At 46.1% G+C, this 142,639-nt stretch overlaps 4 protein-coding genes, 1 non-coding gene and 1 pseudogene across 12 annotated transcripts in view; 5 read left to right on the forward strand and 1 right to left on the reverse strand.

Annotated features, from left to right (window-relative positions):
• The first annotated feature begins 26,730 nt into the window (after positions 1–26,730).
• Positions 26,731–27,239, forward strand: LOC119050806 (small ubiquitin-related modifier 2-like; annotated as a pseudogene).
• Positions 27,240–49,005: 21,766 nt separating this feature from the next.
• Positions 49,006–61,057, forward strand: CXCR5 (C-X-C motif chemokine receptor 5). The gene is made up of 2 exons (XM_037147200.2): positions 49,006–49,191; positions 58,311–61,057. The coding sequence occupies exons 1-2, from the start codon at positions 49,135–49,137 to the stop codon at positions 59,376–59,378; spliced, it is 1,125 nt and encodes a 374-aa protein (XP_037003095.2). The 5' UTR covers positions 49,006–49,134; the 3' UTR covers positions 59,379–61,057.
• A 1,956-nt stretch (positions 61,058–63,013) lies between these two features.
• On the reverse strand, positions 63,014–89,992 carry BCL9L (BCL9 like). Of its 8 annotated transcripts, XM_037147195.2 has the most exons (11): positions 89,218–89,992; positions 78,610–78,794; positions 73,845–73,946; positions 72,201–72,586; positions 72,039–72,080; positions 71,499–71,618; positions 68,131–68,335; positions 67,637–67,721; positions 65,244–67,536; positions 64,594–64,875; positions 63,014–64,205 (listed from the first exon to the last, which is right to left on the reverse strand). In XM_037147195.2, exons 3-11 carry the CDS (start codon positions 73,868–73,870, stop codon positions 63,112–63,114), a joined length of 4,533 nt encoding a protein of 1,510 aa, XP_037003090.2. In that variant the 5' UTR covers positions 73,871–73,946; positions 78,610–78,794; positions 89,218–89,992; the 3' UTR covers positions 63,014–63,111. The 8 variants fall into 8 exon arrangements, with proteins under 8 accessions (XP_037003090.2, XP_053528448.1, XP_037003089.2 ...); XM_053672473.1 differs by lacking the exon at positions 78,610–78,794 and having other exon boundaries at positions 64,594–64,773; XM_037147194.2 differs by lacking the exon at positions 78,610–78,794.
• A 16,403-nt stretch (positions 89,993–106,395) lies between these two features.
• Positions 106,396–106,532, forward strand: LOC119050813 (small nucleolar RNA SNORA21). The gene has a single exon (XR_005082813.1). It is a non-coding gene; the product is annotated as a small nucleolar RNA SNORA21 (small nucleolar RNA).
• A 13,691-nt stretch (positions 106,533–120,223) lies between these two features.
• UPK2 (uroplakin 2) lies at positions 120,224–122,611 on the forward strand. Its single transcript, XM_037147334.2, has 5 exons — positions 120,224–120,310; positions 120,761–120,895; positions 121,071–121,209; positions 121,474–121,544; positions 122,219–122,611. The coding sequence occupies exons 1-5, from the start codon at positions 120,235–120,237 to the stop codon at positions 122,353–122,355; spliced, it is 558 nt and encodes a 185-aa protein (XP_037003229.2). The 5' UTR covers positions 120,224–120,234; the 3' UTR covers positions 122,356–122,611.
• Positions 122,612–128,044: 5,433 nt separating this feature from the next.
• The window catches only part of FOXR1 (forkhead box R1), a 14,620-nt gene continuing 25 nt past the window's right edge, over positions 128,045–142,639 (forward strand). Inside the window, exons 1-7 of the mRNA XM_037147155.2 lie at positions 128,045–128,077; positions 128,304–128,439; positions 140,216–140,290; positions 140,393–140,643; positions 140,883–141,106; positions 141,934–142,172; positions 142,636–142,639. The exon at positions 142,636–142,639 is cut by the window's right edge and continues 25 nt beyond it. Coding sequence (XP_037003050.1) covers positions 128,045–128,077; positions 128,304–128,439; positions 140,216–140,290; positions 140,393–140,643; positions 140,883–141,106; positions 141,934–142,172; positions 142,636–142,639 — 962 coding nt within the window. The remainder of the gene's footprint in view (positions 128,078–128,303; positions 128,440–140,215; positions 140,291–140,392; positions 140,644–140,882; positions 141,107–141,933; positions 142,173–142,635) is intronic.

Raw genomic sequence — 142,639 nt, forward strand, 5'->3', positions numbered from 1 at the left:
AAAAAGCAGAAAGCCTGAACATACCAATAACAGTTGATGAAATCGAAGCAGTAATCAAAAAAACTCCTGGCACACAAAAGCCCTGGACCAGATGATTTCACAGGAGAATTTTACAAAGCATTTAAGGAAAAGCTAACCCCTATTTTTCACAGACTATTACAAAAAAGCCAAGAATGGAAGACTACCCAACTCTTTTTATGAAGCCAGGATCATCCTAATTCCAAAACCAGATAAAGACACAACAAAGAAAGAAAACTCCAGGCAAATATTGCTGGTGAACATAAATGTTAATATCCTCAACAAAATATTGGCAAACTGCATCCAGAAATACATTAAAAAGATCATACACCATGATCAAGTGGGATTTATCCCAAGGATGCAAGGATGGTACAATATTCACAAATTAATAAATGTAATACATCACATAAACAAAAGGAAACACAAAAGCACACAATTATATCAATAAATGTGGAAAAAGCATTTGATAAGGTACACCCCCCAGTTATGATAAAAACACTAAGAAAAGTGGGAATAGAGGGAGCATTCCTCAGCATAATAAAGGCCATATATGAGGGACATACAGCCAATATCATACTCAATGGGGAAAAACTAAAAGCTTCCCCACTAAGATAAAAAACAAGACAAGAATGTCCACTTTCACCATTTCTATTCAACATAGTATCGGAAGTCCTAGCCACAGCAATCAGACAAGGAAAAGAAATAAAAGGCATCTAAATTGGAAAGGAGGAAGCAAAAATGTTATTGTTTGCAGTTGACATGATAGTGTACATAGAAAATTCTATAGACTCCACCAAAAAACTGCTCGACCTAATAAGTGAACTTGGCAAAACAGTAGGATACATAGTCAATATTCAGAAATCAAAGGCATTTTTTACACCAACAATGAAATATCAGAATCAGAAATTGGGGGGAAATCCCATTTGATATAGCAACAAGAAACATAAAGTACCTAGGAATAAACCTCACCGAGGAGGTAAAAGACCTATACTCAAAAAACTAAACAACACTAAAGAAAGAAATTAAGGAAGACACAAACAAATGGAAACATGTACCATGTCCATGGACTGGAAGAATTAATATCATCAAAATGTCCATACTACCCAAAGCAATTTATAGTTTCAATGCAATACTTATTAAAGTACCAATGGCATATTTCACAGATAAAGAACAAGCATTTCAAAAATTTATATAGAACCATAAATGACCTTGAATAGCTGCAGAAATTTTGAAAAAGAAGAACAAAGCAGGAGGGATCACAATAACTGATATCAAACTGTATCACCAGGCCACTGTAATCAACAGCCTGGTATTAGCATAAAAACAGGCACATAGACCAATGGAACAGAACAGAGAGCCCTGAAATAAGCTCAAGTCTCTATGGTCAGTTAATATTTGACAAAGAGGGCAGAAGCATAAAATGGAGTAAAAATAGTCTCTTAAACAAATGATGTTGGGATATCTGGACAGCTAACTACAAAAAAATGTAACTCGATCACCAACATACACCATACACAAAAATAAATTCAAAATGGATAAAAGACTTAAATATAAGTCATGACACCATAAAAGTCCTAGAGGAAAACATCGGCAGGAAATTCTCAGATATTCCACAAAGCGGTATTTTCACTAAGATGTCCCCTAAAGCAAGGGACATAGAGCAAAGAATAAACAAATGGGACCTCATCAAAATAAAAATCTTTTGTATGGCTAAAGAAAACTGCATTAAAATGGAAAGAGAACCAACCATATGGAAAAACATATTTGCTAATGATACCTCAGACAAGGGTTTGATCTCAAAAATATATAAAGAACTCACACAACTCCACTCCAGGAAGACAAATAACCCAATTAAAAAATGGACAAAGGACTTGAACAGACACTTCTCCAAAGAAGACATACAGAGGGCCCAGAGACATATGAAAAGATGATCAGTAAAAAGATCACTAGCCATCAGGGAGATACAGATTAAAGCCACAATGAGATATCGCTTCACATCAGTCAGAATGGCCATCATAAAAAAATCAATGAACAACAAGTGTTGGAGAGGATATGGACAAAAGGGAACCCTGGTGCACTGCTGGTGGAAATGCAGACTAGTGCAGCCACTGTGGAAAACAGTATAGAATTTACTCAGAAAACTAAAAATGAAACTGCCTTTTAACCCAGCAATTGCACTGCTGGGATTATACCCTAAGAATCCTGAAACACTAATCCAAAAGAACCTATGCATCCCAATGTTCATAGCAGCACAATTTACAATAGCCAAGTGCTTGAAGCAACCTAACTGTCCATCAGTAAATGAATGGATCAAAAAACAGTGGTACATTTACACAATGGAATACTACACAGCAGAAAGAAAGGAACTCCTACCCTTTGCAACAGCATAGATGAAACTGGAGAGAGCATTATGCTGAGTGAAATAAGCCAGGCAGTGAAAGACAAATACCATATGATCTCACCTTTAACAGGTTCTCACCTAATCAACCAAATAAACAAGCGAGTAAAATATAACTAGAAACATTGAAATTAAGAACAAACTGACAACAACCAGAGGGGAGGTGGGAGGGGATAATGTATGGAAGAGGGAAAGGAGTTTTCAGGAACAAGTATAAAGGACACGTGGACAAAATCAAGGGGGTGTGGGATCCGGGGTGGGGGTGGGGATAGTTTGGATTGTAAGGAGTAGTGGAGGGAAAATGGCAACAACTGTACCTGAACAACAATAAAAAATAAGTAAGTAAGTAAGTAAATACATAAATAAATAAATAAATAAATAAATAAATAAATAAATAAATAGGGATACAGGATCTGAAGAGTTCCTTTCTGCCTACCACACAGGCTCCTTCCATGACTTGACCAGAGAAGTAGTGCTCCTGTGCCCTAGAACGATAAGCATGTTTGTTTTAGAGAAGGAGCTGTACTCTGTATTTGCATAACTTAAAGTCTCCTTAAGCAGTTTTCCTAGAATGAAAATAAATTAAGGCCAGCTCCTCTCTACTCCTATTAAAGTTTCAAAGATTTTTTAGGGTCAAATGTTAGTGGGAACTTAAGCTCTAAGGTCTGTGTGTCTCCACAACCTATCCATAGGAAGGAGACGTCAGCCCCAGGAAGTTCATGTCCATCTGCTCAGCCAGGCCCAGGGCAAGAGTGGAGATGGAGGCCCATAAACCATATATCCAATATTTTAAAATTATAAGTCAAGCTAAGAGACCATTATATAAAATGGGATTTTTCTTCCTACCATGACAAATATACCTTCAGGACAAGGAAGACCTAGCTCTAATTTAGAATTCTTGGGCTGCTCAGAATTTCTTGACAGAATGTGTCTAGTTTATGTCTTCTAATCCCACACCTCCACCTCATAGGCAAAAATGTGTACACTTCAACCAACACATCCAAGTTTCATTATACACAAAACTTTAGTCACCTTGGCCACCTTTTGTGTGTATGGATGCATACATGGGTGATTTGGTCTGTCCTTTGGGTGATGGGGCCCTGGGAGGAGACCCATGTAGGCCCTTGGAAGAGAGCTGGAGGCAGTTAGAAAAGGAATTACAGGATCACAGTTTAGGGGAGAGGATTCCTGGTGTACATATTTTTCTCCTTTCCACAGGGAGGAGCAAAGCAGGGTCCTCAAAAGCATAGGCCCAAAGTAGGAGCCCCTCTTGCTACATTCATCAAGTATTTATTGAGTGCTTACTATGTGCCAGACGCTGTGATGAATGAGTACTGAGGAAGCTGCAGTCAAAAAGACTGATTAGACCCTACTCTCAAAGAACATACAGCCTATTTACACATTTTTGCAAAATGTTATGAAAGGAGAACCTACTTTAGTTTAGTCTGGGAGGATGTAAGTCTGATGCTGAGTTACGTAAGTCTGATGCTCTATCCAGCAAAACTTTCATTTAGAATGGAAGGGCAGATAAAGTGCTTCTCAGATAAGACCAAATTCAAGGAGTTCATCATCATCAAGCCCTTATTATATAAAATGTTAAAGGAACTTATCTAAGAAAAAGAAGATAAAAAATATGAACAGTGAAAGGACAGCAAACTCACAGTTATTAACAACCACACTAAAACAAAAGCAAACTCAGAGGACAGCTAGATCAGGAGTGGAGCCATAGAAATGGAGATCACATGAAGGGTTAGCAACAGGGGAGTGGGAGGAAGAGAAGGGGGGAGAAGGTACAGAGAATGAGTAGCATAGACGGTAGGTAGAAAATAGACAGGGGGGAGGGCAAGAATAGTATGGGAAATATAGAAGCTAAAGAACTTGTGACACATGGATGTGAACTAAAGGGGAGGAATAATGGGGAAGGGGTGTGCAGGGTGGAGGGGAATGAAGGGGGAAATAGGACAACTGTAATGGCATAATAATAAAATATATTTTTTTAAAAAAGAGCCCTGGCTGGTGTAGCTCAGTGGATTGAGCACGGGCCTGTGAAGCAGAGGGTCACCGGTTCGTTTCCCAGTCAGGGCATATGCCTGGGTTGCAGGGTGGGTCTCCAGTAGGGGACACATTAGAGGCAACCACACACTGATGTTTCTCTCTCACTCTTTCTCCTTCCCTTCCCCTCTCTCTAAACATAAATAAATAAATAAAATATTTTTAAAATATCTGAGATTTTACTGCCTGCTTTCTTCTAGGATTTTTATGGTTTTAAGTCTAATGATTAAGTCTTTAATCCATTTTTAGTTTATTCTTGTATATGATGTAAAAGGGTTGTCCATTTCATTTTTTTTGCATGTTTCTATCTAATTTTCCCCACACCACTTATTGAATAGACTATCTTTACCCTATTGTATGTTTTTGCCTCCTCCGTCAAGTATTCATTGATGATAAAGATGTGGGTTTATTTCTGGACTCTAATTTTTTCCATTGAACTAAGTATTTATTTTTATGGCAGTACCCTGTTGTTTTGATTACTATGGACTTGTAGTATAGTTTGATATCAGGTAGTGTAATTTCCCTAACTTTGCTCTTCTTTCCCAAAATTGTTGTGGCTTTTGGGGTTTTTGTGGTTCCACACGAATTTTTGGATTATTGGTTCTAGTTCTGTGAAATATGCCACTAGTATCTTGATAGGAATCAACTTCAATCTATAAATTGCTTTCAGTGGTATGGACATTTTAATAATGTTAATTATTCCTATTCATGATCATGGTATATGTTTTCACTTATTTGTATCTTACGGAATTCCTTTCTTCAGTGTCATAAATTTTCAAGTACAGATCTTTTACATCCATGGCTAAATTACTCCTAGGTATTTTATTCTTTTTGAAGCAATTGTGAATGTGATTGTTTTCTTAGTTTCCCTTTCTGGTAGTTCACTGCTGGTGTATAAAGATACAACTAATTTCTGGATATTTATTTTGTATCCTACTAATTTAACAAATTTACTTATCTGTTCTGGTAGGTTTTGCTGGAATCTTTAGGGTTCTTTATATACAGGATTGTATTATCTGCAAATAATGATAGTTTTACTTCTTCCTTTCTGATTTGGATGATTTTCTTCTTCTTCTTGTCTGATCACTGTGGCTAGCACTTCCAGTAATATGTTTAAAAAGAGTAATGAAAATGGGCATCCTGTTTTGTTCCCAATCTTAAGAACAATGTTTGTAGTTTCTGCCCTTTGAGTATGATGCTGGCTGTGGGTTTGTCATGGATGGTCTTTATTACATTGAGGCGTTTCCTCTATTGTCACTTTAATGAGAGTTTTTATTGTAAATGGGTGCTGGATTTTAACAAATGCTTTTTTCTGCATCTATTGATATGATCATGTGTTTTTTATGATCATAAAAAACATTTGTGGTAACACATTTACTGATTTGCAGATATTATACCAACCTTGCATCCCTGGAATAAATCCCACTTGATCATGGTGTATGATCTTTTTAATGTATTGCTGGGTATGGTGCACTAATATTTTGTTGAGGCTTTTGGGATCTATGTTTATCAGAGATATTGGTCTATAATTTTCTTTCTTTGTAATGTTTTTGTCTGGTTTTGGAACTGGGATAATGCTAGCCTCATAAAGTGAACTTGGGAGCCTCCTCTCCAGCAAATTTTTTGAAATAGTTTGAGAAGGATAGGCATTAGTTCTTCTTCAAATGTTTGTTAAAATTTGCTTGTGAAGCCACCTGGTCCAGTACTTTTGTTTGTTGGGAGGATTGGGTTTTGTTTTTGTGTTTTTGTTACTGCTTCAATTTCACTAGTAGTAATCAATTTGGATCATCTGATTTTTCCTGATTCAGTTTTGAAAAGATTGTATGTTTCTAGGAATTTATCCATTTCTCTCAGATTGTTCAATTTGTTGACATACTACAAAGAATTGTAATATTTTCTTACAATCTTTTGTATTTCTTTGGTATCAGCTGTTGCTTCTCCCCTTTCATTTATAATTTTATTTATTTGGGTCCTCTCTCTTTTTTCTTGATGAGTATGGTTTGTCAATATTGTTTATCCTTTCAAAGAACTAATTCTTGGTTTTATTGATCTTTTGTATTATTTTTTAGTATCTTGTTTATTTCTGATTTTTGTTTTTATTATTTCCTTTCTTCTACTCACTTTGGGCTTTGTTTGTTGATCTTTCTCAAGTTTCTTTAAGTGTCAAGTTAGATTGTTTATTTGGGACTTTTCTTATTCCTAGCTATCGGACTGTAATGCTATGAATTTTCCTGTTAGGACTGCTTTCACAGTGTCCCATAGATTTGGGGTTGTTGTGTTCTCATTTACGTTTGTTTCAGGGTATCTTTTTAATTCTTCTTTGATCTCCTTTTTGACCCATTCATTATTTAGTAACACTTTATTTAGCCTCCATGTCTTCGTGTATTTTCCAGGTTTTTTCTTGTGATTAATTTCTAGTTTCAGGGGACTTCCAGCTAAGATGGAGGCATAGGCAGATACACTTTGCCTCCTTGCACAACCAAAGGAAGGACAACAACAAATTTAAAAATAAAAAACAACCAGAACTGCCAGAAGATCAAACTGTATTGAGGTCTGACAATCAAGGAGTTAAGGATGAAACATTCATACAGACGGGTAGGAGGGGTGGAGACAGACAGCAGGGCTGGAGAGGACTCATGCCAATGTGGTGGCTGGCAGACCAGGCAGTCCCACATCTGCATGCAGATGAACCAGGAGGAACAACTGGGGAACGAGATAGACTGCACAAGCCAGGGTTCCAGCAATGGGAAATAAAGCCTAAAAACTTCTGACTGAAAAAACCTGTAAGGGTTGAGGTGGTAGGAGAAACTTCCAGCCTCACAGGAGAGTTTGCTGGGTTGATCCACAAGGTTCTAGAATGTACACAAGCCCACCCACTCTGGAATCTGCACCAGAAGAGCCTAATTTGCTTATGGGTAGCAGCAGAAGTGACTGAAAGCTGGCAGAGAGGCTAGCAAGTGTTCTCTCTCTGACCCCTCCACCACATGCAACACCACCACACAGCCACGTGGGTTTCCCCAACCTGGCAAATACCCAAGGTTCTGCGCCTTACTACATAGCAGGCATGCCAAGACAAAAATATTTGGCCCAAATGAAAAAACAGATCAAAGCTCAGAAAAAATAGAACTATGTGATGAGGAGATAGCCAGCCTATCAGATGCAGAGTTCAAAACACTGGTAATCAGGTTGCTCACAGAAATGGTTGAGTATGGTTGCAAAATAGAGGAAAAAAGTGAAGGCTATGAAAAGTGAAATAAAGGAAAATGTACAGTAAGCCAACTGTGAAGGGAAGGAAACAGACTCAGATCAATGGAGTGGACCAGAAGGAAGAAAGAAACATTTAACTAGAAAAGAATGAAGAACCAAGAATTGGAAAAAATGAGGAGAGGCTGAGGAACCTCCTGGACAACTTTAAATGTTACAACATTCAAATCATAGGGGTACCAGAAGGAGAAGAAGAAGAGCAGAAATCGAAAACTTATTTGAAAACATAATGGGGAACTTCCTAAATCTGGCAAAGGAAATAGACTTCCATGAAGTTCAGGAAGCTCAGAGAGTACCAGAAAAGTTAGACCCCAAGGAGGAACACACCAAGGCACATCATAATTACATTACCCAAAGTTAAAGGTAAGAAGAGACTCTTAAAAGCAGCAAGAGAAGAGGAGACAGTTACCTACAAAGGAGTTCCCAAAAGACTATCAGCTCATTTCTCAAAAGAAACCTTACAGGCCAGAAGGGGCTGGAAAGAAGTATTCAAAGTCATGAAAGGCAAGGACCTACAGCCAAGATTACCCTACCCAACAAAGCTATGTTTTAGAATGGAAGGGCAGATAAAGTGCTTCCCAGATAAGGTCAAGTTAAAGAAGTTCATCATCACCAAGCCCTTATTATACAAAATGTTAGAGGGACTTATCTAAAAATAAGAAGAAGATAAAAATATCAACAGTGAAATGAGAATAAACTCATAACTATCAACAACTGAACCTAAAAAAAAACCACTAACCAAACAACTAGAAAAGGGACAGAATCACAGAAATAGAGATCACATGGAGGGTTATCAGTGGGAAGCAGGAGGTAAGAGAATGGGGGAAAAGGTACAGGGTAGAAGAAGCATAAGTGGTAGGTACAAAATAGACAGTGGAAGGTTAAGAGCAGTATAGGAGGGAAAACCAAAGAACTTATATGTATGACCCATGGACATGAACTAAGATGTAGGAATGATGATGGGGGGTACAGGGTGGAGGGATATAAAGGAGAGAATAATGGGACAACTATAATAGCACAAGCAATAACATATATTAAAAAATAAAGTTAAAAAAGATGTTAAAATTTTTTCTACTTTCATTTCATTAGAGTCAGAGAAGATGCCTGATATGACTTCAATCTTAAATGTATTGAGACTTGTTTTGTGTCCTAATATGTGGTCTGTCATAGATAATGTTCTGTGTTTACTTAAAAAGAATGTATATTCCGCTGCTTTAGGATGAAATGTTCTGAAGATATCAATTAAATTCATTTGACCTAGTGTGTCATTTAAGGCCACTGTTTTTTGGTTGTTATTCTGTCTGAAGATCTATCCATTGATGTCAATTGGGTGTAAAAATCCTCTTCTATGATTACATTACTGTCAGTCTCTCCCTTTATGTTCATCCAGATTTGCTTTACATATTTAGGTGCCCCTATATTGGGCACATAAATGTTTACATAAGTTACATCTTCTTGCTCCATTTATTATTATGTAGTGTCCTTCTTTGCTTCTTAGTATAGCCTTTGTTTTACAATCTATATTTTCAGATATAAGCATTGCCTCCCTAGCTCTTTTTCATTTCCATTTGCTTGAAATATCTTTTTCTATTCCTTGAGTTTTAGTCTAGGTGCATCTTTCATTCTGAAGGGGGTTTCTTGTAGACACCATTTATTGGATCTTGTTTTCTTTTCTTTTAAAAAATATTCATTTATTTTTAGAGAGAGAGGAAGGGAAGGAGAAAGAGAGGGAGAGAAACATCAGTGTGTGGTTGCCTCTTGTGTGCCCTCTGCTGGTGACCTGGCCTGCAATCCAGGCATATGCCCTGACTGGGAATTGAACTGGTGACCCTTTGGTTCGCAGGCCAGTGCTCAATCCACTCAGCTACACCAGCCAGGGTCTTTTCTTTTTTTTTTTTCATGTTTATCTTTATTTACTGGAAAAGAGAAGCAAAACACATTTTCCCCATGACTGAAGAACTATAAAATCATAGACTTTAAAAGATAAGAGGTGCCCTGGCTGGTATAGCTCAGTGGATTGAGCGCAGGCCTGCAAACCAGACAATCACAGTTCAATTCCAAGTCAGGGCATATTTCTGGGTTGCAGGCCAGTTCCCAGCAGGAGCCAGTTCCCAGCAGGAGGTGCACCAGAAGCAACCATGCATTGATATTTCTCTCCCTCTCTCCTTCCCTTCCAGTCTAAAAATAAACAAATAAAATCTTTAAAATATATAAGAGGTAATTAAACTGTAAACTTTTTTCAATTTTTATCATTTAATTGAATTATTGGGCTTCCGGCCAAGATGGAAGTGTAGGTGGAAACACTGTACCTCCCCAAACAACCAAGTTTAAAGACAACAAAGTTTTAGTAACAAAAACGCAGCCAAAACACAGAAAAGTGAACTGTACAGAAATCCGACAATGACGAACCTTTCATCCAGACCTGTAAGAGGAAAGGAGTCAGCGGTGGAGTGGGGTTGGGCAGAAAAGATCAGCCAGATTGGCCCAGGAGCTCAGGAACACAGGTGGTGGTTGGTTGATCCCAGGGGCAGTTGGCAGATCCCAGGGATGGGGTGGCAATGGGCAGAACTTTGAGGGCACAGGGGGCTGGCTGACCTTGGTCACACATCCTCATGCAGATAAACCAGGTGAAGAAGCAAGCAGTAAGACAGACCTCTCAGGCTAGGGCCCCAGCAAAGGGAATTAAAGCCTAAAAGCACCAATTGGAGAAACTTTTGGGGTTGAGGTGCTGGGAGAAGCTCCCAGGCTCACAGAGAGTTTATTGGAGAAACCCACAGGGTCCTGCAGGGTGCACAAGCTCACACACCTGGGAACCAGCACCAGAAGGGCCCAATTTGCTTGTGGGAAGTGGCAGAGGGGACAGAAATCTGAGAGAGAGGAGAACAAACTCCATTGCCCCTCTCTGACCCTGCCCCCACATACAGCATCACAACCCACTGACCTGGGTGGCCCCGCCCTGGTGAACACCTAAGACTCCGCCCTCATATGTAATAGGCGTGACCTGACCAAAACATTATGGCTCAAGCAGAAAAAGAGCTCAAAGCCCCACAGCCAATAAATCTAAGTGACTAAGAGATAGCTAACCTTTCAGATGCACAGTTCAAAACACTGGTGATCAGGATGCTCACAGAATTGGTTGAATTTAGTCACAAATTAGAGCAACATATGAAGGCTAAACTAATTGAAATGGAGGGAAATGCGCAGGAAAACAATAGTGATGGAAAGAAAACTGGGACTCAAATCAAGGGAATGGACCAGAAGGAAGAAAAAAAATGACCAAACAGAAAAGAATGAAGAAACAAGAATTCAAAACAATGAGGAGAGGCTTAGGAACCTCCAGGACATCTTTAAACGCTCCAACATTCGAATTAGAGGGGTGCCAGCAGGGGAAGAAGAAGAGCAACAAGTGGAAAGCTTATTTGAACAAATAATAAAGGAGAATTTCCCCAATCTGGCAAAGGAAATAGACTTCCAGGAAATCCAGGAAGCTCAGAGAGTACCAAAGAACTTGGACCCAGGAAGGAACACACCTAGGCACATCATCATTACATTAGCCAAAATTAAAATGAAGGAGAGAATCCTAGAAGCAGCAAGAGATAAGGGGACAGTCACCTACAAAGGACTTCCCATCAGACTGTCAGCGGATTTCTCAAAAGAGACCTTACAGGCAAGAAGGGGCTGGAAAGAAGTATTCCAAGTCATGAGATCCAAAGACCCACAACCAAGATTGATCTATCCAGCAAAGCTTTCATTTAGAATGGAAGGGCAGATAAAGTGCTTGTCAGATAAGGTCAATTTCAAGGAGTTCATCATCACCAAGCCCTTATTTTATGAAATATTAAAGGGACTTATCTAAGAAAAGGAAGATAAAAAATATGAACAGTGAAAGGACAGCAAACTCATAGTTATTAAGTACCACACCCAAAACAAAAGCAAACTCAGAGGACAGCTAGATCAGGAGTGGAACCATAGAAATGAAGATCACATGGAGGGTTAGCAACAGGGGAGTGGGAGGAGGAGAAGGGGGAAGAAGGTACAGAGAATAAGTAGCATAGACGGTAGGTAGAAAATAGATAGGGGGGAGGGCAAGAATAGTATAGGGAATATAGAATTTAAAGAACTTGTGACACATGGACATAAATGAAAGGGGGGAATAGTGTGGGGAGGGGTGTGCAGGGTGGAGGGGAATGAAGAGGGGAATAGGACAACTGTAATGGCATAATCAATTATATATATATATATATATCTATATATATATATATATATATATATAATCTTTATATATATATATAAAGAATTATTGGGTTGACACTGGTTTGCAAAATGATGGGTCTCAGTTTTTAATCTATTCAGCCAACCTCTGTCTTTTGATTTGGAGCATGTAAACCATTTACATGTATAGTGATTATTGTAGACATATATTTATTACCATTTCATTTTTTAAAACTATGATCCTTTCTCCTTCTCCTTCCCCTTCCCCTTCCCCTTCTTCTCCTTCTTCCCCTTCCCCTTCTTCTCCTTCTTCTCCTTCTTCTTCTTCTTCTTTTCTTCTTCTTCTTCTTCTTCTTCTTCTTCTTCTTCTTCTTCTTCTTCTTCTTCTTCTTCTTCTTCTTCTTCTTCTTCCTCCTCCATGCTCTTCATCATTTCTGTAATGCTGGTGGTTTTTGAAATAAACACTCCTTTAGATTTTTCTTGTCTGGGAAGCTCTTTATTTCTTTAAAAGATTTTATTTATTCATTTATTCATTCATTCATTTATTTTTAGGCTAAGAGGACTGGAGGGAGAAAGAGAGGGAGAGAAATATATCAATCTGTGCTTGCCACTAACTTGTACCCCACTGGGGACCTGGCCCATGGCCAGGCATATGCCCTGACTGGGAATTGAACCAGCAACCCTTTTGTTCATAGGCTGGTGCTCAATCAACTGAACCACACCAGCCAGAGCACAAAGATTTTTTTTTAATTTTTTTATTGATTATGCTGTTACAGTTGTTCTATTCCCCCCTTCATTCCCCTCCACCCTACCCCCCATCCCCACCATTACCCACCCTTTAGTTTATGACCATGTGTCTCAAGTCCTTTAGATTCTATATTTCCCATGCTATTCTTGCCCCCCATCTATTTTCTATCTACTGTCTACGCTACTTATTTTCTGTACCTTCTCCCCCCTTCTCCTCCTCCCACTCCCCTGTTGCTAACCCTCCTTGAGATCTTCATTTCTATGTTTCCACTCCTGATCTAGCTGTCCTTTTAGTTTGCTTTTGTTTTAGGTGTGGTTGTTAATAACTGTGAGCTTGCTGTCCTTTCACTGTTCATGTTTCTTTAACTTCTTTTTCTTAGATAAGTCCCTTTAACATTTCATATAATAAGGGTTTGGTGATGATGAACTCCTTGAATTTGATCTTACCTGAGAAGCACCTTATCTGTCCTTCCATTCTAAATGAAAGCTTTGCTGGATAGAGCAATCTTGGTTGTAGGTCTTTGGATTTCATGACTTGGAATACTTCTTTCCAGCCCCTTCTTGCCTGTAAGGTCTCTTTTGAGAAATCAGCTGACAGTCTGATGGGAAGTCCTTTGTAGGTGACTGTCCCCTTATCTCTTGCTGCTTCTAGGATTCTCTCCTTCATTTTAATCTTGCCTAATATACTTATGATGTGCCTTGGTGTGTTCCTTCTTGGGTCCAAGTTCTTTGGTACTCTCTGAGCTTCCTGGATTTCCTGGAAGTCTATTTCCTTTGCCAGATTGGGAAAATTCTCCTTTATTATTTGTTCTATAAGTTTTCCACTCGTGGCTGTTCCTCTTCCCCTTCTGGTACCCCTATAATTCGGATGTTGGAACATTTAAAGATGTCCTGTAGGTTCCTAAGCCTCTCCTCATTGTTTTGAATTCTTATTTCTTCATTCTTTTCTGTTTGGTCATTTTTTTCATCCTTCTGGTCCACTCCCTTGATTTGAGTCCCAGTTTCCTTTCCATTACTATTGGTTTCCTGTGCATTTCCCTTCATTTCAATTAGTTTAGCCTTCATATGTTCCTCTAATTTGTGACTAAAATCAACCAGTTCTGTGAGCATCCTGATCACCAGTGTTTTAAACTGTGCATCTGAAAGTTTGGCTATTTCTTCATTGCTTAGAATTATGGGCTCTGGGGCTTTGAGTTCTTCTTGAGCCACATTTTGGTCTGTTCATGCCTCTTACTTATGAGGAATCGAGCCTTAAGTGTTCAGCAGGGTGGGGCCACCCAGGTCGCTGGATTGTGATGCTGTATGTGGGGGCAGGGTCAAAGGGGGGGCAATAGCAGTCCCCTCTGTTGCTTCCCTCTGCTGAGGCCTGCGCAGTCCAATCTGTCTCACTGCTCGCTTCTTCGCCAGTTTATCTGTGCACGAATGTGTGACAGTGGTCAGCCTGCCACCTTGTGCCCTCAGGGGGTCCATGCATTGCTACTCCATACCTGGGATCCACCCACGGCTGCCTGAGCATCTAGGTCGCACACCTGGGTTGATCCAGTGGATCTTTCCTGCCCGACCCTGCTCCACTGCTGGCACCTGGGTCGGTCTGGTGGATCTTTTCTGTCTGGCCCCAGTCTGCTGCTGGCTTTGCCCCTCTTACTGGTCTGGCTCGTTGTTGTCAGACTTCTGTATAGTTCAATTTTCTGTGGTTTGGCTGCATTTTTGTTGCAACAACTTTGTTGTTTTTAAGCTTGGTTGTGCAAGAAAGCACAATGTTTCCACTTACACCTCCATCTTAGCGGAAGTCTTTTTTTGAGCATTCTTATGACCAGTGTTTTGAGCTCTGCATCTGAAAGATTGCTTATCTCCATTTTTCTAGTTCTTTTTCTGGAGTTTTGGGCTGTTCTTTCAGAGCCATGTTTCTTGGTCTCATCATTTTGGCAGCCTCCCTGTGTTTGTTTCTATGTATTAGATAGAGCTGCTATGACTCCCTGTCTTGGTAGCATGGCCTAATATTGTAGGTGTCTTGTAGTGTCCAATGGCACAGACTTCCCATCACTAAAGCTGGGTACTTGAAGCATTTGGGTGGGCTGACTACACATTCTTCTTTTAGTTGAGCCTAGATTGCTGTTGGCAGATTAATGGGAGGATTTTACTCAAGCCATTCAGCTGCAAGGACTTGCTGTGGCCACTGATCATCAACCTCTGCTGTCTGTAAAGGATCAGCTGTGCAGGGACAAAATGGTCATGTTCTGTCTGACATGCTCTGTAGTTGGCCACTGGTTGCACAGTTTCCTGAGTTTCCTGTGTGGTGCAGGTCAGTGTCAGCCCCAACCTGTGTTTTGCCACCCTGCAGGAACTATGAAACAATTCTCAAGACTTCTGGCCAAGATGGAGGCATAGGTAGATACACTTTGCCTCCTCATACAACCAAAAGAAGGAAAGCAACAAATTTAAAAACAAAAAAGAAACAGAGCCACCAGAAAATCAAATGGTATGGAAGTCCTACAATCAAAGAGATAAAGAAGAAACATTTATTCAGACTGGTAGAAGAGGCAGAGGTGGGCAGCTAGGGCAGAGAAGATTCACAGCAAGGCTAGTGGACTGAACAGTCCCACATTTGTATGTGAATAAACCTGGAGGAACAACTGAGGAGTGAAATAGACTACAGAACCCAGGATTCCAGTGTGGGGAAATAAAGCCTCAAAAGCTCTGGCTGTAAAACCCTGTGGGGTTGCAGTGGCAGGAGAAACTCCTAAACACACAGGAGAGTTATTAGAGAGACCCACACGGTCCTAAAATATACATAAACCCACCCACCCTGGAATCAGCACCAGAAGGGCCCAATTTGTTTGTGGGTAGCAGGGAAAGTGACTGAAATCTGGCCAAGAGCTGAGGAGGTGGCATTGTTCCCTCTTGGACCCCTCCCCCACATACAGTGCCTCAACACAGTGACATGGGTTGTCCCACCCTGGTGAATACTTAAGGCTCCACTTCTTACAATGTAACAGGTATGCCAAGACAAAAAATGTGGCCCAAATGAAAGAACAAATCAAAGCTCATAAAATAGAACCAAGCAATGAAGAGGTAGCCAAATATCAGATGCAGAGTTCAAAACACTGGTAATCAGGATGCTCACAGAAATGGTTGAGTATGGTTGCAATATAGAGGAAAAAGTGAAGGCTGTGAAAAGTGAAATAAAGGAAACTGAGGGAAGTTTCCTTCCCTTCCCCTGTGAAGGGAAGGAATCTGAGACTCAGATCAATGGAGTGACCAGAAGGAAGAAAGAAACATTTAACTAGAAAAGAATGAAGAACCAAGAATTGGAAAAAATGAGGAGAGGCTGAGGAACCTCCTGGACAATTTTAAGTGTTACAACATTCAAATCATAGGGGTGCCAGAAGGAAAAGAAGAAGAGCAAGAAATTGAAAATTTATTTGACAACATAATGAAGGAAATCTTCCTTCAATCTGGCTAAGAAAATAGACTTCCAGGAAGTCCAGGAAGCTCAGAGAGTCCCAAAGAAGTTGGACCCAAGGAGGAACACACCAAGGCACATCATAATTACATTACCCAAAATTAAAGATAAGGAGAGAATCTTAAAAGCAGCAAAAGAGGAGACAGTTACCTACAAAGGAGTTCCCAAAAGACTATCAGCTCATTTCTCAAAAGAAACCTTACAAGCCAGAAGGGGCTGGAGAGAAGTATTCAAAGTCATGATAGGCAAGGACCTACAGCTAAGATTACTCTACCCAACAAAGCTATGTTTTAGAATGGAAGGGCAGATAAAGCGCTTCCAAGATAAGGTCAAGTTAAAGAAGTTCATCATCATCAAGCCCTTATTATATGAAATGTTAAAGGGACTTATCTAAGAATAAGAATAAGATAAAAATATCAACAGCAAAATAACAACAAACTCACAACTATCAAAACTGAATCTAAAAAAAACTAAGCAAACAACTAAAATTAGGAATAAGATTACAGAAATGGAGATCACACGGAGGATTATCAGTGGCGAAGGGGTGGGGGGAGAATGGGGTTTAAAGGTACAGAGAATAAGAAGCATAATTTTTAGGTACAAAATAGACAGGGGGAAGTTAAGAACAGTATATGGAATGGAGAAGCCAAAGAACTTATACATGTGGTCCATGGATATGAACTAAGGAGGGAGAATGCTATTGAGGAGGGTGCAGGGTGAAGGGGAATAAAAGGGAGAAAGAAATGGGAAAACTGTAATAGCATAATTAATAAAATATATTTAAAATAAATACTGTCTGTTAAAATAAAAAATAAAATGGTTTAAAAAAAAAACAACAATTCTCAGATGGCTGCTACTTGTGCTGGGCTTGGAGGTTCCCAGGCAATGCTAAAGCTGGCTGCTGCTAGTGCCAGGCATGAGGCAACTTAACAAGAGGTAATGTGCTTGGGGGCTCACTCAGGTTGTGGCTTGTTTGAGAAGATTTAGGATGTTGTGAATCATGAAACAAGACCAGCCACTCATATTGAATAGACACTGTTAACAACTTGGGTGGGCCTGTAAGTGGGTGAGATGGATTATAGGATCTCCGAGGTGGGGCAAACAGTGTTAGCCAGGTGAATAGAGTCTCACATATGGCACTCGCCTACCAGCTCTGTGGATCTGTGGGGAGAGTTCTGAAAAGAGACAATGGCCTCTGCTCACTCTTCTGCCTGGGAGAAAGCTGTCACCCAGCTCTCACCTTAATGTCAGACACTTCAAGTCCTCTCTGTATGCCACTGGTGCCTTTCAAGCCACTACCTTTGTGCTGAAGCTCAGAAGAAGTGAGTCTGAGTAAGTCTGTGTGTGAGTTCTTTAAGAGGAACTGTTTGAGACTCCAGAAGTTTCTTCCACCAACTCAGTCCCCTCTGTTTTTTTTTCAGTCAGAAGCTATGGGGACTTATCTTCTTGTCACAGGAACCCTGGACTAGGGGGCCTGTTGTGTGGCTGGGACTCCTTGCTCCTGAGAAATCCCTACTGAATTTTTATCCACCACATGTGGGTGTGGGACCAGCTTGTTCTGTGTCTTTGCATCTCCTATCCATCTGGATTGATGTGGTTTTTTTAGTTCCATAGTTGTCAGACTTCCATTCAACTTGATTTCTGACAGTTCTGAGTGGTGGTTGTTCTATATCTTAGTTGTAATTTTGATGTGTTTGTGTGAGGAGATGAGCTGTGTTTACATATTCCTCCATCTTGACTGGAAGTCCTAACTGATCTTTGATTACTATTGGCCTATTCATGCATGGCATCAACCCTCAGATTGACAGACTGTGAGGCTCAACTCTGACCACAGTATGTGACTTGCTGTGCAGGTGGTGACCACACAAAAGAGAACTCACCTCATGAAGGTTTGATACCTGCTGAGATCTACCTTTGTATATGCCACTTGTGAAGTTTATTGGATTCTGATCTGATGTTGTCTAAAGAGGGACACTGAGTGTGTTGGTGCTGGGCCTTTTGGGAAGGACTGTGGTGCAAGTAAATGTAAGGCACTTCCTGTGACTGGCCCTCAGCAGGCTGTTTGGAGCTACAAATGATACAGCAGTTTTTGGCTGGGTTCATGTGGGTAAACCAAGCTGTGCATCAAGGTCAGCTTTTACCAGCACCAGACCAGGGTGGGTGGGAAGTGGGGGGCTGTGGGGAGGCCAGATCCATCTCCACTTGCCTCCTCCTGTTGGCTGCCTGTTAGGCTCAGTCATTGAAACAGGATCTGACTGTACTTGAATTTCACCAGGTAGTTTCACAGTAAGTCATTAGGTAGGGGGTGAATAGTATTCAGTGGATTGATTGATAAGTTTCTAACTTGGTGCCAGGGCTGGATCTGACACTACTCAGCAAACGTCCTCAGATATACCAAGTCTAGCTGCCATTCATTGGGTACTTGTATACCTTTGTATCAGGGTGGAGTCCAAGGGAGTCAGCAGGGTGAGGCCAGAAGAATTTATCAGGCCAGAACAGACCAAGATTTGGTTGTGTGAAGGGAGAACTTTGCTCTGGTTAGGTATGCAAGAGAAAAGATGGCCCCTGTTTTAGAGCCATGTAGCTCAGTCTGTTCCAGATTCTTCCAGGAGAAGACAGCTAAGCAGGGTGGGTCTGGGGGTTGGGGGAAGCTGGGAGGAAGGCACTGGTGGATCTTCCCTGAGGGAGGTGGTGCAAGTCAGGTTTCGGGGAACATGAGGGTATGAACTCCCCAAGCCACACCACTCAGTCTCCCAGATTTTGCCTTGAACACAGCAAGGTAGAGCCACTAGGAGTTGGGTGGGTGGGGCCTACAGAGGCAGAGCCCACAGGCGAGATTGCCTCAAACCCAAGGGGTGGTTCTAGTGGCTTTCCCTTCCCATGAGGGATAAGTGCCAGTCTTGTTCATGGGAAAGTGAGGGGAATGGCTCCTCCCAAAGCCACATAGCTCAGTTACTGACATGCCCTGAGTTTGCCCAGACCTCTACATCATGGAAAAAGGCAATTGAGTCCTCAGCAGGGCATAAGCTCTGCAGAGGGTGGGCTGAGAGGGAGTCCAGAGGGTGGGACTGTTGCTTTCCCTCAGGCTGATGCTACCTGGAGGGGAGTACTCTGGCTGAGAAAGATAGTGTCTGTGGTATGGGGAGTGACTCAGCTCAGGGATCTTAGCAGCTGCTCCTTCAGTTATCTCCCCAGAGCCACACACCCCAGACTCTCCTTATGTGATTCTCGTCCACTCTGCCCTTCCTCCACTGGAGCCCAGTGTGAGTGGCTGCAAATGAAATTTTCTATGTTGGCCCATTAATAGAGTGCCTGTGTCTCTAGCAGACTCTCATCTCTCCCTGGCAGACAGAGACCCACTGCTTTTCACAGCCTGATACTATGTGGGTACCTCTTACCTGCTTGGTACTCTGGGCTGGAGAGCCTGGTTTGAGGTTTAGACCCCACACTTCTCAGGTGAACCCACCTCACCCCTCAGCCGAGATATCCCTCTTGAACCTCTGCTACTGCTCTTAGGAGCAGGGTCAGGCAGGCCTTTTTGCATTTCTGCCATTCATACTAGTCTTGATGTGGCTACTTCTTTAAATTCTTGGTTATAAGACTTCTCTTTATCCAGTCTTCAGTTGGTTATTCAGGATGGTTTTTCTGTAATTTATTTTTTTAAGATTTTATTTATTTATCTTTAGAGGGGAAGGGAAGGAGAGAGGGAGAGAAATATCAATGTATGGTTGCCTCTTGTGCGTCCCCTGCTGGGAACTGGCCTGCAACCCAGGCATGTGCCCTGACTGGGAATCGAACTGTGGTTGCTTGATTCCCAGGCCCGCGCTCAATCCACTGAGCTACACCAGCCAGGGCTTCTGTAATTTATTTTTAATTCCACTTTGGTCTGGGAGGAGGTGAATGTAGCTTCCACATCCTCCACCACCATCTTGGATCTCTCTAATTTCTACTTTAAACAGATCACTTGTTGCTATGAGAAGAAAGGATTGTGGGATGCAGAGTAGAAGTGGGGAGACCAGTTAGGAGTTGGTGGTGGCAATTCAGGTGAGAGATAATGATGGCATGGACTAAGACGGGAGCTTCAGAAGGGGAGAAAAGTTCACAAATGGAGGCTACATCCACAGGACTTGCCGGTGCATTAGATGTGAGTCGGTATGAGGAAGAAAGAAGTGTCAAGAATATCTGGCCTCTGCCCCCTCCCATAGTGGCCACATTCTATTTCAGGCATTAAAAATGGTTATATAGTCAAACCTGTTAACATTTGGCTCAGTGAATCTTTTCCCATTTTTTAAAATCTCAAGATCTTTCTCATCACAAGACATTATTATTTATCTGTAATTTGCTTTTTTTAATTGAAAACTAATTATGGTGTAAGGTAGTAGTTTTTAAACTGCTATTAGGTACTCATTGGTGAATTGTAAGATCCATTTACTGGGTAGAAACCAGATTTTTTTTAACAGGATGGGCTAGGATAGGATAGGAATGGGGTACAATGGGATAGGATGGGATGAGATGGAGTACATCAGAGTCCATCTGAGATAATAAGGATAAATACTGTTTTATGAATTTTTGCTTTAACTTATGAATTTATACTTATGAATGTATTTACTGGGCTGAGATGCCTCACATAATTCTTACTGTGAGTCATGGTCAACAAAATTTGAAAGCCCATGTATAGCATACAATGATAAAACATCATTATTTTATCCCAAATCAGCAATTTTCCAAGCGTCATTCATTAGCATCTATTACATTCTAGTTTGAGCAGTCAACAAATATTTTTAAGCATATATGCCATAATATGCTACATGGGGAAAATGACACAATAATAACTAAAAATATAGTCCCCCTTCTCACTCCTGGAGGTTCTACAGATGCTGAGGTATGTTTCTGGTTGTCTGTTCTATTCCATTGCTCTTTCTCTGAAATTCTGCCTAGTGACACAGTTGTTACTATTGTACTTGCACTTACCAAGCAGCTGTTAAGGGCTAGACATTGCGCTAAGTACTTCACATACAGTATTTCACTTAATACTCATAATGATGCTGTATATGGTATTCTTATTCCTACTCTACTGCATGTAGAAACTGAGACTATGAGATGTTAGGAATCTTTTTCCAAGGAGACTGTGAGTTCACTCAGGCTGCTATAATAAAACGCCACAGACTGTGTGGATTAAACAACAGAAATTTACTTTCTCACAGTTCTGGAAGCTGGAAAGCCCAGGATGAAGTTTCGGCAGGGTTTGTTTTCTGGTGAGAGCTTCCTCCCTGGATTGTAGATGGCCACTTTCTGGCTAGGTACTCACATGGCCTTTTTTGGTGCTTACTATGGGCTAGGGAGAAGAGAGAGAGAGAGAGAGAGATTCCAACATATAGTCACATTAAGGATTAAGACTTCAACATATGAATTTTGGAAGGACACAACTTAGTCTATAACTGTCACATGTACAGGAAGTGGCCCTACTTCCTCCAGAACCTGAATTCTTATTTAACCCTATTTCTGTCTGACAGGGCAAATCCCATCTCATCATTTTTATTTTCTTTTTCTTTAAAAAAAAAGCCATTCTTGATTATTTATACTTTTGGACAAACTTCAGAAATCATTTTAATGTTCAGTGCTTGTAAGAATTGCCATCTTCACACCACTGAGTCACCCCATCCAGGAACATATTATAGGCTCTCAGGGAAGTTGTGTGCTTTTCTGATATAGGTCTCACACACATTTCTTGGTAAGGCTTTCTGGAGTGATTTCTTTTTAGTTAGTGCTTCTACACTTTAATGTGCATATAGTCACCTAGAGATCTTAGAAAGCAGACTCCGAGGTAGCAGGCCTGGGCCAGAGCCCAGGGTGCCACATTGCTAACAAGCACTCAGGTGATGTGGCTGTGGCACTAGGGACCACATTGAACAGTAATGTTGTAGTTGTACTAATTTGATGGGATGGTTTATATAATATCTTAAAACTGGTTATTATGATTATCTAGAAAACCTAATGATTTTTATTTGACCAGTTTTTCATATTCCCTTCTTGAACCCAGCAGGTTTTCTTGTTGCTGTGGAGACCAGCTGGAGGTACCAGGGCAAAGGGGAGGGTTTGAATAGAGGGGCCTTTTACACTGGTGCTAAAAAAGGACCTGTAGCAACCATGTGTGAACCAGACACCTGGAACCTGGCTGCAGTACCCTTCCCACACTTATCTCATATGATGTTCCCCTTCTGCAAGACTTAGAAGTAGATCCAGTGAATGTAGAGCTTGGTGTAGAGTCGGTGCTCAGTAAGTACTTGCTGGGTGAACGACCCTAGGGCAACTCTGCCCAACAAACTCTTCCTGCAGAGGAGGAAACCGAGGTCTGGAGAAAGGAAGCAACTTGTTAGTGCTGAGTTCTGGGCCTGGCTGGAAAGAGAACTCAGGTTTCCTGCCTTCTGCTCAGAGTTCCACCTTGCTCTGGGCCTTGAGAGAAACAAAAAAGAAGTGTGGTCCAAGACAAGACCCCTGAACCACAGCATGAAGAACTGAGAGGGGATCTCCAAGATCATCTTACCCAGGACTTCTTAACAAGGGGTGTGCCAAAACCATGGTATATGTGCCTGCGCCTACCCATGAAGAGTTTGACTCAAGAAGTATGTTGTGGGCCCTACAAGTTCTAAACAATCCCCAGGTGGCTGGTTCATTTACACAGCCCCCTTTAGAAACCACTGTCCTGAGACCATCCCCTCATTTTATTGAAGAGGAAACAGAGGCTGGGAAGGGAAGCAACCGTTAATGGCCACACAGAACCATTTCACAGGGCTACCTTAAGACCTGAGCTTTTAGAAGTCAGGAACCACATCCAAACATGGGTGTCCTGACCAGAAGACAGGGAAGGAAAAGAATAGCAGGGCCAAGGCTGCCTTGGTAGCTAGACTTGGCACCCCATTTCTCCAAGTATATAGAGACCTATCCGCGTGGAATGGCAAATGTAGCCCAGCCCTATTGGAAAACCCATAGATGTGTGATGGCATGCAGGATGCCAAACCCACAGATCAGCTTTCCCATGGGAAACCAGGCCTGCATTATACCTAGGCTGCCTTGAGGCTTGCTCTTGCTAAAACTCCCTCACCCTGAGTTGAAGCAAAAAATGCTTACTACATATCTTTAAAGTAATTTCATGAATTCCGTGCTAATTTTCCCAAGGATTGAAGTGTAATCAGACCTATTACTCTTATCATTCCCTTATATTTGCAACATTTTTTCCTTGTTAATCTGTAGGAAGTAATCAGTAACATCCTTTCATTTGCTATCTGTAAAAAGTAATTACCTAAAGCAAACCTAAGCATAATGAATGAAAACCTTCTTTGATGTATGCTATTAGAAACTCAATAAAAGCCAGTCCAGGCAAGGGTCAAGGTGCTCTCCTCTTGAGAGAGTGGCCATGCCGTCCTTCTCCTCCACAGGACTTCAGTGGTCCGGGTGAATTTGTCTCGTCTCATCCACAACGCCTCAGACACTGCTGGCCAGAGTCCACATCACAGGTATAGTGACAAGCCAATAACGTATTGTGTGCGAGTAGGAAAAGCAATTGTTTAAGAGATATAATCTGAGAGACGCAGAAGACTTTCACCCCATCTTTAAAAATGTGCAGGTCATGTGGCAGAATAATTAAAAAGCAGAGATTACTCAAAGTAGAAATCAGTGAGGGAGTTCATGTCCAGTCTCTGCCACCAGTATCAACAAATTACTTAACTTAAAACTCAGTTTCCCCACCAGTGAAATGTGGGCATTGACAAAACCCACTCACATAAGATAAAGGCTAAGTGTACAATACTTGGAGCTATCTGCTGCTTATTGGCAATGTGACTTCTAGCAAATTATTTAAGTTTTTTATGTCTCACCTTTATCACTTGTAAAATAATGACAATGATAGTAATATCCTCAGAGGGTTGTTGTGATGATTAAATGAATTAATACATTTCCCTTACCTCTGAACTTTGGTGTGCATTAGGCCACAGTCCTTCATCTTTTTTCTGCCTATACTCTCTTCTTTGGCTTTAAATACCATCTTGCTAGTTCCAAATTTACCACCTGGGCTCTACATCTGAATATCCAAGTGTCTGATAGACAACTTCTCTTGAACATCTAATAGATATCTGAAGCCTAGCATGCCCAAAATGGAACTCTTTGTCTCCATCCCTAAACCTGCTTTTTCCAATTTCCCTATCTCAGTTAATAGCAACTTCCTCCTTCCAGCATTTCAGGCCAAAGTCTTTGGAGTCATTCATCCTTTATCATATTATGTTAACTGTACCTTCAAAATATACCATATTTTGCCATGTATAATATGCACTTTTTGGCCAAATTTTTGAGGGGAAAATAAAGATGCATGTTATACATGGGTAGTACTGATTCCATATCTATATAAATGTTTTTAATTTATTTATGCTCATGCATTAAAAGTGTAACTCTAGAAAGCAAACATGATATCCATGTGTTAAAAATAAATGCTAAAATTTATTTATAATACAAAAGCAAGTATCCAAATATAAATAAATAATTGAAATTAAAAATTAAAACAAAAGATTTTTCCTGAAAGTTTGGGCCAAAAACGTGGGTATATATTATACATGGCAAAACACAGTACCTAGAATCTGATCACTTCTCACCACTTCCATTATAACCACACTGGTCCACATCATACTCATCCCTTACTAATAAAATAGCTGCTTGGTTTTCCTACTTCCATTTTTATTCTCCAATGGTTTATTTATTTTATTTTTAGATTTTATTTATTTATTTTTAGAGAGAAGGGGAGGGAAGGAGAAAGAGAGGGAGAGAAACATCAATGTGTGGTTGCCTCTCACATGTCCCCTACCAGGGATCTGGCCTGCAACCCAGGCATGTGCCCTGACTGGTAATCGAACCAGTGACCCTTTGGTTTACAGGCTGGAGCTCAATGCACTGAGCCACACCAGCCAGGGCCAATAGTCTATTCCAAACGCAGTGCCCACAGTGAGCCTATTTAAACGAAGGTCGTAGCACGACACTCCTCAGACCCAAACCCTCCAGTACTTCCTGTATGGGGCCTTATACACTCACTCTGGTCCTACCATGTCTCTGTTGTCATCTTTGTTACCCCTTCCCCACTTTGTACAGACAGAGTCACCTCCTTTAAGTTCCCACACTTCCAAAAATTTGTGTATTTGCTAGCTGCTTTGTCTGAAATATTTTTACCCCAAGTTATCCTCATGGTTCACTATTTTAACACCTTCAAATCTTCACCCCCGAAGTCCCTTTCTAAAAGTTAGGTCTTTCCTGGCCTTGGCCAGGTAGCTCAGCTGGTTAGAGCATTGTCCCAATACATCAAGGTTGTGGGTTTAATTCCAGGTCAGGGCACATATAAGAATCAACCAATGAATTAATAAATACACAGGAATTTGTATTCTCTCTGGTGTTGCTGGTCTCTTTCTCTCTGGTCCTGGCTGGTGTTGCTTAGTAGATTCAGTGCTGGCCTGTGAACCAAAGGGTTGCTGGTTCAAGAATCAACAAATGAATTCATAAATACCAAGTGGGACAACAATAAATATTTCTCTTTCTCTCTATATATCTCTGAAATATCAGTAAATAAAAAAAGAAACTGTAAAAAAAAAAAGCTAGGTCTTTCCTGACAGCTCAAGCTCTCCCATATCCTCCTTTTTTTAACTTTTTTTAATAGTACATACACCCTTCTTATATACCATTTATCTATAGAGTATTTAATTTGCTTATTAATTTTGATTTTTATCTGTCTTTCCCCTTTAAAAAGAAAGCTCTTTGATGGCTTCAGAGCAGAGATCTTTGTCTCTTTTGTTCATTGCTATATCCTCAGAGCCTACAACAAAAATTGGCACACAGTAGCTTCCTAATGATAATTATTGAACAAATTTAACGAATATCTGTCAACTCTATTATTTTAGCATTTTGAAAATAGTAAATCAGAAAAAAAGAGCAACTTTAGGCATTGCCATTTTATACTAAAAACCTTCAAACAATGTTTATGAGATCATGCTAAATGAAAAGGCATGCTACAAAATCACACGTATACTATGATTACAAATTTGCAAGACATGTATATGAAAAAAGATGGTGCATTTATATTAATTCTCATAATTACATTATGGCTAAATTTTCCTGCTGTTTTCCAATCCTATGTAATATAGACTTAAAGTAAAATAAGAAGTGGGGTGGAAGAGGTAGGACAGAGTAAAAGGGGGGTAAATGGAGATGGAAGGAAACTTGACTTGGGAGCATAGGTGAACGAACATACAATGCAAAATACAGATGATGTGTTATAGAACTGTACACCTGAAACCAATATAATTTTATTAGCCAATGTTACCCCAATCAATTCAATAAATACATAAGTAATAAGATTATAAGATAATAGTAATTCCTGAAATATGAACAACATGACATCCTTTACATAAAAACAAAACAGCTTTCCCTCCTTCACCACCACCATCTCCTTTATCTGCCGCTCCTGGTGGGACTTGTGTGCTTCTTCGGTGTGAACTGGTACTCCTTTTGTGAAGTGGCACCTGAGGAGACTCCCATGCTCTCCATGGCTGACAAAAAACCCAAGGGAGGGGTCAAGACTGAGAACAATAATCATATTAATTTGAAGGTGGCAGGGCAGGATGGTTCTGTGGTACAGTTTAAGATTAAGAGGCAGTCCTGGCTGATGTTGCTTAGTGGATTCAGCACTGGCCTGTGAACCAAAGGGTTGCTGGTTCAATTCCCAGTCAGGGCACATGCCTGGGTTGCAGGCCAGGTCCCCAGTTGGGGGTATGTGATCTCTTGTACACCGATGTTTCTCTTCCTCTCTTTCTCTTTCCCTTCCCCCCTCTCTAAAAATAAATAAACAAATTTTTTGAAAAAAGCTTAAGAGGCATACACTACTTAGTAAACTAATGAAAGCCTATTGTGAATGACAGGGTTTGTCAAATGAGGCAGATCAGATTCTGATTTGATGGGTAGCCAATCAATGAAACAGACACACCCGCACGGTTGGAAATGGAGACTGAAGGTACAATTTATGTGTTCTAGCAGCAGACAGAAAGTGTCTACTAAAAAGGGAACCTGCTGCTTTTTACTTCAGAACTCTGTTCCTCCAGACCGAGAAGATTAGAAAACTGCAATTTGGGTGGGGAGAAAATACAGACAACTGTAATTGAATAACAATAAAATAATTTAAATTTAAAAAAAAGAAAAAGAAAACTGCAATTTGGTTTCATTACATCCTGACTACTACAGTATAGTTTTTTCTATTCTTTCATTTTCTCTTTCCCCAATTCCTTTATTTTACATAAAGTAACTAAAGTTTGTGCACAAGTTTTTGCAATGTTTGATCTATATCAAATGGAGATGGGATGGGGGAAAATACTGAGAAAGTGTTCTGCCTATGAAACTACCCCATTTCTCCATTAGTGGCATACTCATTCAGCTCTTACCTTTATATCCCAGTAAGTTATTTTACTCTTCCTGTTTAACAAAAAAAAGAACAATGTAAAAACTCTTGCATACCTCGTTTGATTGGAGAATTTTAATTTTTTATTTATCATTGTAAAACCAAGGACAATTTATAACATTTTTGGATGTAGCTGTTACATGCAGGGCAACTTGTCTTTAAGTAGGGATAAATTACTAAAAAAGAAATGAATTTTAGATAGTCTTCCCTTTATGTCAAATATCTTGTTGTTTAAATAAATTTCTTCTTTATCCCTGGATGATATGGCTCAGTGGGTTTAGTGCCAGCCTGCGAACTGGAATGTCAATGTTTCAATTCCCTGCCAGGTTGGAGCCCAGGTCTCCAGATGGGGCATGCATGTTTCTCTCCCTTTCACCCCCACTTCCTCTTTCTCTGAAAATAAATAAATAAAATATTTTTAAAAATAAATTTCTTGTTTAAAAGTTAAAAAATAAAAGCAAAACAATACCTGATGTTTTCTGTGGTGTCTGGACAGATCCGGAGAGATAGAACACTGACCTTACCACTATGCTTATTCTTAATAGGAAATAGTATTGATCAAAGGGGGGGTATTTTTTGGGGGTAATGTTTAAATTATTTACAAAAATAATGTGTTCTTAAGGCTGACAGTGACCAGAGGGAAAAGCGAGGGAATTTCAAAGGGGAAAGGGTGAAGAGTTTGCAGGAACAATTATAAAGGACACATGGACAGTAATAAGGTGGGGAGGAAATGTAGCAGGAAACCTGTTTAGACAAGCCTGGACAGGTCAGAAGGACACGTTCCCTTTGCTGAGCCACTAAGATAAGGAGGGGTGAGCAACTAAGTAACTAAGAAGTAAGAACAAAAGAATATTGTATGGCCCTATCAGCAGCCCTGCTTTCTCAGCAGCCCTGCTTTCTTGCTTCTGTAAACCTGTTTCTGCCATGTAGGCTTAGTAAAATTGCTTCCTCATGCCAACTACATAAACAAGCCCCTGCCCGAGCTTGGGGCCCAGAATTTGGAGACTGCCTTCTCTGGGTCCTCTCGCGTAAATAAAGTTCCACTCCATACACCTGAAAGAGATTGAGTTGTTTTCTGTAACATTTTGGTTCCCTGGCCGGAAAACACCTCACGCGAGCAGGCTTTTTTTTTTTTTTTTCTTTCAGTGAAGGCGGCGGGGGAGTGACCAAGAGGGAGCCTGGCAGCCGAAGGGAAGCACGCCCCAATGATTTCGGGTCCTGGACACCCTGGGCTCCATGGAAGTCATCCTCCGGACTGCTCTTCGACCCGGTGTGTACTGGAACTATCCAGACCTGGAAAGGTGCCAATCAGTAAGTGCCCCAGGGACCAGAACGGAGACCAGGCCCACCCCTTTTAGTGGAAGGAGAGTCTGATCACCTCTTAGACAGGCAATTAGCCGTTGGTCCTCTGGAGGCCAACTAGCCATCTGGAAGGGGAAATGTAACCCCACCTGGGCAGTCCTACTCAGGCGGGACAGTATAAATTCTTGGATGTTTGTTTGTATGTTTGTAGGAGTGACTGTGTTTGTGGCTCCACGGGTGAAAAACCTACAGAGCAAGAGTGGGCCCCAACCTGCAGTTCCTCAGTCTGTCATATGGCATAACGGCTGGGAGTTTAACCCGGATTCTATGCAGGCAGCCTTAGCTAAGACAGACCCAAGTACCTCACAAGAGGAGAGGCCAGGCAGGTGAAACTGAAAACCCCATCCCTTTGTTTGTCTGCATCATTCTGGGAGGAACATCATAGGCGGAGGGCCTTCCAATGTGTTAGACTGCATGCTGCAAAATTCTGACCCATTCCGGGGCCAGGAACCAAGAGTAAAAAGAATGATAGATAAATCTAGATGAGTAGAAATATGTATAAAGGATGTGCAAGTTTTAAACCTGGAGTAAAGGAAACCTCAACTACTTGTTTTCTGGTTTCCTGGGAAAAGAGCAAATTTGTCACTTGTGGTTCTGTTTCTGATCAGAAACCTGTATTGTAAGACCTAGGAAAGGTCGCCTGTAGCCAGTTGAGGAGAATGCCTTTGCCACTGGGGACCCAGGAAGGGTCAGTTGGGGCTGACGAGTTCTTTAGCCTGAGGCAAAGCAGCATGTCTCTGCCATGAGACTGGGCCTGAAGGAGCATGTCTCTGTGAGGCACCAGTGGACGCCTTGGTGCAAGAGAATGCCTCTACCTGTATATTGTTTCGGAACTCTATGTTTTGGATTTTGCTCTGTATCTGCTCTGAAAGGGAAATGGAGGATTCCAAAAAAGGTTGAAACTTCACACTCTGTAGGAAAGTAAACAAGGAAAAAGAAAAGCCCACTGGCAGGCGACAAAGACCAGGGTTACAGGCTCCTACAGTCCTCAGCCTGGCTGGCTTAGACCCAGACCAGACTGCCACAAGGCTTCAAAAACTCTCCCACTCCCCTCAGAGAGGCCCTGGCCAGAAATGTAAGATCATTCACTGAGAAGGAGACTGACCCAGTGTTATTGCAGGGTGTAGATGACCTCCTTTCAGCCTCACCAACCCAAGACCAGTGCTGGGAGGGCCCTTGGGAGCTGTTCAAACTGCTAATCAAGACAGGGTACCGGGTGTCATTAAAGAAGGGGCACAAATTGAAGCAGAGTGGGCACGACAAGCTGGATCACAGGAAACTACTGAGGAGAACTGGAAGTTGCCAGACGGGAAAATATATGTCCCCCAGGGGCAAGCCAGCAATCTAGTGAGGTAGTGCCACAGCCTCACTCATATGGGCAAGACATCCCTAGAAAACATGTTAAAAAGGTACTTTTACTTCCTTAACCTGGCTGCGCTCTGCACCTCTGCGGTGATGCAGTGTGTTACTTGTGCCTGGAACAATGTGGCAAGGCACCCAGGGATAAAGCCAGGAATACAGCACTCAGGGAGACAGCCGTTTGAGGACTTGCAAGTGGACTTTACTAAAGTCAGACCCAGCCGGGGATATAAGTACCCCTTAGTCTTCATCTGTACCTTTTCTGGGTGGGTAGAAACCTTCCCCACCAGGACTGAGAAAAGCTGAAAAGTCACCCGGGCCCTGGGAGGGAAATCATCCCAAGGTATGGATTGCCCCTGACTATTGGGAGTGACAACAGTCCAGCATTCATCTCAAACATAATACAGGAGGTAACAAGGCTCCTCAATATCACATGGAAATTGCTCACTGCATACTGACCCCAGAGCTTGGGAAAAGTAGAGTGCATGAACCAGACTCTCAAGGAAACTCTAGCTAAGTTCCATCAGGAGACTGGACTACCTTGGACTGATTTGCTGCTGCTGGCACTACTTAGGGTTAGGAATGCCCCTAACCCTTCAGGCTACACCCCATATGAGTTAGTCTTTGGGGAAACCTCCTCCCAGCCTCAGAATAGATAAAGGGGGACCCCAGACCTCCCGTGGTGACGTTGCCTTCTGGGGAGGTGAGGCCCACTACGGCTTCTCCTGCCCTGTGAGTGGGAGAAGTCTCCACCACAGCTCTGCTGCCTCTGCAAGTGGGCTCTGCTCACCTGCTGCACCAGGGGTTGTCGGGGGCCTCTTTGGCTGCCGAAAACAGAGACGCAGGGCCCCCACCTTCACAGGTGGGCAGAGCCTGCTCTCCACCTGCATTGGTGACTGCAGCCTCAGCGCACCACCCCCAATGGGCGGAGGGCGGCTCTGAGGTGCCCCCAGGCCCACAGGTGGAAGGGGCCTTGGGGGCCTCTGGGGCCTCCTTAGCTCTGGAGACTGGAGCCAGAGCCTCGGGGCTACCAACGCCAGTGGACAGAAGCAGAGTTGGGGTGCTGCTATTTTGGGTAAAATGGATGAGCCACGTGAGTGCCCCACAATGGAGGACAGTGCATTCTTCATAGGTGCCACCATCTTGGAGCTGGCTAAGACTTCTTTTCAGATTATGAGCTGTATGCTGCTGCTGTGTGGACACTGTAGCAGTCAGGTTCTCTGTGTAACTGGTTCTGATAGGAATAGCTCTAGGGTTTTGTTTTGTTTTGTTTTTATCAATGTGTGGTTGCCTCTTGTGTGTCCCCTGCTGGGAACTGGCCTGCAACCCAGGCATGTGCTCTGACTGGGAATTAAACTGTGATACTCTGGTTTTCAGGCCTGCACTCAATCCACTGAGCTACACCAGCCAGGGCAAAATAGCTCTAATTTTGAAGGTCATGAACGGAGGTCCAAGGCTGACCATCTGATTTATAGGGTGTTTGCAAGGTCTAAGCTTCAGAAAGGTGCAAAAAGTCCATGCAAATCTGGGGACTTTTAGTAGAAGATGCCTATAGTGCTAGGGACTTTTAGCTGCCAGATACTGAATTTAAGTACAGTCCTTCCCAGTGTGAGAAAGGAACAGGGATTAAAAGTGAATTGTGGATAATTCTGGATAGGTAAAAAGGCTATAGAAAGTTTGTGAATATTGCAGAAAGTCTGTGGGTAGCTATAAAAATAAATGAAAATGTGAAAGTTTTGGAAAGAAATTATATGGTGTTAGTAATAGAAGGTATAAGGCATGGAGATGCATCTTGATGGGTATTAGAAGGAGAAAGATTTTCTTTCAAGCCTTGTGTTTTCTCCCTACCTGATCCCTCCAGAATTTGGCACTCTGAAGGAATGAATGATGACATAAGGTTTCTTTGCATAAAACCAATAAGACCAGTCATTAATAGTGGTTTTGTTAACCAGGACTTTGACTGGAATGTCACGCTTGAAGGAGGCATGTATGGGTTCTGGTTATTACCAGAAAGCTCAGAGGAACTGGAATTGACCTGTGAAGCTAGCGAAAGCCCACGAGAAAAGCCTAGTACTATGGTTGGTTGTGCAGTTCGAGCCAGTCTTTCCATGGAAGGAACGAAGGTTACTTTCCTGAAAGATGGCTAAAAAAGAACCTGTAGGCACAACGGAGGCTCAAGGGTTTGAGTAAAATGACTGGTACAGGTGAAGCAAGATGGCAGATGTATGGCTCTGCTTCTGTGCCCTAAGGGGCAGACTAAGAAGTCAATCTAAGAGTTCCCTGTGTGAGTTCCAGCGAAGTGGACTTAAGAATCATAAGTGATCCAGGCTGCTCTTGGTGTGTTTATGCAAATGAACAGTCAAAATCAAAAGCAGGACCCAAAGTAGTCCCTGTAAATAACAGTAAGGGTGATCTTAAGGAGAAAAACTGTGGTTCAAGGAAACTCACCATGCTCAGTATTGGACATCAGAATGGCACAGCTAACTATCTTGAAAGTTTATTTTCATTTAAGAGTTGAAACCAGGTTTGTGATGTCACCAAAGGTGTACAATTCACAGGTGCAGAGGACCTGTAAAATTGCCACTGTTAAATGTCATTGCAGGAAGAATGTTGCAATGGAGTGCCTTCCCAAAAGACAGTCTCACAGGCACGGAGACTGGTTTGGGGAATTATTGCGTGAATTAACCTGTGTGTTCTTCTGTTTTCATAGGGTGTATGCCTATGATCTGCCTATGCCTATGGATGATTAGTTACAACATAGGCCTCACTTAAAGAGCCCATCTTCGTCATCGCCCCCCTGAGATTCAACGGTTTGATTGAACTAAGTAGTTAGGTTGTTAAAGGGTTGGGGCAGTCTGTGGGCTTTACTTTAGAACTGATCTTCCCTTTTCTGTCTTGATAGCTTAGATAGAAAGGGCTCAGAAATCTAAAAGAAGGGAAATCCTAATGTATTCCCCTCAGCCCGAGTGAAGTGTAGTGGGCCACAAGAGTCTCGGATAATAAGTGTAGCATGCCTTGTACACTTTCCTCTAGATAAGCCATTCTTTACTGAAGTCTCTGCCTTTGTCATTTAATAGTTATGATTTAATTGTTATAATTTAATTTCCAACTTCTTGCCTAATCTGTCACCTCCAGAATATGAACTGACCAGAAGGCCAACGGTCCAGAAATGCCAGCCTTTGGACACTAAGCCTGAGACTTCCTGGTGACAGCCAACTGATCAGGACCCTGTAAGGTCCTTCCCCTTGCAGGAAGGACTCCCTCCATGCCTCATCCACCTTCCTCTTTTAGGGTACCCCTGACCCAAGGGTAGGTAGGACGATGTCCATGTCCAACCAGAAGTAGTTACAAGAAGATGAGACCTTTGTCCATTGTCCTTTACATGATTCCAGAAGGAGAAGAGTCTCAGAACCCCTCCCTAATAGTAAATCACAGGAGGAGGAAAATGATGAGGAAAGAAATCTCATTAATGCTCTGAATTCAGGGAAAAGGGGGACCTGTACATTCCTAGGAAAGAAATGTTGCTGCCATGTAAATCAGTCAGAGATCATAGCAAAGAAATTTAAAGAAATCAGAGAAAATATAAGAAACAGAAAGTTAGAATTAGAGAAATTAGGAACTAAATCCCCAGGCCTGGCTCCAGTAGATACTACCCTTCCTTGGGCCGCTAATCATACTTTTCTTAGGTTTAAGCTTCGGCCCCTGTATACTATGTACTATAGTCCAGAATCTAGAAGCTACAGTAACTCACAGAACAACCGCCAAGATCCTGTCCCTCCAGCAGCATCATTATCAGAATATACCCCAAGATACATTGGCCAGCCTTGTAGTGATACTAGACCCGTTAACGGTACTGTCAAGCATCAAAAGGGGGGAGATGTAGCAGGAAACCTGCTTAGACAAGCCTGGACAAGTCAGAAGGACATGGTCCCTTTGCTGAGCCACTAAGATAAGGAAGAGTGAGCAACTAAGTAACTAAGAAGTAAGAACAAAAGAACATCGTATGACCCTATCAGCAGCCCTGCTTTCTCAGCAGCCCTGCTTTCTTGCTTCTGTAAACCTGCTTCTGCCACGTAGGCTTAGTAAAATCACTTTTGCATGCCACACTATATAAACAAGCCCCTGCCCAAGCTCGGGGCCCAGAATTTGGAGACTGCCTCCTCTGGGTCCTCTCGCGTAAATAAAGTTCCACTCCATACACTTGAAAGAGGCTGAGTTGTTTTCTGTAACAGAAACAGGGGAGGCAGGTGGGGAAGGCTGGGAGGTGGGGAGGGGTGGGGGAAAAGGAAGAAAACTATACTTGAACAACAATAAAAAAGTTTATAAAAAAATAAAATATTCTTAAACATCATTGAAAAAAATTTTTTTTAATGTGCACTTGAAACCTATATTAAAAAAATGTATTCTTACCTTGTATAGTTAGATTTTTAAAAAAGAAAAAAGAAGTCTAGAAAAAAAGCACTTAAAAATCCTGAAAGAAAATGAAGTATGATCTGTAACTAAAGACTCCCCAAAGTACCCTGGCTGGGTGACTCAGTGGATTGAGCACTGGCTTGTGAATGGGAAGGTGATTGGCTCAATTCCCAGTCAGGGCACATGCCTGGGTTGTGGGCTGGGTCCCTAGTTGGCAGCATGTGAGAGACATCCTATCGATGTATCTTTTGCATGTTTCTCTCCCTGTCTTTGTCACTTCCTTCCCTTCTTTCTAATAGTAAATAAATGTAACCTTTAAAGACTTCCTAAATCAACAAAACTCTTCTTTTCCTGTCCAGGCCCCAGTTGCTTCTCTCAGACTCAGATGTTGGGGCTGACAAGCCCCATTGCCCCCTGAGGATATGGCTGCAAGTGGCACACTCCAAAATCCTTAGCTGGTTTTAAGGTAAAGGATACCCTCTCCAGCTTTCCCTGCTTTCAGCAGGGCTATAAAAATTCCCATAAGCCCTGGCTGGTGTAGCTCAGTGGATTGAGTGCAGGCTGTGAACCAAAGGGTCGTGGTTCAATTCCCGGTCAGATGCCTGGGTTGTGGCGAGGTCCCCAGTGGGGGGCCATGTGAGAAGCAACCACACATTGATGTTTCTCTCCCTCTCTTTCTCCTTCCCTTCCCCTCTGTCTAAAAAAAAGAAATAAAATTAAATTTAAAAAGAAAGAAAAGACGAAATGTTTTTTCGAAAACCCTCCCATCAGAGAACCCCAGCATGGAGAGGAAAAAGTGGATGGACCCTCTGAAATCAGGTTCCATACAGATTTCTTCCCAGAGGAAAAAAACTAGAGAGAGACTGTGGCCTCCCAAGAGTCCTCCCGCTCAGCAACCTCTGGGCAGCAGGAAAGCCCAGTTTCTCCCAGTTCTCACATCTACACATGCCACATCACTGTGCACTAGCCTCAGGGTAGAGACAGGAGCCCTCATACACCTTTTCTGCTGCTGTTCTGAGAACCTCTCTCAGGAAAAATTGGGGGGCATGGAAACTTTTTGAGGCCACTTTGGGGCTCCTTCCCTATTCCCAGGGCACCTCCCCAATGACTCTCTTTCCTCACTGCACAGCCCAAGGAGTTCTCTCTCTACAGCTGAACAAGATTCAGCCTCTTGGACCAATACCCAAGACAGTGAGTTCCACAGCCATAAAGCCAGGGTCTATGTCCATTTTCCACACTAGGCTGGTTTGTATGTTTCAGTGTACTGTGGCTTTCTCCTCCCCATCCCAGGCCCGGCAAGGGCAAAAAGCACCAGTTTGTTTCTGGGTCAGCCATCAAGCAGAGAGTGATTGCCCATGTGGGTAAACCAAGCCTCTCTCCTAATTCTGCCTCAGTGACCAACACTTAGACCCCAGATGGGGCCCTGGAGGGTCAAGGCGGATCACTGTCCAGAACAGGAAGTAGGAATTTAGACTCCAGAGGCTGTTGATTTAGTTTTTATGCACATGTTAATCCTTCCATTCATCAAACCTCTGTGAACTGTGGACTCTGCTCTATGTGCTTGCACTGTGCTAGATTACAATCTAGTAGAAAAGAATTGACAAGTGCACAGATATCTCTACTACAAAGAGGAGTAAAGCAAATGCCCACCCCACCCTCAGCCCCACCTAAAATAAGAAGCTAAAAAATTACTCTCACTTGGATAACTTGTCAACAAACTTTATTGACTTTCATATGTTGATCATATATTTATCCTCACAATAATCTTCAGAGGTAGGTATTATATCATTTACACTTGAGGAAAAACTACAGAGACTTGCCCAAGGTCACATAGCTACTGTGTAACAAGACTGAGATTCAAAGACCATATTCTTTCTCCTGACATTACCTACAGCCCCAGGATAAGCACTACAGGCCCAGCTCACAGAAAGCCACCAGGGAAAGTGAAAATCCCCTGGGTCCTCTCCTCCACTGGCCCCACCCTCAATCCCTCTTCATTCATTCATTCACTCATTCATCCATCAATCAGTCAGTTAAAGACAACTATTGAGCACCTGTTAGGTACAAAGTTCTTGCGGACAGGAGTGTAGGGAATGGCAATTGTAGCTCAGCCTTGTTGAAAAACCCAGTAGGTGCATTGTGGCATGCAGGAGCCAAACCCAGATTGGTTCTCCTGTGGGAAACTAGGCCTGCATTATACCTAAGCTGCTTTGTGACTTGCTCTTGCTAAAACTCCCTCACCCTGAGTTCAGGAAGAAAATGCTTACTGCTTATCTTTTTTTTTTTCTTTTAAATTTTTTTTTTTAATCTTTAGAGGGGAAGGGAAGGAGAGAGGGAGAGAAACATCAATGTATGGTTGCCTTTCGTGTGTCCCCTGCTGGGAACTGGCCTGCAGGGAACCGGCCTGCAACCTAGGCATGTGCCCTGACTGGGAATCGAACCGCGATTGTCTGGTTCGCAGGCCCGTGCTCAATCCACTGAGCTACACCAGCCAGGGCTCTTTTTTTTTTTTTTTTTTCTTATCTTTAAAGTAACTTGCTGAAGTCTGTTTTAATTCTCCCAAGGACTGAAGTGTAACCAGACCTATTACTCTTATCATTCCCTTGCATTTGCAACATTTTTTCCTTGTTAAACTGTAAGAAGTAATCAGTAACATCCCTTCTGTTGCTACCTGTAAAAAGTAATTACCTAAAGCAAACCTAAGCATAATGAATGAAAACCTTCTTTGATGTATGCTATTAGAAAGCCAATAAAAGCTTGTCAAGGCAAGGGTCGGGGCGCTCTCCCCTTGAGGGAGTAGCCATGCCATCCCTTTTCCTACACAAGACTTGGTAGTCCATGTGAATTTATCTCTTATCTCACCCATAACGCCCAGGACACTGCTGGCTGGTGCCTACATCACAGGAAAGAAAAGATGAATCATGAATGACTTTGTTACCAAAGATTCTCATAGACTAGTATAAGAATATAGTACATAAATAACTACAATGCAGGGTAAAAAGTAAGAGTGCTAAATGAAGTTTAAGGGAGGAAAAAATTACTTTTAACTTAGGAGACGCTTTGTGGAAAAAGGAGAAATGAGATGGCATGGAGGATATTTAGATTTTAGTCCAGCACAGGTGTGAGGGAAGGACTGCCAAGTTTCAGGAAACACCTTAAGCAAAAGTTAGGAGGCATGAAGGGAAGAAGGGAGCAGGAAGAGAGGAGACCACAGGAGTTCATGGGATTGGAAGATAGTATACCTAAATGGAAGGAAATAGTGAGACATAAGTTTGGGGGAACATAATAGACCTTCTATAAAAATGTATTACTTCAAAACAAAAGCAACGCATTTGGACCAGATTACTGAGACCTATAGTGCTGAACTCCAAGTCTGGCACTTGTTTCTTTGCTAACAGGGAGCCTGATATCCTCTTTTAGTGGCCAAGCTTAGTGGCTGCTTCATCGTGGCTGCTCTCTGCCTTCTCTCCAGAGCTGATCCCACAGTGTCAGGAGCCCTGTCCCCCACTGCTGTGTCATCATTTACTCTCTTTCAAGAGCCTGGCCCACACCCAGCAGCCTCCATACTGCACCCCAGAAAGCTTCCTTTCTGGGGCAGCTAGACGAGTCATTTGGAAACCTTTCTCTGATGAGTTCTGTGATGAATGTGCTGATATGGCAGGTGGGCTGAGCTCACCATGTCCTCAAGCACTGAGCAGTGATGAGTTTCATTGGGCCATCACCTCTGCCTTGGGCCTGGTTCACTTTCACTGCCAGAGATGGTGTACATGCCTTTGACAATGCCATTGCACAATCCTGCCTTGGCTAGTTCCTGCCTTTGCCTTTCAAGGTTGCTCTGGGCCACCCAAGGCCAGACCTCTGAACCTAGCTCCTTGCTGACCACAGTTCTGTGCTCTAATCTCACTTAGAAGCTTTCATGGGAAAGATTAACTTTATGGCAGCTTTGCCTGTCTTCTAAAACAAGCCACGGGTAACTACCCCACTAGGGGCCAATTCATCTTTTGAGCTTTGGAGGAAAGAGTTCTGTGTTCAGAGTCAGAAGATCTGGCTAGGATTCCTATCCAACTGGACAGACCTATGGAACTCATGAGAGCTGCTGAAGCTTGTTTTTCTCATAAGTAAAATAGGCTAAGAACTGGCTGGCTTACTCCTCAGGCCTCAGATGAGGCTCTCCTGAGACAAAGAATGTGAAAGGTCTTCATAAACTGTGAATTAATCTGGGACTATTATGGTCGTGGTTACTAGTTTATGAAGATTAAGTTCATGTTATTATTTGCTCTCTTGGCACCCAGTTCTTTTCCTTCGTAGCACTTACAGATTTTTATCATTGTAAGTTATCATTATTACTGAACAAATAGTTTATTTGTTTAATGCCACCTCCTCTCCAGAGTGTAAACTAGGAGGGCAGGGCTCATGTTTCTCATTACTTTTCTAGCATCTAGCATCTAGCATTCCAGTGCCTGGAATGCAATGGAGGCTTAAGGAATAATTAACTGATAAGTAATGTGAGGACCCACTGCCCATCCTCACTAGAGACATTTACTAGGCTGGTCTGTCTTGTTCCCTGCTAAACCCCAGCACATATCAGGCAGTTAAGAAATGTTTTTTGGAATTTGAAATGAATGAACCTTCTTAAATTCCATCTTTGTTGTGAAGTTCCATTGCTGAAGAATCTGCCACACTTCCCACTTGTCCTATCTGCAATTCAAATGCCCAGGCTGGTTCTCTGTGCCAATCAGCACACTTTCCTTGCCTCTTATCGTTCCCTCTCATCTTCCTCTGCTCCAGACCAAACCAACTATCCACCATCCTCTTTCCAAGGCTTGTACCACCTGTAGACCTCTGCTGGGGCTGAGGCCTTCCTTTCCCCTTCTTTCAAAGTCCTGACTAAACTCCCTTCCTCTCTGAATTCCTTTTTAAAAGTATGTGTGTGCCCTGGCTGGTGTGGCTCAGTTGATTAGAGCATCATCCCATAAACCAAAAGGACGTGGGTTTAATTCCCAGTCAGGGAACATGCCTAGGTTGCAGGTTCATTTTGGCTGGGGAGGGTATGAGAGGCACTTGATCAATTTCTCTTTCTCTGTGTCTTTCTCCCTCCCTCCCTCCCTTCCCCACTAAGTCCTCAGGTGAAGGTTAAATTAAATAAATAAATAAGTGTATGTTCACATGCCAACAAGGTTGTAATGTAAAATATATTTCTTACTATGGGCCATGGTCAAAGTGACTGAGTTACATGGCATGGTAAAGGTTAACTAGTAGAACTTAAGTGCCAACAATTAGAATGGAGACTGAGATGGACCAGAGAGTGCAGAGGTAGGAGCCAACCAGAGTCTGGGGAGGCATGATCTAAACTTTAGCTGTACCAGCTTGGGCTCCCAGGAAGCTGAATGCTCTGAGAGGAACCAGCTGTGGGTTGTGGTGCCTGTTGTATGAGGTGCTATCCGTTGTTCTAGAGAAGCATGACAGCATTTGTGTGGAAGGGCTGATAGCAGAGCTGGGGTGGGCTAGGAACTCCAGGTTGGAATTCCAGCTGCTTCAGGGCAAGCCTTCTCTCTGTACCAATTCTATGTAGCCTAGAGCAGTGGTTCAGAGTGTGGTTCCCAGGTTAGCAACATAAGCATCACCTGGACACTTAAGAGCAGTGCAAATTCTCAGGTCCTACCCCAGACTTCTAGAATCAGAAACTCCGAGGAAGGGCCCAGCAATCTGTGTTTAACAAGCCCTCCAGGTGATTCATTCCAAGGCATAGAGTTTGAGAGCCACTTTCTTGGCATTCTGTGTTTGGTGTGTCTTAGAATACCAAGGGTCTGGTTTAAACGCAGCCTTGTTGGAAAACAGAAGTGCTGGGGCTCCAAACCAGGCCTTTTGTAATGAAATTTAGAGTTGTTTCCATAATTTACCCAACACATTCGTGCATAGTAGTTATGTGTGAAGGAATGTTGTGTTCTTGCTCAATCTGTGTGCCTTCCACACTGTGGAACTTGGCCCGCACTGGATTCATCAATTCAGTACATTCATTACGCTGCGTTGAAAATGTGTTCAAGTGGCATGTGTATATGAATGTGAAAACTTGCATACATATGTTCGTTCTCCTCCTATGTTAGACAAAGTGCTCCCAGAACAGAGCCTGAATCCCACGTTCCTTGATCTTCACATCTTCCCTCCAGCTGGGGCTCGGCTGCACTCAGGAGACATGCACCCGAGAGAAGCACCCACCTCACTCTCTGGCCCTGGCCACATAGCTTGTCCCCAGGCTGAGGTTTTCAGACACACACATAGCCCCTTCTAACCTTGAGGTAAACTTGTGTCTACCCAGCACCTGCAGCCCATTTCCTCCCCACAGGTCTCTAACCTGTTAGCTAATGAAAGAGGAGCTATGTGTGGGTGTTGGCTTCCAGCACTGAGAACTTTTACCACTCTGCTTCCTGTGTTGTGCTTCTGTGTCTCTGGTGTCTGAGTGAGCTGTTAACACTCACAACTACTTCCCACTACTGCTCAGTTTCCACATGTGTGGTAATGTGATAAAAATAACACTTATAGACTATGCAGAAGATGAAAGGAAATGATGTGTGTGAAGAGCTCAGCACAGCACATGGCACATAGTGAATACCTGATAAACGGCCCATAGAGGATTTAGGCAGAGTTTTCCCCCTAGATAGCCAAGTAAGTGCCTGTCTTTTGCAAAACTAAATCTCTGAGAGAAGGTTCTGTGGTCTGGTGGAGACAGCCCCGGGTATGGTTTCAAAAAGATGTCTTCAGCCCTGGCTGGTGTAGCTCAGTGGATTGAGCACGGGCCTGCGAACCAGACAATCGCGGTTCGATTCCCAGTCAGGGCACATACTGGGGTTGCAGGCCAGTTCCCTGCTGGCCAGTTCCCAGCAGAGGATGCACGAAAGGCAACCGTACATTGATGTTTCTCTCCCTCTCTCTTTCCCTTCCCCTCTAAAGATAAATAAATAAAATCTTAAAAAAAAAAAAGATGTCTTCAGAGCCTGACTCTGCCAGTTACTCTTCCTGTAATAATGAGGGAAGAACTATGACTCTGTCCCCTCATCCTCTCAAATGCGTTGCCAGGGATGATACCCACACTTCCTCCACAAGGCATTTGAGGGTTAAATATAATTAAACGTGAAATTAAATATGAAGATTAGGTAAAACTAAAGTTAAAACTTGTAGGGGTTTGTAGATAGGTAAATGCTATGCAAATGTTATTGTTATTCTCTGTGAGTACCTAGAGGAATGCCCAACTATCCCTCATGCTGAGTCCTCATTAGGTGGAGACCTCATTAGGTGTTCCTGTTCAGAACAGAGCTCTGTTCTGAAAAGGAGTGAAACACCCAGGGAAAGAAAAGAACAAGGGACAAGATTGAGGTGTAGGTGGAAACACTGTGCCTCCTCACACAACCAAAATTAAGGACAACAAAGATTTAGAAACAAAAACACAACCAGGACAGAAAATTGAACTGTATGAAAGTCTGACAACCATTCATCCAGACCGGTAAGAGAGGTGGAATCAGCTGCTGGTGGAGAGGGGTCAAGGCAGGAAAAAGTGGTGGCTGGCAGACCTGGGTGTACAGGCGGCGTGGGGCTAGCAGACCCCAGGCACGTGAGGAAATGAGCAGACTCAGTGAGGTGCGCAAGGCCTCTGGCTTATGTGGTCACACATTCACACACAGATAAACCAGGCAAAAATGGGCAGAGAGACAGACCGTGCAACCCAGGGCCTCAGCGATGAGAAATAAAGCCTAAAAGCACTGATTAAAAACACTTGTGGGGACTTCCACCAAGATGGAGGCGTAGGTGGAAGCATTGCACCTTCTCGCACAACTAAGTTTAAAAACAACAAAGTTTTAGCAACAAAAACACAGCCAAACCACAGAAAATTGACCTACAGGGAAGTCTGACAAACAATGAACCCTTCAGCCAAACCGGTAAGAGGGGCAGAGCCAGCAGCAGAGCGGAGTTGGGCAGGAAAGATCCACCAAACCGACCCGGGCATGCGACCCAAGTGCGCCAGCAGCCATGGGCGGATCCCAGGTGTGGAGAAGCAGGCGGACCCACTGAGGGCGCAAGGCAGTGGACCCACTGAGGGCTGATTGTGGTCACACATTTTGCGCACAGATAAACCGGTGAAGGACCGAGCAGTGAGACGGACCATGCAGGCCCCAGCAGCAGGAAGCGGCAGAGGGAACCGCCATTGTCCCTCTCTGACCCCGCCCCCACATAAGCATCACAAACCAGCAACCTGGGTGGCCCCGCCCTGGTGAACAACTAAGGCTCTGTTTCTCATATGTAACAGGCACGAACAAATCAAAACAAGGCTCCAGAACAACTCAGAGCCGAAGAGCCAATAAATCTAAGCAATGAAGAAATAGCCAAACTTTCAGGTGCACAGTTCAAAACACTGGTGATCAGGATGCTCACAGAACTGGTTGATTTTGGTTGCAAATGATATGAAAAAATGAACCTTACAGTAAGTGAAATGAAGGAAAATGCACAGGGGACCAATAGTGATGAAAAGAAAACTGGGACTAAAATCAATGGGGTGGACCAGAAGGAAGAAAAAGAAACAACCAAACAGAAAGGAATGAAGAAACAAAATTCAAAAAAATGAGGAGAGGCTTAGCAACCTCCAGGACATCTTTAAACATTCCAACATCTGAATTAGAGGGGTACCAGGAGGGGAAGAGGAACAGCAATAAGTGGATAACTTATTTGAACAAATAATGAAGGAGAACTTCCCCAATCTGGCAAAGGAAATAGACTTCCAGGAAATCCAGGAAGCTCAGAGAGTCCCAAAGAAGTTGGACCCAAGAAGTTGGACACACCAGGGCACATCATAATTATATTAGTCAAGATTAAAGTGGACAGAATCCTAGAAGCAGCAAGAGATAAGGGGACAGTTACCTACAAAGGACTTCCCATCAGACTGTCAGCTGATTTTTCAAAAGAGACCTTATGGGCAAGAAGGGGCTGGAAAAAAGTATTCCAGGTCATGAAATGCAAGGACCTACATCCACAATTGCTCTATCCAGCAAAGCCTTCATTTAGAATGGAAGGGCAGATAAAGTGCTTCTCAGATAAGGTCAAGTTCAAGGAGCTCACCATCACCAAGCCCTTATTATATGAAATGTTAAAGGGATTTATCTAAGAAAAAGAAGATAAAAAAGATGAACAGTGAAAGGACAGCAAATTCACAGTTATTAAGAACCACACCTATGCCCTGGCTGGTGTAGCTTAGTCGATTGAGCACGGGCCTGCGAACCAGACAATCAAGATTCGATTCCCAGTCAGGGCACATGCCGGGGTTGCAGGCCGGTTTCCTGCAGGCCACTTCCCAGCAGGGGATGCATGAAAGGCAACCATACATTGATGTTTCTCTCCCTCTCTCCTTCCCTTCCCCTCTAAAGATAAATAAATAAATAAATAAATAAATAAATAAATAAATAAATAAATAAATAAAAGAACCACACCTAAAACAAAAGCAAACTAAGTGGACAGCTAGAACAGGAACAGTACCACAGAAATGGAGATCACATGGAGGGTTAGCAACAGGGGAGTGGGAGGAGGAGAATGTGGGAGAAGGTACAGAGAATAAGTAGCATAGATGGTGGGGAGAAAATAGACAGGGAGGGCAAGAGTAGTGTGGGAAATGTAGAAGCTAAAGAACTTGTGACACATGGACATGAACTAAAGGGGGGGAATATGAGTGGGCGGGGGTGTGCAGGGTGGAGGGAAACGAAGGGGGGGAATGGGACAACTTAATGTCATAATCAATAAAATATATTATAGAATAAAAAAGAGAACAAGATCTGTTCTCAGTCAGAGAGAGAGAGAGAGGGTCCAGGTTAATGAAAGAAATAGGGGGGAAAACCTCAACTGATTCTCTGTTACACAATACTCTGTGGAAAACAATTTTTTTTGTGAAATGTGGGAAATGGCCTCCAAGACTGGTGCTTGTATCTAGAATCTGGAATAAATAGAAATTTAATATAATCCATAACTTGTAAAGTAAAATCACTGAGAAAAATCCACTTGAACCAATGCTAAGCAGCCATCCACCTAAGGCAGACACAAACTCATTCTTGGCAGAACCACCAGTGGTCATTTTGATAAGAAGCCTGGCAACCAATTTGTTTTTTTAAACAACACATTTCCTTTTTCGTTTTTTTATCCTCACTCAAGTATATATTTATTGATCTTGAGAGACAGAGAGAAACATCAATCACCCACAAATTATGTATGTACCCTAACCTGGAATCAAACCCACAACTTTTTGCTGTACAGGACAATGCTCTGATCAACTGAGTCACCTGGCCAAGGCAGAACCCTGGAAAATGATTTAACTTCAGGTAGGTTGTCCATTGGATGGAGATTGGAATCTCACATGGTAAAAATATAAACAAGTTTCATATTGAAATAAAATTTGGGCTGCCTCACCTAGAAGCATTCTCCCCATCTGATCATCCCACGCAAGTGGCACCCCTGCCTTCTCATCTTTCAAGTTTAGGGATCACATACTAGGCATTGCCCCCTCTCTGAGGGGCTAATCTGGTTTGGGGTTTGAAGATTATAAAGGTCATCTTTTCAACCACAGGTTGTTATTCTCAGAACCTCCTAAAGCAACTTTAGAACTCATGGTCAATAGGTATTTATTCTTTTAGGGCAAACTGAGTTGACCAGCAAAGGTCAGTGACTGGCAAGTGGGCCTTGGGAACCTATTATATGAGGCCAGTCCAGAAAGTATCCAGCCCATGACTGAAAAATAGAGACATTTACCGAAGAAGATACAAGACACAAGAAACATCATACACAGGACAGTGACACCTCAGTCCCCTTCAAAGTAGGCACCTTGGGACCTCACACAGTCCTCATACTGTATTTTCCTGAATGTCATTGACAGTCTGAAATCTCTTCCCTTTCAAAGGTGATTTTAGTTTTGGGAAAAGTCAAAAGTCAGAGAGCACCAAATCTTGGCTGTAGGGGAGCTGAGACACCTTGGTGATTTCATGTTTTGCCAAAAAAACTCTGCAGGAGACATGATGCATAAGTGGATGCATTGTTGTGATAAAGCTGTCAATCACCAATTGCCCATAGCTGCAGCCTTCTGAATTACCCAAATAGTTTCTGTGGAGGAATGTTCAAGCTTAATGCAAAATTTGATGCAGATTCATTGCTCTACCCACTCAGTTATTTTGAATGTGACAGTCACACAGTACACATGCTCACTCAATGGTGTCTTCCTCCCCCACTGACAAGTAGAGTGAAGTTGTCATTCACCCACATACATCCAGTCCACTCTCCTTGGCTGCCGGTTTATATCATGTCATGAAAACCATTCTCATTGTATTAAAGATGGCTAGACTCTTTATGGACAGACTTGTATGTCTCAGCATCTAGAGAAATAAGAATGTATACTTAATAGGTCCATTGTACAAGAAGCCCCAGGAAGTCAAAGGACCAGAGAGGAGCTCTCCATAAAACCCAGGTCAGCCACTGAGAAACAGTAGATGATTTGCTGCCCCACACCATCACAGTTAAAACTACTGCCACAGCCTGCTGCTGTACCTCAGTAGTCCCAAGCCTCCCCTCAAACCTCTTTTCTGGTCCTGCAACATATCAAGGGTAATGGACCTCGTGGGAAGAATTGGAGAGGAGACAGCCACAAGAGCAGTTCCTACCCTGTTCAGTGCACAAACCAACCTCCTCCTGCTGCTGCCACAACATCATTATCTTTGTTACCATAACCAGACTCCCCACATCTTGAGTATCTTTCCACACATTTGTTCATGCAATCTTTATCATCTCCCATGCCCCCTACCATGCACCCTCTCTTCCAGGCACATCATATCTTCACTCTATCCAAACCTCCAATGTCCAGCTCATATCCTACTTCTTCCATGAAGTCTTCCCTGAGCTTTGCGAACAGTAGGTCTCTAACAGCATGAAGTAGAATTCTGTTTGAGCATTGTCCTGTCAATATTTTTAATCAGGACTTGGATAGACCCAAATACTGCATGGTTACCTGACTTGTCATCACACTACCAGATGATTGACTCAGGATCTCAAAAATCATCTATTATAAGCTGAGATAATGGACTAGAACCATCAAAATGAACTTTGTTAGGCACATTGTTAAGGAAAGTAGGAACCCACAGAAAAGACCATTTTAATTGCAGTTACATAAGTATGGAATCTTGAGCAAGAAAACTCTTATCTTCCTATATTTTGTCCTAGTCAGAGGTACACTATTAACCACAAATCACCCAGAAGTCAAAGAACAGACTGAGGAGGGACCCAGAAGCCATGTCCTTAAGACTGACTGAAGACACTCAGAATGTATATTTTGGAGAAGAGAAGACTAATGAGGATGTGATGTCTGTCTTCTGAGGATGTTTCTTTGAAGAGGTGTTAGACAGTCTGGACACAAGGCAGAGCCAGGACCTCTGAGGATGAATTACAGGGAGACATACTTTTTTTACTCAGCATGAGATATAAGTTTCTAATGATTAAAGTATCCTACATGAAAACACCATCTCTTGAAAGGAACAAATGGTGTTCCTTTGCTCATTACTGCGTGACCATCTGATGAGGATGTAGAGACAAAAATCTTGTGTTTCCTGTATGAAACATCCAATTCCTATATGACTTTATATACTATATTCTTTCTCAATCATTGTCCTTAGAGTGGCAAAAGCTAAATTGAATATATCAGTGGATTGGAGGGGCAGGGATGTTGGGGTAGGAGAAGAATGGGGAGTGAATGCACAGCAAGCTTGGGACACAGGAATCATTAGGTCCACTTCCTTCTAAAGCTTTCAAGACTAAAAGTGCAGGAGGGGAACTCCCACCCTTGTCTCAGAGTCTTCCTCCTGGAAAGTGGTTGCTGAAGGCAGTGAATGAAGAGATGAAGGAAAGACCCCAACAGTACAAATAGAGGCTCAACACCCAAAAAGAGATATCTATTTGGGGTGAAATGGGAGTTCTAAGCAAGGGATATAAGAGAAAAAGGAAGAAGATGAATGGAGGAAAAGGCAAGGAAGGGTACTAGAAAGGGTAGAATCCCAGAAAATGGTAATCTGGCTGGAAAAGGGTGATGATCACAAAGGTTAAGGTGGATCAGTGAAACAGCAAGTCATGTGTGGGCTCCTCAGAGTGTGTGTCATTGTTTTTACATCATTGTCGACCACAGAAAAAAAAATTACCTCTCCTGGAAAAAAAAAAGGCACAAAGATGAGACTTGAGGGGAAACTGATGAATGTCTACAAAGGGGTTTCTTAAATGAAGGGGTCCTCAGACAGGGCAGAGTTGAGGGAAAGGAAAGGGGTTACATGAGCTGGTAAGAGTAGTGGCCTGGTGTAGTAGAGAAAACACTGAATGAGGAGTCAGGAAACCTAGTTTGAAGTCTCAGCTCTGCCACTGGTTGGCTGTGGATCCCGGGGATGTTACTCTCCTTCTCTGTGCCTCAAGGCCCTTCTGAGTAAACATTTACTCTAGTTGGGCAGTTAGCATATCGTGTTAATTATTTATATGTCAACCAAGTTATTTTGTAGCTAGAACATAATTATTTTTGATTCAGAAAATAACTTTGTTTATGTCTTTGTGCTTGGTGATTTGGATAACTTCATTTTTGTCCTCTAATAATTTTTCAGTGTTGTTGCCTTTGAAAACTTCTAAACTATTTCTTCTGAATCTGAGCTAAAGAGGGAAGGGGTTTTGCCCAGCCTGCACAAAGGGATGATGGCAAGTAGTGTGGCCAAATCTCCCAGTTTGCCTGGGACTTACGGATTTCCCTGAACAAGGGACTCTCTGTCTTTTGAATCATCACCCTCGTCGCGAGGGTGATGATTCACCCTCGCGACGAGAAAGATGAAGGTTTGGAGATGACCTGAAGAAGTGGTCCTAGAAGGGCTCTCCTGTTCCCTTTCTGTGTGGAGTCCTCCTTATTGCCCCACTGACTGGTGATGTCACAGCCCACTGTGATAGTTTTCATCACACGGCATGACTGATTCCCTTATTGTAAGGCTTGTGGAGATACAGGGAGGAGAAGGGAAGCCTTTAAACAAATCACAAGCCCCAAATGAGACAACTACTGCCAGGAAAGAAGCTGAAATGCTTGACTAGCACTGAGGCTATGGGGATTTTCCCTCTTTCTTTAAAAAAAAGAAGAAAAGAAAAGACCCAGTGGAAAAAAAAAAAGTGATGAGTTGTGAGGCAGACAGCGGGTCCTGTGCAGCCCCAGGAGATCACACACTCATTTGTTTAAATTTGCATTGACAGCTGCCACCTCGATATAAGTATTAAGCGGAGAGTTTCTCAACATCAGACAGCGAGTGACCAGTTTGGTGACAAACAGCTACAACTATGAACTTCCCCTTAACCCTGGACATGGACTTCATAAACTACAACCTGGATGACCTGGTGAGTAGGGATAGATAGCTCTTGGTTGCCCAGGCCCCACTTGGAATTCTAAATATTTTGTTCCCAGGGCCCAGAGAAGAGGGGATATCTATAGAGTCCTCTCCCACTATGGCTTGACAGAATCTAGACAGGCCCATTGGCCCATTCTATGGATGAAGCAAGTAAACAGAGCTATTGACTTAAATAGACAAAGAGGGAGTTGGAAGTATTGGTTCAGCTCTTGCATCTTCCCAGACTTGCTATGTGACCTGGAACAAATCACTTTGCCTTTCTATTCTCTCCTTATCTCTTAGGACTGGCATAAGGGGCTAGACAGGAAAGAACTTTGGAGGTTTTCTTAATGTCATGAGGCTGGCATTGCTAGTTGACCAACCAATGTATATTTATTTATCTTTTGCTATGTGATTGCATCATGGGGGCACTACATTATGTGTTAGATAGAGAAGTTAAGAACCTGAACTTAGCCCTTAAATTTGGCATGTGGTCTAGTGAAAAACAAACAAACAAACAAATCACTCACCAGAAGCTCTTAGACAATGAGTATGTGATAAATTGAGGAAGAGTGAGAACAGATGGTCAGCAAGGAAAAGAACCCCAGTGGGCTAGAATTCAGGGGGTAGGGGGTACCAAGTTGGTGAGAGAACTCTGTATTAATCCTAGAAATGTCTTAGAACACATTGTGGCCTCCCTCAAAGGACTAGAATCTCTAGAGATAAGGTATTCTTGGGTGGGCTAATAAAATAGTGCCCCAACACTCTGCCCCCAACAAGTCTCTCCCATGAAGCAGAGTGGTTCAGTTGGCTTGATTTTCACTGGGCTCTCAAAGGATGTGTGTGGGGAGCATCTCAACCAGAGACCCCAGGGCTCCTGTTTCCAGGCAGCAGAGGATTGTTTTAAGGATCTTTTGGAAACTTCTTTGTGGTCTTTTCTTCCTTTTCCCCCATGGCCAGTAGTACTTATAGAGAAAGGACCACTCTGTGAGCTGCACTCTGGTCTAAGTTACAAAGGATCCAAACTCTTTCTCCTATAGCCAAAATCTCTCCTGACGTTTAACTCACCCTCCTGCTCCCCTAGCTGGAGCCTACACTGTGAGTCCATCAACCACATTTCCAGACTTGCCTGGAATAGTCTGCCTCTCACTTGCCAGATTCTAAGGCTTGGAAGCATATGTAGAACATGGGAAGAAGAAGGTGAGGGGAAGGGCTAATTACCCAAGGCTGGCCTCTCAGATCTAATCCCCAGATAAAAGTAGAGCCAGAACCATCTGTCTAGTCAGACCCAATGAAAGATGAAATGCATGTCCCCTAGTTAAAGAATTATTAAGAATTTCATGATAGCAACAACTAAACACTAAACTAAGCACAGGACTCTTCTCTAAGCATAGGACTCCATGTGACTTCATGAGTCTCTCAGGCCCATGAAGCTGGCCTTGAGTCTAATCACAGAGTCTGGGCAATACCCCAAATGAGACTAAAACCCTACTGCCCTGACAAGGTAACATGCTGCCACCCTGGTCCCCAGTACTGACTCCCAGCCCTCAGGTCCCCAGTACTGACTCCCGGCCCCACCTGATTAGGTTACTGGGTGTTTGCCTCTGTCCACAGCTTCAAGCTGACCACGAACCCTGACCCAGTTGAATATCATATAACCTACACCAGACCTGGCTGGTCCTGGCTTCTGAGAAACCTCAACAGTTTCCCCTAACTGCACATCTCACTTCACTGTGTGACCTACTAGAGACAGGTGGTGGCTGGGGGCTGGGAGACAGCAGGGCATGTTCCATATATCAAAGAAAATCTGCAGTCCAGGGAGAGATACCTAGACCTTGCTTCATGTCACACTTAAAAGGAGTGGTCTTGAACCAGGCATCCCAGTGGGCCAGAATCCCCTCAGTCAGGGTCTAACCTGGAGCCCAAGGATCTTGGGACCATACAAGCTCTGGAGCTCTTCTTCAACCAGCTCCAAGTGCCTCGTTTCACCTGTACGTACTTCCTTCACACTCTCTCCCTACGGCTGTGGCCCCTCAGAAGTACAGACTCTCCCTCCAGCCCCATCCACTCACAGAAGGGCCTTGAGCAGTTTTGACAGTCTCCTTGACAGTGTCTCAGCACAGAAACCCCGGAGTGGCAGAGTAGAAGAGTGTTACATATAGTCGCTTCTCAACAAATATTTATTGTGATTCATTAAAGAAGGTCTTAGCTCACCTTTTCTCTAGGAGTTAGACTAGATTCCTTTTGCTTCCTATTTCTCTCCCTATCCTTGTCCAAACCACATATTTGTTTATTTTTCTAGAACACTGATTTCTACACTCCAGTGTTGGATTTAGAACTGGGGGCTCTTGGCCATAAGCCAAGTGTTGGTCATCCGATGCCTCCTTTCTCCTCTTGAAATCTAAGATCAACTCTAGCTGCTTAAAATGCCCATTTTCTTAAGAGGGGCTGCTAATCCCATGAATGAAGAACTCAAACTGAAAAAAAAAACAAAAACAAAAAACCTAGATGGCTAAGTATACAGGTCCCTGGGCAAGCATGTCAGGGACTCATCTTGGTGAGGAGGCAAGTCCAGGCAGACACAGAAAAGCCTCTGAGAGCATGGAGTCTCCTCTTAACAGACCCAGAAGCTGGGGTGCCTACCAGGGATGCTGTCATAAACTGCACCTCCAGCCCCACCCTGCATACCATCCAGGAGAGGAAGCCACTATAGAATAGGGAGAAGCTGGCCCAACCTCAGGGCCTGACTTCCCCTGACCCCTCCCCAGTGATCACCCCTCTAAACTATGAATTCAGTGTGATTAGAGCAGCACAGGCTGCAAAGCCCATCCACGTGTAATCTCGTTTCATTAAGGACACGTGAAGAAGAGGAACCAAAACCAATGCAGGCATTTCTGGGCTTTATGTTGGGGGAAGGGAGGGTGCCCCCACCCCGAACCAAGTCAAAAGTCCGAGAAGAGCCACAGTGGAGAAGGCCCCAAGTGGGTGTGGTTGCAGGGCTCAAGATGAGGGAGAAACCAGGGCCAGCCTGGGGAGTGGTCAGCATTGGGAGTGGAGCCCAGCAATCTGGGCTCAGGCACACAGACCACAGTCTCCATCAAGGAATTCCTGCCTTCCTTGAGGCTGGTCCACTCTGGCACCATGGCATAAAAAGTGGCCATGGATTTTGCATTGAGAATCAGGAAACAAGAATGAGTATTTTTTCAGGAATGATGGGACAAAACATTTCAAATCAGTACACACTTAGGAGCCATCTACCTGTCCCTCAGACTATGTGACTCTATCTCCAAAGTGCAAATTGATTCAGGGTGCCAAGGTAGACTTTCTTAAATCTAAAGACTCAGTGCAGAGGTAGGGTAGTTTAAAGCCTCCCCCCAGAACTACATTCCAAGTAGTACCATGTTCCTTATAGCTGAAGCCCCTGGGTAGAGATGGAAAATGAGCCTGGCAGGCTCACTTCTGAAGGGTGAGGACAAGGAAAGGAGAAGTTTGACAAATGGCAAACCAGACTCACATGGTCTTTGGGGAGTGTGGTCCTCCAAAAGAAGAGATGAGTAAAGGATGCAGACATTTACCCTCACCCCTTAGCCCAGTCTTATTTCTCCAAAATCCCCACACCCCTCAAGCCACTGAAGGGTAGAATGAGAGAGGTTGGCTCCACTCACAGCTCCTGACTCTTGGCTGGGAATACCCTGACAAGGACATAAAAGATGAGCCTGTGTGTACTGCTTATGGTCAGAGTGATGATCTATATCTCTGTGTAGATGCCTCAGGCCCCTGGAGTCCTAGGTCTTTGCTTGGGTGAACAATGCACTTAGGAACCCTGCCCCACTCCTTGAGGCTAAGAAGCAAAGACAGGCTGGGGCATTCATTGGCTGTAAGACAGACCGATGACAGAAACAAATAGCTCCCGCCCAGGTGCTGAACAACATGAAGATCATGGTTAAAAACTAGCTCAGTCCTGAGTAGGTCATGACAGCCAGAGAACCCAAGCATCTAGGTAGGAGACAGAAGCAAATGGCATTTGAGGGCAAGGCCCAGTCTTCTTTCTGGAAAAGGACTCCCTTCCCACACACTGGGGCTCAAACATTCCTCTTCCTCCCAAGGACCCCAATCCATTGTTTTCTAGTTCTGCCTGTTAAAAGGTTCTTTCTCCTCCTCTAACTGAAACACCCGAACTCCAACCTCTGCCGATTCCTTCTGGTCTGCCCTCTAGAACCTCACTTAATAAGACCAGCTTGCCCTCTTATCCACGGGGTCTCTTGCCAGTCCTTGAGGAAGTCAGCTGTCCAGGACTCAAGTCTCCTCTTCACTAGATTCTGCACCCCTGTACCTGAAAATGTCCCTCCAAGGTGGGGTTGTCAGAACCCTCAGCAAACTGGTCATCCTCGTCCAGACCAAGCAAACTGGGCTGGTGCCAGATACCCACCTGTAGGCTTCTGGTCACCTACAGTAAAGTAGCAGTAGCACTTCTGGTTGTCACATCACCCATTTGACTCATCCTAAGCTTCCAGTCAACAAACTCTGAGGTCTTTTTCTCATAAACTATTGTCAAGCTGGATCTTCACTAATTTGCCCTTGACAGTTGGAGTTTTAAACCTGAGTCTACTTCTATATTTTTCCCTATCAATTCCAACTGGTCAGTTTGAACTCGTAGTTCCAGATTGCGAAGAACTCTGCATTGCCCTAAAGTGTCCTCCAACCATGTCATCCAGGGCAGCAAGTGTAAAAGAGGAGAGGATCCAGGACGTATCCCTGGGGGAATGTCCTAGACACCTCCCTGCTCCACCTACTTTTAGAATGCCAGTCCCTAAATGTTAGCCAACCTTCATGCTGGACAGTGCAGGGCAGTAAGGCAGCCTCATTAGTTGAAGTCAGATGGGGCTTGGAGACCTTAATTATGTAGAGAGGGACCTAGGTCCCACAGTGGCTCCTGAGGAAAGAAAGAAGGGAGGGGCAGAGGAAGGAAGAAAAGGAAGAAGAGTAACATTTGTAATCCCATATTCCCTTCTCCTGGCACCTAAAAGTCAGACACAGAATGTTCTAGCCCCTTCTCGTCCTATCCCCAGTGCTCACAGCAATTTTCTACCCATGTTCCTGGCTCTGTACTTGACTTCATCCCGGTCATCATGTTTTCTTGCCTTCTTTGGGGCATGGGTCCCTGCCCAATGTGTAAGGCTATGGTCTACCAGGTACTAGCCTACACTCCATGCTATTATGGCCCAACCTGGGTACATCTGTATCCATACAGGGTGCGTGCTGCTGTCAGAGTGTGTGTATGCATGCATGAAAATGTGAGAGAGGAGAGGATCCATTACTGCTGGGCCAGATTGCCAGCATTGTCCTCCCTCTGGGCATGAGTCTTGGAGAGCACCCTTCAACATCCCACCCCTTATGGTATTCAGGATTCCTGATTCTTCACCTGCCACCAGGCCAGAGCCAGTCTTGCTTGTTTGGGGGAAGAATAGGGTACCTAATCCCCTGGGTACACTGGCAAGTGGCTTTAACACTTGCCACTCCCAAGCCCTCAAAATGTCTGTTTGATACCTCCTGCTGAGATGTATTGCCAACTCCCAGTACCCCTCAAAACAGCTTTCTCCTATCTTCCCCTCTCTGCCTGAGCACTTTGCCAAACAATACCTCTTGGCGAGGAGGAAAAAACTATACCTTAACCCCACAACCCTCATCTAAACCTGGGTTCTTGGGAGTTGGGGTCCCCACATCCCACTACACTAGCTTTAAATGAGAAATAAACCAATCAACATGGATGCTTTAGAGAGTAAGAACTGGAGTGCTTCTCGTAAAGGACCTTATAGCCAGACAGGCTAGCCACACCTAAGCCCTCAACAGGGCAGTAGGACAGCCAGGCTTCCACCACTGCCAAAGTACGTAGAGGCTAACCCCACTGACTACAAGCTCTGCATCTGTCCTCCTTCTGAATTGCTTTCCTCTGCATGAAGACTGCTCATCTTACTGTTTTCCCCTTTAATTCCTGCTGAATTCCAGTATGAGTCAATGGTTGTATTCAATGATGATATTGGAAATAGCTCCCAATACAGAGAAAGAACTCTAGGCTGTCAAGGGCATTGGGAGGAGGCAGGAACTGCAGAATGGTAAAAAAGAGTGTCTAAATGTCCACTGAGACACAGAGGGACTTGCCTAAAGACTGACTACAAGGGCCCCTGGCCTTCTCTGGGAAACTGCTCCCAGAGAAGTTCAGGACACAACTGTTGCATGTCCCTCATGTGTAAAACACACGGCCTTGTAAGGCTACCCTGGCTGGTGTGGCTCAGTGGATTGAGCACCTGCCTGCAAACTAAGGGTCACCAGTTCAATTCTCAATCAGGGAAGGCATATGACTGGGTTGCAGGCGAAGTCCCCATTATAGGGCTCTTGAGAGGCAACCACACATTGATGTCTTTCTCCCTCTCTTTCTCCTTCCCTTCTCCTCTCTAAAAATAAATAAAATCTTTTTTAAAATAACATAGCCTTGTGAGGTAGCTACAGAAGTCCTACCTCCAAGAGCTTCTCATCTAGAGAGGAAATGGACACCTCAACACTGAGTGCTGTAATAAATGCACACATAATGTAGGAAAAGAAATGTGATTCCAAATGGAAGAGCTAGGAAGGAGGTAGGAGGATGGGTTGAGTGGAGCCTTGGAGGAGGCGTAGGAATTAGATAGGCACATTTAAGGACTGCTCATCAAAAGGAAAAGTTTGAGCAAAATTTTAAAGACCAGAATGTGCTGGGGTGTTGAGGGCAGGCAGCCAGCAGAATGATGAGCCTGGAAGATAAGCTGTCTAAAGCCATAGAGTAGAAGATGAGGTTTGAAAGGCTAGAGGAATACATATTTTGTAGAGATTTAAAGGTCTTCTCTGGAGGTGTTTAGAATTCACCCTGTGATTCCAGGGTTTCCAAATGAAAGTAGAACCACTTTCTTTTTTAAAAAATTTTTATGTGTGTTTATTGATTTTAGAGACAGAGGAAGGGAGAGAAAGAAACATTGATGTGAGAGTGAAACATGGATTTGTTATCTCCCATAGCCCCAACCAGGGAGTGAACCTACAACCTGAGTATGTGCCCTGACAGAGAATCAAACCCCCAACCACTTGGTGTAGAGGATTATGCTCCAACCAACTGAGCCACCCTGCTAGGACTAGAACAATTTTCTTAAACAACAACAACAACGATAAAAAAAAAAAGCGCTTATGTGTGAAACACCACATGAGCCAAGAGTGGAGAACTCAAGTTTAAAGGCAAGAAGTGGAGGCTGAAGTCTGCCTCCCCTTCTTCCACCCCAGCCCCAGCAAAAGAAGGCAATGGGATCATGCTGCAGGAATGCCAAGCAACTGGTTCTGAAATTGAGCAATATGGGTTAAATATCTTTCCCCAAGAGAACATGAACTCCATTTCTTTTTGAGCACTGCATTATTTTCTGTTGTGTGAAAGCACTGAAGTTAGCTTACTCCAATCTTGCACTCTCTCACAAACATTACTTTTCTTACAACTGATTTTGCTATTCAATATGAACTGAAAAAAAACGTGTATAACTAAAGGGGAACCCGTAAAGAACTTTAAGCAGGACACTGATGTGTTAGGAATTTGTGGACTGGAAAATTCATCTGTCCTCTGTGCAGGAGATGGGTAAGAGTGAAGACCCATGAAGAGACAATAGTCATGAGCATTAGGGTGAGAAAGGGCTGGACTGAGGTGTTGGCAGAGGAATGCTGCTGTGGGGTATGGGCAGATGGCTCTGCCATTGTACTAATGTATCCCCTCACCCCCTTTTCTCAAAGCCACCTGCCCTAGGGACCAGAAGGAAAAGACCCATATTGAGGAATGGGTCTGCCTGCCACTGAGACTGAGTGTATGATCCACAACTGGGGCCCCTGGATGCCATTGCAACCACCCGTTTGTGCAGGATTACTTTTCCGGCAGGAGGGCAGCGTGAGACCACCCAGAGTCAGGGTGCATAATACCTTCTCCCATCCTCTCCCTCCCAACGCTATTGATTATAGATTGTTTTTTTTAAACCCACAGTACTTGCTTATAATTGTTTTTGAAATGCCATGGAGACCAATGCCATGGTCTATTAGGGGAAGGATGGGAAGAACAGAGATGGGAAGTGAGGTGGAGCAGGTGCAAGGGGACAGCTGTGAGTGAAAGGTATGAAAACAGGCACAACCAACCCCCCTCTTCCTTTGCGGTTAGCTGAGTAAACAACCTGAGCGCTGCTGCAGGGAGGGGCTAGGGAAGTGGGGTTGGGGAGGCTGGGGAAGAGGGAGCTTTCGGAGAGAGCGGGCACATACCCTCCACTTGGAACAGGCTTTCTCCCGCCATGCCTGGTCTCCTTCACTTCCTTCTGCTTCTGAGGCTGTCCTTACTGTTGGCAGAGAAGAGAGCCAAGCAGGGAGCTTACTAGGGATGAGAAGTAGCAGAGAGGGAGGTCGGGGCACTGCTGCCTAGTGGCAGTGGAAGTATTGGCTCTGGGGTTAGATCAAGTGGGTTGAAACAGACCTGATCTTTAGTGAGACACATTGGTAAAATAGGAATATTACATACCTGAGCCTGTTGTGCAGATGAATTGTATCAGGAGGCTATTACTACAATTTCAGTTATGATGACAACAGACAGGAATAGAGGGACAAATCAAGAGGAAGCCAGCAGACCACATCAGCACCCATTTATCAGTGGGATCCTAGGTTTTAGAAATTGGACAAGATGGTTCTTTGTCCCAACTACAGCCATTCCCAAACTGAAGTTCTCATCCTAGCCCCTGAGCCTGCAGCATTCCCAACCTGAGGATACACACAGAATCACTTACAGGTGCACAGCCCTTCAGGGTTTGTGAAACATGTCCACATCGTGTATCCCCTTTCATCTTCATCACTACCCTGTGAGCAATTAGTCCCTTTTACAGATGAAAGCTGAAGTTGGAAAAGGCAAAATGATTTGTTCAAGGACATATAATGAGAAATTGGGATTTGGCCAGTGGGACATATTGGGAGTGCAGGGACAAAAGCAGTTAGCCTGGGAGATAGGGAAAATCTACAAGGTAGTCAAGGTCCCTCTCTTGGAGGAAAGATGGGTCCTCAGTTCTCTGCCCTCCTGTCTCCTTGCCCATGCAGTACAAGGAATTAGGTAACTACAATGACAGCACGGAGAACCCCCCACCGGAAAATCACATCTGCTCCACAGTTGAGGGGCCCCTCTTGACCTCCTTCAAGGCTGTGTTCATGCCCGTGGCTTATGGCCTCATCTTCCTCCTGGGTATGATGGGCAACATCCTGGTGTTGGTGATCCTGGAGCGGCATCGGCAGACGCGCAGCTCCACTGAGACCTTCCTGTTCCACTTGGCAGTGGCTGATCTCCTGCTGGTCTTCATCTTGCCCTTTGCTGTGGCTGAGGGCTCTGTTGGCTGGGTCCTGGGCACCTTCCTCTGCAAAACTGTGATTGCTCTGCACAAGATCAACTTCTACTGCAGCAGCCTACTCCTGGCTTGCATTGCTGTGGACCGCTACTTGGCCATTGTCCATGCAGTCCACGCCTACCGCCATCGCCGCCTCCTCTCCATCCATATCACCTGTGTGACCATCTGGCTGGCAGGCTTCGTCTTTGCTTTGCCAGAGATTCTCTTCGCCAAGGTCAGCCAACCTCATCACAATGACTCTCTGCCACTCTGCACCTTTTCCCAAGAGAACCAAGCTGAAACCAATGCCTGGTTCACCTCCCGCTTCCTCTACCATTTTGGGGGATTCCTGCTGCCAATGCTAGTGATGGGCTGGTGCTATGTAGGGGTGGTACACAGGCTGTGCCAGGCCCAACGTCGCCCTCAGCGGCAGAAAGCAGTCAGGGTGGCCATTCTGGTGACAAGTGTCTTCTTTCTCTGCTGGTCACCCTACCACATCGTCATTTTTCTGGACACCCTGGCAAGGCTGAAGGCTGTGGGCAGTAGCTGTGAGCTGAATAGCTATCTCTCTGTGGCCATCACCATGAGTGAATTCCTGGGCCTGGCCCACTGCTGTCTCAATCCCATGCTCTACACCTTTGCAGGAGTGAAGTTCCGTAGTGACCTGTCACGAATTCTGACCAAGCTGGGCTGTGCCGGTCCTGTTTCCTTTTGCCAGTTCTTCCCAAGTTGGCGCAAAAGCAGTCTCTCTGAGTCAGAGAATGCCACCTCCCTCACCACCTTCTAGGTCCCAGCCCTGCTTTGTTTCTACTTTCTTGGGGAATGCACTGATGCTGGAACCCTTCCAATAGGAGCTGTGATCCTATGAGCTCACTTTGGCTGGTGTCCTTACATGAGGCAGCTAGATGAATCAATGCACCTTTCCAGGACATTCCTGCCAGCTCTTTTCTCAACTCTGGGGCTAGGATGGAGTCAAGTGAAGGAAAAGCAGCTCAAAGGAAAAACGAAGAATACCTGTACCCATTCGAATTACTTTGGGCTGAGGGTCCCATATGCCTTCTCTCACTTTAACCACCCAAAGTTCGAGAAACAAATTGACTTCTATCTTAGAAATGCAAAGTCGTTACCCTCCCAGAACTCACTCAATCATCTACACCATCTGCCAAAAGAGACTAAAAGCTGAACACCAGGGGATGGATGGAGGTTAAGGCTGAGAAAAGGCCAGCTGGCATCAGAATGTGGCCTTAACATGTCTCAGTCTCTAACAAACATATCTGCCAGGCCATCAGGCCTGGAGCGTACTGACCAAGCAGGAAGCTCAGACTGACTCAGATTAGGTAGCTGTCCCTGGCTCTAACCAAAATGGTACTGGATCAGCTCCATGTCACTGGGCCCTGGGTGGTTCTACAGACTGAGGGAAGATTCTACATCCACTCAGAGACCAGCCAGTGTCCTGGAGAAGAATTAAGGCTGAGCCACATAAAGGAGCACAACCAGAGGGGGGGTAAAAAAAAAAAAGATTCTCCTTCCCCGGTCCCAAGAAGGAATAATTATAAACCAAAGCTAGCTATCTCCTCTGCCCAGGGTGGAGAGGTCCCAGAGCAGGGTTCCGGGCACTGATGGAGAAGGCAGAGTAATCCCTCCCTGCCTCCTCCCAGTGAGTCGCACAGCCAGGAGAACCTCCTCAAACAGCAAAAGGGTCCCAACCACAGCAGAGAAAACACTTAGCTAAAATAACTAAAAGTCAATACTCTGGTTTCTCTTCAGATCACATAAATCTTTCGCCTTTTACTAAAATAGCTAAAAGTCAGAACCAATATATTCATCCCTGAGAAGAAAGACAGAGGAAAGAGGCCTCTGGAAGTCAACTCATACAGTGGAGGCCAAGCCCAGGACACAGGCTCTCTGGGCCTCAACAAGAGCCACCTGTGGCATCCCCTTCGGCTACACAGTGTGAGAAGCAGGCCCAGGCAGGGAAGTCCCTAGACCCCAGGAAGCAGGGCCCTGGCCTCAAGAGGACACTACTCAGATGGAACAGGGGAAATTGCTCTACACATGCTCACCCAACCAGCCCACCTGCTCTCCTTGTTCCACCCCAGCCTTTGGTCTAGCTGGAGTCAGAAAGCAAGTATCTTGCTGAGGGCACATCTGAGTTGCCTACTCCCCACTCAAGCCAATCAGCCAAGTTCCCTAGGAGGACCCCACAAAGAAAGCCAGAGATATGACTCAGGCACTGTGCTTTCACCACTGAACACTGGGGAAGTCTTCCTTTTCCTCCCACCCTCCAACAGCAAGCTGGGCACTAGAGGAGCCAGACATAGAAGCAAAAAAGCAAGAGATTAGATTTTTAATTTTCTCTTTTTAATAAAAAGGCACCTATAAAACAGGTCAATACAGTACAGGCAGCACAAAGACCCCCAGAACAAGCCTAAAAATTGTTTTAAAATAAAAACCAAGATGTCTTCACATATTGTATTTATATTTATATTTATATTTATATATATATGTATATATTTATTTATTTATTTATTTATTTATATAATGGTACAAAATGGCTGGGGTTATAACCATGGATGGAAGGAAGTAGGCTGGCCTGTGGATTTACCTTGGAAAACTAATCTGATGGTGCAAGTGGGAGCGGAGAATGAGAGCATTGGGCCCTTTGCAGTCTGACCCCTCTCATCTGGGTTTGGAGAATTTGGGGTCAGAAATGGGGGGCTCACGGACACAGGCCTAGGTTGAGACAGGGCAGGCAAAGCACCTGACTAGATGGAGGGCAGGTGGCTCCTGGATAGAGGCCTGGTTCCCCGGCCCTGGGAAGTGCTGGGGGAGGTCGAAGCCTGAAACCAGCCAGGGAGGAAGCGCGTGACCTGGCTGACAGTGGACTAAGGACAGCACCAGACTGGGAGAAGTGGGAGCAAATTCCCTCTGTATCACAGCTGCCAGTGTGAGACCGGGCCCTGCAGGTCAGGAAGGCTGAGCATGGGGCCCTGGCAGAGGACACCTTATCTAAAAATGCCCCCTGGCCCTGGAGGCCTCAGCCAGGGAGGGAACTGCCATGCCACCTTACAAGGCAGGAAAGGAAGTAAGAAAAAGAGAAGTGTTTTACTACTGGGACAAAACACCCAGTCTTATATGGCTTCAGCTTTGACCAGAGGTTGGTGGGGAGCTCTTCTGGGGCTGAGAGGGGGGCATTGACTGTGCCTGGGTGGGCAGAGCCCTGAGCCCTGCACAGCGGGCTCTGCCAGTGAGTGGGTGGCAGAGAAAAGTCAACAGGATGCTCCCCTATTCCAACTTTCTATAATCCATCCTCAGTGGGTGGAGGTTGGTGGGAGAGAGACTGACTGGGCCAAAAACCCTTTTCCTTCTTCCTTCGTCAATAGAAGTAGATGACAGCCTCTAGAAGAATCAGGGCCCTGAGGGTTACCTGGCCCAGGGCTACTGCAACAGGCACAGAACCATCTGGGCCATAGGCCTTTCCTCCATGGCTCCACTCAAGGCGGGCACAGAGCCTCCGCCTTTCTCCTTTCCTCCATCCCAGACTGGGGACCAAGGACTTCAAGCTCTGGCTAAGATGTAGCATCAGGAGACACCAGACATCCACAACTGGGAAGCCAGGGGCCTGTGTCACCTGTGTGGGGTAAACACAAATGCATGCACACAAGCTCTCCTGAATCAATCATTGCTCTGTGGGTCTCAGCCCTGCTGGGGCTCACCAGGTTGAAGCCTAGGTGGTCTGACCACCATTCAGGGTGGTTCTTTCACCATTTGGGGAGAAGACCAGAATGGTATCTATCTTTTATGGACCCAGAAACACTGCTAACAGTGCATAGGTGTATTAAGACTGCATGCCCCTGGGTCCAGAAGAATGGAACAGGCAATAATTTGAAAAAAGGGTGTTTTTTTATCCCTTTTTTGTGTGACTTCTATCAAAACACAGAAATACAGCACACACACAAACCAGCACAAAAGCGCAGCTCTCTATTTACAGCTACAGCTGGCACCTGCCCACCTGGCCAGCCATCTGCAGGGAAGGGTAGGAGAGGGGGTCAGCTACATCAACAGGAAGAAAAGAACAGGAGAACCAGGTGGGAGTAGAAAAACCATGAGGAGAAAAGGGAAGCTGGAGCACTGAAGAGATAGCAGCAAAGGAAAGGGATAAAGAATGGAGATTTCACTTCCCCTTCCTCTCTCCCAAATGATTCCATACACAGCAGACTGAGGGGGAGCACTGAGACATAGGGAAGAGGTTCCATGGGTCTTGGGAGTAAGGGAGGGGCATTCTGATGGCCAAAATGGAATAAACCCCTACCCAAAGCCCCCCACCCCACTCTGCCATTCCCACTAAGCTGCCAGCACATCTGGTTGCCACAAATGCCATTCCCCACATAAGCCCCCCCCTCCCACCCCTTCTAACCCGCCCCTTGACCCCAGGTCATCCCAACACTGGAGAGGAAGAAAATATTTTCAGGTTATCATATTTGCAATATTGCCCCACATCCAGACCCAATAATGGAGTGCTAGAAAGGCAGGTTGGCCATGCTGCCTGGTGCAGGGAGGTAGCCCATCTGGCTGTCCAGAGACACACTGCGCTGCCGCAAGGGGTGGGACACCATGAGGTTCTGCTGCGGCGGAGGGCCCATGAGGGAGCCCTGTGGGGAGAGCATGTGTGGGGGCTGACTGTAGACCTCAGCGCCCATGCCCCGCTGCTTCATCAGCATGAAATTCTGCTGGGTCATGAGGCCTTGCGGAGGAGACATGACCCCCTGGTGCAGACCGTGAGGCACCATGCCTTGCTGTGGGGGCACACCTGTCCTGCCCAGCAAGGACATCTGTCCAGGGTGGCACATTGACACGTTGAGCCCCCGCTGGACACCCTGCTGGCCTGGGAGGCTGGGGGCCCGTGAGGGATTTTGCTCGGTCATCATGTTCTGCAAGTTCATGAGATGGAGGTTGGGGGGCTGGGCCTTGGGGGGCTGGTTCTCGCTCTTGGGGAAGTACTGAAGGGTGCTGCTCGGCTTCTCAGAGGGGATGATCCTTGACAAGTCGAATTCAGGGATTCCTGTTGGGGTGGGCCGGATCACCTCGCTCAGCTCAGGGTCATTCAGCACTGATGCCACCCCAGGGAGCACACCGGGTGGGTATGCTTCACCCATGCGCCCAGCCATGCCTTTGCCCATTAGGTGCTGCTGAGGGGGCATGGGGCCAGGTGGTTGGTTGGACAGGTCTTCAGGGGGCAGGGGCATGCCTGAAGGGTAGTGCTGCTGCAGGCCAGTCCCCCCACCTCCCCCCCCGCCAGGAGCCATGGCACCATGGGGCTGCTGCAGCCGAGGTGGGAAGGACATCATCTGGGAGGAGCTAGGCACAGGGCCACAGGAGGCATTCAAGGAGTCTGGGCCCCCTGGAGCCATCATCATTGAATTTTGTGGTGGTCCCCCAGTCCCCTGAGCATTGGGGTGCAGTGGAATGTTGGAACCCAGAGGGGTGGGGGAAGGCAACATGGTAGGTGGGGGCTCATGGGACAGGGGCTGCTGGCCTGGCAGGTTCATGCCCATGGGGCTTTGGGCAGCAGCTGAGTTCAGGTGCATCTGGTTGGACTGGTTATTGCTGATCCCTGTGGGGAAAGAAAAAAGGGGGTAAGGAACTATATGCACCCAGCCAGTGCCAGGGATGAGGACTTTCACCATTGGCCTGCCCTGGGTGCAAGGAAAGGGACTTCAGGCATTTAGGTTAGAAGCCAAGAGATCCAGGTTCTGGCCCAGTTTGCCATGTACACTGCAAGGATGCTACAAAGGCTGCTCAAGTGCCCTGGGCTTGGTTCCACTAAATGACTATGCAAGTGAGAACTGTGTCCCAGGACATCACACCCCCACTCCCAGGGCACTCCAGAAGCACATAAAAGGCAGCATGACCACAGGGCTGACTGCTGGCCATGCCCATTTACCCCACCCTCAGTGCCCATATCAACTCCTCTCCCTGTGGCCACCTTTCGGTCCTCGCACCTGACCCGGAGCCCTGCGGTGGTGGCGGTGGGGGTAGCAGGGGCCGATCAGGCAGCAGCTCATCATCTGAGGTGGCAATGGTCTTGATGGCATTGTGGTAGAGAGGGGTAGAGCTGGGCATGGCATACTTGGACATCTGGGACATCATCAATGACAGAGGGTTCTGGGAAGGTGTGGGATCTGGGGAGGAAGTAAATGGTAGGCTGGGGTTCACGAGGCCACTGGGAGGGTTGGCAGGAGGTGCTGAGGAGCTGCTCCGGGGACCACTAGGCGGGAGGGCACCTACAGAAGCAGGAAGACAAAAAATGCAGGGGATGACTGGCCAGGGAAAATGAATCTGGCAGTTTGGGAGACGTCAGCTCCCAAATCTCCCCGATTCCTCCAGGCATACCTTGATTCAGACATCCCACTGAACACAGAGCCCTGCATGCTTATCACTATAGTCCTCCGGCCCTGCCCTTCTCCAGTTTCTGCAGCCACAGGATCCCAAGCAATGAAATCCCAAATGTGAGCCAGGGAAAATTCCTGGGAGATTAACATGTGCTAAGCCCACACCCAAATACCAACATCTGCCCCTCAAGCAGAGCCATGCACCTGGAGACTCCCAGTGCCACAGTTCAATGCTCATTTGCTCAGCTGAGCTGACTCACCCTGTTCCATGTTGCCCAGAGTGGTGGAAGAGTTCATGCTGAGAGGCGGCTGCTTGTTCTGAGGAACCCCAGGGCTGGGCATGGCTGTCTTGGGTGAGGCAACCCAGCCTGGAGAAGGCACCGCCATGGAGGGAGACTTGAGCCTGCTGGGAGAGCCAGTGGGCGAACGGACACTGAGAGAGGAGCTGAGGACCTGGGGTGACTTGAGAGGTCCTGGTGGATTGGCAGAAGGCAAGGGCACCATCTGTGAGGGAGTCTGGGGTGACTTCAGGTTGGCAGTGGGCGAGGTGACCAGGGGTGAGTGCACCTGGCTAAGTGTGGGCGACTTCAGGTGCCCCATGCCTGGCGAGCCCATTTGATTAATACTGATGGTGAGGTCCGAAGGCCGTCTACCCAGCCCCCGATTTGGAGCTGAATGCACAGGCCCTGAAGGATTGGACACAGCAGGCAGAGGCATGTGGCTAAGCCGAGTGGTCCCCACATTGCCCATGGGCATTGAGTTCTGGTCAGGGCTGAACATATCTTGGGTATTGCCCATGTCCTGTGGCAGGGCTTGGTAGGGTCCTTGGCCCCCGGAGAACCCCTGCTGGCCCTGGTTGGGAAACTGTGAGGGCATCAGCATCTTCTGTGGGCCGCCTACCATGCCACTGCTGTTCTGAGCCCGCACTCGGGCCATGTCCTCAGGACTGAGGCCCTGTGGCCCCATCATGTCCCCAGGACCTCTCATCTTCTGTGACATCAGCATCTGCTGCTGTGGGGTCATCTGTACATTCAAGTTCATATTCATGTTCATGTTCACATTCATGTTCATGTTGAGGTTGCCTGGCCCCAAGGGTGGGTCCACCTCCCTCAGCCCAGACTGGCCCATGGTGGGGCTCAGAAGGCCACGGCCTCCACCAAACTCCATGCCTATGGGAGTGCCTGCCAGTCCCTCACCACCAGCCATCTGCCCAGGGAACATGGCTGGATCCATCTGCCTGTGCACCTGCATCATCCGTTCCATCTCCACTCCCTGCCCCATGCCACCACCACTGGCCATGCCCACAGGGCGCTGCATGCCCAGTGACCGCTTCTCCAGCAGCTGGTGCCGCAGCAGCTCCTCACGAACCCGAGGGGTCATGAATCGTTCTGCTTCACTCTGCCCACCTGGGTAGGACACAGGGTTCTGGGTAAAATTGCTGGGCGCCCCCATTGGGGGTAAGTCTTCAGTCCAGCCCATACCTGGCCTCACAGGCCTCTGCATAGCATTTATAGGCACCTCCATGGGCATACCCTGCATGCCCCCAAACCCAGGCACCCGTTGTATCTGGTTGCCTGGGAAACGGGGGCCAGGGAAGGGTGGTCCGCCCCGGAGCTGCATGGGATCTTGGACATCCATGGGCCCCCGCAGCTGTGTGCCCATTCCAGGTGGCCACTGATCCCCAGGCTTGCTGTGGTAGGGAGGCGGTGGCCCCCTCACCATCATGGCCCCCATGCCCATCATGTCTTGCAGAGGCCGGCCCCCATGCAGCCCAATCTGCTCCTCCTTCCGCCGCTTCTCCTCATAGTACTCTTCCTGCAGCTTGCGCCAGGCCACCTGCTCTGGTGTCAGGCTGTCCTGGCCCAGCCTCTGCATCATCATGTTCATCTGCTGCCCCATATCCCCGCCCGGGGGATGCCCAGGCACTTCATGCTCCAACGGGGGGCCCCCTAGGCTCTGTGTCTGAGAAATCATGGACTGCAAGGGCTCCTCATACTTCTTCAGCCCACTGGGAGGGGCCGTGGGTGGCTGCTGGGGGGCAAGAGGGGCTTGTGCTGGTGGTCCCCCCTCACCTGCTCCTCCCGGGGGCCCCTTGAGGAAAGGCTCAGTCTCCCCGCTGCGGAGCAACAGCCGCTCAATATCTCGAAGTGTCTGGAGGGAACGCTCCCGATGCTCCAGCTGCTCCTTGGACAGGCCCTCTGAGCCCACCAGGCTCCGCTGCCCATTTCCTGTGGGGGCAGCCTCCCCTAGCAGGGCAGGACCAGGGGCACTGTTGGGGTCTCCTCCAGGAGGCAGAGGATTGTTGTTGGTAGAAGTTGTAGGGGTATTAGGGTGGGTACCCCCAGTCCCACCGCCCGTGCTGGCAGCTCCCACTGAGTTGGGTGTCAGGTCCTGATTGGTGTCCTCAGGAGGTCCCTCAGAAGGCAGAGCAGGGGGGGCACTGCCAGGGGCTGGAGGTGGTGGTGGTGGCAGTGGAAGTGCCTGGGACTGTGGTGTGCCTGCTGATGATGTGCTCAAGGGTAGAGGTTCTGGGGTGGGCAGCACTTTGGAGGCCTGCAAGAGGACAGAGGCAGAGCATGAGGCAGTAAGGGGATGCACCAGCCAATCTGGTTATTAATAGAAGCACCGTGCCTGGACCAGGCACCATACTCACCTGGTCAAGCTTGGCCCGGGGCACATTCTGCTGGTGGTAGGCAAGGATGGAGTCAGCCCGGCCCTGCAGTACTGCCTCCGCAGCCCTGCACAGGAGCCAGACACAAATAGCTCAGATAGGCAGGAAGGAGCCCTCGCCTTCACCCAATCCAGCCCAACCCAAACCAAACCAACCCAACCCAACCCTGGCCCCCTATGGGTGCTCACTCAGGACCCCAGGCTCAGGGATGCTAGATAAAGACAGCAAGTTTGGCCCTGGCTGTTGCGGCTCAGTGGATTGAGTGACAGCCTGCAGACCAAGGGGTGGGCAGTTTGATTCCTGGTTGGGGCACATGCCTGGGTTGCAGGCTGGGTCCCCAGTAGGGGGCATACAAGAGGCAACCACACATTGATGTTTCTCTCCCTCTCTTTCTTCTTCCCTTCCCCTCTCTAAAAATAAATAAATAGATAACATCTTTAAAAAAAAGCAAGCTTGGCTCACCCCAAGGCACTTACGTGTTGGCCAGGTGAGTGGTGAAGACATACACGAACTGTGAGGGAGGCTTTCCAGGGACACCTCCACCCCCGGGGGCATCAGGCCGAAGGCCTGGGGGAGGCCCATGTGGGGGCCCTGGTGCACTGCTCTCACTGAGGGGAAGTTGGGTGGCTTGTGCAGGACCCAGCTGTGGGGCCGCCATGGCTGGGTCTGCTACATTACAATCTGCATGAAAGGGAAGGAAAGAGGGTAAGCAGCCCAGATTTTAAAAAGGAGAACCAGCTGGCACCCCCATTACCCCATCCCAGAGGTGCCCAAGGACAGAGGCTCACTGCTTTACAGCTGGTGCCCACAGGGTCATTTGCTATCACAATCTGATGTTTTCACTAGCGTGGTTTCCACTCTTACTTACACTAGGCCAGTCTTTGACCAGGATGGAAATTGTGGCAACCATGTGGAGTGAAAGGAGAGAGAAAGTGTGACCCTTATGAACAGGTTCCCATGTGACTGGCTATGCAATGGATACTTATGAATGTAATTCCCTGAAGAGTCTGCAAAGCCTGCTCTTAGACCTGCTCTGCCTCCTCATGCTGCAGTCTGCCAAGTGTGCATGCACACTGACCAGGTGAGGGGAGAAGGAAAAGAGATTGCACAAATTAATAATTCAAATGATTAATGGTTTTCATGCTAGCCCACCACTAACTGACTCTGTAACCTTATGAACAAGGTACTTTATTCCTCTAAGCCTCGATTCCTTTATCTATAAAATGGAAACACTAACTCCTGCCCTGCCTAGGAGGCAGGTCAAAGGAATCTACTTTTCTAACAAGTTCAGAAGTCAAGTCACAAACTAAAAAAAATTATTGGGAAAACAGAGAGAGTTTGTTCCACAGTCACAAACTTGACTCTAAGTCTAAGCCTAGAAAAAAATCTACAATTGGTCATTAATGGGTCTAGGTGAGTGGACGGACCCATTCCCATGACAGGATGAAGACGGCAAAATGTCTGGCCTGCAAATGGGAAGGGACAGCACTCTCAATTCATACAAGGCAAAATGCCTGAAGTTGCCTCCTTGAGCCAGAACAGCAGCCACCTTCCCACATGCCCAATGTTGAGTTCCTGTCTTTGAATAAACCTTATCTGATAGTCCTAACTCATAGGGGCACTGCTCTGGACCCTGTCTCTCCAACTTTATATAGAAGAACAGAGCCGAAAGTTTGGGGTTGGAGGAATTTGAGAGCCAACCTCAACATGTGAAGGCTACCCTGGGGAAGAAGGTACATATTCAGTACACAGAACTAGGACTCCTGGGTACAAGTTATGGGAAGGGAGGCAGGCTTTATCTCAATAGGAATGTTCTAGTACAATAATAGCAATAATAAAAAGGAATACTGTTCTAAGTGTGTTACATGTATCAGCTCATTTACTCCTCATACAAACCCTATGAGGTAAATATTTTTATAGGTGAAGAAACTGAGGCCCATTCCCCAATTTACACAAATAATTAGTGGAAACCAAGGATATAAATCAAGGTGGTCTGATTAAAGAGTCTGTGCTATTAACATTATACTGTGCCACCTTTAAGAACTCTTTGAGCCCTGGCTGGTGTGGCTCAGTGGATGGAGCAAGTCACTGGTCCCCTGTTGGGTACGTTTGAGAGGCAACCAACTGAGATGTTTCTTTCGCACATCAATGTTTCTTCTCTCCCTCTCTTTCTCCTTCTCTTCCCTACCCTCTAAAAATAAATAAGTAAAATCTTTATTAAAAAAATTTTTAGGGCCCTGGCTGGTGTAGCTCAGTGGATTGAGCACAGGCCTACGAACCAGAGTATCGCGGTTCAATCCCCAGTCAGGGCACATGCCTGGGTTGCAGGCCAGTTCCCAGCAGGGGACAAATGAGAGGCAACCATACATTGATATTTCTCTCCCACTCTTTCTCCTTCCCTTCCCCTCTCTCAAAAAATAAATAAATAAAATATAAAAAAAAATTTTAAAGAACTCTTTAAGACTAATAGCAGTAAAACTAAAATAGTAATAGTGGTTGCCTTGGTATTGAGTATGAGATGTTAGCAATACCTTCTTTGTACTTCCCTGTGTCTTCAATGTTTCTGCAATGGTGCAGTTTAATATCAGAAAAACAAAGGCGGAGGGGGGTGTCTTTGGAGGCAGTGACTATCCCCATCTATCAGTAAGGGTTTTCAGCCAGGGGCTCACGAACTGCCAGTCAGTCCCTTTGGAGAGACCTGGGACCAAATGATCTTTAAAATCCCAGCCAGCTGCAGAAACTTCATTCAATATTTGATCTATGAACTAAATCCACACAGTCTACTCATTCCACAAACATCTGCTGAGTGTGTTTCCTCCTCTGTAATAGGCATAATAACACCAACCTCACAGAGCTGTTTCTAAGGACTGATTATCTACTATGGAGTAGCAAGGTAGCAAACTGTTTTTCCCTTCCTTAAGTCCCTGACTTCAACAAGCTCACAATTTAACTTTCTCTGGCTAGTTTCTTATGCATTAACCTATTTCACCCTACCCCCCAAAACAGATGTAAGCCTTGAGGGAAAGCACCAGATAAATTTGTATGGGTGTCCCAAGGACAGGGTTATGTCTGGTTCTCCCCTCTGCACTTGTGCAAGATCCAAATACATGCTGACCACTGAGAAAATGAGAGGAATGGGCACCCTCCCACACCTACAGTGTTGTCCTGGCACTGCTCTCTGGGCACCTGCCAGGAGTCAATTAGAGGTTAGGAAAGAGACACAGCCAGTGTCAGCTCTCACACCCAGGCTTAGCAAAGCTTTGCACAACAGAGCCAATAGTCTCACTACAAAGTGATGCTAAACTCTTGCAGCACTCCTTCCATTCACCAGTAGGTGGCAGCATACGCCACAAATACATGGAAGGAGGTAAAAAAGTGGCAAAACCACCTGAGGTTCATCCCACCCCCCCTTAGGTTCTTAGGAAGAGGGGGCCACTGAGCACCTGGAAAGCAGGCACAGAACTGTCACAGTGCAGGGAACAACAGAGTCTGAAGGGTGGGATTAGACAGAAGTATAGGCTCCAGACCCTTGCTCCAAAGCCCTATGTCGGGGGTGTCAAACTCATTTTCACCTGGGGCTATATCAGCAGTGCCTTCAAAGGGCCAAATTTAACTTTAGGACTATATAAATGTAACCACTCCTTAAATAGGGTCAAGTAACTCCTTTCTGCCACTGGGTAGAAACAAGATGCCAGGCCAGATAAAACAAGGTGGTGGGCTAGATTCGGCTTGCAGGCCTTGTGTTTGCCACCTGTGGCCTAGGTGAAGAGAGGAAGGCTCCCTTAGGGCAGTCATCCCCAAGGGGCACCCCAGGCCACAGTACCATGGCATGATGGGCACTCACTGTGGGTGGCCCCTATGGGCTTGTCATCTTCCTCACTGTCTGGTCCGGAGCACCATTCATCCCCGCTGTATGGCTGCTTCCGCTCCAGCACACAACGCCGCTTGCTCCGGGGTGCCACCTCTGCCCAGGCAGGACAGAGACAGGCAGGGGTCATAGTGAGTACCCACAGGCCCTGACCTGTCACACCCAGACCTATTCTCCCAGATATCCCAGGGCAATGCCCAGGCTATAGTGGGTATTTATCCATCTCTTGGCCCCCACCACACCACCATTTGTTTCTGATTTCTCTTTACAGCCCTGCTGCCTGCCTCCCCTCCTCCCCCACCTAGTACAAAGCACAACTGGTTCTAATTAGGGCTGGGGGAGGGAAGGAAGAAGCCGTGGCTACTCTTCCAGGCCAGTGGCTGTTCAGCAGCTCCCACCAACCCAGATACCAAGAAGTTCTTGGGATGTGTAGGTCTGCTTCTCGCCCCAGACCACCTCCCTCTTCCCCTATGAGGGTTCTGGTGGGAAAGCAAGAGAGGAAGGAAGGAGACTGACCAGAAACCCCATCACTCTGTGTGGCCCCATCATGGGTGGCACCTAAGGGAAGCAGGGGATGAGGATTAGGCAAGGGGGATAGATAGTAAGATGGTCTCCCAGCAAGTCTAGGCCTTGAACTGTGGGACATGCTGGACTCTTGGGGATCAGGAAATGGGGTACCTTTGGCTTCTGAATCCAGGGATGGAGTTCCAGTCTCTCGCTGCTCTCCAGAGTCCACAGACACACTCCGCTCCCTCTTCACTTTGCCCTTGAGCGAGCTGAAAGGGGGCACCCCTGCCTGGGTATTCTTCAGACTTGAGTTGCCAGGTGAAATCTGGTTGGCCTTGGCCCCATGGTTTCCCACCCCCACACCCTTTGAGCCCAGGTTGCAGGTGGGTCCTTGATTCACATTCTGGTGCTGGGATTGGGCCGCACCATTCCCTGTCTTGCCATGATTGGTCAACTTATTTTCTGGGTGCATTGGCTTGGATGGGGCAGGGGGGCAGTGGCCACGGGGGGACAATGGCGGACTCCCTGGAGCTTCTCTCCTCCTGGGATGGGGTAACCTGGGAGAAGTTAAGAGAGACATGAAAAGTTAATCTTGAAAGGGGCTTAGCATGCCTGGATTTTAATTGCCCCATCTTGCCTCACCTAATGGTAGGTCTGAGTGGCATCTTAAGACTTAACCTCTGAAAGTAAGTCTTAAGGAGGTAGGGAATAAGACTTACCAGATTATTCCCTACCTCCTTCCATTGCTCCTCAGACAAGGATTGATGCCATTCACCTTGGAGGATGAAGATGGGGCAACCCCCTCCACCCTCAAGCCCCCACAATTCAAATGAAAACCAGAGCCTTTCCTTAGCAGAATCTGCCTACACCCCTGGCATCCGTCAGGCTGCGAGGCTCTATGGCACCACTACCCCACACACCTAGCACCTGACCAACAGTCAAGCACCCTCTCTTCTAGGGTTTGGTATCTTCAGATTCCTTCCAAGGTCCCAAACCTCAACTTCCATGTGTCCCAACACTAGCAGAAAGGGGCACAGGACCTGAGGGTCACTGTTTATGCCTCAGTCCCATTCCCCTGGGGAAGTGGAGAAAAGCACAACAGAGTGGTACCCACTGGTCCAGCTTCCCAGAGCAGGAAGGGGAAAGCCCAAAGACAGTCGGCAGGCAGGCCTGGCAGGCAGGAACAGGAAGAAAGGGGAAGGGGAGTGGTGTGTGGGGCAGGCTGGAGTGCAGCTTAAAGCCAAGGATTCCAGCAGCCTAAGCTGTGGTCCCTTTAAGATCCGGCTGGCTCCCCCCACCACCTCCCCTTCCCAGGAGACCTATTAATAGCTGCTGGAAAGATCACATCACTGGGAGAGGATATTTATCCCCCTTCATTCCACACCAGCTCAGATTTATTTCAGCTCTGCTGTCCTGCTGCTGCCGCCTGCCCCTGTCTGTAGGCTTCTCCTGGGGAAGGGGAAGAAAGCAGGCGCTGCCCCTATCTCCCAGCCAGACTGAGGCCAGAGGGTGCCATTGGACCCAACATTGGGGTGGGGGGTGGGGTTCTACTCAAACTGTTTTTAAGAGGAACAGGTTGGACCAAACAGCAGACATAGCTGGTTGCCATTACCCTCTGTCCCCTGGGCCCAAGTACTAAAGCTGTAGGCTCCTGCCTCAGGGCAGGCCTTCCCATCCTGACCTCCCATATGCCTGGAAGCTAGGTGCCCAGGGAGGCTTATTCTCTAAGCCAGCACAGCTCAGCCCGGGCACTTCTTGGCCCTTCCCTTCCCCACACTCCACGCACACATCCCGCCCTCCATGACACCCACACACCTTGTCTTGTTAGCCAGGATCCTCATGGCTCCCACACACAGTGGGGCTACGGCCCCTGTGCGTGCCCAGGGCCCAGCCAGGTACTCGGTACTGGAGCAGGGACTGCAGCAACAAGCCCCAAAGAGAAAACTTGTGACTTGGGGAGGGGGTGTAAGAAGGGGAGGGGATGAGGGAGGACCCAACAGCCCTGAGACTAAAGAACTGGATAGGTTAGGGTTGGGAAGGAAAGAAATGACTACTAGGTGGGGTCTCAACCTAAAGGCCAGTCCTATCCCATCCCTCCCACACTTTACCCACAGGGAGCTTGCAGTCTCTAGCAAGGCCCCCGTGTGCAGAAGCAGAATCCACTAACAAGATAGGTTGCAACAGTACCCACGTGTGGTGGCCCTGAGGTTTTTTTCTGATACCCTGGGGACTCTCTCTCTCTCTCTCTCTCTCTCTCTCTCAGGGCATGCCCCTCACCCTGGCTGGGGAACCCCTCAGGGCCTCCATCCAACACCAGCACAGTGCCCTGCCTCGGGGATGGGGGCTGAGCTCCGCCCCCAGCTCAGGGCCTAGCCCATGCCCATTCCAGCAGGCCCAGGCGGGCAGCAGCAAGAGGCCTGGCGGGGCCCCGGGGCTGCAGCTGGGCTCTTCTGGAGACCAGTAACGCTGGCTCAGATTCCTCCCCAACCGCAAGAATGCAGGAGCCTCCCCTCCCCCCCCCACCCCCGCGCCCATGCACCCCCACCCCACCCCCTTCTGCAGAGCTGGAGCAGAAAGGCAGAGAAAGTGAGAGAGCCAGAGAGCCCACAGGCGATGGAGCAGGAGGCATACAGAACTGCAGCGCCCCTGGGGCCCCTCACAAAACGCAGGGGTAGAAGACACAGCCCAGGGCCACGAAGGCCAGTGCACTGCAGCAGGGCCCAAGTTCGGCTTGGTGCGCGCGGCACCTCCAGGCACGGGCTCCGAGAGCCACCAGCACCCGAACTCTGACTCACACACACTCACTGCTCACACGTGGACTGGGAGACAAAGACACGCACAGAGCCCAGGAAGCTACAGGCGCGCCCACGCCGACCCCGTCACAGAGAGGTGTGCAGGAGAACGAGGGAGACGCTGGCCCAAGGAAAATTGGGCCTGGTAGTCACAAAGAAAAATACACACAGGGCCATAGATACATCACCAACAAACAGACTTACACAAACAGAACCCTCACCCTACTGCCCCTGCCCTGCCCTGCCCCCCACCCCAGCCAATTCTGGCACAGGCTGGGGAGGGGAAGGGGAGAAGCCTTGGGCCTCAAGCTTATACAGGTGAGGACAGGTCCTGCCTGACACCCGCTGCAAAGTCAGCTGCTCCCTGCCCAGCTGCGGGAGACTGGGCTGGAACCTTGGGATGAGGGGGCCAACTTGTGGTCCCCTGAGAGTCTAACCCTAACTTAACCCCAGGGCACATGGGCACTTTGGGTTCCAGATCTGTCTCTGGGAAGGGAGGTGCCTCAGGGGAAGGTTTCAAAGTCCAGGACCTGGCTGGGAAGCAGCCTCCTGCCAGGCCCCCATCTCCTTCATCACCTCAGGTTAGAACACCTGCAGGAAAGGGATGGAGTCTGCACTGGGCTAAGGAGCAGGCCTGTGGCTGACAAGGGTCTCAGGCTTCCCACCCTCACCGATCCTCACTACTTACCACCCAGCGGGAGGTAGGTAGTTTTATTATGCCCATTTCACCACAAGGAAACTGAGGTCTAGGAAAAGGAAATGACCAATAGGTGGCAGCACTAAGACCCCATTTCCATGGTGTTTCCCTGACACTGCAGTGCCCCCACTGTGTGTCATGTCTGCTCATCTGAGCCTGCATCAGATAGGTGGGCTTCTCACATGCCAGCCACTGGGCCCAGCCCTGTTGGGGGCAGAGGGTGGGGAGCCATCAGGGCAAGAGCCACCACTAACTCCTATGTTTACAGCATTAAATATTGGGACCTGTAATAATTGGGAAGGGGCTGTTAGAAAATTAGTCTTCTCCAGTGTCCCAAGTAGGCCAAAGCTCTTCCCCAGAAAAATCCCAGGGTCACCCTCTCCTCTAGAACACCACCTTCTAGCTCCCACCTAGCCACGGGGCTAGCAGAGTCAAGAAGAGATGAATGAAGACTTTCCCATCTTACAACCTTCCCTGACCTGTATCCCTGGAGAGTGCCCCAGAGACTCCTCCGCCTTACACACAGTCCCAGAAGAAACCTAGAATGCCTCAAGGATAATAGGCAGGAGGGCTGGTTCCTGGTGAGTGCAGTTCTAAAATAAACAATGAGTGAAGGGGGCTTCCCAGCCCCAAGCCAGGAGCCCCTGAGCTGGGTAAAAGGGAAAGGGACTGGACTCTGAGAACACACTGCTGTGTCTCCGTCTTAGGGCCTAGGGTGGGGAGTAGAGACAGTGCTCACCAACAGGGAGCTGGTGCCAATCTCCTAAGTGAAAAGCCAGGAAAATACCCATTAGAATGGAGCCCAGGAGCTGGATAAGACAAAGAGTTTGAGATATTTTGCCCTCCTTGTATAACATGGGATGGTAGCAGGCAGGAGCAGGGCCTGACCCAGGCTGGAGGTGGGAGACCAGGAAAGCTTCCAGGCACCCAGAGCCTCTAGCTCCTTGAACTGCCACAGGCCCAGGGGCCAGAGGGCAATCACACACCAGTGGCAACCTGCCTATTTTCAGCTGCCCCCACCTTGGGAACCTCTATTTGGTTCTCTAGCTGGCCCACAATTCTCATTGCCTAGCTCAAAAAGACAGTAAGAAAACTGCATGGAGGGTCTATGCTTCCCCATTCAGTAGGTAGATAACTTTAGAGGGGAAATAGATTGCTAGAACCCCTATGGTGGCTGAAAGAATGGAGCCCTGCTGGGAGCAACAGCGATGGGATCCCTGGTCTCTGACTCAAGGAGATGCAGCCCCAAGACAACAAAGTCCTAAGTCCCCTTTCTCTGGGGCATCAGGACTCCCTTGGTCCCTAGAAGTCCTCTACCACCCAAGTCACTTCCTCTTCCTGAGGTGGTGACTCAGCTGGGTGGAGAGGTCAAGGATTCATAGCCCAGCAGGAAATTTGCCCAAGAACCAAGGTGTTGCTCTGGAACCCTCTGTATGGGAACTTCCAGGGTCGGGGAGTCAGGGGCTTCCCCTTGTCTGGGTTCCTAGCAGTTCTGCACACTTCCCCCACCTCCTGCCAAAATAGACCATGCAGATGAACCATTTTCGTCTGGGACTTTCCATCCTGACCCCACTTGCAGCTCCAGGGTAATGTCAGGCAACCCTAGCCCTACAGGGACATAGAAACTCCTTTTCCCACACCTTTCCAGCCTGGGGTCTTTGAACAGGGTGTTTCTACAGGGGATTCTGCCCATTGTGCCTTCCTGCACCTTCTGGAGGCTGCGGAGACAAGTAGCATTGCCTAGAGAAGCCTGAGGTCACCTCACTTGGCTCCTTCGACCAGTGCCAGTGTGGCCAGACCTGGGGAAAGATGTGCCCAGGCAGTGAGGTACCCCCAAAGTCTGCTGCCCAATCCATGACTGCTGGCTTCTCCAGCAGGGAGAGGCAGAAGGGGGTGCGCAGTGAACCAAGACAGGGCAGGAAGCCCAGGCAGGCAGCGGGCACTCTAGGCCAGGCACAAACAGCCGGCACAGGAAACCACAGCCCACCCCCACCCACCCCACCCTCCCAAAGCTCTGGGAGAGAGGAGTACCAAAAGCCTGGTACCCCAACAGGGACAAGGGCAAGGGGTTAGCCCAGGGCAAGGGAAGAGCAAGAAGCAATTCAGTCCCCTCTCTGCCCAACCCTACCTGGGGAGGGGGAGAGGAAGCCAAGCTGGCAAGGATGGTACTGCCTCTTTAAATCCACCGAAATCCTGAGCTAGGCCCAACCCAGCTCTGGTTTCACAGGAAGGAAAGCAGCTTAGGAGACAGTAGAGCAGGCAAGGGTGGCTGGAATTAGCCCCATCAGCCCAAATATATCTGGTCTCTGCCTGCCACCCCACTGGCATTTCCTGCCCCCTGGCACATGCACCATAGTGAAATTGGGAGAGGGCCTAGGTGCTACTCCCTACCCTGTGGGAGATCCCAATCTCTGGAGGAGCCCTGTTGGTGGGTACAGGAAGGCAGAGTGTGACTCCCCAAGCGTGTATTCGGAGAAGAATGAACACGGAAGCAACCCGTGGGCCCTCACCTAGTCTCTGTCTTCCAAAGGGTTAATCTGGCCCCTGTTTAGGGGGTGGGGGTTAGGGGTGGCCTAGGCACCACCTCCTTCAAACTGCCTGGCAGCTGGGAACAATGAGGCCATTGTGGGAGGAGTGGAGTGTAGGCAGACTGCTGGCACGGCCAACCTATACCACAGACAGGACCTCACCCAAGACTGCCTGCAGCTACTTTGCTCTCTCCCCCAGGTACTAACAGTGGCAGAGACATCCTCCCAGCCCCCTCACCTTGCCTGTCTAGTCCAAACTCTTGGCACCAGCAGCACCTGGAGGGCTCTCAAGCTCTATCTACGTTGACATCCAGACTGCTATGACCCTACAGGAAGCAGGGGCATGTGGGCCAGGACAGGGTCGGGGTGGGGGCTGACAAGACAGGATGTATGCCTTCGATCCTCCTGCAGCGAAGACAGGAAGGCCAAACAGGGTTGCTGGTGTCAGTCCTGGCACTGTCAGGCAAAAAGGGCTTAGGCCCTAATCCTTAGGGAATTGTGAGAGCAGTGACAGGCAGGGTCCCCTGCTCCCAGGCCTCATTTCCCACACTCATTCCATAAACCTGCTTCCTGAGGAGGTCCAGTGCCAGGTGTCCAGGGGTTGGAACACTGGTGGGCAGCGTGAGTAATTCAGTGGAATGAGAACAGGGCTTCCAATCAGGCAGACAGGGGGCCTGTTGCATCCCTCCCCTTCTGAGCTACAGCACTGTCTTCACCACCTCGGTCCTTTGAGTCCCAATTTCCTCTTCTGCAAAATGAGGATAAATTCATAAAGTAAATACTATTAGTAAGACTATCTAACAGAATGCCTATGACACACACATTCTGCCCTTCAACAAACCACCTCTGGCCATGATGTCCCCTTGTTTACTCATTCAATGGAATCCAAATATGTGGGCATTTGGTAAAGGTGGACACTGTCCAGACATTTGTTTCTTGAAGTATCCAAAAGTTCATGTGCATCATATCTGTGGTATGGAGTACAAAGACTTGCCTTCTCCTCTACACTTCTCACAAAGACCAGTTCCCTTGGCTAGCACTCCCCTGGCCATCCCTGGGTTTACTGACAAACACTCAGACCCAGAATGTGAACATGGAGAGCAGTTGTCCACTCTTTTAGCTTCAGGTCTGTGTCTCAAAACCCCAGGAGGCAAGCAAAGGGCAGGGGGGTTACCTTCAAAAGTGTCTGTATCCCCTACACCAGGCACCCCTCTCCCTGCCTGATTCCTTGGCAGTCTCTGCAGAGTTTGGGCTGGGAGAAATCTGAAGCCTACTTTCTTGCCATGGACCTAAACAGTGGAGGGTCTGAGAGGGAAAGAAGAGCAACTGGAACACACAGTTCTGGTAATTAGGAGTCCAAGGAGAAGACCTGTTCTTTTCTCAACTAGAGAGGTCTATCCCTCTCAGGATGGCTCCACAAGCCCCCAAAAGGGTTAACAAGACCCTAAAAATAACCTGCTCCCTGCAGGACCCACTGAATGGAACCATCCAGCCATCTGTTCCCATTTTTTCCTGTTCACATTGGAACATCTAAAACCAGCCCAAAGCCCCAGCCTGATCCCAAAAATAGCCCCAGCCTGCCCAAGGAATAAGTTCCAGAGGCTGGGCATAGGCAACAATGGTTAGCCCTCCAGTGAGACATGACTCAGGCCAACTGTGAGCCCTCACCCTTGGGCCCATTCTGGTCCCAGAAGGAGGTACTGAGTAGAACCAGGCGTCCCAGCCCACCCCTCTTGGTATAAGGCTGGAGAAGATACCCTCGAACCATGGCCAGGCCTCAAACCCAGGAGTGTGGGCGCCCCAGGCACTTCTGCCACATTTTGATCAACTTTCTCCAGGGATGTGGACACTCACTTCCCAGAAGATCCAAACCACCTATCTGCAGAGCTCCCCTCATTGTAGGTACCATCCCTACTGCCCACTCCTGGGCTCCTTACCCAGAAGTTCCCAAGCCTCAGCTCCTCCACCATCCCATTCTCATCCTTGGGCCTTTAGGAGCCCTGCTCACCCAGCATCACTCAGTACTATCCCCTGCTCCAGTGCACATAGTGCTGAAGCAGACTTTTTCTGGACTGCCCACACTCACCCATCAGCCCAGGAAAGGATTCTGGGGGTGTTCTCTGGACACCATAGATGCTGATATCACCCCCCCCTCCCCCGCCGCTGGACTTCAGGATGCCTCCTCCCTGCCTGTCTGTGTGCAGCAGGTGTCAGACATGCCCATCTGGGCTCCTCCACATGTCGAAGTTCTGAGCACTGCCTCGCCACACCCAGGAGAAATGCCCAGGTGGGTCACAGGCAATTCAGGGAACATGGAGCCCTGAGGCAGGCCTAAAAGAAAGGTCCCTGACCCCTTAGCCAGGGAGGAGAGGAAGCAGCCATCTAAGTTGTTTAAAGACAGAATGAATGTCTTGTTCAGCCTGGGCAAAGAACAGAGCAGCAAGGAACAGGATGGTTGGAGGGGTGCTGAAGCTGATCTGAGCTAACACCTTGGGGGAGAGAGGGCTCAGCCATGAGAAGTGCTGGGAGACAGGAAGAAAGACATGTCCTAAGTCCCCTAGACCCCTCTCCAGACCCATGGCTATTTGGCAAACTTGCAGTCAATTTGTCAGCCAGCACCAGCCCTAGCTGGCTAGCTTAGTTGCTTAGATCATTATCCTGATACCCCAAGACTGTGGGTTGGATCCCTGGTCAGGGAACATATAAGCAGCAGTCAATGAATGCATAAATAAGTGGAACAACACAATCAATCTCTCTTTCTTCCTTCATGTCTCTCTCTCTAAAATCAATAGATAAAAATTTTTAAAATATTTTTAAATGTCAGCCAGCACCAACAATGGGGAAACTGAGGCAGCAAGAAGGTGGGTCTGGAAGTGTATTAGAATCCAGCAGTCTAAAGTGCTGGCAAGGCTGTCTCTTCCTGACCCCCACCTGCCTCACTGCTTCCCCTGCTAAAGCTCTTGGGAGGGTCAAGAGTTCCTGTGAAGAGCTATGACTAATAATGAGGATTATCTCTAACATTTATTGAGCATTTACTCTGAAACATCATGCCGTCCTGAATGCTTCACATGCATTATCTGATTTAGTCCTCAGAACGACTCTATGCAAAAGTACTTTTAATTATTTTTTTAAAAGATTTTATTTATCTTTAGAGGGGAAGGGAAGGAGAAAGGGAGAGAAATATCAATGTATGGTTGCCTCTCATGTGTCCCCTGAGGGGAACTGGCCTGCAACCCAGGCATGCACCCTGACTGGGAATCAAACCGCCATCCTTTCATTCACAGGCCCACGCTCAATCCACTGAGCTACACCAGCCAGGGCTACTTATTTATTTTTTAATTTTAGAGGGAGGGAAAGGGAGAGACACATCAATTTGTTGTTGTCTGTTCCACTCATTGGTTGCTTCTTCTTGTATGTGCCCTGACCCCACCTACAGAGAAGGCATGGAAAAGTTGGGTAACTGCTTAGGGTATACCATCCAGAATTAGAAGTCAGGATTTGAACCCAGACACTCTAGCAATTGGGTTCTTAACCATTTCATAATCCAAATTCACCCTGGTATCAGACCCTCTGTGCTATGATGAAAGAACGGGTGTCTCACCCATTCCAGTCCCTCCATGCCTGATGTGAACCAGGTCCTAGCTAGAGGCCACAGTTCCTCCTGTCCAGGGAAGAGTTCAAAGAGAGGACATCACGCTCCCTCAAAACAGGTGCCCAGCCTAGCAAGTGTTCTAAGAGCAAAGTTCTTGGGCTGCCCCAGCCCACCTACCCTCAATCCATTATGATCCTGGTCCTTAAGTATCAAGGGAGGGAGCATGGCAAGTTACCATGACAACAGCACAGGACCCCAGCTGAGGGAGGAGACCCAAAGTCAGGAAAGGAGTCTGCTGCCCCTCCCACTGGGCAAGTAAGGGTCAAAGATCAAGTGGGGTGGAGTCCAGCCCTGCCCCCAAACCTGCTCAGCCACACCTATCACTGCTCCCACTTTTCTCATTGCCTGAGCTGGATGCTGGGACCACTTCCTCCCAGTCCCTGAGGGGTAGTGTGTTCCAGTATGGGGGTGGTGGGATTAAAAGCCCCTCCCTCCTGAGGACAATCTAGAAGTGTCTCCTCCTTGTGCACAGCTTTCTCCAGCTTTTCCTAGTCACACTAGGAGCCTACAGGCATGTTTGTTGTGATTTCAGGGAATTGTTGTTAAGCAAGGGAGGAGGGAAGGGAGGCAGGGAGGAAAAAAGCAGGGTGGGAGAGAGAGCCTTGTGTCTCTAGGGGCCAAGGCAGAAACCACAGTACAGTGGCTGGGTAGCCACCCTGGCTTTGAACAGCTAGCTGAGGCAGAAGCCTGCAACAAGGCTGACAAGGGCTTGGGATGACTAGGAAATTCAACCTTGCCCTCCAGGGTTGATTGGGCTGGAACCCCCACCTCCCACCTGAAGAAAGGATCCAGTGAACAAGAAGGCTGGGACTTTCTCCCTGGAGTGGCTGCTTTCACCCTTTCTGCCCTGGCCTAGTCCCCACTCCCTACCAGGTTGCAGTCCAGGTTGCCAGGCTGTTAGCCCCACCTCTTCTGGGGGAAGAGAATGAAAGTGGGGGCCAAAAAGCCAGGAGGAAGGCACCCAAGACAAAAAGCCAAGCAGGAGACCATGGCAGACAAAGATCAGCAAGGAGGCTGCAGGGCAAAACAGGCACACACCAGCAGAGGACCTCCCTCTTCAGGGATAATGTGGGTCTGGGCTCAGGCTCAAAGGTGTAGTATGGAATTGGGGCTCCTTGTAGAGAGAAAGGGTCATAGCTACAAGCCCCAGGCCAGCAGTCTATATCCCTTCTTCTCCCATAACCCCGGCCTCATCCCAACACACACACCAGGTAAACGTGTACACACATACCCATGGCCTGCAGCTCCTGGAAGTCTCTAAGCTACTGAGACACCCCGCCCCCTTCAGGACTTCCGTGGATTGGCTGACAGCCAGGACCAACAAGCTCCCCCACTACACTACTTCTCCCCTATCATGGTAGCAGGAAAAAGAAAGTTCAAGAAGATGCCTTAGTGTTCCCTCAGAGTTCAACCCCACAGGGAAAGAGATGGAGAAGACAGACAACTCCCATGACCTGGTCATAGGACCTGAGGGGAGGCATGGATGGGTAGGCCTGAGGACCTCGACTTCCAGCACCAGCCACCCCCAGGGTTATCCTATGTCAGGGAAAATAATGATATGGGTCCTATGTCGCTATGTGGTCTCCTTGGCTACACCCCTTGTCCCCTGAGCATGCCAAGTCCTCAGGAAAAGATCTGGCTGGGAGGGCCTGGGGTGAGAGAATCAGGCATAGCAGTTCAGTAGGAGGGTGGTGGGTGAAGCTCCCAAAGGCAGACAGACTGGGAGGCTGGTGGCTGGGCTCAGTTTGTATTGGGGGTCAAAGGGGAGTTCTTTTCCAAAGAATTCTGGGAGAGAGGCCAACTAGAGCAAGCTGCTAACCACCCCTCCCTCTCCCTCTCCCTCTCTGGCAGAAGGGAGGGGGTGTCCCTGCCAACCAGACTTAACCCTCTCCAGCCTGTGCTGCTCCGAGGCACAGGCACAGGACGGGAGGGAGTTGGGAGGAAGACCTTCCTCCGAGTTGGGCTCAACTTGGAGTTCTAGAACAAGTGCAGGGCATCTGTGGTAATAACGCTGGTTCCACAAGGTCTCATCTGGGACCACCCTGCCCTACCCCTGGGTGATTTTTCTGGGCTCATCTCCTGAAGGTGTCTGTAGTGTGTGCGTGTCTCAGAGACAGAGATTGAGAAATAAACTGAAAATTCCTTGCCAAGGCCCTCCCTGTGCTGGGTCACTAAGCACTGTACTAACCTGTGCCTCTATCCCTCCCTTCCTCCCATCCTAGGACCAGAGGCCATGGAGCGGGTAGCAGTAAAAGGACATGAAAAATACATGAAGAGGACAGCTTACCTTCTGCCCACCCCCTGCTTCTGTCTCCACAAGCCTTTGACTCAAAAACAGCCCCTGCCCTAGCCCTCTTCTTCCTCAATGATTTGCTACATATTGCTTCTAGAGGAAAGCATTCAATTAAAGCCTGAAATTGCAACATGCCAAATTGAGTCATAGTGAGGTATCAGGGTTTCAGTGCCCACATCCCATGCAGACATGATTCTGCTATTATCACTACTCTTGGCATGGCAAACAAACAAAAACCCACCTGGCAACCCACCCTCCTGTTAAACACTCTGTAACTGCAGATGGAGAGAATGAGATTAAACATCAAAAAGGACTTCCCAGGCCCTGGCTGGGCAGCTCACTTGGTTAGAGCATTGTCCCAATACTCCAAGGTTGTGAGTTGGATCCCTGGTCAGGGCACATACAAAAATCAACCTATGAATGCACAAATAAGTGGAACAATACATAGAGGTCTTTCTTTCTATCTCTCTTTCTCTTTCCCGCTTCACGTTCCTCTCTCTCTCTAAAATTAATAAAAAAGAAGGAAGGAGGAGGAAGAGAAGGACTTCCAGGATCTACTAGAAAGGCAGCTGGCTCCACTCCACATACTTCACTTAGGATATCAGGCCCCTCTGTCTTCTTCTGAGACTGGAAATATGAGTCTCTAGTCTTGTTTTGCTCTCTGCCCCAAGCTAGAGAAGTCAACTTTCTGAACTTTAAATTAGTTACCAAGCTCCCAAGTCTGATGGGGCTGGCTGTCCCTTGTCCTCAAGGCAGGAAGTGACCCCAGGTATGGAGGGTTAACTTCCTTTCCCCAGCCCTTTCCTTTAGAGCACTGGGCCTCCCTATGACATCCACCACTGTATCTTCAGGACAAGAAGAGGGTGGACTGGTAGTGTTGGTATCCCTCAAGGTGCTGGGTGTCCATGAGGGGCAGAGGAAGACAGCCCAGCCTTGGGGACACTTTATCCTCACGTCTCCCCACTATACCACTTTCTCCCCAAGGACCACGGAAGTCTTGGCCCCACTCCAGAAAAGCTCTCTGTTAAAGAAGACTCCATGTCCCAGGCAGCTTTGGGGAAACATGTGACTACACACCCCAAACATGTTCCAAGGGAGGAGGAGAGAGGTGGTAACAGAAGTGGAATGTAGGCATGTACGCACACATGCACACACACTCATCTGAGAAACACAACCCTGGGCACACGTACTCCGAGAGATACTCCCAGACACATGCAGCTGAGAGATACACAGACGCAACTCCCAAAGACACACATCCAAGATACCTGCTAAAAATAACCCCAAACTCCCCAAGAATGTCTCTTTAAGACCACAGTGGCTGTCATATTCATAGAGAAGGCCCAAGAGAGCCCAGGAACAAAAGACATGGACCAGTACACAGAACTACTGACAGAAAGAAGATAGACGCACACTGGGACACACACACACATAGTAATACACATGTGACCATCTGCTAGCACATAGACACACCCTGGCGCTGCACAGCATGAAGTCAGGTTACAGGACTAAGTTCTGGGCTAGTGGGGAGGAGGGGAGTCAGAGTGGGTGGAGAAGTGTTCAGGGATTTCAAAACAATCCTGGTTTCGAAATGCTGGATTCAGGGCCATTCCCAGTTGAGGGTGAGGGGGAGTGAGGAGGAGGGGAAGGCCAGCGGGTGCAGAGCCACCAACCAGCCCATTGAAGGAGGGGGTTAGCCAGACATAGCCTCTGAGGAAAGGAGACTAGAAAGGGCATTAAAGTTAGGAAAAGCAGGTGCCCCAGTCCAAGCAGGGAGGGCCTGGAGTAAAAAGGAGGCAAAAAAGAAGAGGCCTCTGCTTTTGTCACTGGTTGGAAAATAAAGCAGGGAAGGCTTCTCTTCCCCTCAGGGCTGAGAGGAAAGAGAAACTTGCCTATGCCCGTACGCCCACTCATAGGCCATGGTAACCACCTTCTCCTTTACAGACTGGTACGAGGTGTGGAGGGTTGACTTGGTACCACACCTGGTTACCTTCCCCACCCCTTCCCCGCCAGCTAGCAGAGCCCAAGTCAGGCCTAATGCTAAGGGGTTGGAGAAGGTAGGGATGGCGAGCAACAAGGGCCTACAGGGGTCAGGGATCTTCAATGCTCAGGGCAGGGTGGGGCACTGCTACCTGAGAACCCAGGGCTCCCCTTCTCTCCATGAGGAGTGGGGCCTGGGGAGACTGAGGCAGTACAACATACCCCAGCAGACAGAAAGTCACCCTTTTCCTCCCAGGATAGCAGAATGCCCTTACTACCCTTCTTCCCCCAACCTTCAATGAAAGTAAGCCATTCTCTCTCAGAGAGGGGAGCTCAAGCCAATCTGGGGGTGGGGATCTGGAGGCCCAGCTCTAGTACCCAGCTGAGGAAATTCCAGGCAGTACTTCTAGTCTGCTGTCTTCAGGGCCACCCATCCAAATGACCTGCGGCACCTTAGGGCCTCTACTGCTGTAGCCTTCCACTAGCCCCTGAGTTCCTAGCTACTTGGCTACTTGGACCTCCAGCTGGCTTCAGCTCCAGCTCTGATAGTTACAGCACAGGATCTGGGAAAGCTCAGCACCCTCTGTATGGGCCTCTACCGCCCCATCCCGGCCCCTTGGCCAGGCAAAGCCTTCATTCCCCAGATCTCTGGAGCTGGCTCCAGAGTGTACCTATGGGTGCTCAGCTGGCAGGGCTAGCAGGCAGGGGCACAGATGTCAAGCTAGAGCAGCCAGGCACTCAACAGGTTGAGCCAGTCCCTGTAACAGCCCCACCCCAGGGAGAGCAGGCTGGCAGAGGCTCCGTGCCCAAGGCACTCAGCCTGTACCCACTTGGCTCCCACAGCTGCCCACTTTCCCACGCTGCCATCCCCTTCTGCCTCCTCCCCCTGGGTCAGCACCCAGGCAGTACCCAGATCTCAGGAAGGGATGTTATTTCCTCTTTACCCTTGGGTGCCCAGGCTCTTGGGGCACCTCACTTTGATGAACCAAGAAGCCCCAGGAAGCGTAAATATGGCATCAGGACAAGAACCCCGAAGTGCTCCCCCAACCTCCTTTCAGGCCTCTCTGGTTCCAGGAAGACTAAACACTCTGAATCCCCACTGCTGCCCCACCTCCCTACTGTCCCCAGACACTGGGACAGAATTTTAGTCTAGGGAGCCAGAGTTACTATGGGGGTGCTCCTGGCTCCTGTCTTAGATGCCCTAGAGGAGGGGCTGAAAACTGACTGAAAACTGGCTCCCTCCAGTCCTGCTAGAGCTGCTGCTGCCTGCAACCCTGGTCCTTTCCTTGCACCCTACTCCTGGGCTCCATGGAGCTCCATCCTGGCCACATACCCAACAGGCAGGCAGCCCCTATTTGCAGACATCTCCTTTAATCTAAAGCAGGTGCCTGGCATTCCTGCCTTTGCTGAGCAGACACTGCCGTCCACTAGGCCTCTGCCCAGAATGCTACTCCTGCTTGTTAATGGAAATGGAGTGTCCAGCCCTGGGCTCCTACTTAACCCAGGGACTCAGAAACTGGGAGGCAGGAAATACCCAAAGTCATGAGTGCCCAACACAGATTCAATAAGCAAGTTCCCTAGGTCCCACATTCCCACTATTGTGCTAGTCCCAGATGTCTGTGGACCCCCAATTCTTCTCCAGGACTCTGTAATCTCTCCCCACTTTGACCCTCAACTCCGGTAATTACAGCCTCACTTTGAGTCTCCACATGGACCTCCAGAACCCATCTCCTGCTACCCCAGGCACAAGAGTTACCCTGGATCCAAGATTATAGGTATTCTAGCCCTCAAAACCACCCATTCCAATGTTAACCCCCACGCCACCCTAATTAGGAGAAGCACAGGTAAGCTGAGAACCTCTAGAGGGAAGTGGTCAGAAGGCTGGCCTTCAGACCTGGTTCTTTAAGGCCAAGGGATCTAATCACCTGGAGGAGGCAGCATCTGTCTTTCTGGCATAGACTCCCCCCACCCCTCACCTTCCTTGCCATCTTCACCCTGTCCTGAGGCTTCTATCAGCAGGCACCTCAGAGATGACACCAGAAAGCCAGGGCCTGAACATGTTCTTCACCTAGGGCCATGAAATCATGGTCCTGACCAGAGAAAGCAGCCAAGGATCCATACAGCCCTAGCCCAGAAGAAGGCTTGGCTCCCAGGAAAAACTGAGGAGCAGGGAGAAGGGAAGTTGAAGCCTACCTACCTTGGAAGTCTCATTTGGAAAGCTGCCTAGAAATATCAGTAGGATTACAGCAGAAAGTGGGAAGACAGTTTTCTTAGGTAAGCCCTTTCCCAGAGTTCAATCACATGCCCAGCTCACCTCTCCCAAGGCAACACTTTTCCTCCCTGCAGCAGAGGACTCCCCCTGCCCCAGACACAAGCTTACACCCCAAGCAGCAGACAGACAGAAAGAGGAGGGAGGAGGTGGTGTCAGAAAAACCCGGAAGGAAGGAAGCTGGACAGACAGACAGAAGCTGATCCTGGCTTTACTGTTTCAATGAGACACCCTCCAGATTCCCAGACTCTGAGGAACACTCCTTCTCATCTTCCAGGAGGGAGAAGAGGAGAGTAGACCTCAGTCTCTCCTTAAACCAAATTCCAGCAGCTCTGGGATAGAACTTATCTCAGCCAAGCAAGAAGCCTCTAAGCCTCACTTTTCTGTCCCACATTCCTTTGGACCAAGGCAGGGGCCACTTCCCCTTAGCAGTGCAAGGATACCTCCAAGGAACAGTGTGACTGCCCCACCCCATACCACTAAGAATCCTTGACTGGGGCGACTCTTCCAGTCACAGCCCTTGCTGTTCCTAAGCAGTGCTTGGGAGCAGAGGGTTACCCCAGCAATCCCCAATCCCAGTGCACCTTCTCTGGATGCTCCCATCAGGCAGGGAGTTGGCAAGTCTGGGAGGGGGACTACAACTCCCAGAAGCCCCCAGGGCGGGTTTGCTGCTCCAGCTGGCCCAAGGCCGGCCTTGTTCTCTGCGCTGGGGGGGGGGGGGGGGGGGGGGGGGGGCAGGGCCCCCGGGCTGCCCCTAAGCCCTCCCCATTGTGCTCTGGGGCTGCCTACCTGATTGGCGGCCCAAGAGTAATCTCCACTAACCCTAGGGGTACCCCTATCCCTTAAACAGCTCAGGGGTGCATGCCTGAGGACAGGAGACAATCAGACTGTTCCCCCTCCCCAATTCGAACTGGATCTCCCTCCTTGTTCCTTTGCTAGCTTGGCATGACCTTCGCCCTCAGCCCCAGCCCACCCCTCACCTCTTGCGGGTCGGGGGTCCTCACGCCAGGCCGGAGCTGGACGCCATGACCAGGTCAGGGCCGGTGGGTGGAGTGGGGTCCTCCTGCTCACCAGTTGGAGGTGCGGAGGGAGGCGGGCAGGAGGTGATCTTTAGATCCTGGACGCCTTGATCTCTATACCATCCCGGCCCAGGAGAGGGTATCCGGGGATCGCTGGGTGCCTAGGTTCCTGCCTCCCAATCCAGGAGCATGGCTGTGGGAGCCGGGCAGTGGCGGAAGAGCGCGCACACCCGGCCGGCCCTGGGCTCGGCGCTGGGGTCTCGGCCCCGAACCTCAAGGCTCGGGCTCCTGCTCCTTCCTTCCTCCTTCCTTCTTTCCTTCCTTCCTTCCTTCCTTCTTTCCTTCCTTCCTTCCTTCCTTGCTCCGTCTCCTCCTTTCACTTTCCCCGAGGCCAGCGGGGACGACGGGCGGGCGTGGGGCGGGGAGGGGGTTGTCTGGGCGTTTATTGTTGGTCGAATGTAGAGGGTCTGGGTCCCAGCCCCCGGGGGGCGAGGCACGGGGGAACCCAGGCGTGAGGACGTCCGTCCGGCTGGCTCTGGGCGGCGGCGGTGGTGGTGCAGCGGACCCGAGTCCGGGGCATGTCGGGCCACTGGCTCGGCCGCGCGCCGCCGCCTCCCCGGGCTCCCCTGCGCAGCCGGAGCCTCGCTCGCCCCTCCACTCGGCTCTTCTCCCTAGCCTGAATAAGCATCGGGGCTCTCTGGCTGCCTCCTTCAGCCTTCATACCAAAGCCCGGAGAGGCCCCTGTCAAAATAAGAGCTCCCCCATCTCGCTCGCCACTTCGCGCAATCCCGCTCCCCCAGCCTCCCAGTGGTCTAACTCGGTAAGGCGCCGTGCGGGCTAGAGGGAAAGAAGGTTCGTCGGTCCAGAGGTGTGGAAGGGACTACCCTCTTTCCTCCCCATTCCATAAGACCGAGGAGGAGACGCGCCAGCAACATCCCACGCTGGGGAGAAGTTTGAAGGCCTACCCTATCCTCCCATCTACGCCGATGGGAAGGAGGAGGATCTCTGGACTCCCTCAACCCTCACCAAACGCACTGCTGGGTCCCCTCTTTATTGTACCCAACCACATTCATTATGCATCTCCGTTATTCCTTTCTCTTTCCTAGCAGATCATGAAGTTCTTGAAGACATAGACTGATTTTTTTTTCTCAATTCTCAGTACAAAGAAGATGCTAAGAATATGTTTGTGGTAGTGGAAACTTTGTCTTCTCCCAATACCTACTTCACACACACATACGCACAAGATCTGATGTGAGAATAGATGCAACAAGAAAGAAATGGTAAAGCACTTTTTAAAAGCATTTCACATATGTTATTTCAATGTTTATCACAAACCCATGAGGAAGATGTTATGGCCACATTACACAGGTGAAGAAACTGAAGTTTGCACTAGTGAAAGTCTCACTCCAGGTTTCACAGCTAGAAAACAGGAAGCCCAGGACTAGAATTTGGGTTTCCTTAGGGCAAAGCACTCTCCCTGTATCCCACTGCCCCGACCCACCCAGAATTAATACCACCAACAAGTAACAGCATTGACTTTTTCAAAGGAAGAGCACTGGCAAGTAAGCCTGTTTGCTCCTGCTATTTGATTCCTCTGCTGCTCCTCTGCCCCTGCTCAGAAAGCTCTAGCCCTCTCCTGCCTCCCTCTCTTCTGACCACATATTATATCTATGACATCCACTGGGTACCTATTTAAATGTTTTCTTTTGTTTGTCATATATATATATATCTGGTTGCTCCAAAAGATTCTTGAGGGTCCAGACCATGCCTCCTGTGCCTCTATACTCCCTACAACACTCAAGTGCTGGTGTCATAGTAGGGCTTCAATAAATATTCATCTGATGGGTGGATGATGCCAGCAACTGGCCACTGGACCAGGTCTAGGAATATATAGAAGGGGAAAAAATCCTGAAAGAAGAAAATAACATTTGTGAGTGCTTAACATCACTATTTATGAAGCATTTTCATACATATGATATCTTGATCATGCTTTGATCCAGTTGACAAAACTTCCCCAAATGCCTACTAATTACTGTGCCAATTAACAGAGCTGTGTTAGAGATTGACTCATCACAACCCTGAGCCAGGTGAGCCAGGTAGTATTCCCACTTAAAGAAAACTGAAGCCCAGAGGGGCTCAGCTCTGGCATGAAAGAATCCCAGGGCCTAGGCTAACACTTGATCCATAGAATTAGGATTTAATTTCCTCTACCCTCTCCAGGGTTCTGTGGGTATAACATGAGCTACAAGGCAAAAGGGCCATTTCTCAAAGAGAATGCTTGTTATAAGGAAGGGCCCACCCCATTTATGTGGATCAGCCTCCTATTACATACATGGCAAGACACATGGGCTTGTTATAATTTGTTTGGCACAATGCCCAGTTTCTAGTAGGTCCAGAACACAATGTTAGTAGGGACGATGGCTGTGTTGCAAAGTATCTCTTAAATGTGGTACAAAGTAAATTCAAGTATATTTGGCATGTCCTGTGGAACAGCACAGTGCCCCCCTGGGTGTGGCTTTGACGCATTCCCCCAGGGTAGATTACAAATTGGGATGCGGAGCCGGAGCCGAGCTCCAGATAGCCATGAGTTCTGGGTGATATCCTGGAGTGAGTGAGAAGTGGATGGAGGCCGGTGGCTCTTGGGTAGAATCCAGCGGCTCCCTCTACTGGAGAACTGGGAAAACCACCGGGTATTTCTCTCTATCTGCGAGTCACAGATGTGTCAGGGAGTGTCATCAGAAGGGCTGGCAAGGTATAGGTGTGTGAGGATGACTGTGGCGCAGTGCGGCTGTGCCAGCACCACGAGGGCCTGTTTTGGAATCACAGGGTGCACACACACAATCACATCTTGTAATACAATTTGGGGGGGTACTGGGGAGAGGGGGCAGTGCTAGGGCTGCTGATTGTCTGAGATTATTTCCTATGGTGACTAGGACATAAGGATCTTCAGCTGGTACTCCTCACTGACCTCGAGCTGGTGGGAGGAATTCAGGACTGGAAGGGATTCGGATCCTGGAAAGGGGCTCCATCCCCTCAAGTAACTAGGATTCAAGACAGGGTTAACTTTGAGAGCCACAGTGACTTCAATCATTGGTTCAGGGCACTGTCAGTCAGTATTCTGGGGGCAGGTTTTGCGGGGGAGCCTTTGGACTTCCAGACGCGCCTCACTTGTCCCTCCACCCCCACATCATTTCACTTTGGGATGCACCCACAGCCCCATCTTGATAAAGACAAACTTCCTGGGCCTGGAGGAGGACCTTCCGGGCATTCTGGCTTTCCCACTCACGCCAGCGGCCTGGCTGCTTGATAGATGGTGATTATTATATAATAGACCTTACGGACAGAACCGTGCCAGCGCTCGGAACAATTTGCTCCTCCTCGAAGCCTGCCCAGGGCCTGGCACAAACCATGCAGAGCCTGCTGCCCAGTTCTACCAGCGCCTGCCACACTGCCTCCAACCCTAGGCAGGACACTTCCTGGGCCACCTTCCCTGGTGGCCCTGGGGCTGTGTGTTGGGATGAGGCTGAGCAGGTCTCAGGGGTGGCCAGCAGAGTTTGGTTTTACTAGCACCTCTCCAGGATTCTGAGACCCACTCGGCCCTTCCAACCTGAACTTGGAACTTAGGAGCCAGTAGAGATGGGGACAGGGAGTGCAGGGGACTGGGTGGGAAAGGGAAAGAAGTTTGGAAAAGATGCCGGGGCAGGAAGGGGAGGCTGGGAGAGGGGGCCGCAGGGGCAGTGGGGGAAGGACTCTTATCCTGACAGGGCTCCCGCCTTCCGCGGCTGGAGGGTTTGGAAAAACTGAGTAGGCAGCCAAGGCTTGGCTGGAAATCCTGCAGCCCACCCTCTTGGGGACGTGAAGCTGGAGGGCGGGGTGGGGAGGGTCAGGGAATAGAGCACGACCCCTGGGGAGGGCGGGGCCTCTTTTGAAGCTGCCCCCCCCACCCCCCACCCCCGGAGATGGGTCCCTTTAGAGGGGGTTCCTAGCGCTGTCTCCCGGCAGTTAGTTTCCCTCTCCTTCTCTACCCCTCCCCTTCCACTTCCTTCGTCCAAGCTCCAGTCTTGAAGATTTCGGGCAGACTTAACTCCTTAAGTGCCAGTCACTTAAGAGGAATAAGGTGATTAGGCTGAGAGGGAGGGTAGAGAGAAAGGACTCCGGACCCCATGCTCACCCACAGTTTAATACCTTGTAGCCCAGAACGCAATCTCGGTACTCGGGCTGGTCAGGGCCCTGGAAGGCTCTACCTGTACTTGACGAGCAACACACAAAACCAGGCACCTGAGAGGTGCGTGACCCAGTCCTTTCTCTTGCCAAATAGTAGCTGTGTCTCTCAGTCCACTCTTTGGCCACACCCCCAACACCACCAGAATTACTAGTTTTTGCAAAGGGGCTTGAAAGATGGAAGGCTGAGGGGAACCCGGAAGTATGGGTTCTGTGGTTGCCACAGCGTTCTCAATATCCTGCCAGTGAGGCCCAGCGCTAGTAAACCAAGCCTTTCTTGCCTCTGAGGGCCTTCTTAACCCATGTGCAGGCAGGAGCAGGGGTTAGCTACCAAAGGGAGTAAGGTAGTGCTAGCTAACACCAGCTTCGAGCTAGGATAAGGGCAACAATGAATAGGAATGAAAACTTCATCTCCACCCTAGCCCCTCTCCTCTGCAACACCCCCTCCACCATCAGATTTGCTCTCCCATCATGCTATGAATGACTGCCTGGGGGAAGTACCTCAGACTAGGCAGGAGAGGGTTAACTTTGCTACCAGGCTCTAGAATCAGTTCAGTTTTGACACTGCCCTTACTGGCCCTCAGGTGTGGGTGGGTGGGGAATTGGAGGGAGACTGACCCTAGGACTGTGTCGTCCCCCCCCCCCCCCCGTGGCCAGATATGGCTTAGCAGTCTCTTGTAAAAGCTAGCTCAATTGGAAATTGGTGGAAAGACTTTGGAGACAGCTCCAGTATTCCTGCAGCACCTTCTGAAAGAAAGAAACCTATGGATTGGTTGATGAAATGAGGGAGCTCCCACAATCCTGGCCATGCCATCCCCATTCAGCAGGCTGCTTCAGCCACTTCCAGATCCTTAATGATCTGGTGACTAAGTGACTCTACTAGTGGGTCGCAGATGGCCAGACACCTGGAGGAAAGAGAAAAACAGAAGACAGGGGCCCCAACCTTTCAACCTAATAGAGGGGTCAATAGAAGGAAGCTGACCCTCACCTTCTATGTTCCCTAACCAAGGACACTTAAGAGTAAATTGTTTACACTTCTCCTCCCCAACCAGAGGGTAAGTAGCTTAAATCACCCTTATTCAGGGAGATAGATAGCAGAAATCCGTTAGTGCTATTTGTGCCAACCACACCCAAGGATGGATGAAATTAAGGGAATAAATCTCATTTTGGTGCATCAGCATAAAGTTAATGATATATCTGTTGAGTTCCTCCCCTAAGATCTTCCCTAAACTCATAGCCTTTAAAGCCCTCAAGAGGAAGGACCCAGGGCCCACTCTACCTCTCTTCTTCTCCCTTCCCTGAGCATGCCATGCCTTTCTTCTCTCTCAGGCATGCATGTCCTAAACTCTAAGTGTCCCTGCATGATTCTCCTGGTTAGAGGAGTAATGGGCAGTGAGAGCTTATCCTGGGCTAAACCCCTGAACTTTTTCCAAGGCCCCTTTTCTCTGACTTTTCAGTGAGCCAAAGCAGCCCCACTCTGGCTCTCTCCTGTTGCTTCCTTTCCATGCACTTCCTTGTTTCACTGTCCCCAGCTTTAATAAACATACTCTCAAAGTCACCTGGACTCATGTTGTGAAATATTTTCTATATGAAGTCAAGAACCCACATACTATGGGCCAGCCAGAGGCAGACCCACTCCCCTACTCCATTCCTGTTCCATAACATTACCAGCTATACCCCCTCAGCTTCCTTCTCCTCCATCCAAGCTGCCCTCTGGGTTTCTCCCCATAAAAATGAAATTGAAAAAGCCAGTGTTCAAGTGCTGCCTGTCATCTACCAGACCTAATAAGCAGAGACAGAGATTGAATCTTTATGGGCGCTTTATTCAGATGGTCCCAATCTGAGAAAATGGCAGGTTTGTACCCCAACAGACCATCTTAAATTCCATTTTAAACGGACCATTTTTATTAGGAGAAGAAAAGTATAGGTAAGGGGTTTGGAATTCAGGGAAAGGTTAGTTAGATAAAGGCTGCAGCATTCATTCATCTGTGTCTTGGGTGGTGGATGTCTCACCCTGGAACACAATGGCTCAGATACTACCTTCATTGCTTGCTGTCTTCCTGAGGCACAAAGGTGGGACTGCTTATGATCCTGAAGTCAGGGTGGGTCATACCTTCAGTTCCTGAAACAATAGCTTTTTGCATACATTGATTAGTAGGCTTATTAGCTATTACCTGAAACTAAAATTTTCCAACATTTGAGTCCCCCATCAAAATACCCCTCTTGAGGGATTCTAGGTGCTCATAACCACTCCCTCTTATCCCCAGCAGGGCTGAGATTCATTCTTACCTCTAGCCAGAAATCCCACGATCTTAAAGGGTTCCTTTCTTCTTTTTTTAAAACTACCTTACTTCTCTCCATCTCCCCATTTCCCATTATCTAAGACTTTCTTTTGCATAGGCAGGTTATCCAATTAAGGACAATCCTACCCTTGTCGACTGTGATATCTGAATCAATATTTGCTGTTTCCTTCCTTTGTCAAAAAAATTATTTATTTTTAGACAGAGGGGAAGGGATGGAGAGAGGGAGAGAAACATCAATGTGTGGTTGCCTCTACTGGGGACCTGGCCTGCAACCCAGGCATGTGCCCTAACTGGGAATCGAACTGGTGACCCTTTGGTTTGCAGTCCAACACTCAATCCACTGAGCCACACCAGCCAGGGATGTTTCTGTCCTTTTTTATTATCTTTTTATTTTTAGAGGGAGAGAAACATTGATGTGAGAGAAACATTTATCAGTTGCCTCTCCTATACATCCCAACAAGGATGGAACCTGCAACCTAGGCATGTGCCCTGATTGGGAATGAACAGGTGACCTTTCATTTTGCAGGACAATGCTGAACTAACTGAGCCCTGGGTCAGGGCTCCAGGAATCCTTTCTAACCAATCCTACCTACTTATTTATTCAGCAACTATTTAATGAGGAACTATTATGTGCTGGGGCACTGGACTAAACAAAAGATATATACTGGTAAATAAGACAGATATGGTCCTTGCTCTCATAGAGCCTACAGCCCAGTTGGAGACAGATAACAAGTGACTAGGCAATTTCAGTTCAGTGTCATGAAGGCTTGGGGAGCACTTTGGAAACATCTATCCTGAGCTTGGGAGTCTGAGAAAGTTTCCTACAGGGACAACATCTGAGCTGGGACTCATTCCCTAAGGTATGGCTCTCCCTGGGTATAGTACATCTCACTAGATGTCTAAAGACCAGGATCCCAGCAAGGATTCTTGACCAGATGTTATAAAAGATCTCTAAGGATACACTCTCAAACAATACATTTTCAATAAACTCTCCCAAGTTCCAGAAGAAAGAAAACTGGCCTGAGAGTCAAGTGTGTGACCTTGGCCTATACACAGCCTGTCTGTGGGCCTTAGTGTCTCCAAATGTAAAACAAGAGGGCTGGATGAGTTTAACTTCAGGCTCTTTTTTATCAGGAAAATATTAAATAGATAGCTTAAATAGCAGGCTTGGTTTGTTTAGAGAAAAACACTAACTTAACTCCAGTCTGCATGGGGAGGGAGGGCAGAGTCCATACGCCCAGGAGAGGCTATCAGAGGTGAGGTCCTAGAGAAAGTGGCAAAAGTCACCTTCTAGTCCTCACTTCTCTTGCCATCAACTGAAGGCAAGAGCCTTTCTGAGATTTTGCTGAGAAGGGCAAGCATCAGGGGACAGCACTCACAGAATATATTCAGTTACTGTATTAACTTGCTTTTATATGTAGCACGATAGCACTTTTAAGATATAAAATGTACCCTGGCTGAGTAGCTCATTTGGTTAGAGCTTTGTCCTAATATGCCAAGGTTGCTGGTTCCATCCCTGATCAGGATGAAACTGGAAAAGACACAGGAGTTTGGGCTGCCTGTCACTAGTAAACCCAATAAGCAATGACAGCAATTGAATCTTTATGGGCAGTTTATTCAAATGGCCATCAATCTGAGAAGATGGTGGGTTCATGCCCTAACAGACCATCTTATCTTTTCTTTCCTGGCCAAGTTTTTATAGCAGGGAATAAACAAGGTGCAATGAGGGATTTTGAAATTCAGGGAGGGTCAGGTAGAAGAAGCTGCAACATTCCTGTCCTGGACTGTTAGCTGTTCCCAGGGGCAGGTGGTCCTTTGCCCCTCCCTAAAACATAATGACCTGGATGCCTCCAGTTGTCCCCAGGTGGTAATCTCTAGCAGTGCCCCAGGAGGTCAGCTGTTTTCCCAGGAGCCAGGGTGGGCCTTATCCTGGAAAGCTTTAATGTATACATTACTTGTTAGGCTTATAATTGCCATATTTTTTCAGACCATAAGACACACCTAGGTTTTAAAGGAGGAAAATAGGAAAAAAAATTTTTGAAGCGAAGAATGTGAAATATTTAATAACATAAATAACATAATATTTCACCAATGTAAATGTAAACAGAACTCAACAGCAGCATTAACAACCATTATTCCTCCCAAATTTGGGGGGGAGGAGTGTATCTTATAGTCCAAAAAATAACAGTATTTACCTTAAACTAAAATTTTTCAGCTCTTATGTCCCCCATCATGGGCACACATAAGAATCTACCAATGAACGTATAAATTGGAACAATGAAATTGATGTTTCTCTCTTCCCACCAGCTTCCTGTCTTTCTCTCTCTCTCTCTCAAATCGATTTTTTTTTTAAGAGAGAGAATGTTCAGCACTGGCCAGGTGGCTCAGTTGGTTGGAGTGTCGTCCCATACACCTAAAACTTGCAGGTTCAGTCCCCAGTTTTGACAAGTATGGGAGGCGACCAATCAATGTTTTTCTCTTTCCCTTCCTCTCTCTCTAAAATTCATAAACATATCCCCAGGTGAAGATTTAAAAAAAGAGAGAATGTTCACATGGGGAAACTGAGGCTCATAGTGGTAAAAAGGACTTGCCTAAAATCATGCAGCTTGTGAGTGACAGCTGAAAGAGATACCCAGGTCTCCTAATTCCTAGCCCAGACCCCATGACACTGCAGCACTTACTTCCAACTTTCCACTGGACTTCTTCCTGCATCTGGCTCACTTACCTGTGAAACTACAAGATATGGAAAGGCAGACTTGGCCTCTTTATCTAGTGCAGGGCTCTAAACAGAGGGATGCGCAGCACCCCCCAGTCTCTCAGGCACCCTGTCCTCCCTAATCATGACCCTATTTGTATGCATGTAGCTATCTGGCTAAATCTAAAAAAGCATCCCTGGATTGTGGACAAAATCCTGGGCCAGACATAGTCCCAGTCCTGGTCAGACCTAAAACCTGCTCTACAACTTCAAGCAAGCTGATTTACTTCCCTGGGCCTCATTTTCACCTCTGTCTAGACCAATAACCAATTCTAATTCTAATTCTTAGGGTATTTGTAACTTGAAGTTCCAGATTACTAAATGTTTTTAAAAGATATAACTCCAAGTAAGGGGGAAAGCTTAATGTTTTGGTCTTTTTGCAGGATCCCACAGCCTCAGGACCACATGTGATGTATCTGCAGGGACTGGGTATAGCTAAATGGGGTGCCTATACCCTTGGTGCCATGATATATTCTGTGAGAATATATGACCAGAATATATTCTGGGGTTCTGCAACCCATATACCAAATATCAATCCCAATTCCTTCAAAAAGGAATCCCAATTTCTTACTTGTATCCCTTGAAGGTGATCCAATTAGTACCCACAGCACCACTTGTTAAAATTCCCTTTCCTCTTCTATTCTGCTACAACTTGCAGCAGTTGAGTTATTCTCTGCAAACCCTAAATCAGCTGTTCTCTCTGCCCTCTCTCTGTACTCTGTAATCAACAGAGCTTTCTCTATCTTTACCCACTCTCGTCTTCTGATTAAGTGGATTGCTTCAGCCTCTCAGGTTTCATCATTTTCTTTTTTTCTTTACTCATTACCCAGATTCTCCCTAATACACAAGATTGTTGCCCAATCTCCTGCCTCTTTAGTCCCATTTCTCACCTTCTATTCTCCCAGTTCTCTATTACGGAAACCCTGGAGCTGAGTAGGCCAAGACAAGATTTCCAACAACAGGTGAAGGATAAAATTATCTTGGGGATGAGAGGAGGTGGGGCAGAGGGAGGCTGAGAACAGTCAATGAGTAATGTTTTTATCCTATAACACACAATACAGGTAATTATCTGCCCTGAAGGCACTCATAAGATGGGGGACAAGTGAAGAACAATAAAAGATGATAATTAAAAGATGTGGACTTAATGCAATCACTGCAGGTTGCACTTTCAGATAGACCCAGTAGAGAAAGAAGAAACAGACCTCAGTTACAGGGAGCACAGAGAGCTTGGTGATGGACACAGAAAGAGCAAATGCAGGAGGAATCACAGATGTTGGTGGGATAGGGTCTTAAAGACCATCTACCTAGTTCAAATTCTTTCTGATGCTCAACTCCTTGCCAACACCCATTTTTAAAAAGATTTTATTTATGTTTAGCCCTGGCTGGTGTAGCTCAGTGGGTTGAGCACAGGCCTGTCAGGCAAGGGGTTGCTGGTTCTATTCCCGGTTGGGGCACATGCCTGGATTGCCAGGTCAGGTCCCCAGTTGGGGACACATAAGAGGCAACAACACATTGATGTTTCTCTCCCAGTCTTTCTCCTTCCATTCTCCTCTCCCTAATAAATAAGTAAAATATATTTTTTAAGATTTTATTTATGTTTAGAGAAAGGGGAAGAGAAGGAAAAAGAGGGAGAGAAACATAGATTGGTTGCCTCTTGCATGTTCCCTCCCAGTTTACCTGGCCTACAACCCAGGCATGTGCCCTGACTAGAAATCAGACTGGTGACTTTTGGTTTGTAGGCTGGCACTCAATCCACTGAGCCACACCAGCCGGGGCTGTTAGCATCTTCTTGAACACCCCCAGTAATGGGGTCCTTCCCAGCTCCTAAGACGGACCATGCCATCATGAACATCTGTTTTTCCTACCTTTAAGCAGAATCCTATTTGCTAGTAGTTTCCACTTATTGTAAACTTGAAAAGGGACTGACAGGAGGAAAGCTGCAGAGTGAGATTTCAACAGAAGCAGGCAGGAACAAGTGGAAAACAAGAAAGAGAAACTGAGAGATGAAGAGAAAGCTGAGTGCAACAAGCATGTAGGAATACAGACTGATAGAGGAAAAACAGAGATTGTGGCACTGGAGGCAGGGTGCAGAAAAAAAAAAGATTTTCAGGAGAAATGGATGAAGTGCAACTGAGAAAACTGTTTCCATGGTGATGAGTCCGGAGAAGGGAGTAGAAATAGAAAATAGATTATGAGTTGGGGGAGAGGAGAAGGGGTTGTTCAAGACCCAGAGACAGTGCCCCCACTCCAGGCCCTCCCCACCAGACCTCTTTCTACCCATGAGGAATACCTTTTCTAGAGGCCTCCCCAAGGCTGGACCAAGGAGTATACTGAGAAAAGCATTGGAAGGGACCAAGTCTCTGGTCCTCCCTCCCTTCCTCTTCTGGCATGGAACAAAACAGATCTGTACCCTCAACATGCCTCATTGGCTCTGGGAGAGCTCTCTCCACCATTAGTTTCTCTTTCTTTCTCTTCATCACAGGCTCAAAGTGAAGAGAAGGGAAGGAACTTGTTTTAAGCACCAACTATGTGCCAAACACTGTGTTGGCACTTTGTACCTTGTGTCATTTATTCCTCACACAGCCCTGAGGTAGGTTTACCACCTCCATTTATAGACAGGAAACTTGATCTCAGAATCAAGGTCCCAAGCTGGAAGGTAGCAGTCAGAGCTGGTGTGTATCACTGGCTCATCTGCTGCAAAGCCATTTACTTTCCTCCCAACCCTTTGCCTACTTGTAGAGCCTGTTTCCCATTCCCTGGCTTCTCCTGCATCCTCAAAACAGGATGAGTGGAATGGGAGCTGCTGGCAAATGGACTCTTACTCCTTTCCCAGAGAGAACTGGGGAGACTTGAGATACATATGCCACAGACAGTGAAACTGGGCTAAATAGTAGGCACAGGGGAGCTCAGGGCTGGGGATGGAGGGAGGAAGGACTGAGGTGGAGAGGACCCTGGTGGGTTTTAGAATCTCAGAAGCCTGGACATTTCTGGCAGAGCTGAAGAAAAACTTCCAGCAAGAACATGTCAGGAGCTGGTGAACCATCAGCACTCACTGAGTTAGTGAGTGGAGTGACCGGAGGTTTGGATTTGATTGCAGATCCCTGAAAGTGGAGGTGGCTGAAGGGGGAAGTGGCTTCCCTCCTCTTCCCCAAGGACTTTTGTACAAAGCAGTTTTGTAAAGGGCGCCATATCTGATTTGCATATCAAACAGGGCCCGAGGAGGTGGAAGAAGGCAGAGTTCAAGCACTGGGTGTGGTCTTAGATAGCTGTGCCAAGACCAATCGCCCCCAACCAGAGTGTGAGGTAGGATTCCAAAGGGTCTGGCCCCATTCCATTATAACTTGCTCTTCCTCCCAGTGGTGACCTTAAAACATCCCCCTGTTCTTTCTAGGGACTGGCTGAGCCACACCTGAACCTGGAACTCGTGTGTGTGTGTGTGTGTGTGTGTGTGTGTGTGTGTGTGTGTGTGTGTGTTGTTAGGGGAAGGGCTGTCAGAAATGGCTAGACAAGGCTAAAAGGTCACAATTTTGTTTGGTCCCTTATCCACTGAGCTCAAGAGATCCCAGGTGCCTACCCCACACTTCTGTAGAGGTTGGATAGAAGGGAAGGCCGATCCATATAAGCTCACTTCTTCTGTGGCTTCAATTCACATCTCTAAAGACCACAAATATCCCAGGAAGGCCTTCCTAACCCTCCTTCCCTGTGCCCATCATTAGTTCCTACAAACAACCCAGGAAGGGACCCAACCCCAACCAAAAGCATCTAAAGAAATGCAAGGCAGTCCTGGCCAAGTAGCTCTGTTGGTTAGAGCATTGTCCCAATATCCCAAGGTTGTGGGTTCGATCCTGGATCAGGGCACATACAAGAATCAACCAATGAATAATTAAGTAGAACAACAAATTAATGTCTCTCTCCTGCTCACTAAAATCAATCAATAAAAACTTTTAAAAACTATCAAGAACTGCAGGAGAAGAGAAAAAAAACTCTCCCTACACTCTTCCTCCACACCTGCTCTCCCCAGACTATCTGCTATCAGCCCTTCAATGAATTCTGGATCCCATTCTACCCAGACTTTCAGTCCTACAATACCCTCTTGCCCAACCTAATCCCACTCATTCCCACATCTTCATTCCCAGATTGTAGCAATCTCATTACTCCTACTGGCCAAATCCAAAAAGCACATTCCAAATCTCTTCCCTCCCTTGAGCATCAGTGTGTTGATGAAAGTGCTCCTAGAAGTATTCTTTCCATAGACGGGGTACCAGTCCCTGATAACTCTTCCATTTTCTTTTAGGGAAGTTATCAGTGTGCTTTGCAGGCTGCTCTTTGCTTTTGCCCATGAATGCTGGTGTCCCAGGCTCTGTCCTTGACCTTGTCTTCTCATTTGGCATACACTCCTCTCTAAGGCTGCTGGTGTCACAGCTATGCTGACAACCTTCATGAGTTCCAGACCAGGCAACCAACCACCTACCACCTACCACACCTCCACCTGGGTGTTCTTCAGGGACTCAATTCAGCAAGTTCAAAACTGAAAGATTTCCACCCTTTCCCCACAAATCTGCTCCTCCTATCTCCACTGCATACCCCGAAGCTAGTCCAGTGCCAGCAGCCATCCATCCAGTTGCCCAAGCCAGGACCTGGAAGGCATCCATAACTCCACTCTCCACCCTCTCTACATCTCTCTCCCCCAAAACTATCATCCTAAAATCGCTTTATCATCTTTTGCCTAGAATCTTTTATCTCAACGGCATGTCAAGAGATATCTAAAATGTCTCTCAGCTGTTCACCCAACCCACTGCAGCAAAAATCATCTTTATAAGCACAAATTTTATCATGCCATTCTCTAGTTTAAAATACTTCAAGAGCTTCCTTTTATCCTTAGGGTAAAAATTAGAATCCTTGCCCTGGCTAATGTGGCTCAGTGGATTGAGTGCTGGCTGGCCTGCGAACCAAAGGGTCATCGGTTCGATTCCCAGTCAGGGCACATGCTTGGGTTGTGGGCCAGGGCCCCAGTGGGGGTTGTGTGAGAGGCAACCACACATTGATGTTTCTCTCCTTCTCTTCCTCCCTTCCTTCCCCTCTCTCTAAAAATAAATAAAACCTTTTAAAAAAATTAGAATCCTTAAAGGGGGTTACAGAGCTCTTCATCTGATCCTAACTGCTTCCGTGACTTCCTTAAATACTACTCCAAGTCTCCAGTGGGTCCATTCTCTAACCTTGAGCTTTTGCAGCTCTCTCACACTAGAACAGTCTCCAGCTCTTCCTCCATCTTCACTCAGCTAATTGTCAGGTCTTCATGTATTCACCACTTCCTCCAGGAAGCCCTTTAGGATTGCCCAAGCCCATGTAAGTTGCCCCTTCAGTGAGGAGCCTCGTTGACAAGTCATCTAACTTCTCTGACCCAGTTTCTTCACTGATAAGCTGAGGATAATAACAGTACCCATCTCACAGAGGTTGTTATGAAGATTAATCAAGAAAATACAGAGGACTTCCGCCAAGATGGAGGCATAGGTGGATATCCGTGCCTTCTCACACAACCAAGTTTAGAGACAACTAAATATTAGCAATAGAAAACACAGCCAGAACACAGAAAATTGAACTTTTCGGAAGTCTGTTAACAACAAATTCTTCAGTCTGACCGGTAAGGGGCGAAACCAGCAGCTGGTGGAGCGGGGTTGCACAGGAAAACTCGGTCAGATGGACTCAGGCGCTCGGAATCTAGGCGCAGGGTTGGACCTAGTGAGCGACAGCAAGCGACCAAGCGAGCGACCGCAGGGAAACAGCAAGGGAGCAGGGCTGCGGGTTGACTGTGGTTGCGCATTTGTGCACGGATAGACAAGCGAGAGAGTGGGTGATTGGACTGGGACCCAGCGGGTCCCCGTGGCAAGCAGCAGGGAGGGCGCCGCCATTTCCCTGCTCTGACCCCACCTCCACATACAGCGTCATAACCCAGCGACTCTGAGTGGCCCGGCCCAGGTGAACCACCTAAGGCTCTGCTCCTACCCTGCAGTGCAAAACAGCAGAGGGGGCCGCCATTTCCCTGCTCTGACCACGCCCTCACGTACAGCGTCACAATCCAGCAACCTGGGAGTCCAAGGCTCCGTTCCTCACACTTAAAGAGCCAGAACAGACCAAAAATGGCTCAAGAAGAGCTCAAAGCCCCGGAGCCTATAAATTTAAGCAATGAAGAAATAGAAAAACTCTCAGACACACAGTTTAAAACACTGGTCATCAGGATCCTCACAGAACTGGTTGATTATAGCCACAAATTAGACAAATATATGAAGGCGAAACTAATTGAAATGAATGGAATTGCACAGGAAACCAATAGCGATGAAAAGGAAACTGGGACTCAAATCAATGGAGTGGACCAGAAGAAAGCAAATAATGGCCAAACAAAAAAGAGTCAAGAAGCAAGAATTCAAAGAAATGAGGAGAGTCTTAGGAACCTCCAGGACATCTTTAAACGCTCCAACATCCGAATTATAGGGGTACCAGAAGGGGGAAAGGCACAACCACCAGTGGAAAACTTATTTGAACAAATCATAAAGGAGAATTTCCCCAATCTGGCAAAGGAAATAGACTTCCAGGAAATCCAGGAAGCTCAGAGAGTACCCAAGAAGTTGGACCCAAGAAGGAACACACCAAGGCACATCATAATTAAATTAGCCAAAATTAAAATGAAGGAGAGAATCCTAGAAGCAGCAAGAGCTAAGGGGACAGTCACCTACAAAGGAGTCCCCATCAGACTGTCAGCGGATTTCTCAAAAGAGACCTTACAGGCAAGAAGGGGCTGGAAAGAGGTATTCCAAGTCATGAAATCCAAAGACCTACAACCAAGATTGCTCTATCCAGCAAAACTTTCCTTTAGAATGGAAGGACAGATAAAGTGCTTCTCAGATAAGGTCAAATTCAAGGAGTTCATCATCACCAAGCCCTTATTATATGAAATGTTAAAGGGACTTATCTAAGAAAAAGAAGTTAAAGAAACATGAACAGTGAAAGGACAACAAACTCACAGTTATTAACAACCACACCTAAAACGAAAGCAAACTAAAAGGACAGCTAGATCAGGAGTGGAAACATAGAAATGAAGATCTCAAGGAGGGTTAGCAACAGGGGAGTGGGAGGAGGAGAAGGGGGGAGAAGGTACAGAAAATAAGTAGCATAGACAGTAGATAGAAAATAGATGGGGGGGCAAGAATAGTATGGGAAATATAGAATCTACAGAACTTGAGACACATGGTCATAAACTAAAGGGTGGGTAATGGTGGGGACGGGGGGTAGGGTGGAGGGGAATGAAAGGGGGAATAGAACAACTGTAACAGCATAATCAATAAAAAAATTTAAAAAAAAAAGAAAAGTGGAATTTGGAAGTGGTAGGTTGAGAAGGGGACATGTCAGAAGTGGGAAAGTTGACTGAGGTTAAGAGTGGTCAAGCCCTGGCAAAATCTACAAGCAGTGATCTTGTTTCCTGACCTCATGATAAAAGTATGCCAGCGGCCTTCCATGGAGTTACGTTGTGTTCATTACCCATTAAAAAGTGTTTTTAATGTGAAAACAAAACAAAACAAAATACAGCCCTGGCTGGTGTGCCGGCCTACACACTGAAAGGTCACCTATTTGTGGGCCAGATCTCTGTTGGTAGGTAATGTGGGAGAAGAAACCAATCTATGTATCGATCACACATTGATGTTTCTCTCCCTCTCTTTCTCTCTTCCTTCCCTTCTCTCTAAAAATAAATAAATACAACCTTTTTAAAAAGTAGACTTTAAAAAAGTAGAATTAAAAAAAATATGTAAAGAACTTAGCACAGTGCCTGACATGTGGTTAGGACTCAATAAATAATAGCTGTTAGGGCCTCTTTGAAAAGCTCTCATTGGGCCTTTTTGCTAATGACCCACTGAGCTGTCAAGAAAGGGCAAAGTAAAAACACTGCTTTTGGGTGAAGTGGCAGCATGTCGTGTTGTTTCGCTTCAATGGGTGGTGTGACAAGGGGAAAAAAAAAGCTGTTAGTACTTCTACTAAAATCCTAGTGCAATGCAGTAGTGAATTCTACAGTATCTCCCACTAACTAGACCATAATTTCAGGAAGATAATTTCATTCACCTGTGAATCCAACACTTAACACAGTGACTAGTATAAAGGCATTTAATAAACACTTATTGAAAAAGTTCATTCATGTTAATTGCAGCCATCATTATTTCTTGTATGGATTATCTCTCCCCCAGGCCTACAAGGAGACTTAACTATCCCACAGTCAAGTCTCCACTTACTCTTACAGCAACCTCCCTACAACCAAACTGAACTATGCCACTTCTCTGCTTAAACTCTGTCAGAGGCTCTCGATGACTATGGAAAACAGGGTGGGCCAGGTCTTCACAGGGCAATTGCTCCTTCACTTCCACACCCCACCCATTTCATTGCAATACTTTCTTTCCAGGCTCAGCCCACCGGATACAATGAACCCCATACTGCTTCTATAACTCTCCAGCCTCTATCCCCTTAGCCCCAAATGTTACCGAACAGTAAGTAGGGTTCTGCTGCCTGCTGCTGCCCTCTAGGCAAAATTCTGGAGGCAAAGGTTTGTTGATAAAGGAAAGGAGTCTTTATTCAAAAGCTATCCAATTTTGGAGTAACAGCTTTCCACTGCATTAATCACTTAAGCCTATCAATTAAGGCTAAACTCTTTAACTCCTGAGTTTCCCTATCAGTCCCCTAGTTAGTTTTTAATTATCTTATTTCTATAGGATTAGTTTACAAGTTAAACAACATAAGACAAAAGCTACATAATTTTGGAATAATGGCAGTCTTCTGCCTCAGAGCCTATCCCCTCTAGAGTACCCAAAGAAGAAGAACCTTACCACCCTCTGCCAGGCCAGCCAGATTCAAAACTGCATCCGTAGTTTCTTCTCCCACTCACATGCCATCCAATATACCATCCTTTGGGAAACGCAGGCAGCCGCGTTTCCTCTTTTCCAAGGAAAAGAGCCCAAGAACCAGTCTCTGCCCTCCTTTTTATCTTAAACTTCTGGCCCATAATTCCAGGAGCTCCAGAGGTGTTACGCTTCTCAGTCAATTCCATCCTAAACTGTTTATCATTGCTATGGGGCAACCTTCTCCTACAGTGCCTCCCTACTCCTGCCCAGTGATCTCATCATATCTCTCTGTATCACAACTATCCTTTCTCATTGCTCATCTAGCAAAAAACCTACTCCCCTTGCAACATCCTGTCCCTGGAGACCCCCACTGGCAAAGCTAGCCTTGAAGATGTATGTTGTTTGGTTCATAAAATGCATTTTTATAATGTATGTCAGGTTAAATTTGAAAATAAGAATACTTTACCTAAAAATTCAGATTTCTGGCTTTCTTGAAAAAGCTAGAAGGTGTGGCTGCACTAGGTTCCTCTTTCTACCAGGTAACCCCTCCAGCACTGCATGGGTGGCTCCTTCAACAGACCTCATGCTGCCTCACTCCCTCCAGCTGGCCTCATTTTCACCCACCTCCTTTTACTAACTTTGTTCTCAGCCTGGCCCCTTGAGAGACCAGGGTCCAAAGTCGCCATTGTCTCACAAGAGATTTTGATCCATCCAGCTGCAATGATGACCCTGGCTTTCTGTCCTCAGCAGTAATGTAGATGGCCACCACTCTATGGCCTGGCCCATCTACACTCACCTGCTCTTCCACTTCTGTTTATTCTGCTTTGACCTCACTGAATACCCCCACCCCTTGGTGCTCTGCCCCCTCTCACATCTATCATTCCTTTTCATAACTATCCTAGATCTTATTTTCCATCCCTTCACCCTTGCTGATACCCTCAACTTCCCATATCTTGAAAACCCTCCCTAACTCTGAGTCAGTACAACCTGACAATTTTATAATTTCTGCACCCAAACTGTTGTGTAATTTGAAAAACTCCGAAAATATCGAGGTCAGTGTGATGGCTAATTTTATATGTCAACTTGACTGGACCATGGTGCCCAGATATTTGGTCAAATATTATTCTGGATGTATCTGGAAGGTGTTTTGGATGAGGTTAACATTTAAGTCAGTGGACTTTGAGTAAAGCAGATTACCCCCAGAGTCTAGGTAGGTCTCATCCAATCAGTTAAAGGCCGTAATAGAACGAAGACTGACCTCTCCCCATTCCCCACCAAGAAAGAAGGAATTCTGCCAGCAGACCGCTTTTGCACTTGAACTGCAACTCTCCTTGTGTCTCCAGCCTGCTGGCCTCCCCCGCCATATTTTGGATTTCTCAACCGTCCACAATTGCATGAGCCAATTCCTTAAAATAAATCTCTCTATAAATACATATCCTGTTGGTTCTATTTCTCTGGAGAATCCAGTCAGTGCCCCTAAAGACCAGCTATCCTTGAGAATCTTGGTAGCTGCACCCTCCTCTCCCAACAACAGCAATTTCAAATTCTCCTCTCACCCCTGTTCAGCCCCCAAACCTTTGAGTTTCCTACTTCTCAGAGAAAGCAGAGGCTTTCAGGATGGAACTCTATTAACTTACTCCTTCTATCTCCAAGCCTTTCCCACTCAACCTCCCCCCAAAAGTATAACATTTCTCTGTATCATTGCCCTTTTTTCTCTCTGTTGTTCCTGGGACCAAAAGCTAATGCTTCACCTCTAATTTGAACCCCATTTTCTTCCTCCTCCAGAAATCTCTCCATCAATTATACAATCCTCTCTCCTGCATCTTGAACTTTGAAAACAAAATGGATGAGCTTTTTTAGTATCCCAAACTCCCCTCCGGTTAATATCTCCTTTTCTTCCTAGCTAAGCTTTTTCAAAGAACACAGTTCTAACTCTACATCCTCACAGGTAACTGGACTCTCATAGTCTGGCTTCCTCGCCCTCATCTGTCCCTAAGGATATGCATAACCCTCAGGACGCTAAGCCTGGTAGACATTTTTTAGTACTTAGCTTCAAATCATTTGAAACTCTTCATCCACTCCCTTCTGGATTTCCTAATTCTCATTCCTCCTTCATCAGCTCCTCTCCCCTCATCTGTCTTTGAAATTGAGTGTTTCCCAGAATCCTGTCCTTGGTTGTTTTCTCCTTCCCTTCTTCTACTTTCTTCAAGGACTCTTTTCACATTCAAGAATTTAACATTGCTCACCTTCCCTCCCTTTATCCCATACCCACCCTCTGCTCCAGACTCACATATTTAATTATGAAAATGTCCATAGGACATTACAACTTACCTCAGCACTTAGTGATTTATAAAACCATACATTTATTCTAAGAACCAGGAATCTGGGAGAGACTTACCTGGGTGTTTCTGACTCAGGGTCTCATGATATTGCAGCAAAGATGTCTACCAGGACCACAATCACTTGAAGACTTGACTGGGACTGGAAGATATACTTCCAAGCTTGTTTATTTACATGGCTGTTAGCTGGAGGTCTCAGTTCCTCACTGGATGTTGATGGGAGACTTCAATCCCTTGCCATGTAGACTACCCCACAGAGATGTTTCCGTGTCCTCCAGAGTGAGCACTCCAACTTAAAAAAAAATATTTTATTTATTTATTTAGACAGAGGGGAATGGAGGGAGAAAGAGAGGGGGAGAAACATCACTGTGTGGTTGCCTCTTGAGCTCCCCCTACTAAGGACCTGGCCTTCAGCCTAGGCATGTGCCCTGACTTGGAATTGAACAAATGATCCTTTTGTTTGCAGGCTAGCGCTTAATCCACTGAGCCACACCAGCCAGGGCTGGTCTTCTTTTCTTAAATAAGTCCTTTTAACATTTCATATAATACTGGTCTGGTGATGACAAACTTCTTTAGTTTTTTTCTTGTCTGGGAAGCTCTTTAGCAGCCCTTCAATTCTAAATGATAGCTTTGCTGGGTAGAGCAGTGTTGGCTGTGGGTCCCTGCATTTCATGACTTTGAATATTTCTTGCCAACCCCTTCTAGTCTGCAAAGTTTCTTTTGATAAATCAGCTGACAGTCTTATGGAAATTCCCCTGTAGGTAACTAATTTCTATCCTCTTGCTGCTTTTAAGATTCTCTCTTTATCCTTAGCCTTTGGCATTTTAATTATGATGTGTCTTGGAGCAGGCATCTTTGCATCCATCTTGTTTGGTACTCCCTGTGCTTCCTGGACTTGTATGTTTATTTCCTCAATCAAATTAGGGAAGTTTTATTTCATTGATTTTTCAAATAGATTTCCAATTTCTTGCTCTTTCTCTTCTCCTTCTGGCACCCCATATGATGCAAAAGTTGGATTGCTTAAAGTTGTCTCAGAGGCTGCTTACACTAGCCTCATGGTTTTTTTGTTCTTTTTTCTTCTTGTTGTTCTGATTGGTTGTTTTTTGCTTCCTTATATTCCAAATCATTGATTTGATCCTTGGCTTCATCCACTCTACTGTTGTTTCCCTCTAAATTGTTCTTTATTTCAATTAGTGTATCCTTTGTTTCTGACTGGATCTTTTTTATGTTGTTGAGGTCCTCACTAAGTTCCTTGAGCATCCTTATATCCAGTGTTTTGAACTCTGCATTTGATAAATTGCTTATCACCATTTTGTTTAGTTCTTGTTCTAGAATTCTTTCATTTGGGTTCTTTCATGTTTTCTTGTGTCCTTGTTTTGTCAGCCTCCCTGTGTGTGTTTCTATGTATTTAGGTAGAGCTGCTTTGACTCCATGTCTTGGTAGTGTGGCCTAATGTAGTAGGTGTCCTGTAGTGTCCAGTGGCACAGCCTTCTCTATCACCTAAGCTGGGTACCTGAGGTACACCCTTTCTTGTAGTTGAGCCTTGGTTGTTGTTGGAAGGTCAATGCTATGGACTTACGCAGGTCCGCCAGCTTCAAGCACTGGCTATGACCATTGACCACAACCTCCACACTCCATGGAGGATCAGCTGTACAGGGGTAAGGTGGTGGTGCTCAGATATGGTCTATAGCTGTCCACTGCGTGGGCTGGTCCTGGGGTTTCCCAAGGGGTGCAGGTCAAGGTCAGGCCCCACCTGTGTTCTGCCCAGGGCCACCCTGCCTAAGCTGTAAAGCAATCTGATATGGGTTCTACTTGCACTCAGCTTGGAGATTCCCAGGTGAAGTCAAGCTGTGACTCTAGGCTGCCTGCTGCTAGTGCTGAACCCAGGATCACTGAGGCCAACTGTTGCTTGTTTGAGAGGATTAAGGTGTGAAGCATGAGCCAATACCAGCCATTCATATGGAAACGCAGCTTGGGTGGGATCATAAGTTGGATGGTACCAAATCCCTGGAGACTTCCAAGGAGGATCAAAGACTGTTAGCCAGGTTGGTAGAGCCTCAGACATGGCACCAGCTTCCTGGCTTCATGGGCTGAGGTTTTAGGAAAGTTACAACAGCCTCTGCTCACCTTGATGCCAGACACTTCAGTTTATCTCTGTATGCCATTGGTGCCTTTCAATTGCTACCCCTGTGCTGGAGCTCAGAGGGAATAAGTCTATATAGGTGAGTCCATGTGTGGGTTCTTTAAGAGGAATTGCTTGGGGCTCCAGAAGTTTCTTCCACCAACTCAATTCCCAGTTTTTTTTTAATTTATTTTATAAATTATGCCATTACGGTTGTTCTATTTCCCCCTTCATTCCTCTCCACCTGCACACCCCTTCCCCACCATTACCCCCCTTTAGTTTATGACCATGTGTCTCAAGTTCTTTAGATTCTATATTTCCCCTACTATTCTTGCCCTCCTCGTCTATTTTATACCTACTATCTATGCTACTTATTCTCTGTACCTTCTCCCCCCTTCTCCTTCTCCCACTCCCCTGTTGCTAATCTTCCATGTGATCTTCATTTCTATGGTTCTGCTTCTGATCTAGCTGTCCTCTTAGTTTGCTTTTGTTTTAGGTGTGGTTGTTAATAACTGTGAGTTTGCTGTGCTTACACTGTTCATCTTTTTTATCTTCTTTTTCTTAGATAAGTCCCTTTAACATTTCATATAATAAGAGCTTGGTGATGATGAACTCCTTGAATTTGGTCTTATCTGAGAAGCACTTTATCTGCCCTTCCATTCTAAATGAAAGTTTTGCTGGATAGAGCAATCTTGGTTGTAGGTCTTTAGATTTCATGACTTGGAATACTTCTTTCCAGCCCCTTCTTGCCTGTAAGGTCTCTTTTGAGAAATCCACTGACAGTCTGATGGGAAGTCCTTTGTAGGTGACTGTCCCCTTATCTCTTGCTCTTGCTGCTTCTAGGATTCTCTCCTTCATTTTAATCTTGGCTAATGTAATGATGATGTGCCTTGGTGTGTTCCTTCTTGGGTACACCTTCTTGGGGACTCTCTGTGCTTCCTGGATTTCCTGGAAGTCTATTTCCTTTGCCAGATTGGGGAAGTTCTCCTTTATTATTTGTTCAAATAAGTTTTCCTCTCATGGCTGTTTCTCTTCCCCTTCTGGTACCCCTATAATTGGGATGTTGGAGCGTTTAAAGATGTCCTGAAGGTTCCTAAGCCTCTCCTCATTTTTTTTGAATTCTTGTTTCTTCATCCTTTACTGTTTGGTCATTTTTTTCCTCCTTCTATTCCACTCCTTTGATTTGAATCCCAGTTTTCTTTCCATCACTATTAGTTTCCTCTGCTTTCCCTTGATTTCAATTAGTTTAGCCTTCATATGTTCCTCTAACTTGTGACTAAAATCAGCCAATTCTGTGAGCATCCTGATCACCAGTGTTTTGAACTGCGCACCTTAAAGTTTGGCTATTTCTTCATCACTTAGATTTATTGGCTCTGGGGCTCTGAGTTGTTCTTGAGCCATGTTTTGATCTGTTTGTGCCTGTTACATATGAGGAGCAGAGCCTTAGTTGTTCACCAGGGCGGGGGCACCTAGGTCGCTGGTTTGTGATGCTGTATGTGGGAGTGGGGTCAGAGAGGGACAATGGTGGTTCCCTCTGCCGCTTCCTGTCGCTGGGGCCTGCACGGTCCATCTCACTCCACCCTCCTTCACCGGTTTATCTGTGCACAAATGTGTAACCGCAATCAGCCCTCAGTGGGTCACCCACTTCTCCACACCTGGGATCCGCCCACGGCTGCTGGCGCACCTGGGTTTTGGGCCCAGGTTGGTCTGGTGGATCTTTCTTGCCCAACCCCGGTCTGCTGCTGTCTCTGCCCCTCTTACTGGTCTGGCTGAAGGGTTTGTTGTTGTCACACTTCCGTGTAGTTCAATTTTCTGTGGTTTGGCTGTGTTTTTGTTGCTAAAATGATGTTGTTTTTAAACTTTGTTGTGCAAGAAGGTGCAGTGCTTTCACCTACGCCTCCATCTTGGTGGAAGTCCCAATTCCCACTGGGTTTTTTTTTTTAATTGATTATGCTGTTACAGTTGTTCTATTCCCTCCTTCATTCCCCTCCACCCTACCCCCCCATCCCCACCATTACCCCCCCTTTAGTTTATGACCATGTGTCTCAAGTCCTTTAGATTCTATATTTCCCATGCTATTCTTGCCCCCCCCCCATCTATTTTCTATCTACTGTCTATGCTACTTATTTTCTGTACCTTCTCCCCCCTTCTCCTCCTCCCACTCCCCTGTTGCTAACCCTCCTTGAGATCTTCATTTCTATGTTTCCACTCCTGATCTAGCTGTCCTTTTAGTTTGCTTTCGTTTTAGGTGTGGTTGTTAATAACTGTGAGTTTGTTGTCCTTTCACTGTTCATGTTTCTTTAACTTCTTTTTCTTAGATAAGTCCCTTTAACATTTCATATAATAAGGGCTTGGTGATGATGAACTCCTTGAATTTGACCTTATCTGAGAAGCACTTTATCTGTCCTTCCATTCTAAAGGAAAGTTTTGCTGGATAGAGCAATCTTGGTTGTAGGTCTTTGGATTTCATGACTTGGAATACCTCTTTCCAGCCCCTTCTTGCCTGTAAGGTCTCTTTTGAGAAATCCGCTGACAGTCTGATGGGGACTCCTTTGTAGGTGACTGTCCCCTTAGCTCTTGCTGCTTCTAGGATTCTCTCCTTCATTTTAATTTTGGCTAATTTAATTATGATGTGCCTTGGTGTGTTCCTTCTTGGGTCCAACTTCTTGGGTACTCTCTGAGCTTCCTGGATTTCCTGGAAGTCTATTTCCTTTGCCAGATTGGGGAAATTCTCCTTTATGATTTGTTCAAATAAGTTTTCCACTGGTGGTTGTGCCTTTCCCCCTTCTGGTACCCCTATAATTCGGATGTTGGAGCGTTTAAAGATGTCCTGGAGGTTCCTAAGACTCTCCTCATTTCTTTGAATTCTTGCTTCTTGACTCTTTTCTGTTTGGCCATTATTTGCTTTCTCCTGGTCCACTCCATTGATTTGAGTCCCAGTTTCCTTTTCATCGCTGTTGGTTTCCTGTGCAATTCCATTCACTTCAATTAGTTTCGCCTTCATAATGTTTCTCTAATTTGTGGCTATAATCAACCAGTTCTGTGAGGATCCTGATGACCAGTGTTTTAAACTGTGCATCTGAGAGTTTTGCTATTTCTTCATCGCTTAGGTCTATGGGCTCAGGGATTTTGAGAATTTGCGACATTTTTGGTCTGTTCTGGCCCTTTAAGTGTGAGAAGCGGTGCCTTGGACTCCCAGGTTGCTGGGTTGTGACGCTGTATGTGGGGGCGTGGTCAGAGCGAGGAAATGGCGGGCCCCGGTTGAACCGCCCACTCCCTCGCCTGTCCCCTTGCGCACAAATAGGCGACCACAGTCAACACGCAGCACCGCTTCCCCGCTGTCTCCTCCGCGGTTGCTCGCCTGGTCACTGGCTCGGTAGCTCACTAGGTCCAACCCTGCGCCTGGATTACGCGTCTGGATTCCGCGCCTTAGCCCGTCTGACCGAGTCCTCCTGTGCAACCCCGCTCGGCCAGCCACTGGTTTCACCCCTTACCGGTCAGGCTGAAGAATTTGTTGTTAACGGACTTCTGAAAAGTTCAATTTTCCGTGTTCTGGCTGTGTTTTATGTTGCTAATATTTAGTTGTCCCTAAACTTGGTTGTGTGAGAAGGCACGGCACATCCACCTATACCTCCATCTTGGCGGAAGTCCCCCACTGGTTTTTATAGCCAAAAGTTGTGGAGACTTATCTTCCTGGCATTGGAATCCTGGGCTTGGGGCCTGGTATGGGGCTGGGACTCCTCCCTCCCAAGACATTTCTCCCAAATTTTTATCCACCACATGTGGGAGAGGGACCAGCCCATTCTACCAGTCTGGATACATAATTCTGTAATTGTCAGACTTGCATCCAGCTCAATTTCTGGTGGTTCTGAGTGATGGTTGCTCTATATTTTAGTTGTAATTTTGATGTGATTGTGCAAAGAGGCAATTCCTGTCTGCCTACACTGACATCTTGACCAGAAGTCCCAAAAGCTTTCTGTTTTCTTCAGGGTAAAAACCCAGCTCTTTAGTACAGCCCACGAAGCCACTAATCCCACGAGTAGCTAGAGCTCTCACCATGCTCATCTTTGAATACTTCTTTCTAACCAAGATGTACAGTTTGTAATTCCTGAAAGTGTCAAAATAATTTACATTTGTGAGCCTCTTCATATGCTGCTCCCTCTTTTTGGACTATCCCCTTCTGTACTTTAACCAGACTAACTGTGGTTCATTCTTTAAGACTCAGCAACTTGAGAACAGAAATTGTGCTTTGTCATCTCTGTATCCCAACCACCTAGCAACTCCACCATAGAGGAGTTGCTCAACAAATGTTTTACTGAATGAAATGTTTACTGTTTGTTTGGTATCCCTGTGGCATGCTTGCTATGCAAGGAACAGCTGGTCCAATCTCAGTCATTTTCCCTCTCAGACTGGCTGCTTTTCCTTTGCATCAATGATACAGCTGGAAAAGCAAATTCCAACTATGTCATCTTATTCCCTACTCTATAACCCTGGAAAAGTCATTAATTGCCTGAGTCTCTCTTTATCTGTACTAAGGATTAACAAAAAGGAAAGGATGAGGTTAATTACTTAAATTAATACTTATTAAACCAGATATTTTGCTAGATACTCTTAAATAAATTAGCTTGAGTGATAGACACAATATCCCAGTGAGACAGATTTTATACCCTTTCTATAGAAGAGGAAACTGCAGCTCACAGTAGTTAGGTAGAAAACTTTGCCAAAGTTGCAAAGCTGGAAGCAGATTTGGTCTAAGTGGTTTTATCATAGGCAACATTGGGAGGGGGGGAGCATCCAGGTCTTTTCCAACTGAAAGACAGATTTTTCATTCTCACAGCCTCTTGCAGCCTCAGATTTCAAGGATAGAGGTTCTGCCATTTCTCATCAGACCAACATCTGGTGAGCACAGCATTTTACCTCTAGGTTCAAGTTTCCTGGGTTTCTCCTAGTCTGTCCTACAGATTTTGACAATGATCTCCTGCATTCCTTCTGCACCTGTATTTTAAATCAGTTTTTAAACCTGTCATATCTTGCTAGTTTAATGGGAAGAAATGAGTCTTCCCAATTTAGGTGGCAAAGTTAGGGTTCAAAGTGATTTGCCTAAAGTCATATGGTATCATTCGTCAATAAGAGGAAAATAATTCTAATAGAGGCTGACATATCCATGGAACCAAATGTACACACTTCTCTATTTCTTTGTTTGCTTATATTTATTTAATTGGGGGGGTACATTTTTCTAATTCACTAGGAAGCAGAAGAGTGGCATTATGGAAAAAGAACCAGCAGTATATTCAACAGACGTGGGTTCTCATCTGAGGTTTCTGGTTGAAAAACTACCAGAGTTCAAGAAAAAAAGTACTGTAGTTCAGAAAGAGTAGGTCTATTTTAGGAGATAATCTTGTAGTTCAGGCAACATAGGGAGATTAGGAGCTCCTTGAGAACAGAAATTTAGTTTATCTTTATATCCCTGGTGCCTAGCACAGTTCCAGGAACTATCTGATACTTAATATTAGTTAACTGGAATATGGGATTTAGAAGGAAGAAGGCAAGGGAGGGAACTTGAGAGAGTTTAGAATTGAGAACCCAAGAGAGAGACAGTCTGGAAAAAGTGGGTCTAAAAGTGAGACACCAAGGCATTTGTGATTCTAGTTTTCTTACTCTAAGACTTGAGGATATTTACTAGAGGAACAGGGTATTGTGGCTTTAAATGACTTCAACATAGTCAATGAATCTGCTCTGCTAAAAGAGTTATCCCTTTGCTCCTGTGCTTGGCCTCCCCCACCCCCTTAGCTCCCCAAACCCTTCTCAGCCGCTGTGATGGGATAATTAGATGCGAGAGCTCAGCACAAATGATGCTCCTGTTGCTTAGCAACTAATGGTTTCCAAGGAGACCGCAAAGCACAGCCTCCAGAGCAACCAGTGAGCAGCTTGGCAGGGCAGAGAGAAGGCACAACTCTCAGCTCCTTCAGAAGCCTGGAGAGGGCTAGGGGTGGGGAGGGATGATTGGCAGAAGATAATGTTTAAAGCCACGGGGCCTCATCCCTTTAAAATCTCGCCAGAGCTCCCCCACTCTGTTCCACTCATAATTTCAGATGGGTATGGGGTTTAGGAGCAGACCCAATACAACCCACCCTACAATGAATCCAACTTCTTCTCCTTTTGGTTTCCTGGTTTGTGGCTGAAATAGAAAGAGACACCCCCCAAGCCCAAGTGTAAACATCCTCCTGGGTTAGTGACTTCCTCCCAGGTTTGAAGAGTATCAGAAAGATCCCCTTGCCTCTGGAATTCCACCTTTTAACATGTTTGCTCCCTCCAAAGTTCTACTCAACGTATAAAAAGATTGTCTTTTAGTTTGTACAATGATGGTAGAATCTGATCTAAAAGAGGACAGCTCTGGCTTGTGTGGCTCAGTGGATTGAGCTCCGGCCTGTGAACCAAAAGGTTGATGGTTTGGTTCCATCAACTCATGTGCCTGGGTTGCAGGCCAGATCTCAGGTAGCGGGGCATGGGAGAGGCAACCACACATTGGTGTTTCTCTCCCTCCCTTCCCCTCTGTCTATAAATAAATAAATAAATAAATAAATAAATAAATAAATAAATAAAACCTTTTAAAATAAGAAAGGACAAAACCCAAGGTGCAAGAAAAACAGAATTCAGTTCTTTACCCAAAGCCAGCCTATCCTGGGAGACTGAGGAGAAACAATGGCCTCTCCATCAAAGAGAATCCCATGCCCAGGGTTTGGGATCCTCTGAGTGGGTTGGGCATCATCCCACAAACCAATGGGTTGAGGGGTCACCTGGGTTGCTGTCCAAGTCCTGGGTTGAGATAAATGTTTCTCTTGCACATTGATGTTTCTCTCCCTATCTTTCTCTCTCCCCTCCCTTCTCTCTAAAAATAAATAAATAAAATCTTATAAAAATGTTTGAAGAGGATCCTGGGTGTGTACATATGGAGAAATACAATACAATACACGTAGCAACTCAAACGGCAGCTTCTCAGACTAGCATCAATCAGTGTTACCAGAAGCTCATTAGAAGTGCAGAATTTCAGGCTTCACCTCAGACCCACTGAATCAGAAACTGCATATTAACAAGATCCCTGGTGACTCATATACACATTAAATTTGGAGAAGCACTGGTCTAAGACTCTCCCATCCCCTGCTTGGGTCCATAAGTTCTATCTTTATTGTCAGCACTGCTCATACCCCAGGCTTTGAGCCTACTCTTCACACCACAAGAGTAAGGACACCAACCCACCAGTCCCTCACTTTCCTACCAACACCTTGCTCCTTCTCTGGGAGTAGGGAAGATAGAATGGTTCATGGAGCAAGAAGACATACATAATTCTCTCAGACTTTGTAGACATCTACGACCTCTCCTGGCAAAGTGTCCACTTTCTACAAGTGACTCCACCTCTCTGAATCTCATTTTCCACATCTACAAAAGGGAGCTAATAACATTACTGCCCAGGATGGCTGTAAGAATAAATATGTGAGAGCATGCTAAGCCCCTGCCCACTGCTTTCTCCTCATCTCTCTTCCCCTTCTGTTCATAATTCCATCTTCACTTCTGTCTCATTGAGCCCATAGAACTTGTCTCTTTTTCTTGTTTATTCTCAAGCAGTTCAACAAAAGTTACTGACCAAGGCTGACTGTGCCCACCCCCCACCCGCCAGACTGGGACACTTGCCCACCTCTCAGGTCTCTCTAGAAGTCTTCCCTGGCACCCTTTGCTCCACTCTCTAGAAGGACCTGAACCTTTTTATATTCCCTGACACCGCATCCCTCTACCTCTCCCACAGCAGCAGTACTTGGGCCTCCCTCAGTGGACACCAAGAATCAGAACTCTTGGCTCTGCTGCCCCCCACTACCAGTTTCTATTTCCCTCCCATTCTTGCTCAGCCAAGACCCTTTCAGGAACCCCTCAGTGTTACCTGCCTCTTCCTGCACATCAGGATAACCTCAGAACTTGCTGCCCTCCTGGGAAGACCTCCTCCCACCTGGGGGAAGCTATCCTCTGTGGACAGAACATTCGTGCCTCTGCACATGTGAGGCCCAGAGAAGGTATGACTTCCACCCCTCTTAGTTACCATGCCCCTCTGCAGCCGATTAAGCCACCAAGATCCAGCCAATGTTCCTATACCTGGCCTAAGGGCCAGCTTCCCATCCTGAAAAACTTGTCTGTCCCTGCCCCCCTCCCTTTCCACCCCCCCTGCCCCGCCCCAGGCTGTAGAGCCCAAGGGACAGGTTGGACAAGATTCCTCTCCCACCCCTCCCACCCTCAAGACAAAACCAGCCACCCCAGGGGCAGGGCCTCACTTGCCTCAGGAAGCCGCAGCCTGTCAGTTCCCAGCCCAGCTATGGCATCCCTGCTACTCATCCAGATCTTTCCCTTGATCCTGATTCTGCTGGCTGTCCTGGCCCCAGGGTCTGCAGGTCTCTGCCATTTCTGGGGAGAAGCTGGGGTCTGGACTGGAGGCACTGTGCCCTCCTGTGCCTTCCAGGGCTCTAAAAGAGGAGTTCATCTGACCAGTTGGGGGTGGAGGGCTGGCGATGGCAGTGACCAGACATCAGTCACTGAGCTGAGAGCATACTCCCAGTCCTCTTCCAGCCCAGGAGGCAGAGAGGTGTGGGGAAGGGCCCAGGCTGTGGATAAGGGTAAGGTTGGGCACACAGGATCTGGAGGGCACACAGGATCTGGAGGATAAATAAGAGTATCCAGCTTCTGCAGCCCAAGCCTGCCACCTGGTGGTCAGATCAGAAAGGGCCTGTGTTCTGCCAGTGGACTACAGAGGACACTACAGCCTCAGAATGGGCCTGGGGCTGGATGTGATGGTGGAGAATTGAATTCCCCTCTCCCACTTCACTTCCTCTTGGCTCCCCCAGCTGTATTCAACATTTCAAGCCTCTCTGGTCTGCTGTCCCCAGCACTAACGGAGAGCCTGCTAGTGGCCTTACCCCCCTGTCACCTCACAGGGGGTAATGCCACACTGATGGTCCGGAGAGCCAATGATAGCAAAGGTCTGCTACCCATTCCCAAGGCTGCCCCTAGTCCCTTCCCAGGACATCCCAAGCATCCCTTCTCCCATGCATGCCTTCCTGTCAATCCCATTGCTGGGCTGGAACTGTAAATACTGCCCCTTCTTGGAGCCTCCAAAAACTTGACCCTAACACTCATTCCTAATTTCCTGCTCAGTGGTGAAGTCTAGCTTTGTGGTGCCTCCATGCCGTGGGCGAAGAGAGCTGGTGAGTGTGGTAGACGGTGGGGCTGGCTTCACGGTCACTCGGCTCAGTGCATACCAGGTGACAAACCTCGTTCCAGGAACCAAATACTAGTAGGTACTAGACCCAGGCCTGGAGCACCTGTGGGAGGGGGTATAGGAAGAGAAGCTGGGTCCTGACATTTGGTGGTAGTGGTGGGTTGTAGTCAGCATGGGGAAAGAGTGCGGGCACACCTAAAGAGGTCAAGAATGGGCATCTCCTGGGGAAAGGCAGAATGGAGGCACAGTTGTGGGAGGTGAGGGCTGGGCTCCCTTTTCCCCCACGTCTCAGATACTCACTGAGCATTCTTCTATCTCTTCCAAACCCCACCACAAAAGCATTTCCTACCTAGTGAAGAAGGGGACATCCACTGAGTCCAGTAGAGAGACCCCATTTTCCACACTTCCTCGTAAGTAATACCCACTTCCTTTCACATCTCAAGGCCTACAGAATCTTCTCTGGCCCTTTCCACCCATCCCCCAGCTGCCCCTCCTTGAGCTCCCTTAACCCCTTGGCTTCCAACTGTCCTAGCACTGAGCCCTTGGCATTTTTTTTAAAGATTTTATTTAATTTATTTTTAGAGAGAGGGGAAGGGAGGGAGAAAGGGAAAGAGAAACATCAGTGTGTGGTTGCCTCTTACACACCCACAACTGGAACGTTCACATGGTTCCCAGGACACCTGGGAACCTGCCACCCAAGCATATGTCCTGAGTGGAAATCAAACCAGTGACCTTTGAATTCGCAGAACCAGTTCTCAATCCACTGAGTCACAGCAGCCAGGGCAGTCCTTGTCATTTTAACTATCTGTTGACTCATCTTGACTCATCTTGCTACACTGCTAAACTAAAGGCTCTTTATGGGTAGGGACTGTATCCAAATAATTTCTGTATCCTTAGTGAGTGGCCTAGGACATGCTTATGAATGTTTATTTGATGGTGTCTGGATTCTTTGGATGATTTGTTGGAGGGTTGGATAAATAGATGAAAGGATAACTGGATGGCTGGATGAGGGACTTGGATGAGTGGCCAGGCAGGACAAAGCCACTCCTGCCCATAAAGAACTCCTTACTTTCTCTTCTGACAGGAAGGAAGGTGGAATCCATTGGGCTGAGAATGGCCCGGACAGGGGGCATGGTGGTCATCACAGTGCTGCTCTCTGTTGCTATGTTCCTGCTGGTTCTGGGTTTCATCATAGCCCTGGCACTGGGTGCCCGAAAGTGAGACCTGCACTGGGTGGTGGGTTCCTCCAGGAGGTCCAGGGCACCATCTGTCTTTCCAGCCCAGAGCTTTGCCTTTTGCTCCAGCCATCTCTCTTAAAAAGACTGCCTATTCCTGTTCTCAAGCACCGGACTTTAGCTCCTTAGGTGCCTTCACCTCCCCTCACTCTCCTTCCTCTGTTCCTCTCCTCATCCCCTAAGGCCTCACTTTCACTCAACTCTCTCTATTATTTCCCTCACCCCACTCCTGTCAGAATTGATTTTCCTTCCATTTCACCTCTTTAATTGTCCCCAATGACAATTCACACCCCCTCCCTACCTAGCGACCTAAGTTCTTACAATAAAGTCAGATGTTACCTTGCTGTGTGTGTTTCCCTTCTGAGGGCTCACTTTGGCCTGAAGCTATAGATTCTGTGTCCAGGCTACAGGCACTCCCAGTCCCCTCCCTGCCCCATATCACCAGACTTGCTTTTCCCAGGAAGCAGGAAGGGGACAGATGAGAAAAGAACCCAGGAGTCAGAGTTCTCAGACCCATACCTGGGGCTGTGGGTTTTTGTGTCCCCCACAGCAGGCCACCCAGCTGAGGCTAGTGCACCATGCAGGGACCTTGAAGTCATAGAAACTAGGGTGTGAGGGGAACACCTGCTGGCAGAGCAAGAGGAAGTGTTGGGGAAAAGATTAGAGGTTCTGACTAGGGAAAGACAGAGTGCCACCAGGATGGGACCAAAGGACAGGGTACTGGGAAGTGGAGTGGAGAATAGGCTCAAGGGGCTCCAGAAGGAGAGAGCAGAAGTAGAATAACCCTGGGTGGAGAGGGACAAGAGTGGTAAAGTCTGGTAACTAAAAGAAAAGAGCAATAGTCACCCTCATTCACTTTGGTCCTCTTTAATATATATTCCTTATAACAGTCAGTGATCTTTGCATTGTTCTGAAAATAAAGACTAAAATCTTTGAGTTGACCTTCAAAACCAGCCCTGGTCTCTCTACTAACTGCCCCTCAGCTCTCATCATGTTCCCTCCAATGCTCTGTTCCTCTTGCCTCAGGGCCTTTGCACACACAATTTCATCGCCCTGGCCTGCTCTTAAAACTGCCCCAACCCCTACTCCTATTTGCATAGTTAATTCAGCTTCTTCAAGGAAGCCTTCCCTCACATCTCTCCATTAGGTTGGATGTTCCTAGACTATCTTTCATAGCAATACTATGGTTTAAAATTATATATTTATATGATTATTCAATTGTCTCCTCCATCAGACTGTACATTCCTTGAGAGCAGTTGCTTTGCTCACAAGGCAACAGTGCCTCTGCTCCACGGGGCCTGGGACATAGTGCATAGTACTCAATAAATACTAGTTGAATAAGTGAACACACTAACAAATAAACAAGCCCTTATAGAAAAGAAAGGGGCCAGAAAAGCACCAAAAAAGACAATGGAGGAAAAGGAAAACAATACTTATTCACTCCACAAATATTAACTGAGCATTTATTATATGCCAGGTTGTACTGAAGGTTCTAGGAATAAATTGTGAAAGACATTGCTCCTCCCTCATGGAACTTACACAGAATTTAGTGAAAGAGAGACTCCCAAAAATGTGAACAAGTACATTAAACAACTGTGATTAGTACTACCAAAAAATGAGAGGAGGTGAACATTGGGACCTTTCGTTGTTTGGGTAGGCTTAACTGAGCTGAGGCCTGAGGTCCTGCAGGAGAGGGACTGGAAGAGCCTGCCATGCCTAGAGAATGGTTTGGCTCTGCTTCCCCCACTACCCGCCCTAGCCAGGGAAGGCTTGGGAGCCCAGCATGCCTGTGTTGTGGGAAGTGCTGCACATTAAAATTATCTAAGCACGGGTGTCCAACCCATAGCCCACGGGCCACATGCAACCCAGAATGGCTGGGAATGTGGCCCAACGCAAAATCATAAATTTACTTAAAACTTTTTTTTTTTTTGCTCATCAGTTTTCATTAGTGTTAGCATATTTAATGTATGGCCCAAGACAACTCTTCTTCCAGGGTGGCCCAGAGGCACCAAAAGGTTGGACACCCCTGATAGGGTGCTTTTTAACCCCTAAAGCCTAGGCTCCTGCCAGGTAGCTCAGTTGGTTAGAGCATCATCCAGATATGCCAAGGTTGCAGGTTCAGTCAACCCCAGTGAGGGCACAAGGGCATGAATAAGGATCAACCAGTGAAGGCATAAGTAGAACAAAAAGTTATTGTTTCTTCCTCCCTTCTTTGCTCTCTAAAATCAATAAATAAATATTTAAAAATAAATAAACAAACCCCCAATTCCTAGGCCATATCCCATCCCAGAATTAGAATGACTAGGGGTTGAATCCAGGCACTGGTATTTTTTAGAGATTCCAGATCCCAATGAACAGCAGAGTTTGGAAATTACTGACATAAATAATTTTTAACTATGGTAAAATAAACATAAAATTTACTGTTGTAACCACTTTTGAGTGTATAGTTCAGTAGCATTAAGTTCATTCATACCTACTATCAAAACTTGTCACTGCTATCCACCTCCAGAACCTTCACATCATCCCAAACAGAAATTCTATATGCATTAAACTAGAACTCCCCATTCCCTTCTCCCCATTCCTGGCAATCACATTCTACTTTATGTCTCTATGAATTTGGCTGTTCTAGGTATATCATAAAAATGAAGTCATACAACATTTCTCCTTTTGTATCTGGTTTATTTCACTCAGCATAGTGTTTTCAAGGTTCATCCATGTTGTAGCATGCATCAGAATTTTATTCCTTTTTAAGAATGAATAATTTTCCATTGTATATATGTATAAGCCATATCTTGTTTATCCATTCACCTGCTGATGGACTTTTTTTGTTTCTACCTTTTAGTTATTGTGAATAATGCTGCTATGAACATGTGTGTACAAATATCTATTCATATCCGTGCTTTCAATTCTTTTGAAAGAATTCTTTCAAAAGAATATAACCCAGAGGTATTACCCAGAGGCGGAATGGTATATACCCAGAGGTGTAATGGCTGGATCCTATGTTTAATTTTTTAAGGAGTCACCATACTGTTTTCCACAGAGAGTTCACCATTTTACATTCTCACCAACAATGCACAAGGGTTCTAATTTCTCCACATCTTAGTCAACATGTGTTATTTCCTGTGTTTTGTTTGTTTATTTTTAGTATAGCCAACCCAACAGATGTGAAGTGGCATCTCATTGTGGGTTTTCTTTTTTATCCTCACCCAAGGATGTGCTCATTGAGTTTAGAGAGTGGGGAAAGAAGGAAAAGAGAGAGAGAGAGAGAGAGAGAGAAAGACATCAATCAGTGTCTCCTGTGCAACCCAGGTATGTGCCCTGACCTGGAATCAAACACACAACCTTCTGGTTTACTAGACAATGCTGAACCAACTGAGCCACACTGGCAGGGCTCATTGTGGTTTTAATTTGCACTTCTTGAATGATCTAGTGATTAGTGATGTTGAACATCTTTTTACGTGCTTACTAAACATTTGTATACCTTCTTTGGAGAAATGTTTATTCATATTCTTTGCCCATTAAAAAAAAAGATTTTATTTATTTTTAGAGAGAGGGAAAAAGAGGGAGAGAAGCATCAATGTGTGGTTGCCCCCTGCACACCCTCTACTGGGGATGTGGCCCATAACCCAGGCATGTGCCCTGACTGGGAATCGAACCAGCGACCCTTTGGTTCTCAGGTCAGCACTCAATCTACTAAGTCACACCAGCCAGGGCTCTTTGTTGATTTTTAAATGGGTTTTGTGTGTTTGTGTGAGTTGTAGGAGTTCTTTATATTTTCTGGATATTAATCCTTATCAGATATATGATTTGTATCATATTAACATTATGAAATGGTAGATTAATTTGAAAAGGGCTATAAAAGAATAGATGCATTACAACATTTTTTTATAAAACAAAAATGAAACACCTCTAATAAAAAGATTGCAAAAATATACATCAAAATGTAATTGACCATTATCTCTGATTAATACAAAGAATCATTTTTGTTTTATTTTTTCCCTTTGTGCTTTCTATACGTCCAAGTTTTCTGCATCAAACATGCATATTTTTATAATAAGGGAAATATCATTAAAATATTAATAGCATTAAAGGTATAGTTCTAGCACACTTTTAAAAAAGAAGCTGTTATTTTCACTATAGTTAAAAAACAACATTTATTGAGGGTCTCCTATGTGCCAGATACTCTTAAAGTTTCTGATCTTGGAGACCAACAATAGCAACAAGGCACAGGGCAGATGGGCTCTGATGGAGAACCCAGGACGCACAAAGAAACCAGAGGGGCCCAACACATCCACTGGTCAAATCTGGAATAACTGGAGAATTAAAACAAATAATGATAGTAATGAACTACAATCCATTCTAAAAAAAAGAATCATTTCTGTCCACACTGATAAACAAACAAATATGGAATAAGGAAAAGCTCTTTCTTACAGTAGAATGCCAACTTAATAAGTAGAAAAAGATTTTTTTTAAATAACCAGCTTTTAAAAATATGTGGTTTATTTATTTTTAGAGAGTGGGGAAGGGAAAAAGAGATCAGTGTGGGAGAGATATATTGACCCATTGCTGCATGCCCCCAACTGGGTACCTGGCCAGCAACCCAGGCATGTGCCCCTGACTGGGAGTCAAAATGGCTACTTCTCAGTTCTAAGGCCAAACCATATCAGCCAGTGATAAAAAAAATAATTATTTTATATCCATCAAAGTAATGATTGATTCAAGCAGGAATAATAAATAGATGCTAGAATTAATGGGCCCAAACTTGATGAGGATCAGGATTTTAAATCAAGGTATACCCCCAAAATTACTTTCTAATTACAAAAGGGGGAAAAGAGATAACTAGAGTAGAGAAACCTGGTGGATACCACTAAACCAAGTGATTGAAGTTAATGTCACTAATGAGAAAATTAACATAATGTGATGTAAGGAAACAACATCACTGCTGTGGTATTCTTGCCAAAAATCCATAAACACCAGATAAACCTTAACTAAGAGACATTCTACAGAATAAATGGCCTGTACTCTTTAAAAATATTTATGTTATAAAAGATTTAAAAGGCTGAGAAACTGCTGCAGATTAAAAGAGACTAAAGAGATGAAAATTAAATGCAAGCCATGAACTTGAATTGCATCCTAGACCAGAAAACAAATTTATGTAAAGGACATTGTTGGGACAATAGGTAAAACTTGAGTAGGATTTGTACACTAAACATAGTTTTGAATCAATATTAAGTTTTCTGATTTTGATTAATTTTCTTATTTCTGATTTCCTGGTCATACAAGCCAATATATTTGTTTTCAGAAAATACAAACTGAAGTATTAATTGGTAAAGAGGCATGATGTCTGCAAATTATTCTTAAACAGCTCAGAAAAAATAATATATATGTTTATGTATATACTTGGAGAAAAATTAAAGTGTGATGAAATGTCAATAATTAGTGTGATCACTGAATTACAAGATTTAGGTATACAGGCATTTTTTCATAGTATTCTTGGGGCTTTTCTGTAAATTTGAAATTGTTAAAAACAATAACCATTTAATCACTGCAGATGTGATCTTGGATAAGCTTTAAAATTAATCAGAACTTCTAGAAAGTTAATATACTGTCTTGAGACCATTCTTAAACCTTAGACAAATTTACTAAATAAAATAAAACGTTTGTGCAAATGTAGTATGGGAAGAGGACGAGGGTCCTCTTCCCCCCAGGTATCCAAATCCTGATACAGAAGCAAAGGGGTTAGAGGGAAGACTTCCTAGAGAGGTACTTAGTTGAGAGTTAAGGCCAGAGGGGATTAAAGGTGTCAAAGCTAACTCCTTCAGAGCCGGGGAAACTAATTAAATCAGAGCCCTGGTATTTGAGGAAGTGGCTCATAGGCCTGGCCTCAGTCTCTCTGACTCTCCCACTCACTGCTGGGCTGGTCTCTTCCTGAAGGTGGACCTGAAACTCCAACACCTCGACTTCTGGGCCAGCCTTCATGGCCAGGTCCCGGGACTGCTGGACTGGGACATGGGGAACGAGTGCTTTTTGGCCTTCACGACCACGCACCTGCCCTTAGCAGAGCAGAACCGTGAGCAACTGCATGGGTGAAGAAGGCTGGGGGAGATTTGGGCGTGTTGAACGTGGGTGGAAGGCAGAGGCTCTTTGGAGCAGGAACAGGGTTAGGGTGTTCCCCAGCTTTCAACCTCCTCCCCTCCCTAGGAGAGCCCTGGTGATGGCGCAGAGTTTTGAGACCTGCGACCTCCTTTGCTGAAGGCCGGCGCCCCCTCCTCCACCCCAGGTCCCTGAGCAATGAGCCTGCCACCTAAACTGCAAGCCTATGGAGGGCAGTGATCCTGGCAGGGTGCTTTCAGCTCCGCGCCACCCACCCAGCCCTGTCCCAGTAACTTCTAGGCCTCTTCTGGGCCTTTCTCCAAGTTGCCTTTTGCCATTTGGCACAGTACTAATTTCTTACTAATTTTTCTCTTGAAAAAAAAGTAACCAGTTTTGACTGTGGCTATGTCCCCATCATCTAACACATTGTCTGACCCTTAGAGGTGCTCAATATTTGCTGAATGGATGGTTGACCATTGGGGGGTCTTTAAAAATTTTATTTTAAATTTGGACCTCAAGTGCAGAGAATTGAGGTAATCACCTCCCACTTTCTTGGTAAGTTACTGCCACATGTTCCAGCGAAGTGCTTGGATTAACTGTTTTTCCCCCTTCAGTCACCAACTACACTTTTATCCCTTCCACACTCCCATGTATTTGCCCTAACCGAGTTAATGTTTTTAGATATATGTATCTTTGAGAATTGTTCAGCATTATTTTATGTTTATAGGTGACCTTAATTTACATAATGTTCATTTACACCCCCACTTCACATTTTTTTCCTCAATGAGGACTCTCTCCATGGTTTGCAGATAGTCCTCTTCTTGCTGTATCCTCATATGGCAGAGAGAGAGATCACATTGTTTTTGAGAGCCATTCAGATTGCTAAATGTTGTTCATTGTTGACTATTGTATGCTAACTATTGTACTTTAATTCTCCTTACTAAAGAAGATCTAAAGTGCTCCAACTCTTTGGCATCATAGTAATGCTGATGAACATTCCTATACATTTACTGATTCAAGAAATATTCATGAAGCATCTCCAGTTTGGTAGGGACTATTCTAGACACTCGTGATATATAATGAAAAAAGAACCCAAACCCCAAAATAAACCAGGCAAGTTGTCATGGAGCTTACATTCCACTGGGGACAGATATACAGTTCACATAAAAAAATCTATCTACTAGTGTGTTATAAGATGATAACTAAGATGGGGGAAAGGACATAGTAAGGAGGGCTCAGGAATGGGATAGGGAGCAGGTGGTTGCAGCTACAGTTTTAATAGGGTCATCAAGCTGGGCTTCATTAGGAAGATAATATTTGAGCAATGGATTTAAGGAGATGAGATAGTGTACCAAGAGAATAATATTTAGAGGAAAAGTTTCCCAGGCAGCAAGAATAGCCAGTGCAAAAACCCTAAGAAAGGAATGTGGTTGGAGCATTTGAGGAACAGTGAGGCCAGTGAGGCCAGTGAGGCTGGATGAAGATCGACAAAGAAGAGTTCACAGGGTATGGAGCAGAGATCAGGAAGAACTGTCTTCTACTTCAAGGACATTGGAATTGACTTTGAGTAAGGTGTGGCATGGTTGAAAGGTTTTGAGCAGAGGAGAGATACAGTCACTAGATTCCTGAGTGTGTGACCTGTATAGTTGTTTAGGGTGGCTATACTTGATTTAATACTCTGCTATCACTGTCTTGAGATTTTTAAGAATTTTTGAACAAGGAGCTTCAGATTTTCATTTTGCATTGGGCCTTGCAAATTATGTGGCATGATCTGTATTGTGAAAGGATCACTGTGGCTGCTGTGTTGAGGGTACACTGTAGAATATACTGTAGGGTGCAAAGAAGCTAAGAGGCTAGAAGCCAGGAGGCTAATTAGAAGGCTACTATAGTAATGCAGACCAGAAATGATGCTAGACTGGACCACCAAGATGGTAGCAGAGGACATGGTGGGAAGGTAGAACCAGCTAGATTTGCTGATAGATTGGATGTATGGTGTAAGAAAGAGATTAGAGCAGGGGCGTCAAACTCATTTTCATCGGGAACTGTATCAGCCTTGCAGTTGCCATCAAAGGGCCAAATATAACTTTAGGACTGGAGCAGTCCTAAAGTTATCAGTGGTATATAAATATAACTAGTCCTTAACTAGAGGCTAGGAACTTGGTACTGCCGCAGGGTAGAAACAAGGTGGTAGTTCAAATAAAACAAGGTGGGAGGCCGGATTTGGCCCAAGGGCCTTATGTTTGCTACTTGTGCATTAGAGGATGACTCCTCCATGGTTTTTGGCTAAGTAGAAGAATGAAGTTGCCTTCTACTGAGAGAAGCTTCTGGTAGGACAGGTTCAGGGTGGAAAATCAGGAAATATGTTCTGGATGTGCTGAATTGAAATACTTTTTTTTTTAAATGTTTTATTTATTTATTTTTAGAGGGGAAGGGAAGGAGAGAGGGAGAGAAATACCAATGTAAGGTTGCCACTGGTGCGTCCCCTGCTGGGAACTGGCCTGCAACCCAGGCATGTGCCCTGACTGGGAATCGAACCATGGTTGTTTGGTTCACAGGCCAACGCTCAATCTACTGAGCTACACCAGCCAGGGCCTGAAATACTTTTTAGATATCCAAGTAAAAATGTTAAGTAAGCAAGTAAATATATATCTGGAGTTCTGGAGAGAGATGTGGATTACAGATATAAATTTTGAGAGTCTTTAGTGTAGAGGCATTTAAGGAGTGAGAATAGAGAAGACAGAGAATAAGTGTGAACCTTGGAGGCATTCCATTGTAAAGAGATTGGAGAGAAGAGAGATAACCAGCAAAAACTGAGGAAATGACCATGAGAATCAAAACCGAGATTGTGGAAAACAAGTAAAGAAAGTGTTTTGCTTTGGCTGGTGTGGCTTAGTGGATTCAATTGTGTCTTAGTGGATGTGGCTTAGTGCTGGTTCAATTGCCAGTCAGGGCATACGCCTGGGTTGTAGGCCAGGTCCCCAGTTGGGGAAGTGCAAGAGACAACAGATGGATGTTTCTCTCTCATGTGTATCCTTTTGTTCCTCTCTCCCTTCCTTCCCTCCTGTCAAGAAAGGAAGAAAGAGAGGAAAGAAAAGAAAGGAAGGAAGAAAGACATTCAAGGAAGGAGTGGTCAGATGAGAGGAATGTTGCTGAGAGATTTGGTAAGAAGTGTGCTGACAATTGAATTTAGCAAAACAGATCCTTGATGATATGGTTTTGGTTGAGTGGTGGAGAAAGCCTGGCTGATATAGGTTTAAGAGTAGAAGGAGGGGGGGACTTCCGCCAAGATGGAGGCATAGGTGGATGTGCCGTGCCTTCTCACACAACCAAGTTTAGAGACAACAAAATATTAGCAACAGAAAACATAGTCAGAACACGGAAAATTGAACTTTTCAGAAGTCCGTTAACAACAAATTCTTCAGCCTGACCGGTAAGGGGCAAAACAAGCGGCTGGTGAAGCGGGGTTGCACAGGAGGACTTAGTCAGACGGACTCAGGCGCACGGAATCCAGACGCGCGGAATCCAGGCGCAGGGTTGGACCTAGTGAGCGACCGAGTGAGCAACCAGGCGAGCGACCGCAGGGGAGACAGCGGGGCAGCGGGGCTGCGTGTTGACTGTGGTCACGCATTTGTGCGCGGGTGGACAGGCGAGGGAGTGGGCGGTTGGACCGGGGCCCTGCGGGTCCCCGCAGCAAGCGGCAGTGGAGCGTGCCGCCATTTCCCTGCTCTGATCCCACCTCCACATACAGCGTCATAACCCAGTGACTCTGAGTGGCCCAGCCCAGGTGAACCACCTAAGGCGCTGCTCCACACCCAGCTGTGAGAAACAGCAGAGGGGGCCGCCATTTCCCTGCTCTGACCCCGCCTCCACATACAGCATCACAACCCAGCGACCTGGGAGTCCAAGGCGCCGCTTCTCACACTTAAAGGGCACGAACAGACCAAAAATGGCGCAAGAAGATCTCAAAGCCCCAGAGCCTATAGATCTAAGCAATGAAGAAATAGCAAAACTCTCAGACGCACAGTTTAAAACATTGGTCATCAGGATCCTCACAGAACTGGTTGATTATAGCCACAAATTAGACAAATATATGAAGGCGAAACTAATTGAAATGAATGGAATTGCACAGGATGCCAATAGCAATGAAAAGGAAACTGGGACTCAAATCAATGGAGTGGACCAGAAGAAAGCAAATAATGGCCAAACAGAAAAGAGTCAGGAAGCAAGAATTCAAAGAAATGAGGAGAGTCTTAGGACCCTCCAGGACATCTTTAAATGCTCCAACATCCGAATTATAGGGGTACCAGAAGGGGGAAAGGCACAACCACCAGTGGAAAACTTATTTGAACAAATCATAAAGGAGAATTTCCCCAATCTGGCAAAGGAAAATAGACTTCCAGGAAATCCAGGAAGCTCAGAGAGTACCCAAGAAGTTGGACCCAAGAAGGAACACACCAAGGCACATCATAATTAAATTAGCCAAAATTAAAATGAAGGAGAGAATCCTAGAAGCAGCAAGAGCTAAGGGGACAGTCACCTACAAAGGAGTCCCCATCAGACTGTCAGCGGATTTCTCAAAAGAGACCTTACAGGCAAGAAGGGGCTGGAAAGAGGTATTCCAAGTCATGAAATCCAAAGACCTACAACCAAGATTGCTCTATCCAGCAAAACTTTCATTTAGAATGGAAGGACAGATAAAGTGCTTCTCAGATAAGGTCAAATTCAAGGAGTTCATCATCACCAAGCCCTTATTATATGAAATGTTAAAGGGACTTATCTAAGAAAAAGAAGTTAAAGAAACATGAACAGTGAAAGGACAACAAACTCACAGTTATTAACAACCACACCTAAAACAAAAGCAAACTAAAAGGACAGCTAGATCAGGAGTGGAAACATAGAAATGAAGATCTCAAGGAGGGTAAGCAACAGGGGAGTGGGAGGAGGAGAAGGGGGGAGAAGGTACAGAAAATAAGTAGCATGGACAGTAGATAGAAAATAGATGGGGGGGGGGGCAAGAATAGCATGGGAAATATAGAATCTAAAGGACTTGAGACACGTGGTCATAAACTAAAGGGGGGTGATGGTGGGGATGGGGGGTAGGGTGGAGGGGAATAAAGGGGGAATAGAACAACTGTAACAGCATAATCAATAAAAAAATTAAGAAAAAAAAGAGGAACTGGCAACTAAAATAGAAACCAAGTTTCATTAAAATCAAAGGAATAGGATTCTGGACAAAATTTGGAAGAGGATTCTTTTTAATATATTTTTAAAATATTTTATTTATTTATTTTTAGAGAGAGCAGAGGGAGGGAGAAAGAGAGGAAGAGAAACCTCTATGTGTGAGAGACACATCAGTTGGTTGCCTCTCACATGCCTGCTACTGGGGACCTGGCCTGCAACCCAGGCCTGTGCCCTGACTGGGAATTGAACTGGTGACACTTTGGTTCTCAGGCTGGCACACAATCCACTGAACCACACCAGCCAGGGCCAGAAGATTCTAGGAGCAAATCTACTCTGCCATTAGTTAATTTTTTGAACAACAGAATCCTGGGAGGGCTTTTGCTCTTTTTTCTTTTTTTAATGTTTTTTTTTAATTGACATTGAGAGAGAGAGGGAAGGATAGGGAAGGAAAAAGAGAGGGGAAGAGAGAGAGAGAGAGAGAAACATAGATTGGTTGCCTCCCATATGCACCCTCATCAGGGCTCAAAACGGCAGCCTTTTGGTGTATGGGGAAACCAGCATGCAACTGAGTCACCAGGTCAGGGCAGGTCTCTTTCTCTTCTATTTTTAAGAATATCTCAGGTTTCCAATCAATTTCTGTAAAACTTCCACAAAAACAGATGGAAAGATGTGTAAATCACATATGTAAAAATAACTCTCCTTCTCCCTTAAAATTGTACAACCCAAAGCCACTGAATCTGAAAAGGTTAAGGTTAAGTGTGCAGACATAACTGACCCATGCAGTGATTAAACCTGGCCTTGGAAAATTATGATTTAATGGTCTGTTGCACCACTGCCCAGAAAGCATGCAAAATACAGATTTTGGAAGCAAAAGTATAAGTCTGAGCTTCTTAGCTGTCTCTTCCTCCTGATAGGGGACTCAAGGTTTGGAAAATTTTAGCTTAAGAAAAAAAGTTATAAGTCTAGCAAGTAATGTGTATGTTAGATTTTGTTTCAGAAACTACAGATAAGGCCCATCCTAGCTCCTGGGAAAGTAGCCGACCTCCTGGGGCACTGCTAAAGATTACCACCTGGGACATCCCGACCTTTGTGTTCCAGGGAGACACAGACCACCCTTCCCTGGGAACAGTTAACTGCCCAGGACAGGAATGTTGCAGCTTCTGATTCTCAAAGCCCTCACTGCACCTTGTTTATCCCTCCCCCACCCCCACCATTATAAAATGTCTGGCCTGGAAAGAGAAGGGAAGATGGTCTGTTAGGGTATGAACCCACCATCTTCTCAGATTGCTGGCCATCTGAATAAAGTGCTCATAAAAGATTCAAAAAAAAAAAAAGAAAATAGATGGGGGGGACAAGAATAGCATGGGAAATATAGAATCTAAAGGACTTGAGACACATGGTCATAAACTAAAGGGTGGGTAATGGTGGGGATGGGGGGTAGGGTGGAGGGGAATGAAGGGGGGGAATAGAACAACTGTAACAGCATAATCAATAAAAAAATTTTAAAAAAAAGAGTAGAAGGAGGGGAAGTAAAGACAGAAAGTATAGGCAGAAAGAAACAGTATTTTTTCAAGGACCTCTGCCTCAAAGGAAAGCAAAACTGTGGGATAGTAGCCTGGCAAAGAAATGTGTTTCTTTAAGATTATTTATTTATTTATTTATTTATTTATTTATTTATTTATTTATTTATTTATTTATAGAGAGGTGAAGGAAGGGAAAAAGAGAGGGAAAGAAACATTGATGTGTGGTTGCCTCTCACACACACCCCTGCTGGGGACCCAGCCAGCAACCCAGGCATGTGCCCTCACTGGGAATCAAACCAGCAACCCTTTAGTTTGTAGGCCGGCACTCAGTCCACTGAACTACACCAGCCAGGGCAGAAGTTTTTGTTTTTAATATTAGAGAATTAACAGCATATATGAACGCTGGAGACGATGGTCCAGTCGAGACCAAAAAAGGAAAAAAGAAAATTAACAGGAAAGAGAAGAGAGAGAGGATTGTTGGAACACTGTCCTTGAGAAGGCATGAGGGTGTCTTTGCCAAAGAAGGAGGGAGGGAGAGAGACAGACAGATGGAGGCTGAACTCAACAATCTGTTGGTTCTTTCACCCTTTTACTGCTCCCAATCACTGGATGTTGCCACGGTCCAGCTGCAGCAGGGTCCAGAGATCCTGAAGGTGGGTAAGGCGTCGGCGATGGGTAACAGACAACATCAAGCCTCAAAGGACAGTGAAGCTCTGTTCCGTTTATTGCAAGTACAAGCAGGTTTTTATATTTTCATTTTAGGTAGTGATTAACATTTGCAGTATAGCATGATCCGTTAAGCAGAAAAAATCAATACAAAGGTAACCAGGAAAAATACGAAAGTTCCCATAGATTCAGTTATAATAAACAAAGATTATTTTGACCAGGAGAGCCATTAATCAGACAATTAGAAATAGCTGTATGTACAGAATTTGAATGTCTTAATTGTATATTAAAATTTCTCAGAATTTGTCATAGGGCAAAAGGATATGCTAGATTGAGTAGAGGTAATAGGAAATTTATTATAAGGCCTTTGTGATGTCTAACTTAGCTATCTATCCTTTTCTGTCTAAAATGTTTCTCTGTGTACTATAAACTGACTCTCTAGTAACTGTTTCTACGCGTTTAGTTTGTAATAACTAGCCAGCTTTTGTTATTTCTTTGCCTGTCTAATTGATATATATTCTTATTCAAGGTAAAGGAGGGGCTGTTACTTCAACAACTTCTAAACATTCAGGGACTATTTCATTAGAGGGAACTTTGTTCTCTGGTCAAGAAATTATTTTGTACAACTTCATAGGAATTGTGTGAATCAGTGAACCCAAAATATAAGTGTCTAACAATCCCACCACCATTTGATCACCCAAACAAACATGTAACTTGTTTTTCTTATTTCTGGTACACCATGGCGGTCCTGATTGCTTTAAGTTGCTCAAACCAGGGTAATTTATACAACTTGACATGTTTTCCCTTATGGTTAAATAATTATATTACCCTGGCTGTCATACTCCCCTGTATAAGGGAGAGGGGAATATGTGGAGATTTTTCCATCCTTTCAGGCAGTTTCATGGGGAATACTAATGTTTTTCCCCTAAACTGTTTTTTCCTCTTGGGTGATTTTCACAGGAATAAGTAAGTAAAGTACAATGTCTATATTCAGTAGCAAGAGTAAAATAATTAAAATAAAATAGCCAATTGTTAACCCATTTTGGATGCCACGTTCTCCTCCGAGGAGACGAATTCCTTGAACTCAAATCCTCCATGCCCGGACCTTGTCAGACAACATGGTTGGAAGAGGATGTGGCAGGATGTCCTCTTTTCTTTAACCTGGAATCCCATGGTCAAACATGTTTGCTCTCTTGCATATACCCTTCAAATCCTTTTGCTCTATAAGGCTTTGAGGCACTTGCTAGGCCAAACACCAACCCTGATTAAATCCAACTCTAGCAAACAAGTACCCCCAAACCATAGATCAATGGATTGGTAATATCAGTGGTGTCAAAGGATAGTTGGGGTTGAGAAGGAGGTAACCAGAAAGACAGGAGGTGATGTGTTTTTATGTGGTACAAAAATGAGGTTATGGAGAGGTTGCAGCTACTGGTTCAGGTTATGACAGTGAGGGAGAGTGTCTAAAGTAAAATGGAAGGCAAGATCTTTGAACGAGAAGAGTTCAAGAAGCCAGGTTATTTGGAGAATTGTCTATGTATTAAAATAGCCAAGACTTAAGACAACAGAAGTGTTAGTGACAGTGAGCCAGAGGCTAAACCCCTCTAAGTCAAGGGGATCAACTAAGAATTTGGTAGATGAGAGCAACAATGCAGATTAGTATGTAAATTCATATATTAACTTGAATATACATACCCAAGAGTAGACAGTATGGTAAATTATAATCCTGCCTGATTATTTTTCACAGTGGCAGCACCAGTTGATGTCAGTTCTTCTGTGTAGTAAAAATTCTGTATCTGTCCTGACTGGTATGGCTCAGTTGTTTGGGTAGTGGTTGGGGGTGGGGTTAGGTCGCCAGTCAGGGCACCTATGAGAAGCAGCCACTATTCTCTCCCTCTCTCTCTCCTTCCCTTCTCTTAAAATTTTTTTTTCTGCATCTTTGCCAACACTTGGTATTTTCTGTTTTTATAATCTTATCAGTTTAATGTAAAGTGTTTTATTATGTTCTTATGTAAGACTGGGCATCTTGTTAGTCATTCAAGTTTCTTCTCCTTGTGAGTACTGATTTGTATTCTTTGCCCATTATTGGTGTGTAGCCTTTTAGTTACTGAGATGTAGAAGCTATTTATCTATTAGAGAACTAAGATCTTTATGAGTTAAATTGTTTTTTCTATTGAGTTTTATCAGTTGATTTCTTTTCCTTGTGAGTTTTACAATGCAGAACCTATTATAATTATTATATCTATATAAAGCATACAGATTACTTTGAGGGTAATCGACATCTTTATAATATGTATTATATGTCTTTGTTTTTTAAATCAAGTTTATTGATTTATTTTTAATTTTTATTTATTTTCAGAGAGAGAGGAAGGGAGGGAGAAAGAGAGGGAGAGAAACATCAATGTGTGGTTGTCTCTCATGTGGCCCCCACTGGGGACCTGGGGACCTGGCCTACAACCCAGGCATGTGCCCTGACTGGGAATTGAACTGGCAACCCTTTGGTTCACAGCCAGCGCTCAATCCACTGAGCTACACCAGCCAGAACTATATGTCTTTGTTTATTTAGGTCTTTTATGTCCTTAAATAGTGATTGCATCTTTTTCCCTAAAGTCTGGTTCATTCTTTGATGGGTTAACCCCTAGAAACTTTATTTCTTTGATTGCTATTGTGAACAGTACCTTTTTCATATTTTCCAGTTTCTTTTTTTTTTAAGATTTTTTTTTTTTATGCAGAGGGGAAGGGAGGAAGAAAGGAAGAAGAATATGTGAGAAACACTGGTCAGTGAGAAACACTGACCAGTTGCCTTTCACAAGCCCCCTGGTTAGGGACCTGGCCTGCAACCCAGGTCTGTGCCCTGATTGGGAATCAGAACCAACAGCCTTTCAGTCCATAGGCTGGCATTCAACCCACTGTGTCACACTAGCCAGGGCTATTTTCCAGTTTCTTAACACTGCTATAGAGTAACACTATTGATTCATATTTGTTCTTACATCCAGGAAACTTCCTGGATTCTTATCAGTTCTAATAATTTGTATATCAGTTTTGGGTGGTTTTCTATTTTAACCATGTTTTTTTGGTAAATAATGGTAGTTTTGCCTTTTTCTTTCCAACTTTTTATCTCTTGCTACTTTTTCCTTTTTGAATACTTTATTGAACATTAGCAATGTAATGGGTATCCTTTCTAATTACTGAGCTCTCCAATAAGTATGTCATCATTTTGCAAACAAAAACCTAGATTCATCTGTAAAATGGTGACACTCATGGGGACAATGAAGAAGACACAAATAGTTCCCTTTATCCCTAAGGAGCCAGCAGAGTGCCAAGTAGACAGCTCTAATATATACTTGAATTACTCTTAGCCCACTATGAATTCATTCATCCAATTAAGTTGAGCTTCTCCCATGTGCCAGGCAGCGAACAAGACAGACCTGGAGATAGACTATTAATTACAATAACATGGGTGCTATGGGAGTATTTGGACAGGTGGTCAGAAAAGGCCTGCTTTAGAGAGATGTTTAAACAGAGACATGCTGGGTAAATAGCAGTTACCCATGAAAACAGGAAGAAGAAAGTGTTTCTGGCAAAGGAAACAGCTTATAGGAAGGCCTAGGATCTAGAATGTGATCTGTTGGAGATGGGTGAAGAGACTGGGAGGAATGACTCAACACTGATGACAAGCCAGGGCCTTTTAGACTATCTCAAGGAATATGTGTCTTTAGATTTGGCCCAAGGGCAATGGAAAGCCATCTCAGAGTTTTACACAGCAGGCTGACAAGGTTGTATTAACATTTTAAGAAGATCATTAAAATGGCAATATGATGAGTTAAAGAAACAGACCATTTGGGTTATGTCTTGGACTAGGATGGTAGGACTTGCTGATGGATTGGGTGTGGCTGTATGGGAAAGAGAAGTGTCAAGAATGATTTCCAAGTCTCTGGCCTGAAAAACTGGTTAGATGGTGGTGCCACATGCTGGAAAAGGAATACAGGAGGTTAAGGAGGAAGATGGAGCTTAGTTTAAGAAATGCTATTCAAAGTGCCTGTAGGTTAGCCAAGCAAAGATACCTATGGGGATTCTAATTAATGGCTAGCAGAAGTCTGGGCTAGAGATAAAGCTTTGAGAGCCTTAAGTTTATAGATGGCGACTAAAGCCACAAGCATTGATCAGATCTTTTAGGAACAGTATAAATAGTGTGAGAAGAGAAGAATGCAGAGGTGAATGAGAAGGTCAGAGAAGTAAGGAGAAAACTGGTGCAATATGGTGCCATAACTTCCCAGGCAGGGCCCACAGCCCTATCCCAGAGAAGCTTCAAGGACCGGTCTCCTGGTACCTCAGTGGAAATCCTAGGATGTTTTGACTCTCTTGTGTCTTTCTTTTTGCCAGTTGCCAGATATAAACTCCGTATAATTGAGCCACCAAAACTACCTGTAGGGAAAAAACCCAAACCTGATAAAGATGGTGAGTAGTGGGGAGTGAGTTCTCTTACATGGGTGGTCTTGTGGCCTGGTCTGGACACCCAAAGTCCAGTGAGCTATGGAACACAATTTTTTCTCTGCACAGGTCCAGATATTGAGCCCAACCTGTGGATGTGGGTAAACCCCAACATCGTGTTTCCCCCTGGAAAGCTGGAGGTCCCAGAACCTAGTAAGGGGGAAGATCTGACAAGCATATTCCCCTGCCCTCAGCCAGCCCCCAGACAGGAAGACTTTGCCAACTGCTCAGAGGCCAGAGTCATGGAGTCACTGCCACCTTCCTACAGAGAGCAGTCCTTCCCTTGGAAGCAGTTTGCTTCTTCCCCCAGCAACTGGGAGGTAGGAATTTCTGGGGTTATAGGCATAGTGATGATACATCAGAGAGTTCTGTGTTTTGTGTGTGTGTGTGTGTGTACGTTTTAGGGGTAACAAAGGGTTAATGGGTTCAGACATTAGCTGTGCCCTTGGGTTGGGGAGCAGTCCAGATGGTGGCCCTAAACCACTACCCCTTCCTACCACTGCACTCCTGGAGTAGAGGCCATGGAGTCAGGACCAGTTCCTACTCTGTGCTCCTCTAGCTCACAGAAGAGGAGGAGGCTATGGACCAGGATGACAGCTCCTGTGTGGCTCTCCCACCCCCTCACAAAAGGGCCCCCCTCCAGAGTCAGCTTCGGCAAGGCAACAGCCAGGAGGGGAGGCTCTGGTCCCGGCCCCCTCTCAATTACTTCCACCTAATTGCACTGGCATTAAGAAACAGTTCCCCCTGTGGCCTCAACGTGCAACAGATCTACAGTTTCACTCGGTATGTGTGGGGGGATGGGGGGGGCTCTGTGAGGAGGGGGAAGGGAGGGGGTCAAGGTCCTTGTTCCAAAATCATCCAATCCGCCCAAACCCTTGGCTGCTGCCTCAGTTTTACCACCTAGATGAGAGGATAAGTGTGTTCCCAGTTCTCCTCTCCCAGGCATTGGTTCTGGATTGTCCCTGAATGTATGTCAACATATCACATGTACAGAAAGATATCCACCTCTACCCCCATTCACATTACAAAAGTCTAATCTCTTTATATCTGAGTTCTTTAAAACATAAATTCACCTGGGTGATAAATTCTCCCACCTTCCTTCTCAAGATTATCTAGTATAAAATCTAGTTTCCCATGCTTTCCCTTTGGGGTGTACCATGTGGCAAAGCTCCCTGTACTCCCAGAGGTACCCGATTGTGAAGAGATTTACATTTAGCTTTGGTAGCCAAGTACACATGAGTATAAGGAGTTTCTCAGACCCCTTTCCTATATCAGAAGTCTCAGAATATTAATCTCCAAGTGGTATCCTTCCTTGACCAGGATTCCTCTTATAGGAGTTGGCTGGCCTACTTTATGCTTGGTTCCTGGGAGGATGATGAGCCCAGGAATGGGGGCAGTAAACTGGGTTTAAAAAATGAGGGTTTGTACAAGCAATGAACCAGGTGGAGCTTTTGCCACAGGCTCAATCAGCAAAAGAGCAGTTTAGGCCAATTTGCCATTCACCTAGAGAGAAGGGCTATGGTTCCTGGCCCCTGGGGGAGAACATACTCAAGGATACAGCATCAGCAAAGAAAACCATGCCTTTCCTTACCATTCATCCCTGTCTACAGACAACATTTCCCCTTTTTCCGGACGGCTCCAGAGGGCTGGAAGAATACCATCCGTCACAATCTCTGTTTCCGAGACAGCTTTGAAAAAGTGCCAGTCAGCATGCAGGGTGGGGCTAGCCCATGGCCTCGATCCTGCCTCTGGAAGTTGACTGAGGAGGGACACCGCCGCTTTGAGGAGGAGGCCCACGCCTTGGCCTCCACTCAGCTGCAAAGTATCCAACAATGCATGAGCCAGCCAGGTGTGAGGCCCTGTCATATGGTGGGAGGTGGGCAAGAGGAAGGGACATGAAGATCCTGACCTAAGGCTTAATGTGCAAGGAAGGAACCTGGGCCACACCTGGGGGCAGTTACCTTATGTAGGAAGGGGAGAGGGCAGCAGGGGTCTGAGACCCTGGGGTGATGCCTGCCTAAGGTGGGACCCCACACATAGTCATGGGACTTGAGGTATAGGGAGTTGGTAGAGAAACAACTAAGGTGCAGTTGGGCCTACACACAGTCTAGCAGTTTAAGAAAATGGTGACCACAGAATGTCAGAAGCATGGTTTGAGAGGTTATGTGCAAAAAGGGCTTTTTCTTTTCCTGGACACCAGCTGGCATGTGGGCCTTAAGAGAGAAGAACATCTGCTCTGATGGGGCATTCCAGGCTTAGGGAACAGCAAATACAAAGGGCAGATAAATTCCTTTAACTCTCTTTTCTTACAGATGT

Source organism: Artibeus jamaicensis, unplaced genomic scaffold, assembly GCF_021234435.1.
Source record: "Artibeus jamaicensis isolate MK-2021 breed Jamaican fruit bat unplaced genomic scaffold, CSHL_Jam_final contig_196, whole genome shotgun sequence".
Taxonomy (NCBI): Eukaryota; Metazoa; Chordata; class Mammalia; order Chiroptera; family Phyllostomidae; genus Artibeus; species Artibeus jamaicensis.

Coding starts and splice junctions, on each gene's coding strand:
- CXCR5 (XM_037147200.2), top strand. CDS start 49,135: ATGAACTTCCCCTTAACCCTGGACATGGACTTCATAAACTACAACCTG. Junction 49,192..58,310: donor ACTACAACCTGGATGACCTG/GTGAGTAGGGAT, acceptor TTGCCCATGCAG/TACAAGGAATTAGGTAACTA.
- BCL9L (XM_037147194.2), bottom strand. CDS start 73,870: ATGAGGATCCTGGCTAACAAGACAAG. Junction 72,587..73,844: donor ATCCTGGCTAACAAGACAAG/GTGTGTGGGTGT, acceptor AACTTCTCCCAG/GTTACCCCATCCCAGGAGGA. Junction 71,619..72,038: donor ACAGAGTGATGGGGTTTCTG/GTCAGTCTCCTT, acceptor CTGCCTGGGCAG/AGGTGGCACCCCGGAGCAAG.
- UPK2 (XM_037147334.2), top strand. CDS start 120,235: ATGGCATCCCTGCTACTCATCCAGATCTTTCCCTTGATCCTGATTCTG. Junction 120,311..120,760: donor CCTGGCCCCAGGGTCTGCAG/GTCTCTGCCATT, acceptor TGGCTCCCCCAG/CTGTATTCAACATTTCAAGC. Junction 120,896..121,070: donor GAGAGCCAATGATAGCAAAG/GTCTGCTACCCA, acceptor TTTCCTGCTCAG/TGGTGAAGTCTAGCTTTGTG.